General features: G+C 40.1%; 2 protein-coding genes and 2 non-coding genes across 7 annotated transcripts; 1 reads left to right on the top strand and 3 right to left on the bottom strand.

Moving 5' to 3' along the window:
• Positions 1 to 38,909: 38,909 nt before the first annotated feature.
• NVL (nuclear VCP like) lies at positions 38,910 to 126,966 on the bottom strand. Of its 4 annotated transcripts, none has more exons than XR_005725019.1 (23): positions 126,858 to 126,963; positions 121,856 to 121,929; positions 119,284 to 119,336; positions 119,103 to 119,202; positions 115,284 to 115,338; positions 114,453 to 114,725; positions 111,465 to 111,597; positions 111,167 to 111,243; positions 110,504 to 110,638; positions 108,928 to 109,029; positions 107,015 to 107,132; positions 101,776 to 101,920; positions 97,456 to 97,720; positions 95,799 to 96,017; positions 92,989 to 93,093; positions 88,130 to 88,192; positions 85,359 to 85,478; positions 81,320 to 81,419; positions 66,787 to 66,897; positions 59,193 to 59,269; positions 56,069 to 56,157; positions 48,022 to 48,092; positions 38,910 to 39,226 (listed from the first exon to the last, which is right to left on the bottom strand). XR_005725019.1 is itself a non-coding variant. In XM_040263689.1 (23 exons), exons 1-23 carry the CDS (start codon positions 126,912 to 126,914, stop codon positions 39,182 to 39,184), a joined length of 2,583 nt encoding a protein of 860 aa, XP_040119623.1. In that variant the 5' UTR covers positions 126,915 to 126,945; the 3' UTR covers positions 38,910 to 39,181. The 4 variants fall into 4 exon arrangements, 3 of the variants coding, with proteins under 3 accessions (XP_040119623.1, XP_040119624.1, XP_040119625.1); XM_040263689.1 differs by having other exon boundaries at positions 66,791 to 66,897; positions 126,858 to 126,945; XM_040263690.1 differs by having other exon boundaries at positions 38,927 to 39,226; positions 66,791 to 66,897; positions 119,284 to 119,331; positions 126,858 to 126,966.
• LOC120880704 lies at positions 41,788 to 41,894 on the bottom strand. Its single transcript, XR_005725106.1, has one exon. It is a non-coding gene; the product is annotated as a U6 spliceosomal RNA (small nuclear RNA).
• Positions 68,114 to 68,185, top strand: TRNAW-CCA. Its single transcript has one exon. It is a non-coding gene; the product is annotated as a tRNA-Trp (tRNA).
• LOC120880368 (60S ribosomal protein L14-like) lies at positions 124,104 to 124,833 on the bottom strand. The gene has a single exon (XM_040263698.1). It carries the CDS (start codon positions 124,812 to 124,814, stop codon positions 124,173 to 124,175), a length of 642 nt encoding a protein of 213 aa, XP_040119632.1. The 5' UTR covers positions 124,815 to 124,833; the 3' UTR covers positions 124,104 to 124,172.
• Positions 126,967 to 139,520: the final 12,554 nt, after the last annotated feature.

The following is a 139,520-nucleotide window of genomic DNA, read 5'->3' as shown; positions in this document are numbered from 1 at the left end:
GCAACCCACTCCAGGGTTCTTGCCTGGAGAATCCCAGGGATGGGGGAGCCTAGTGAGCTGCTGTCTATGGGGTCACACAGAGTAGAACACGACTAAAGTGACTTAGCAGGTTGGTCATAACTTTTCTTCCAGAGAGTAAGCGTCCTTTTATTTCATGGCTGCAGTCACCATCTGCAGCAATTTTGGAGCCCCCCAAAATAAAGTCTGCCACGGTTTCCACTGTTTCTCCATCTATTTGCCATGAAGTGTTGGGACCAGATGCCATGATATTAGTTTTCTGAATGTTGAGCATTAAGCCAGCTTTTTCACTCTCCTCTTTCACTTTCATCAAGAGGCTTTTTAGTTCTTCACTTTCTGCCACAATTGTGGTGTCAACTGCATATCTCAGGTTATTAATATTTCTCCCAGCAATCTTGATTCCAGCTTGTGCTTCATCCAGCCCAGTGTTTCTCATGATGTACTCTGCATATAAGTTAAATAAGCAGGGTGACAATATACAGCCTTGACGTACTCCTTTCCCTATTTGGAAACAGTCTGTTGTTCCATGTCCAGTTCTAACTGTTGTTTCCTGACCTGCATACAGACTTCTCTAGAGTCAGGTCAGGTGGTCTGGTATTCCCATCTCTTGAAGAATTTTCCACAGTTTATTGTGATCCACACAGTCAAAGGCTTTGGCACAGTCAGTAAAGCAGAAGTATATGTTTTTCTGGAACTCTCTTGCTTTTTCGATGATCCAGCACATGTTGGCAATTTGCTCTCTGGTTCTTCTGCCTTTTCTAAAACCAGCTTGAACATCTGGAAGTTCACAGTTCATGTATTGCTGAAGCTTGGCTTGGAGAATTTTGAGCATTACTTTGCTAGCATGTGAGATGAGTGCAACTGTGTGGTAGTTTGAGCATTCTTTGGCATTGCCTTTCTTAGGGTTTGGAATGAAAACTGACCTTTTCCAGTCCTGTGGTCACTGCTGAGTTTTCCAAATTTGCTGGCATATTGAGTGCAGCACTTTCACAACATCATCTTTCAGGATTTGAAACAGCTCAACTGGAATTCCATCACCTCCACTAGCTTTGTTCATAGTGATGCTTTCTAAGGCCCACTTGACTTCACATTCCAGGATGTCTGGCTCCAGGTGAGTGATCACATCATCATGATTATCTTGGTCGTGAAGATATTTTTTGTACAGTTCTGTGTGTTCTTGCCACCTCTTCTTAATATCTTCTGCTTCTGTTAGGTCCATACCATTTCTGTCCTTTATTGAGCGCATCTTTGCATGAAATGTTCCCTTGGTGTCTCTAATTTTCTTGAATAGATCTCTAGTCTTTCCCATTCTGTTGTTTGCCTATTTCTTTGCATTGATCGCTGAGGAAGGCTTTCTTATCTCTTCTTGCTATTCTTTAGAACTCTGCATTCAGATGCTTATATCTTTCCTTTTTTCCTTTGCTTTTTGCTTCTCGTCTTTTCACAGCTATTTCTAAGGCCTCCTCAAGACAGCCATTTTGCTTTTTTGCATTTCTTTTCCGTGGGGATGGTCTTGATCCTTGTCTCCTGTACAATGTCATGAACCTCATTCCATAGTTCACCAGGCACTCTGTCTATCAGATCTAATCCCTTGAATCTATTTCTTACTTCCACTGTATAACCTTTAGGGATTTGATTTAGGTCATAGCTGAATGGTCTAGTGGTTTTCCGTACTTTTTTCAATTTCAGTCTGAATTTGGCAATAAGGAGTTCATGATCTGAGCCACAGTCAGCTCCTGGTCTTGTTTTTGCTGACTGTGTAGAGCTTCTCCATCTTTGGCTGCAAAGAATATAATCAATCCGATTTCAGTGTTGACCATCTGGTGATGTCCATGTGTAGTCTTCCCTTGTGTTGTTGGAAGAGGGTGTTTGCTATGACAGATGGTAGGCACTGGAGTGGCTGTGAGGAGATACCCCACATCCAAGACCAAAGGAGAAGCCCCAGCAAGATGGTAGGAGGGCCGAATTCGTGTTTAGAATCAAACTCCATTCCTGCCAGAGATGCTCAGAGGGCTCAAACCTTGAGTACACCAGGACCCAGAGATGCCACAAAGACTGAGAACAGTGTTTGAGTGTCTCCTGTGGAGGTACGGGTCGGCAGTGGTCTGCTGCAGGGACAGGGGCTCTGGGTGTGGGTATGGCATAAGTCCTCTTGTAGGAGATCACCATTAACCTCACCATAGAGCTTCCAGAACTTACACAGGACTGGGAAATAGACTCTTGGAGGGCACAACAGAACCTGTTCACCAGGACCCAGGAGAAAGGAACAGTGACCGCACAGGAGACTATCCAGGACTTGCCTGTGGGTGTCCAGGAGTCTCCGGTGAAGGCATGGGTCAGTGGTGGCCTGCACAGGGTTGGGGGCACGGATTGTAGCAGTATATGCATGGGATCTTTTGAGGGAGGATACCATTCATTACCTCCACCATAGTTTGGCCCCAGGTAAATAGCAGGGGCAGCATTCAAGGCCAGGGGCGGCGGCCGGGAGGAGCAACCCCACATCCAAGGAGCAGTGGCTGCACGGGTGCAGGAGGGCATAGAGGAGCTATTCCACGTTCAAGGTCAAGAGGGGCGGTGGTAAGGATACCCCTCATCCAAGGTAAGGAGCAGCGGCTGCGCTTTGCTGGAGCAGCTGTGAAGAGATACCCCAGGTCCAAGGTAAGAGAAACCCAACCAAGATGGTAGGTGTTGCAAGAGGGCATCAGAGGGCAGACACACTGAAACCATAATCACAGAAAACTAGTCAATCTAATCACATGGACCACAGCCTTGTCTAACTCAGTGAAACTAAGCCATGCCCATGGGGCCACCCAAGCTGGGAGGGTCATGGTGGAGAAGTCTGACAGAATGTGGTCCACTGGAGAAGGGAATGGCAAACCACTTATTCTTGCCTTGAGAACCCCATGAACAGTATGAAAAGGCAAAATGATAGGATACTCAAAAAGGAACTCCCCAGGAGAGTAGGTACCCAATATGCTACTGGAGATCAGTGGAGAAATAACTCCAGAAAGAATGAAGGGATGGAGTCAAAGTAAAAACAACACCCAGTTGTGGATGTGACTGGTGATAGAAGCAAGGTCCAATACTGTAAAGAGCAATATTGCATAGGAACCTGGAATGTCAGATCCATGAAGCAAGGCAAATTGGAAGTGGTCAAATGAGATGGCAAGAGTGAACACCCAAGAGTGAGCACATCGACATTCTAAGAATCAGTGAACTAAAATGGACTGGAATGGGTGAATTTAACTCAGATGACCATTATATCTACTACTGCAGGCAGGAATCCCTTAGAATAAATGGAGTAGCCATCATGGTCAACAAAAGAGTCCAAAATGCAGTACTTGGATGCAATCTCAAAAACAACAAAATGCTCTCTGTTCGTTTCCAAGGCAAACCATTCAATATCACAGTAACCCAAGTCTATGCCCCATTGAGTAATGCTGCAGAAGCTGAAGTTGAATAGTTCTATGAAGACCTACAAGACCTTTTAGAACTCACATCCAAAAAAGATATCCTTTTCATTGTAGGGGAAAGGAATGCAAAAGTAGGAAGTCAAGAAACACCTGGAGTAACAGGCAAATTTGGCGTTGGAATACGGAATGAAGCAGGGCAAAGACTAATAGAGTTTTGCCAAGAAAATGCACTGGTCATAGCAAATACCCTCTTCCAACAACACAAGAGAAGACTCTACACATGGACATCACCAGATGGTCAACACCGAAATCAGATTGATTATATTCTTTGCAGCCAAAGATGGAGAAGCTCTACACAGTCAGCAAAAACAAGACCAGGAGCTGACTGTGGCTCAGATCATCAACTCCTTATTGCCAAATTCAGACTTAAATTGAAGAAAGTAGGGAAAACCACTAGACCATTCAGCTATGACCTAAATTAAATCCCTTATGATTATACAGTGGAAGTGACAAATAGATTTAAGGGACTAGATCTGATAGATACAGTGCCTGATGAACTATGGAATGAGGTTCGTGACATTGTGCAGGAGACAGGGATCAAGATCATCCCCATGGAAAAGAAATGCAAAAAAAGCAAAATGGCTGTCTTGAGGGGGCCTTAGAAATAGCTGTGAAAAGAAGAGAAGCGAAAAGCAAAGGAAAAAAGGAAAGATATAAGCATCTGAACGCAGAGTTCTTAAGAATAGCAAGAAGAGATAAGAAAGCCTTCCTCAGCGATCAATGCAAAGAAATAGGCAAACAACAGAATGGGAAAGACTAGAGATCTATTCAAGAAAATTAGAGACACCAAGGGAACATTTCATGCAAAGATGCGCTCAATAAAGGACAGAAATGGTATGGACCTAACAGAAGCAGAAGATATTAAGAAGAGGTGGCAAGAACACACAGAAGAACTGTACAAAAAATATCTTCATGACCAAGATAATCATGATGATGTGATCACTCACCTAGAGCCAGACATCCTGGAATGTGAAGTCAAGTGGGCCTTAGAAAGCATCACTATGAACAAAGCTAGTGGAGGTGATGGAATTCCAGTTGAGCTGTTTCAAATCCTGAAAGATGATGTTGTGAAAGTGCTGCACTCAATATGCCAGCAAATTTGGAAAACTCAGCAGTGACCACAGGACTGGAAAAGGTCAGTTTTCATTCCAATCCCAAAGAAAGGCAATGCCAAAGAATGCTCAAAGTACTACACAACTGCATTCATCTCACATGCTAGCAAAGTAATGCTCAAAATTCTCCAAGCCAGGCTTCAGCAATATGTGAACCGTGAACTTCAGATGTTCAAGCTGGTTTTAGAAAAGGCAGAAGAACCAGAGATCAAATGGCCAACATCCGCTGGATCATCGAAAAAGCAAGAGAGTTCCAGAAAAACATCTATTTCTGCTTTACTGACTGTGCCAAAGCATTTGACTGTGTGGATCACAAGAAACTGTGGAAAATTCTTCAAGAGATGGGAATACCAGACCACCTGACCTGCCTCTTGAGAAACCTATATGCAGGTCAGGAAGCAACAATTAGAACTGGACATGGAACAACAGACTGGTTCCAAATAGGAAAAGGAGTACGTCAAGGCTGTATATTGTCACCCTGCTTATTTAACTTGTATGCGGAGTACATCATGAGAAATGCTGGGCTGGAAGAAGCAAAAGCTGGAATCAAGATTCCCAGGAGAAATATCAATAACCTCAGATATGCAGATGACACCACCCTGATGGCAGAAAGTGAAGAGGAACTCAAGAGCCTCTTGATGAAAGTGAAAGAGGAGAGTGAAAAAGTTGGCTTAAAGCTCAACATTCAGAAAACGAAGATCATAGCATCTGGTCCCATCACTTCATGGGAAATAGATGGGGAAACAGTGGAAACAGTGTCAGAGTTTATTTTGGGGGGCTCCAAAATCACTGCAGATTGTGACTTCAGCCATGAAATTAAAAGACGCTTACTCCTTGGGAAAAAAGTTATGACCAACATAGATAGCATGTTGAAAAGCAGAGACATTACTTTGCCAACAAAGGTCTGTCTAGTCAAGGCTATGGTTTTTCTTGTGGTCATGTATAGATGTGAGAGTTGGACTGTGAAGAAAGCTGAGTGTCGAAGAATTGATGCTTTTGAACTGTGGTGTTGGAGAAGACTCTTGAGAGTCCCTTGGACTGCAAGGAAATCCAACCAGTCCATTCTGAAGATCAGCCCTGAATATTCATTGTAGGGAATGATGCTGAAGCTGAAACTCCAGTACTTTGGCCACCTCATGCGAAGAGTTGACCCATTGGAAAAGACTCTGATGCTGGGAGGGATTGAGGGCAGGAGGAGAAGGGGAGACCGAGGATGAGATGGCTGGATGGCATCACTGACTCGATGGACGTGAGTCTGAGTGAACTCCGGGAGATGGTGATAGACAGGGAGGCCTGGCCTGCTTGGATTCATGGAGTCACAAAGAGTCGGACATGACTGAGTGACTGAATTGAACTGAAGTGAAATAGCAGGGAGGGAACAGCTCCACCCTTCAACAGAAAATTGGATTAAAGATTTACTGAGCTTAGCCTCATCCATCAGAACAAGACCCAGTTTCCCCCTCAGTCAGTCTCTCCCACCAGGAAGCTTCCATAAGCCTCTTGTCCTTCTCCATCAGAGGACACACAGACTGAAAACCACCATCACAGAAAACCAACCAATCTGTTTTCACGGACCACAGCCTTGTCTAACTCAATCAAACTATGAGCCATGCCATGTATGGCCGCCCACGACGGGCGGGTCATGGTCGAGAGTTCTGACAAAATGTGGTTCACTGGAGAAGGGAATGGCAACCACTTCGGTATTCCTGCCTTGAGAACCCCACAAACAGTGTGAAAAGGCAAAAAAGATAGGACACTGAAAGAACTCCCCAGGTTGGTAGGTGCCGAAAATGCTACTGGAGATCAGTGGAGAAATAACTCCAGAAAGAATGAAGGGATGGAGCCAAAGCAAAAACAACACCCAGCTGTGGATGTGATTGGTGATGGAAGCAAGGTCCAATGCTGTAAAGAGCAATATTGCATAGGAAGCTGGAATGATAGGTCCATGAGTCAAAGCAAATTGGAAGTGATCAAATAGGAGATGGCAAGAGTGGATGTTGACATTTTAGGGATCAGTGAACTAAAATGGACTGGAATGGCTGAAATTAACTCAGATGACCATTATATCTACTACTGTGGGCAAGAATCCCTTAGAAGAAATGGAGTAGCCATCACAGTCAACAAAAGAGTCCGAAATGCAGTACTTAGATGCAGTCTCAAAAATGACAGAATGATCTCTGTTCGTTTTGAAGGCAAACCATTCAATATTACATAATCCAAGTCTATGCCCCGACCAGTAATGCTGAAGAAGCTGACATTGAACAGTTCTATGAAGACCTACAAGGCCTTCTAGAATTAACACCCAAAAAAGACGTCCTTTTCATTATGGGGGACTGGAATGCAAAAGTAGGAAGTCAAGAAACACCTGGCTGCTGCTGCTGCTGCTAAGTCGCTTCAGTTGTGTTCAACTCTGTGTGACATAGATGGCAGCCCACCAGGCTCCCCCGTCCCTGGGATTCTCCAGGCAAGAACACTGGAGTGGGTTGCCATTTCCTTCTCCAATGCAGGAAAGTGAAGTAAAAGTGAAGTCACTCAGTCGTGTCTGACTCTTCCCGACCCCATGGACTGCAGCCCATCAGGCTCCTCCATCCATGGGAATTTTCCAAGCAAGAGTACTGGAGTGGGGTGCCATTGCCTTCACCAAGAAACAACTGGAGTAACAGTAAAAGGCAAATTTGGCCTTGGAGTACAGAATGAAGCAGGGCAAAGGCTTAATAGAGTTCTGCCAAGAGAATACACTGGTCATAGCAAACACCCTCTTTCAACATTTGTGCTTACCAGGTACTATTTAAATACACATTTTGTTTTCCCCCTGAAGCTGTAACTTAAGGGCTGGGATGATCTTTTATTTCTCTGTTGCCCAAGCCTAGCAGGGTCAGTGCTTGGCTTGAAGTGCTTAATGAATGGAGACCAACAGAGGTTATTAAAACTTCAGAAGCTTTTCATTGAAAACAGAAGCAAAGTTAAAGATAGAGGGCATTTGGATAACCTTTCAATGTGGTATAGTGAACACAGTGGACATTTATTGAGAATTCTATTATTCACTAGCCCTGAACTAAGGTTTTTAATTAATTATCTTATTCCATTCTCAACATGGCTGTGACGTAGGAAAGAAAAAAAGTTGAAAGTGTTAGTTGTGTCTGACTCTTTGCAACCCCATGGACTGTAGCCCACCAGGCTCCTCTGTCCATGAAATTCTCCAGGCAAGAAGACTGGATTGGGTTGGCATTCCCTTCTCCAGGAGATCTTCCCGATCAAGGGATCGAACCTGGTCTCCTGCATTGCCTGGAGACTCTTTACCATCTGAGCCACCAGGGAAGCAGTTAGTGTTGTTAATATCTTCATTTTATAGATGAGAAGACTGAGCCTCAGAGAGATTAAGTAACTGGCACAAGGTCACACTTAGAGACACGATGTGAGACTGAGACAGTGACTGGAGAACCCAGATTCTACTGAGTTTCATGGGGCTTATCTAATGAGCCTAGTCCTGCAGCGGGAGTAGGAAGGAACACATGTTCCCATGTGTTATCAAATGTGTGTTCATTCTACTGCCTGGTGGCCCCCTTCCTGTGTGCCAGCAGTTTGGGCTATATTTCTGGGGGGCGTTTGACCTTTGACAATCAAAAATTCTTTTTTATTTTTCTAAGAGGTCAGCTTTTGATTGAACATTACAAAATAGAAATATTACACCAGAGATTTAATCAAAAGACCAAACCCTATGTCATCTTCAGACTCCTCAGAGTCTTTTTTCTCTGCTCCCGTTTTGTCCTCTGTAGGGGCAGAACCTCCTACTGGGGCAGAGCCACCAGCCCTGTGTTGTAGATAAGAGTCTTGATGTTGACATTGGCCAGGGCCTTTGCAAACAAACCTGGCCAGAAAGGCTTGACGTTCACATCGGCTGCTGTAATGAGGGCGTTGACCATTCTCTACGTGAGTGGCACCTCATCCTTGCACAGGATGAGGGTTGGGTAGATGCAGGTGAGCTCAGAGACAGAGGCCGTGGAGGGGCGAGTGCCAAGTGGACGACCGCCGGGTGCATTGAGCACCAGAAACGAGGGCCTCACTCCAACACTGCCTTAGCTTCCTTGGTAGGACTGAGCATTTTCACAGAAGCTGAGCAAAGAAGCCATCTAAATTCTTATATGAAACACTGGTTTAAGTCCTAAGTAAAAATGAACTTACTTATTCATTCTAGGGGCTTCCCTAGTGGCTCAGATGGTAAAGAACCCACCTGAAGTGCCGGAGACCTGGGTTGGATCCCTGGGTTGGAAAGATCCCCTGGAAGAGGGCATGGCAACCCACTCCAGTATTCTTGCCTGGAGAATCCCATAGACAGAGGAGCCTGGTGGGTCTCCAAGAGTTGGACATAACTGATTGACTAAGCACATTCATTCTACAGGTACTTGGCTGGGCACTACATTAGGCAGAGAGGACGCAAAGACAAAATATCCCAAGTTAAGGAGCTGATACCCTAGTGCTGGCATATGCAAATGAATCAGAATTCAGTAACAGAGACATCTGCAACAAGAGGGATAGATCTAGAAACTATCACACTTATGTGAGTCTGAGAAAGACCAGCATCATATGATATCACTTATATGTGAAAGCTAATAAAAAAAGACAGATGAACTTTATTACAAAACAGAAACAAAGTCACAGATCTCAAAATCAAATCTACGGTTACCAAAGGGGAAATGTAGGAGGAAGTAATAAATTAGATTGGGATTAATACACACACACTATTATATATTTTAAAATAGAGGCTTCCCAGATGGAACAGTGGTAAAGAATCTGCCTGCCAAAGCAGGAGACACAGAGATTTGGGTTCAATCCCTGCATCAGGAAGATACCCTGGAGTAGGAAATGGCAACCCACTCCAGTATTCTCACCTGGAAAATTCTATGGACAGAGAGGAGCCTGGTGGGCTACAGTCCATGAGGCCACAAAGACTCGGACATGACTGAGCACACACATAAACATATACACAATAGGTTGCTAACAAGGACCTACTGTATAGCACAAGGAACTTTATTCAATATTCTGTGATAATCTATACAGGAAAAGAATCTGAAAGAGAATGAGTATATGTACATCCATATCCATATATACATGACTGATTCACTTTGCTGTACACACCTGAAACTAACAAAATTGTAAATCAACTATACTCCAATGAAACTTGAAAAAAAAAAGAATTCAGTAATAAAGAACTCAATGCCTTAACTAGGAGAGTCACAGGACTTCTGTGGTGGTGCTGTGGCTAAGACTCTGTGCTCCCAGTGCAGGGGGCATGAGTTCAATCCCTGGTTGGGGAACTAGATCCTGCACACCACAACTAATGATCTCGAACGCCACATGGAAGATCAAAGATCCCAAATGCTGCAACGAAGATGAGAGGTCCCCGGGCCACAATGAAGACCAGGCACAGCCAAATCCATAAATAAATAAATAAATAAATAAATAAAATAGGACAGTCACGATGTGGCTGGTGCCCGCAACAGTATCAGGTATCTAAACTCTGCCAGACCATCCCTGCAGGCTATTGTTTTCATCCATATTGGCCTGGGGAGGCAAATACCATCCTGTGTAAATTCCCATGAAGACAGGGAGGTTCCAAGAGATTAGCCCGAGGTGAGCACTGTGAGCTGTCCAAGCCAGGGCTGTTGCTGCTGTTCCACTCACCAGCTGACTTGGAAGATCTGTTTGGATAAGGAAAAAAAAAAAAATGTGTTTTCTTATGAAAACCTTCCAGAAGCCTTAGTCATTTGGAATGAAGCAAGGATAGTCTGATCCTTGGGCTGGGAAGGTCCTGAAAAAATTGTACCCGCAGAAACCCAAAAGCACAAAAACCCTGAGAACCTCTTTGTGTATCTGATTCTGAAACAGGATAAGGACAGGGGTAGCACCTGCAAGGGGTTGCTCAGAGTGAAGGAGAAGGGGCAGCTGAAGCCTGAAGACATCAAAGTCAGAGACCCCCACTGGGCTATGAGCGAGGTCTGCAGTGGGGATTAGCAGAAAGGGGTGTGGTAACAACCCAGAGAGTGGGGAAAGGAGTTGGATTTGACAAGAGGGACATGCAGGTACTTTTTGGTTGGAAAATGAATGACATGTTAGAGGAAGAAGAATGCAGAGCGTCATCTGAAAATGGAGTTTGGTTTTTGTTAAATTTAATCCAGATTGGCATATGGCTCCTGAGGCCAATAACTGGACGCAGCAAGAGGGAAGCTTTCAGATGTGGACAAAGAATGTATCCCTGCCGCTCAGAAGGTGGCCGCTGTAACAGGCGTGTGTGAATTGGCACACAGATCAAAAAGAGCGGGTAAGGACGTGTTTGAGGGGGTTCTCTGTAATGGACCCCTTCTGTGATCCAGGGCACATACCTAGAATTTTCTTTGAAAAGCAGAACCCGAAGAAACCCAAGCAGCATTTGGAGAATTAAGAGTGGATTCCGTGTTACTAGGCATACATTCCTGTATTCGCAATCCTCAGCAAAGGCACAGAATAGCTGCATTGTGAAAAAGACCTGGAGGAATGGAGCTGCCCTTGATGCTGGGTTCTAAATCCTCGTAGGTCAGCAAGTTCCTAATCTAAGCAGGGCCACTAATATCCCTTCCCTGTGAGGTTATGATCCAGGACTGTAGGAACAGACCTTCAGAACCAGAGTAACCCTTTATTAGTGAAAAAAAAAAAGAGGCCGGAGGGCAGGGGGGCGTGCATTCATTGGTTTGGTCGTGGTTTAAGCCTCAAATTTCCCTTCCAATTAGTAGTTGAGATTTTTTTTTTTTGGCACTTTGTGGTGGTTAGTTTGGGGTTCCAACCCCCCCGAACAGCAGTCTGATCTAAGCCATAAGCCATAATAATCACACAGCTTTTTTTTCATCACAATTTTGCAAGCAAATTTTATTTTTAAAAATTTTATTGGAGTATAATTGACTTAATAAACACACATCATGACAGTTGGTTTCCCCTCTAGGCTAGGCCTTAAACGTGTGAGAAAGTAGTTCTTTTCTGTTGTTGCCTTGAGTGAAAGTACTTTCATGTCACCTTTCCATGTTTTTTTGCTTTAGTGTTAACCAAAAAATTGCTAGCCTAGCAAGCCGGGCTTCTAAACCCTGTGGGTCCCATTTGTTTGGCACACACCCCATCCTCTAAGTGCTCCCTGGCTGATGTGGCTGCTTTCTCTTCACAGATGCATAAATAAGCCTGGTAGCTCACCCACGATGCCCCCACTTTGAGGACTTTTAGAGTTGAAAACAATTGCAGTTTCCAGTTCAAATTCTGCCATCCCTAAATTTCATGAAAGCAATCTTTTCATCTCCTGCTACCTTCTCAAAAACAGATAAGTGAAAGCAAGAGAATTCACCAAAAATCAAGTCTGAATGACAGCGTCATCAAATTTCTGAAGATTTCTTTCTTTCCTTTCTGAGTACCTGACTCCCTCTGGGGCCTGAGTCCCTGGGGCCATCAAACAAGCTGGATCTTTAGGTAGTTTGACCAGAGCTCCTTCCATCAGAAGGAGGGGCTTGACCAGAGGAGAAGACAGATTTTGAGAATCTCCATAGTCCTTTGGGAACTGAGTTGGCATTTAGCTGACTGATCTAGAGTCTCTTCCTCTGTAGAATCAGGAGATTTCTCCAAGTACGTGTGGGATTCTGCCACCCCTGAGCTCACAGGCCAGGCTCCCTGGGAGGCAGTGGGGGCACCACCCCAGGTGTGCTCTGATGGTCTCACTCATCTGTTTGATAGCTTTGTTATTTCCTTTCTTAAAGGATGAGAGACAAGAGTAATCATGTATTAGAATAGTTCAGTTCAGTTGCTCAGTCATGTCCGACTCTTTGTGACCCCATGAGCTGCAGCACACCAGGCTTCCCTGTCCATCACCAACTCCTGGAGCCTGCTCAAACTCATGTCCATTGAGTCAGTGATGCCATCCAACCATCTCATCCTCTGTGATCCCCTTCACCTCCTGCCTTTAATCTTTCCCAGCATCAGGGTCTTTTCCAGTGAGTCTGTTCTTTACATCAGGTGGCCAAAGTATTGGAGCTCCAGCTTCAGCATCAGTCCTTCCAATGAATATTCAGGACTGATTTCCTTTAGGATGGACTGGTTGGATCTCCTTGTAGTCCAAGAGACTCTCAAGAGTCTTCTTCAACACCACAGTTCAAAAGCATCCATTCTTCAATGCTCAGCTTTCTTTATGGTTCAACTCTCACATCCATACATGACTACTGGAAAAATCATAGCTTTGACTAGACAGACGTTTGTCGGATTAGGATAGTCACTGTCTTATTTCCATTTAGCATCATTATCTCTTTTTAAATCACTTGATTACAGTCCCTAATCTTGCATTTACAGGAGGAGGAAATTGAAAATCAAAGAAGTTAAGTAACTTGCTTCAGGTTGGGTTGGCCAGCTTGATCTCCCATAACCCAGATGTTAATGAGCTTACTCCCAGTCCAAGCCCTTGCCAGCACAGTAGGACACCTCCCTTCAGTTACTAACTTCTCTCTGAAGAATCTCTGTTTGTTCCCGTGTGAAGCAAAGGTGTTGGGGTATAGTGCCATCCAGTTTGGAATCCTGGAGTTTCTGAATGCTCCACCACAGAGGGCTAAAACCCACCCATGCCCCAATCCCCTCCCCACATTCCAGGGAGAAATAGCTAACAATACCACCAGCTGTCTCTGCTACCAACTCAGGCCCATGGTTGCCCTTCTAGGGGAAAAGTGACATTGCTCCACACGCATTTGGATCTGGCCAGCCTCTAAGTTTGCTGAGAAAACTATGTAAACAAGTGTGTACGAAGAACCTTAATCCTCTTCACAGAATTTTACGGAAAGAAGCCAAACTGTTTCTAAGGGTATAAGGGCCATAAGCATACATGCTCCCAGAGAATCCTACTGGGGGGCCGACAATACTGATGGGGCCCCTGCCCTGTGCCAGGCCCTGGACCAGTCTCTTCATGCACTATTAATCTTTATGTTGGTTGCTGCTGCTGTTCGGTTGCTCAGTTGTATCCAACTCTTTGTGACCCCATGGACTGCAGCGCACCAGGCTTCCTGTCCTTCACCATCTTCCAGAGCTTGCTCAAATTCATGTCCATTGAGTTGGTGATGCCATCCAACCATCTCATCCTCCTGCCCTCAATTTTTTCCAGCATCAGGGTCTTTTCCAGTGAGTCAGCTCTTCACATCAGGTGGTCAAATTTTGGAGTTTCAGCTTCAGCCTCAGTCCTTCCAATGAATACTCAGGACTGATTTCCTTTAGGATGGACTGGTTTGATTTCTTTGCTGTTCAAAGGACTCCCAAGAGTCTTGTCTAATACCACAGTTCAAAAGCATCAGTTCTTCAGTGCTCAGCCTTCTTTATGGTCCAGCTCTCACATCCATACATGACTAGTAGAAAATCCATTGCTTTGACTAAATGAACCTTTGTTGGCAAAGTAATGTCTCTGCTTTTTAATATGCTGTCTAGATTGGTCATAGCTTTACTTCCAAGGAGTAAGCAGCTTTTAATTTCATGGCTCCAGTCACTATCTGCAGTGATTTTGGAGCCCAAGAAAATAAAGTCTCTCACTGTTTCCATTGTTTCCCCATTTATTTGCCATGAACTGATGGGATTGGATGCCATGATTTTAGTTTTTGAATGCTGAGTTTTAAGCTAACTTTTTCACTCTCCCCTTTCACCTTTATCAAGAGACTCTTTAATTCTACTTCATTTTGTGCCATAAGGGTGGTGCTATCTGCATATCTGAGGTTACTGATATTTCTCCTGGCATTCTTGATTCCAGCTTGTGTTTCTTCGAGCCCAGCGTTTCTCATGATATACTCTGCATAGAAGTTAAATAAGCAGGGTGACAATATACAGCCTTGACGTACTCCTTTACCAATTTGGAATCAGTCTGTTGTTCCATGTCTGGTTCTAACTGTTGCTTCTTGACCTGCATACAGGTTTCTCAGGAGGCAGGTAAGGTGGTCTGGTATTCCCATCTCTTGAAGAATTTTCCACAGTTTGTTGTGATCCACACAGTCAAAGGCTTTGACATAGTCAATAAAGCAGAAGTAGACGTTTTTCTGGAATTCTCTTGCTTTTTCTATGATCCAACAGACGTTGGCAATTTGATTTCTGGCTCCTCTGCCTTTTTTAAATCTAGTTTGTACATCTGGAAGTTCTTGGTTCACATACTGTTGAAGACTAGCTTGAAGGATTTTGAGCATTGCTTTGCTAGTGTGTGAGATGAGTGCAATTGTGCGGTAGTTTGAGCATTCTTTGGCATTGCCTTTCTTTGGGACTGGAATGAATATTGATCTTTTCCAGTCTTGTGGCCACTGCTGAGTTTTCCAAATTTGCTGGCATATTGAGTGCAGTACTTTAACAGCATCATCTTTTAGGATTTGAAATAGCTCAGCTGGAATTGCATCACCTCCCCTAGCTTTAGTGATGTTTCCTAAGGCCCACTTGACATCACAGTCCAGGATGTCTGCCTCTAGGTGAGTGATCACACCATCATGGTTATCTGGGTCATTAAGATCTCTTTTGTATAGTTCTTCTGTGTATTCTTGTCACTGCTTCTTAATATTTTCTGCTTTATGCTGGCATCGGTCTCGTTTCTCAGTCAAGAAATGAATGAATAGGAAAAAATAAGTAACTTGTCTAAAGCCACAATCAGCCTGAATCCAGTGTCTAAATTGAAAGTCCATGACTTCTGGGACTTACCTGGTGGTTCAGTGATTAAGGCCCAGAAAGTGAGAATTCGATCCCTGATCAGGAAAGTTCCCACATGCCAATCAGCATGGCCGAAAAATGAAAATTAAAAATCAAAGTTCATGACTTTTGCATTTGGACTTTACAGTGAACATTACTGGTGAATTCAGAGCCATGTCCTAATTAGTGTAACATGTGAAGGTTTTTTTTTTTTTTTTTTTCTAAGATAGTATCAATTTTGACACTCCCAGGAATTTGGGCAGCAGGCTCAGTGACAGAGTGGCATGAGGAAGGCTGGGAGTGGGGGAAGGCTTAGCCTGTAAACTCCTCAAGCTATTTCCACATGCCCGAGGTCACAGGGTACTTAAGCAAAAGTCAGAACAGGAGCCTGTGGCCTGGAGCTCACACTTAACCACACATATTTAAGAGCTTTCTCAGCAGTTATGATTTTCTAAATAACCAGTCCTACAAAGCCCAGATTAGATGCTCCAGCAAAAGCAGGCAAAACCTGGGCCTGATTTGCCAACAAAAAGGAAGGTGGGCTGGACACTGCGAGCTCCTTAAAATGGTGACTCCTTTTCCTGACAGGAAGACAACTGTCAGCTACTTAATAAGCCTCAGCTGTAAACCCTCGTTGCCAGGGCCCAGGACAGAGCACGGGCCTGTGAGGGGAAACCTGGAAAGGGATCTTGACTGGGTCAGCAATGTTCGGTGGCTTTTGGAGGAAAGTCACAGCAGTGAGGAAGAAAACAGGACCTTCAGTGCCTATGTGCCTGGATCCAGTTCACTAACCTCTCAGAGCTAGTTTATCTTTCAATCTACCTCTTGGGCTGTTGGGCTGGGTTGTGGAGATCAAATATGTAAGGCGCTGTCACTAGGAATGATGACTACTGCCCCTGGGAACATCAAGGTGCTGGAATGGGTCACCTGGAACAGTGCCAGAAACCAAAAGTGCTGTCAGAAAAGTTCCAACCCAGAGCAATTAATGACTGCTGCCTAAACTATGGTCTGATATCTGGGCTTTTTCAAGAATTTTTAAAAAATTATTTATTTTTATTTATTTGGCTGTGCTGGGTCTTAGTTGCAGCACATGGAATCTTTTAGTTGGGGCATGTAGGACCTAGTTCTCTGACCAGGGATGGAACCTGGACCCCCTGCATGGGGAGCATGGATTCTTAGCCACCAGAGAAGTCCCAAGAATTTTTAGAAAAATATTTTTATTTGTTTATCTTTTGGTTGCACTGTGTCCTTGTTGCTGTTGGCAGGCTTTCTCTAGTTGCAGCGAGCAGGGGCTCCTCACAGTTGTAGTGTGCAGGTTTCTTACTGTGGCGGCTTCTCTTGTTGCGGAGCATGGGCTCTAGGGTGTGCTGGCTTCGGTACTTGCGGCGCATCGGCTCGGCAGTTGTGGCTTCCAAGCTCTAGAGCACAGGCTCAGTAGTAGCTGTGGCACACGGGCTAAGTTGCTCCGTGGCATCTCCGTGGGATCTTCCTGGACCAGGGATTGAACTTGTGTACCCTGCATTGGCAGGTGGATTCCTAGCCACTGTACCACCAGGGAAGTCCTAGAATTTTTTTTTTTAATTGTGGTAAAATACACATAACAAAATTTACCCATATTAATCAGTCTTTTTTTTTTTATAGGTAAGAAGTGGATTTACTTAGAGAGACATGCACTCCACAGAGTGTGAGCCATCTCAGAAGGCAAGAGGCCCAAATTAGCCATCCTTAAATATTATTAAGTACATTCACATCACTGTGAGTCTCTTAATGAGGTTATAAAAACCTAAGATCATGACATCCAGCCCCATTACTTTATGGCAAATGGAGAAAAGGTGGAAGCTGTGACAGATTTCCTCTTCTTGGTCTCTAAAATCACCGCAGTGGTGACTGCAGCCATGAAATTAGAAGACGATTGCTTCTTGGAACAAAAGGTATGACAAACCTAAACAGGACTGTGCAGACAAAGGTCCGTATAGTCAAGGCTATGGTCTTTTCAGTAGTCATGTACGGATGTGAAAGTTGGACCATAAAGAAGGCAGAGTGCTGAAAAACTGATGCTTTTGAACTGTGCTGTTGGAGACTCTTGAGAGTCCCTTGGACAGCAAGGAGATCAAACAAGTTAATCCTAAAGGAAATCAACCCTGAATACTCATTGGAAGGACTGATGCTGAAGCTGAAGCTCCAACATTTTGGCCACCTGATGCGAACAGCCAACTCATTGGGAAAGACTCTGATGCTGAGAAAGATTGGAGGCACAAGGAGAAGAGGGTGACAGAGGGTGAGATGGTTGGATAGCATCATGGATTCAATGGACATGAACTTGGGCAAACTCTGAGAGATGGTAAGGGACAGGGAGACCTGGCAAGGTGCGGTCTATGAGGTCAGAAAGAGCCAGACATGACTCGGAGACTGAAGAAGAACAACAACATTCACATTGCTGTACAACCAGTCTCCAGAACTGTTTCACCTTACAAAACTGAAAGTCTGTACCCACAGAACAAGTCTCCCTCCCCCAGCAGCTAGCATCTGCCATTCTACTTTCTGTCCCTGAGTTTCACTTGAATTTTTTTTTTTTTTCCAGCAAAACCTTTCACTGTGCATGTGTCAATCCACACGACAAGCGCTCCACGGCAGGCCTATTTCACAGTAGAGTAACAAAGACAGGTACTCATTAGAGGGGGAGCCACACCCGCCCTAGCCTCAGGTGGGGGCAGCTCTCCACACACTGACTCACTCCCCTTTTGCTGGAGAAACTTGCCCCCAGGAAGGGGCATCCCAGCTCCAGGGCTGCGGTTGGGTAAGCACAGTTGTGTCTCCATCATTAGCCAGAACAGCACAGTTGAGGCTGCGTCCTGGTGATTCAGGTTATCTCCACACTTTGTGTGGCTCATGGGGAGATGATTTGGTTTCGAATGACCTGATTTGAATAAATACTTGTGAATGGGCACAGGAAATTGGGTTTTCAAAGCTCTGCTTCTGGTGAGTGTGTGCACTTGTGGACGTGCAGGTTGGATGGCAGGGGTAGGGAAGGAGGCAGGGCCTCTCCCCACAGGGCCCTCGCCCCACCACCCACACAACTCAAGCACGTGCATATGCACACAGACACACACATCGGACCTCCAGGCTTCTGCTGCCTCTCCTGTGCCTGTGTCGCAGCCACATAGCAGGCTTCTTTCTGTTGCCCGGGCACCTGGGCCCATTCTCCTGGGGCCCCCATGGGCACCACCACCACCCTCCCCCGACTTTCTGAAACACCAGGCCACATTCCTGCATGGCCAATGTCCTTTCAACACCCAGGTCCCACCGCAGATGCCATTTCTCTAAAGAAGCCTCTCCTTACCAACTGCCTGCTTTGCGTTTCACCAAAAACTGATCCAGAGACAAGAATCTGGTGCAAGCCACTTCTTTGGAACGTGGTGCCAGGAGCACAATGAGGCAATGGAGAAGTGAGTCAGAGAAGTCTCGCCTTGGTACTGTGGCTCCTGAGACTGGACGGGTTGCACCTGAGAACAGTCCCCCAGTGGTCATGGGGTGTCTGCCTTAGAGTAATCCAGGAAGCCCTTGATTTCTGCATCTGCACTCACAATAAAAGATTTTTTAAAAAAGTCCCTCTGAGGGAGGAGGAGGCTGAGGGGCATGTTCACCAACTCCTGACCCTCTTTGCTTGATGGTTTCTCCTGGGGCCACTTCTAGGCTGCTGAGGGTGGGGACAGAGGAAGCCCTTGAGAAACCCAGGGAGGGCTTCTGCAAAAGAGGGACTGGGACCTCCAAGGAAGGTGGAGAAGACAGGAGGGGCAGTGATGGGTCTGCCATCTCCCCTCCACCCCAGGGATGGTGCGCCCACCCCCGTTACACCATTCCTCACCTGCATCCCAAGGGGACAGCTGCTGCCACGCTGAAGAAGTTATGCCTCAGAGCCCTTCGCTGGCACAGGGCCCTACAAGCCCTGGGAAGAGCCCTAGACTTGTGTTTGGGTTGAATTGTGTCCCCTACAGAAGACATGCTGAAGGCTGCCTATTTCAGAACGGGATCTTATTGGATGTAGGGTCATTGGACGTGATTAGTTAAGATGAGTTGATGCTGGTGGGGGTAGGGTGGGTATGCACAATTAAAAAGGGAGTTTGGGCTTTCCTGTACACCCTACTAGGTATAAAATAGACAGCCAACAAGGACCTACTGTGTAGTTCAGGGAAATGTGCTAAATATTCTATAATACCCTAAATGGGAAAATAATTTGCAAAAGAATAGATACATATATATGTATAACAGAATCACTTTGCTGTACAGTTGAAACTAACACAACATTGTTAATTAACTAAACTCCAATATAAACTTAAAAACAAAAAGGCAAAGTCATGCTCCTAATCCAACAAAACTTACAGGAAGATGTCAGTGCAGGAACAACGCCATGGGAAGGTGGAGGATGGAGTGATGTGTCATCTACAAGGCAAGGATGAGCCAAGGAGGGCTGGGACAGACCTGCCCTCAGAGTCCTCAGAAGGAACCAACTGTACCTTAGATCTCTAGCCTCCAGAACTGAGAGAATTATTGTTGAAGCCTCCAGTTTGTGATACTTCGTCATGACAGCCCTGGAAAATTAATAGCTCATGTATTCTTTTTCTAAAAGATGGCCCTCAGATAAGCTTCAGCCTCCACAAAACTGGGGTCTGGAGCTTCCCTGGTGGCCCGGTAGTTAAGAATCTGCCTTGCAATGCAAGGGACACCAGTTCGATCCCTGGGCCAGGAAGACCCCTCATGCCAAGGAGCAACCAAGTCCAGGAGCCACAACAACTGAATCCATGTGCCTCAACTTCTCAAGGACAGACATCCTAGAACCCATGCTCTGCAACGAGAGAAGCCGCTGCATTGAGAAGCCCGTGGACCACAACGAAGAGTAGTCCCCCTCACCACAACCAGACAAAGCCCTCGTTCAGCAATGGAGACCCACCACGGCCCATAAATATATCTTTAAAAAAAAAAAGCAAAACAATCCACAATTGGGATCTGCCCCTGTCCATTCCCAACTTATTTCCTTCCAGGTACGTGTTGCTACCACAGTTGTCCCATCCACATATGTGCTTGCTTCAGTCATGAACCATCACATGGGCTCTGGGAGAGAAAGGGCCGTATTTGTTTGCCACCACACCCCCAACTCTCTAACAGAGCCTGGCAGGGCTCAGTAACCTTTCCATGAACAATAAGTATGTAAATTGACTGGTTAGACCTATCCTCTCTTATTTTTAACTGGCTTTCAAGGACATTCGGGATACATGGAGCATGGCACTGTCACTGAACCAAATTCAGGAACGCTCACCCAAAAAAGCCGATTTACAGACACCAGGCTGTGGTGAAGGGCAAGTGCAGCATTTACTGCAGGTGGCAAGCAAGGAGTCCAGGTGGGGAGTGCTCAAAGGCACTGAGCTCCTCGTTTTAAGGGGAAGGTTTTTAAAGAGGGTGAGGGAGGGGAGTTGTGGGCTATGTGGTCAGTTTGTGGACATTCTTCTGATTCTGGATGACTTTTTATAACTCTGTAATTTTTTTTTTACAATTTCTTTTAGCAACAAGAAGATATATGAACAAAGCTATCGACAGGTGTATTAAATGGCTCTCCCATACCTAAGTTGGTCATTCTATCTAGGCTCCTCACAAATAACCCTTTTTTGTGCCAACCCACAGGCAGTATTTAAGAGTACTTAAGTCCTCTCTCCTTTCCTGAGTCACCATTTTTTGCCTTGTGATTACACTTGGGGCGTTATTTAAACCCTAGACCTTTGAACTTTCTATAATTGTGCTTTGTTTCCTTAAAGAAAGCGATTTTCTTTGTGGATAAGACTTGCCCAACTCTGCCTCTAGCCGTGGGTAATTTCCTTCATCTGCAAAGAAAAGGGAGAAGTGAATGAGCTAAAACCTGGGAAGGCAGCCAGCTCACTGCCCCTCAGCCTCAAGGTAATGACCCTTGAGGTCACAGGAGTCCAGGTATGACAGCTCTGCACACCTCCTTCCCTGCAGAGGTTAGGGGTCATTGACGGCACAGATGGAGCTTGAGACAGCAGCAATGCAGTCATGCCCTACCCTGGAGAGTGAGGAGGATAGAGACAAGACCAGACGACCAACCTGGCCTGTTAGGAGGCTAGAAAGTATCTGAGGGGCCGCACATCCAGCAGGAAGAGGCTGCCCAGGGGTCACTATGTTGTGTGTAGGTCTAATGAAGATGTAGGTAGAAAGTGAAGGCAAAGTGGCCCAGTGGGGAGTAAATGCCTTTGACTGATGGAAGTTTAGGTTCTGAGGCCTCATGGGGAAGAATAAGGAGCTACTGACGAACGGCAGTGGTCTAGTACCCTTAACCCCAAAGCTGCCTGCCTCTCTCTCACTTCTTGTTCCCACTCATCCATGTAAAACCACCATTGACCCACAGACCCACAAACTGGGCTCTGTCCCTTCCCTCCTTTTTCTTAGCAGCACTTACCTCTCGTTCTATTTGATGTGCATGTGCATAAGCATACATGTACTTGCTACTCCACACATGGACATCACCAGACGATCAATACCAAAATCGAACTTCTAATTACCAAATTCAGACTCCAATTGAAGAAAGTAGGGAAAGCCGCTAGACCATTCAGGTATGACCTAAATCAAATCCCTTAGGATTATACAGTGGAAGTGAGAAATAGATTTAAGGGACTAGATCTGATAGATAGAGTGCCTGATGAACTATGGAATGAGGTTTGTGACATTGTACAGGAGACAGGGATCAAGACCATCCCCGTGGAAAAGAAATACAAAAAAGCAAAATGGCTGTCTGGGGAGGCCTTACAAATGGCTGTGAAAAGAAGAGACGCGAAAAGCAAAGGAGAAAAGAAAAAATATAAGCATCTGAATGCAGAGTTCCAAAGAACAGCAAGAAGAGATAAGAAAGCCTTCTTCAGCGATCAACGCAAAGAAATAGAGGAAAAGAACAGAATGGGAAAGACTAGAGATCTCTTCAAGAAAATTAGAGACACCAAGGGAACATTTCATGCAAAGATGCGCTCAATAAAGGACAGAAATGGTATGGACCTAACAGAAGAAGATATTAAGAAGAGGTGGCAAGAATACACGGAAGAACTGTACAAAAAAGATCTTCACGACCCAGATAATCATGATGCTGTGATCACTAATCTAGACCCAGACATCTTGGAATGTGAAGTCAAGTGGGCCTTAGAAAGCATCACTACGAACAAAGCTAGTGGAGGTGATGGAATTCCAGTTGAGCTGTTTCAAATCCTGAAAGATGATGCTGTCAAAGTGCTGTACTCAATATGCCAGCAAATTTAGAAAACTCAGCAGTGTACACAGGACTGTAAAAGGTCAGTTTTCATTCCAGTCCCAAAGAAAGGCAATGCCAAAGAATGCTCAAACTACCACACAATTGCACTCATCTCACATGCTAGTAAGTAATGCTCAAAATTCTCCAAGCCAGGCTTCAGCAATACCTGAACTGTGAACTCCCTGATGTTCAAGCTGGTTTTAGAAAAGGCAGAAGAACCAGAGATCAAATTGCCAACATCCGCTGGATCATGGAAAAAGCAAGAGAGTTCCAGAAAAACATCTATTTCTGCTTTATTGACTATGCCAAAGCCTTTGACTGTGTGGATCACAAGAAACTGTGGAAAATTAAGAGATGGGAATACCAGACCACCTAAGCTGCCTCTTGAGAAATCTGTATGCAGGTCAGGAAGCAACAGTTAGAACTGGACATGGAACAACAGACTGGTTCCAAATAGGAAAAGGAGTACGTCAAGGCTGTATATTGTCACCCTGCTTATTTAACTTCTATGCAGAGTACATCAGGAGAAACACTGGGCTCGAAGAAACACAAGCTGGAATCAAGATTGCCAGGAGAAATATCAATAACCTCAGATATGCAGATGACACCACCCTTATGGCAGAAAGTAAAGAGGAGCTAAAAAACCTCTTGATGAAAGTGAAAGAGGAGAGTGAAAAAGTTGGCTTAAAGCTCAACATTCAGAAAACGAAGATCATGGCATCCGGTCCCATCACTTCATGGGAAATAGATGGGGAAACAGTGGAAACAGTGTCAGACTTTATTTTGGGGGGCTCCAAAATCACTGCAGATGGTGACTGCAGTCATGAAATTAAAAGACACTTACTCCTTGGAAGAAAAGTTATGACCAACCTAGATAGTATATTCAAAAGCAGAGACATTACTTTGCTGACTAAGGTCCATCTAGTCAAGGCTATGGTTTTTCCTGTGGTCATGTATGGATGTGAGAGTTGGACTGTGAAGAAGGCTGAGCGCTGAAGACTTGATGCTTTTGAACTGTGGTGTTGGAGAAGACTCTTGAGAGTCCCTTGGACTGCAAGGAGATCCAACCAGTGCATTCTGAAGGAGATCAACCCTGGGATTTCTTTGGAAGGAATGATGCTGAAGCTGAAACTCCAGTACTTCAGTCACCTCATGCGAAGAGTTGACTCGTTGGAAAAGACTCTGATGCTGGGAGGGATTGGGGGCAGGAGGAGAAGGGGACGACTGAGGATGAGATGGCTGGATGGCATCATGGACTCGATGGACGTGAGTCTAAGTGAACTCCGGGAGATGGTGATGGACAGGGAGGCTTGGTGTGCTGCGATTCACGGGGTCGCAAAGAGTCAGACACGACTGAGCGACTGAACTGAACTGATATTCTTTGCAGCCAAAGATGGAGAAGCTCTATACAGTCAGCAAAATCAAGACCAGGAGCTGACTGTGGCTCAGATCATGAACTCCTATTGTAAAATTCAGACTTAAATTGAAAAAGTAAGGAAAATCACTAGGCCATTCAAGTATGACCTAAATCAAATCCCTGATGATTATAGAGTGAAAGTAACAAATAGACTCAAGGGATTAGATCTGATAGTTAGAGTACCTGAAGAAGTATGAACAGAAGTTCATAATACTATACAGGAGGTGGTGATCAAGACCATCCCCAAGGAAAAGAAATGCAAAAAGGCAAGATGGTTGCCTGAGCAGGCTATAAACTACAAATAGCTGAGAAAAGAACAGAAGCGAAATGCAAAGGAGAAAAGGAAAGATATACCCATTTCAATGCAGAGTTCCAAAGAATAGCAAGGAGAGATAAGAATGCCTTCCTCAGCGATCAATACAAAGAAATAGAGGAAAACAATAGAATGGGAAAGACTAGAGATCTCTTCAAGAAAATTAGAGATACCAAGGGAATATTTCATGCAAAGATGAGTACAATAAAGGACAGAAACAGTATGGACCTAACAGAAGCAGAAGATATTAAGAAGAGGTGGCAAGAATACACAAAAGAACTATACGAAAATGATCTTTATGACCCAGATAACCACGACGGTGTGGTCACTCACCTAGAGCCAGATATCCTGGAGTGCGAAGTCAAGTGGGCTTAGGAAGCATCACTACGAGCAAAGCTAGTGGAGGTGATGGAATTCCAGTGGAGCTATTTCAAATCCTAAAAGATGATACTATGAAAGTGCTGCACTCAATATGCCAGCAAATTTGGAAAACTCAGCAGTGGCCACAGGATTGGAAAAGGTCAGTTTTCATTCCAATCCCAAAGAAAGGCAATGCCAAAGAATGCTCAAACTACCGCACAATTGCATTCATTTCACATGCTAGCAAAGTAATGCTCAAAATCCTTCAAGCTAGTCTTCAACAGTATGTGACCAAGAACTTCCAGATGTTCAAGCTGGATTTAGAAAAGGCAGAGGAACCAGAGATCAAATTGCCAACATCTGTTGGTTGGATCATAGAAAAAGCAAGAGAATTCCAAAAAACATCTACTTCTCTTTGTTGACTATGCTATAAAGCCTTTGACTGTGTGGGTGGATCACAACAAACTGTGGAAAATTCTTAAAGAGATGGAAATACCAGATCACTTAACCTGCCTCCTGAGAAACATATATCCAGGTCACAAAGCAACAGTTAGAGTTGGACAGAGAACAATGGACTGGTTCCAAATTGGGAAAGGAGTACGTCAAGGCTGTATATTGTCACCCTGGTTGTTTAACTTGTATGCAGAGTACATCATGCGAAATGCCAGGTTGGATGAACCACAAGTGAGAATCAAGATTGCTGGGAGAAACACCAATAACCTCAGATATGCAGATGGTACCACCCTTATGGCACTAAGTGAAGAGGAGTTAAAGTGCCTCTTGAAGGAGAAAGAGGAGAGTGAAAAAGCTGGCTTAAAACTCAACATTCAAAAAACTAAGAGCATGGCATCCCGTCCCATCACTTCATGGCAAACAGATGGGGAAACAACAGTGACAGATTTCATTTTCTTGGAATCCAAAATCACTGTGGACAGTGACTGCAGCTATGAAATTAAAAGACTCTTGCTTCTTGGAAGATAAGCTATGACAGATAGCATATTAAAAAGCAGAGACATTACTTTACCAACAAGGGTCCATATAGTCAAAGCTATGGTTTTTCCAGTAGTCATCTATGGATGTGAGAGTTTTTTCCAGTAGTCTATGGATGTGAGACTATAAAGAAGGCTGAGAACCGAAGAACTGACGCTTTTGAACTGTGGTGTTGGAGAAGACTCTAGAGAGCCCCTTGGACTGCAAGGAGATCAAACGAGTCAATCCTAAAGGAAATCAGTCCTGAATATTCACTGGAAGGACTAATGTTGAAGCTGAAACTCTAGTACTTTGGCCACCTGATGTAAAGAGCCGGCTCATTGCAAAAGACCCTGCTGCTAGGAAAGACTGAAGGCAGGAGGAGAAGGGGTCGACAGAGGATGGGATGGTTGGATGACATCACTGATTCAATGGACATGAGTCTGAGCAAGCTCCGGGAGATGGTGAAGGACAGGGAAGCCTGGGGTGCTGCAGTCCAAGGGATCGCAGAGTCGGACACAACTGACTGAACAACACTTGGACTTATCAACTCTGCCTTTTTACCTCCCTACACCTCTCAGAGGAATGACTTGGGTTTTGCTCCAGGCTGAGCTGTACTGTCTACAACTAGCACCAAACCTGCTCTCAGTCGTCAGTCAAGAAATATTTGTTGAACAAATGAATGAAATCTCTCCTCCCACTTATGTGACGGACTTTCAGTTTCTGATTTCAAGTTACGAGTAGACTATGGACTGCAAACTACTATAGCTACTTTGCCCTGATGCCAATGAAAATTCAATCATTAGATGCACCTTAAATGAACTTGAGTTTCATCTAGCAACAGAAACTGTTATGGGTTCCCAAATGCAAACAAATTTAGGATTCGTCAAGATTTGAGACCTCATGTAAATCTGAAAGTCTTCCCCCTTTTCCAGCTTTGTCACATGCTGAGCAGCAGGAAAGATGGCTCCTAGTATCTGTCCCTCAGCCCCTTTGCTGCCGATCATGTGTGTTCCCTGCCCAGCACACCCTCTTGATCTGAAAAGCCTCTCCCGCTCTCTTGCACTGTATGAAAGGAATGTGTGAACTTCCACTGGGGCAAATTTTGTCATGTGTCAGCTCACCCCCCAGTTAGCTGCGTGGATTTGACTAAAGGTGAAGGAAAGAAATAGGAGGGGGAAACTGTGGCACCAAAGCCATCCCTGGGTTGGTAACTCTCCAGACTTGACCTTGAGGAGGAGGATGGCGGACACGTCTGGATGGCACATATTTGCTCACCAAGGCTGGCTTGTTTGCTTGGTCAAGGTCAGCAGAAAGCCAAGGCTGGCAGAACTCACTTTAGCTTTCTCTTTTGTTTTCAACAGGACTGAGGCTTTACCTGGTCATGTGTTGTTGTTGTTTAGTTGCTCTGTTTAGTCTGTCTGACTTTTGCAACCTTATGGACTGTGACCCGCCAGGCTCCTCTGTCCATAGGACTCTCCAAGCAATAATACTGGAGTGGGTTGCCATCTCCTTCTCGAGGGGATCTTCCTGACCGAGGGATTGAACCTGTGTCTCCTGCATTGGTAGGTGAGTTCTTTACCACTGAGCCACCAGGGAAGCATACAAAATAGAAGCAGTCAATAATATTATAATAATTTTGTATGGTGATAGATGCTGGCTAAACATTGTGGTGACTAATTCACAATGTATATAAATGTTAATGTACTATATTCTATACCTGAAATTAATATATTATTGTATGTCAACTATAGTGCAAGTGAAAAAAAAATCACCTAGGGAGATCCAAGTTGCAGCTCCCCAAGCCCTACCCAGGAACTCTGATTCAACAGGACTGCAGTGAGGCCCGGGTTGCATTTTTTAAAAAACATTTATTGAAGTAAAGTTGATTTACAAAGTTGTGTTCATTTCTGTTGTATTACAAAGTGATCCAGTTATATATATTCTTTTTTGTATTCTTCTCCATTATGGTCTGTCACAGGATACTGAATATGGTTGCCTGTGCAATACAGTAGGACTTTGCTGTATATCCATCCTACATATAATAGTTTGCATCTGCTGGTCCCAAACTTTCAGTCCTTCCTTCCCCTCCACCTTGGCAACCACAACTCTGTTCTCTACGTGTGCGAGCCTATCTCTGTTTCATAGATATGTCCATTTGTGTTGTATGTTAGATGCCACATATGAGATAGCATATAGTATTTGTCTTTCTCTTAGTATGATAATTTCTAGGTCCATCTGTGTGGCTGCAAGTGGCAGTTCATCCTTTCTTATCGCTGAGTACTATTCCATTGTGTATCTGTACCACATCTTTGTCCATTCATCTGTCAATGGACATTTAGGTTGCTTCACATCTGGGCCATTGTAAGTAGGGTTGCTATGAACATTAGGGTGCATGTATCTTTTCAAATCAGTTTTGTCTGGACGTATGCCTAGGAGTGGGATTGCAAGATCATATGGCAACTCCATTGTTAGTTTCTTGAGGAACCTCCATTCTGTTTGCCATAGTGGTTGTACCCATTTATATTGTCAGCAACATAAGAGGGGTCCCCTTTCTTTACATCCTCTCCAGCATTTATTATTTGTAGATTTTTTTCTGATGTAGACTATTTTTAAGGAGAATTTTATTTGTTACCATATTGTTTTTGCTTTTTATTCTGTTTCTTTTTGGCCAAGATGCACGAGTGATCCTAACTCCCTGACCAGGGATCGAATCCTCCAATGGAAGGTGAAGTCTTAACCACTGGACTGCCAGGGAACTCCCTGTAGATTTTTTAATGATGGCCACTGTGTCTGGTGTGAGGTGTTACCTCATTGTAGTTCTGATTTGCATCTAATAATTACCGAAGAGCATCTTTTCATGTGCCCATTGGCCAGCTGTATGTCTTCTTTGGAGAAGTGTATATTTAGGTCTTCTGCCCATTTTTTGGTTGGATTGTTTGGGGGTTTTGTTGTTGTTTTGAATTGTATGAGCTGCTTGTATATTTTGGAAATTAAGTTCCTTATCCGTGGCATCATTTGCAAATATTTTCTCCCTATCTGTAGGCTTTTAATGGTTTCCTTCGCTGTGCAACAGCTTATAAATTTGATAGGTCCCATTTGTTTATTTTTGCTTTTATTTGTATTGACTTGGGAGACAGGCAGATAACGTATTTTTTAAAAGCCTCAGCTGATTTTTCTGTCATCCAGAATTGAGAAACACTGACAGAGGATTCAAAGGCCTCTTGTAGCATGACAATTCAATAGTCTTGAGAAGGAGGCTGTAAGTAAACTGGAGGTAATAATCTGCAAGATAAAACCCAAATGGTAATATTGCTAGATGACCTGAGATCCCTGGAGATGTGGAGAAATAACCATTGTTTTCCAGAATTCAATGGAATTTGAAAAGCACAATGCAAACTATGGTTTCCGATTATGCCTAAGGAGGGACTTGAGCATTGTCTAATGTCCCCAGAGTTAAACATTTTCTTAAATCTTTTACTCCCAAGGCTGGAGAGTAAGATAGCTATTTCTCTGCCTACACCCTGTTGTTGTTCAGTCACCCAGTCCTGGCTGACTCTTTGAGACCCCATGGACTGCAGCACACCAGGCCTCCCTGTCCCTCACCATCTCCCAAAGTTTGCCCACGTTCATGTAGATTGCATCAATGATGTCATCCAGCCATCTCATCCTCTGATGCCCTCTTCTCCTTCTGCCCTCAATCTTTCCCAGCATCAGGGACTTTTCCAGTGAATTTTCTGCCTCCAGCCTACCCATTTAAAAATCACTGTTTAAAATATACACGGGCAGTATCTCCCTGGTGGCCCAGTGGTTAAGTCTATAAAGCTTCCACTGCAGGCAGTGTGGGATCAATTCCTGGTCCACAGGTTCCAGCTGATTGGGGAATTAAGATCCTGCATGGCACATGGCAGAGCCAAAAATAAACGTATGTATGCATAGATATAAAACTTACATGTGGATTATGGATTAAATGATAGGTTGTCTCAGACTTCCTTCACAATTATTCAGGGTGGGGAGTAGCAAGGGAAAGAACAGATGAAAAGATTGAGCATGAGGTGATCACTGGTGAAGCTGGATGATGGGGCACATGGGAATCATTCTATTTAGTTGAACCATGTGGCACTGGTAAATTTGATCCTTTTATAAAAATGACAATTTCATTTGGTATAACAATGATTTTTTTAATACACATATTTGAATATTTCCATGGTGAACAGTGAAATCACACACTCAGCTATATCCTCACTCCTCTTGTTTTTACCTTTGTGCTTACATTTTGTAGTTTAGAGCCTGACCAACAGTTAACTCCTGAAAAGGACCCTATACAGTCACTATACAGACAGAGTGCCTGAAGAACTATGGACGGAGGTTCGTACCATTGTACAGGAGGTGGTGACTAAAACCATCCCCATGAAAAAGAAATGCAAGAAGGCAAAGTGGTTGCCTGAGGAGGCCCTAAAAATAGCTGAGAAGAGAAGAGAAAGGCAAAGGAGGAAGGGAAAGATATACCATTTGAATGCAGAGTTCCAGAGAATAGCAAGGAGAGATTCTCTTAACTGAACAATGCAAAGAAACAGAAGAAAACAACAAAATGGGAAAGACTAGAGATCTCTTCAAGAAAATTAGAAATACCATTTCATGCAAAGATCGGCACCATAAAGGACAGAAACAGCAAGGACCTAACAGAAGCAGAAGAGATTAAGAAAGGTGGCAAGAATACACAGAAGAACTGTACAAAAAAGTCTTTTAATGACCCAGAAAACATCGACGGTGTGGTCACTCACCTGCAGCCAAATGTTCTAGAGTGTGAAGTCAAGTGAGCCTTAGGAAGCATCACTACAAACAAAGCTAGTGGAGGTGATGGAATTCCAGCTGAACTAATTCAAATCTAAAAGACGATGCTGTGAAAGTGCTGCACTCAATATGCCAGCAAATTTGGAAAAGTCAGCAGTGGCCACAGGACTGGAAAAGGTGTTTTCATTCCAGTCCCAAAGAAAGGCACCACCAAAGAATGTACAAATTATCGTACAACTGCACTCATTTCACATGCCAGCAAGATTATGCTCAAAATCCTTCAAGCTAGGTTTCAGCAGTATGTGAACTGAGAACTTCCAGATGTTTAAGCTGGATTTAGAAAAGGCAGAGGAACCAGAGATCAAATTGCCAACAACTGTTGGATCATAGAAAAAGCAAGGGAATTCCAAAAAACATCTACTACTGTTTCACTGACTATGCTAAAGCCTTTAACTGTGTGGATCACAACAAACTGTGGAAAATTCTTAAAGAGATGGGAATACCAGACCACCTTACCTGCCTCCTGAGAAACCTGTATGCAGGACAAAAAGCAACAATTAAAACAAGACATAGAACCTACTAGTTCAAAATTGAGAAAGCAGCACGTCAAGGCTGTATATTGTCACCCTGCTTATTTGACTTCTATCCGGAGTCCATCATGCAAAATGCCAATGCTGGGCTGGATGAATCACAAGCTAGAAGCAAGGTTACCGTGAGAAGTATCAACACACACACACACACACACAGAAAAAAAAAAAAACTTCAAATATGCAGATGATTCCACTTTAATAGCAGAAAGTGAAGAGGAACTAAAGAGCCTCTTGATGAAGGTGAAAGAGAAAAGTGAAAAAGCTAGCATAAAACTCAACATTCAGAAAACTAAGATCATGGCATCCAGTCCCATCACTTCATGGCAAACAGATGGGGAAAAAGCGGAACAGTGACAGACTTCATTTTCTTGGGTTTCAAAGTCACTGCGGATTGTGACTAGAGCCATGAAATTAAAAGACGTTTGCTTCTTGCAAGAAAAGCTATGACCAACCTAGACAGCGTATTAAAAAGCAAAGCCATTACTTTACCAACAAAGGTCCATATAGTCATAGCTATGGTTTTTCCAGTAGTCATGCATGGATGTGAGAATTGGATCATAAGGATGGTTGAGCACCAAAGAACTGATGCCTTTGAACTGTGGTGATGGAGAAGACTCTTGAGAATCACTTGAACTGCAAAGAGATCAACCCAGTCAATCCTAAAGGAATTCTACCGTGAGTATTCATTGGAAGGACTGAGGCTGAAGCTGCAGCTCCAATGCTTTGGCCACCTCATGTGAAGAGCTGACTCACTAGAAAAGACCCTGATGCTGGGAAAGACTGAGGGCAAGAGGAGAAGGGGGCGACAGAGGATGAGATGGTTGGATGGCAGGCATACTGATGCAGTGGACATGAATATGAGCACACTCAGGGAGACCGTGGAGGACAAGGAAGAATGGCATGCTGCTGTTCATGGAGTGACAGAGAGTCAGATGTGACTTAGCAACTGAAGAACAAACAGTCACTTCAAAGCTTGTCTGCTAAAATCTTATGAGTTTTCTGAGTGGCAAGAGTATACAGAGGTTTCTGATACTAGTTGCTTGAGTTCAAAGGAAAAAAAAATGTTATTCACTATTTAATAAAGAATATTATTACTACAACTCACACTAATGACACAGAAGTCCATTTTCTGCCCCCCAAAGCCAGTAAGATGTAGGAGAAGGGCAAAGTCTTTAAAGGTAAGACACTCTTGAGTTTGATTTTTCCACATAATAAGTTATTAGCTGAGAACCAAGATAAGTTGTTCAACCTCTGTGAGCCTCGTGCTCATTTGCTGCAGTTGTGTTTGATTCTTTGTGACCCTATGGACCGTAGCCCGCCAGGCTCCTCTGTCCATGGGATTCTCCAGGCAAGAACACTGGAGTGAGTTGCTGTGCCCTTCTCCAGGGATCTTCCCAACCCAGGGATCAAATCCACATCTCTTATGTCTCCTGCATTGGCAGGAGGGTTATCACTAGTGTCACCTGGAAAGCCCCTCTGAGCCTCAGTTTTCTCAAATATAAGATACTATGTGTCTCAGTTTTAACGCGTCAGTAAAGAAACAGTTTGTAAGTCCCCCTTCCTCTTCCTTATCACATGCCACCGGCAATAACAACAAAGCCTGAGATATTTTATCAAAGCACAAATGCTCCAAACCTCTGCCATGCAAGGTACAAAATTAAAGTGGCACAAATAATTTCATTTTAAATAAATGAATCTAAGTTGGACTACAAATTGAGTTTGACAATAAAGTATCAGAGAATCTGTTGCTCCAACATCCAAGTTCTAAGTGAGCTGAGAATAATGAAGGAAGCAAATGAATAAAAAAAGCAAAAGCAGATATGAAATAGATGTTCCAAAAGTGTTGAATTAATTAATTTGCTTGTTGTTTAGTTGCTAAGTCTGACTCTTTTGTGACCCCATGGACTGTAACCCACCAGGCTCACCCATCCATAGGATTTCCCAGGCAAAATTACTGGAGTGGGTTGCATTTCCTTCTCCTGGGGATCTTCCCAAGGCAGGAATCAAACCCACATCTCCTGCTTGGCAGGTGGATTCTGTACCACTAAGCCACCCAGGAAGCCCAGACTTTCTTATACATATACTGCAAAACAGTGATTCTCCAGTTCCCTGAATTAAGCTACTTCTGCCACCTGGTATTTCCACTTTCAACAGCCTCAGTTCCTGTGAAACTCATTTAGCTTTCTGTAATATTAGTTTTGAGAAAAGCTCAAGCTAGAAAAACTTCCTGGAGTCTGTAAAGAAGACCCATTGTCCATTTATCAGGCTCACTCAGTCACAGAGTAGGAGAGCAGGTTTTCCTGTCTGTGTAAAGAAGGTTGTAATAAATATATATAATCTCTTCTTTAAAGCTTTCTGCTTTAGAGAGAGCATATTTATGTAGACTACGCTCTTAGAAATAGTTTCTTTTGAATGCCTTGAGCACTCCTAGAGGGGATCCTTAGCCATGGAGAAGTATTGCTAAAAGGACTTCTGACAATCAATAACTAAATGCCAGAGGAAGCCACACCTTCCAAAACTTTGCTGATTTCTCTTGAGAGCCAAGAGCCATGAAATTCCAGTCTGGTAGATTCCTCAGGTGAAAACAACATAAAATCTCAACCAAATCTCGCCACTGTTGACAGTGCTTTGTGCCATAGAGCAAAGTGATTCAACTGTGCTCTTAAAAAGCTGTTCTTAGTGTGTGTCAGGTCCTGTAATGCAAAAATAAATTAAGGACTCTGCCACTGAGAATCTAGTACTTAAAGCATAGAGTCTAGGTCAGAACAGTAAGCACAAAGCAGAGTGAGGGATTGGGCAAGGCTTCTCAATAGGAGTGTTTCAAGCCTGGAAGAGGGTCCTGTGTTTAGGTGGAAGGATGTGCCAGGTAATGGGAACCTCATGAGCCAAGGCTGAGATGTGAAACAATACGTTGTTCTACTTGAATGGCAATGAATCCAGTCAGGGGATAGGAGGTTGGATGGGTGTCAGAGGTGTACTGCCTGCAAAGGTCCATGCATAATTAGACCAATGAGTTTAGGCCACAGGAGGATGCCAAGCTGAAAAGTGACATAATGAATAAGTATCTTCTGACGGCAATCCTGGTTTTAGTAAGAGTTTGGAACAGGAGATTAATTAGGTCAAAGTAAACACATGAAAGCTGATGACAGCTTGAATTAGGTCAGTGTCTGTGAGAATAAATAATAAATGACTGATCACTGATCAGTAGTACTCAAGATGACTTTCATCCTTCTGGCCTGGGTGGTGAGGACTGTGGGAGGCAGAGAAGGTGTTTCAATGCAGAGGTGGGGCACAAAAGGAAAGGAAGGAGCTTTGAGTTTCTCCATCTTGAGGCTTACGCAGTCTTGGAAAACAGAACATCCTTGTCTATGATGTAATGTGGACTGCTCACCTGCACACCTAAGAAAGAGGTCTTTGGAACAAACTTTGTCAAGTTCCTCCTGCTCTCCTACTCTTAGGGGCAAAGCTTACCTGGAAGTGGGACCAGACTGCATGGCCAACATGCCATCTAAAGAAACATTCCCGAAGGCAGCATTTGTCCAGACCACCTTGATGGCTACAGACATCCTTGAAGCTCACATTCTCCCAGGTGGAGAGAGAATCAGAACTGGGGTAATTTAAACAACCAAATTCTACTCCCACTCACCTCTTTAACCTCACTTTCTTAATTCTAACCAGCTGAAAGGACAGTATGAGCCACATGCCTGGTGTTTCAGGGGAAAAAGCAACATGCGGCTGGCTTTTCTTCAAGCATACTGGGCTCTATGTGGTTCTTTACCTTTAAATGACCTACATCTTAAATACTGCTACTCCTATCCTTTTAAATTTTTGAAATGTTTATTGTAAATAAAATCAGACGGAACTGTAAATTATAGATAAATCTTTGTAAGCTTTTTTAAAAAAAGCTTTTAAACTGAAGTGAACATACTTACAGAAAAGAGCTACGATAAGCATATGGAGCAATGAATCATCACTAAGAAAACACACGCGGGAAACTGTCATCAGATCCAGGAGGGTGTGGCCACCACCCTAGAGGCCACACCACTCGGTGCTTCTTCCAGGCACTGCCCTCTAATATTAACCGTAAGCCTGATTTCTAATGGCACTGACCAGCTGCCTTTTTGAATTTTATATATTAATAAGTAGAACTGCCCAAGATGATTTCAGGACAGGCTTTTTCCGCTCAGTATCTGTGAGAATCATCCACGTTGTTGTGTATAGTTCATCATCACTGTGCAGTATTCTAGTGCATGGAGACACCATGTTTACCCGCTCTACTACTGACGGATACTTAGGTTTCCGTTTTTGGTCAATTATGAATTTTGCTGTCTGCGTGTATGCATTTCTATTTTGGATATTTGTGTTACAGTGAAACTGTTAGTTATAGGTTATTCACTTGTTCCTTTATCTTTTTTCATATGACACAGTGAGGTTTCTATTACCCAATGAATCAACACTTACAGTTCTCCCACAGAGGGAGAGGCTGGGCACAGTGTCTAATATTGACAGTCCTGTTGCCTAAGAACATTTAATATTTATTAAATGCTTCCTGTGATCCAGGCACCGGGCTGGATGCTAAGGAGACAAGCCTGACAGGACCCCTCCCCTCATGAAACTTAGCAGGAGACCTGAAGTCAGCCAACTATAATACGCAGTCAGCCTGTGTATTTAATTGAATTTGTTGTCCTTATTTTATAAAAAATAAGTTGAAAATTAAAAATGCTGATGCCAGCGATAAGCATAGGTCTTATGGAGCTAAAACAATGGAGTTAAGGATAGCATCTGAGTGATGTGCGATTCCGTTTTATCCCAAATGAAACTGGCCTCTAGGCTTTGGAACTGAGTGGTGCAAAAATATATCCAAACCCATTTAGTTCTGAGTTCAACAGTGAGAGAGATAAACAATGACTGAAGATTGTGCCTAACACACAACTAAGTGCTTTCTCACTATTTCAGCTTTTGGAAGTAAGATCCTCTTGTAAACACAACTTTGATGGATGAACAGGAGAATTAGTTTCCCAGACATCAGTCCCTCTCACATCTTGAGGTTTCTACCATCTGTGAGATAATTTATTCTCTTCCTGCATTTCCCTCTCAAGTCTTCAGGACTCAGCTGAGGTGAGGCATCATTTTCTTTGGAGAATTTTCCCTGACCCCATGATGAACCAGCTGCCTTTCCTCTGTGCTCCTCCTAACAGCATCTATTCTCATCCCTTCACAGCCATTTGCACGCTGTTTTGCAACTTCCTCCTTACTCGTCTCAACACGTTATTAACTAGGATATTAGTCTGGCTGCTCTAACAGAGATAAAACTTTAACTGGCTTAAGCAAGACAAAGGTCACACACAAAAGTTCAGGCTCAATGAGCCTTGAACGGTGAGAAAACTGCCCAACAAGTGCTTAGGGACCTTAAGTTTCTCATGTCTTTATGGTTCTGTCACCTCCTAGAATGTCCCCCTTTATATGGTCAAAGCCAGCTCATCTTCACTTAATCATTCCAGCCTAGGGAAGGGAGAACTCGAATTAAATGGGCAAGCAGTGTTTTCTTTTTTAAACCAGGTGTGGTTTCTGAGGACATTTTCCAGAGTCTGCTTACGGGATAAGATGCATTGAGTTCAAGGCAGATTGCCCCCAGTTAATGATAGGTTTGCAGTTCAAGCTTCTTCTTTTTAAGGATGTGACCAGAACTAAGGTCATCACCGGTGTTCATATTACACTAGACAGAACACACTCACTCTCCTGGCAGCAAGAACCCTTCCTACTAAAAGGAAGAGGAATGGATATTATGGGCCAATTGGCTATTTCAGCTATACATACCAAATTAGGCAGTTAGTTCCGAGTTTACCATTATGTTATCAGTGTGCAGCACAAAGCATTTAATGAGACTGTTGAATCTTTCGCAGCACTAGAACAGAGGATACAACTCCAGATGTTTCCTAACACAGGCCTGGAACTTTTTCTCAAGGGAAAGAAAAGCCGGACAGCTGTGGACCAGAATTCAGACTGTCCCATATACACGCATGGATATACAGCAGGTGACTGTGAAGAAGCTCTTCTTCTTTTTAATAAAATGAAGATGCTATTCGATCCCTATTGTATCGGGAGTAAGAGCTGGGAGAATTAAAACAATACAACACTGTCCAGCATACAGATGGTGCTTAGAACATGTTATCTTTCCTTCCTTATGCAGAGTGTTGGCAATATTCTGTCACATTAGTTGGCTAACTTCCTGCCCAATAACTCCCTGCTGTCCAACCTACATCACAGCTGATTTGCAAAGCTGATGGACAAATGCAGCCTAACCTGTGATGCAGTCAACACTTGGCATTTAGGATAAGCTAAACAACCAGACAGTTTGGTACTTTAGACCTACTTGTCTAGAAATTGTCAAGAAAATTCAATTGTCAAGACAATCTTCATTATCTCTTATCTTATATATACGACATACCAGACTGCGTTTCTCTCTTGATTTAGCTGTTATCAAGCCCAATTAAATCTTTTACTCAAATTAAGTAACTCTTTAAGACCTTCTGGCCTACACTGTTTAGCTTTCATTCTTAATCATCTATGCTGAAGACATGATCCTTATTTGCTTTTTCTTTTGGTGTTCTTCCTCTGGGGTCCTACAGCACCCTCCTTTTCATGCCCCTCCCTTGGGTATTGTGATACTCTGGTTAGAAGTCTATATACAGTTGTGAACTTGAAAAAAAAGGAGTATGCCTTACTTACCTGACTTGCTTTGATCTATTACTATTTTCATTTTATCAATCACATTTTTAAAAGTAGCATAAACACTTTTGTAGAGTCAGGTGGAATAGAAAATTTGGAAGGGGAGTAAGCAAAGCCATCTACACAACCTCAGGAACACTGTGAACAGTGCTGTAAATCAGCAAGGAGATAAAACAAAACACAAACTCTTCTGAAGTTATCAGCTAGAGACTCGTCGAAAGTTCAGAGGCAAATGTGAAGGGGCTCCCAACTGACTGAACCTGGGACAACCTGAACATCGTAAAAGATAACACACTAAAACAATAGCAATACCTGAGTTTGATGAGAGCAACTTTATAGTCTAAGAAGCTTGGCAGAACCCTCTTAAGTGATCAAAGTGAATGGAACAAACTGAAACTGTGCCTACCTGACAGGATGCAGTGAGAAGACCATCACATCACGATATTTATTCCTGCAAAGATGTACAGGCTGCATTTAATTATGGGGAAACATCAGACAAACTCACATTAAAGGCATTTTATAAAGCAACTGGCCAATAACCTTCAAAAGTGTCAAAAGTTAAGACAGGAGCTGTTCTAGACTTTAAGGAAAATAGCAGGATTTCTCTGGTGGTTCAGGGGTTAAGAATCTGCCTGCCAATGCAGGGGACACAGGTTTGATCCCCAGTTCGGGGAAGATCCCACATGCTGCGGGGCAACTAGACCCTGTGCTCTACAGCAAGAGAAGTGGCTGCCATGAGAAGCCCGCGCACAGCAAGGAAGAGTAGCCCCTACTTGCCACAACTGGAGAAAGCCTGCGTGCAGCAATGAAGACCCAGTGCAGCCCCCCGCCCCAAAAAGAAAAGCAATGAGTTGCAATAGCTAATTCCAAACTAGATTCCTTTGTTATAAAGGATTTTATTGGGACAACTGGAGAAACCTGAATGCAGCTGAGGATTTGGCAGGGAAGTATCACAGCGGACATGGTTGATCTGATGTGAATGGCTGGTTATGTAGGGGACTATCCTGCTGTGCAGGAAACAAAGTATTTACGGGTGATCAGGCATCAGGTTGGGAAGCACCCTCAGATGGTTTTTTTGGGGAAGTTCTTTTTACTGTAACTGCAACTTTTCTGTAGTACAGTCGAGGTTGTTTCAAAATAAACATTTTATTTTAAAAAGGTTATCTGTTATTTTATTTTGACAATTAATTTTTTTTTTCCCTTAAATAGGAGGTAGGGTGTTTCCATATGAGGTTGTCCAGATGGGAAGAATCTTCAGCTTTGACTTGGCCTCATTAATTTGAGGATAAAACGCTTATGTGAGACCACATGTGTCAAGTTGAAAGTGGGCAGCTCAGAGCACGTGGACATCTCTGGCATCTCGAGGAGTCGACTCCCAGAAGGCTTGCTGCTGGAGAAGTCACCGGCTGAGGGACCACTGCAGAGCCTCATACATTGCTCGATCCTGAGAGGAGAGGAGGACAGAACATGGAGCTAGACACTGAAATGAGCTGAACTGTGTTCCCCCAAACTCACATGTTGAAGTCCTCACCTCCAGTACCTCAGAGTGTGACTGGATTTGGAAATGAGGGTCTTAAAGAGATTTAAGTTAAAATGAAGTCATTAGGGTGGGCTTTAGTACACCCAACGTGATCTGGTGTCCTCGTAAGAAGAGGAGTAAGACACAGACATGCACAGAGGGAAGACTACGTAAAGACTAATGCACAGAAGACCATGTAAAGATTAATTTAAAAAAAATTCTATATATTTATTTCAGTGATTTTTTTCAAGTACCCCTCTCTTCTTTTTTTTTGGTTGCACTATGCAACTTGCAGGATCTTAAGTTTCCTGTCCAGGGATTAAACCTGGGCCCATGGCAGTGAAAACGTCATTTTGTAACCCTTGGACCAACTCCTGGCAAGTAGCTCTCAAACAGTGTCAACAGTGAATATAAAACAGGTATTAGTGAAATGCTGAATTAACTCTGAAGTAGGATAAGAGGGCCTTGGTATTTCAACTCACTGCTAAATAATAAAGGTATAGTAAAGACATTCAATCTTCAGGGAGATCAACCCTGAATATTCACTGGAAGAACTGATGGAATTCCAGACAACTAACTGGAAAAGTCCCCGATGCTGGGTAAGATTCAGGGCAGAAGGAGAAGAGGGCGTCAGAGGATGAGATAGCTAGACAGCATCACCAATGCAATGAACATGAACTTGGGCAAATTCTGGAAGATGGTGAGGGTCAGGGAGGCCTGGCGTGCTACAGTCTATGGGGTCACAAAGAGTCAAACAGGACTGAACAACAACAAAGACATTTTAAGCATGCTGTGTTTACAGCCAGATTAGTGATTCCCCTTTATTGTAGAAATGTTAGAAAATACATATCAGCAGAAAAAATTAAAAAGTAATCCTTCATTTCCAGACATAACTATCACTACTACTTTGGTTGTCAAGATCTTTTAAATGATTATTTTTTTAGTATTTAAGTTTTTAAATTAGGTAATACATTTACATGGTTCAAAATTCAAATAAGATGAAAGGTCAATTTTCAAACTTCTATCCTCCAGTCACTCAGTTTCTCTCTCCACAAGCAATCATTATTAGTTTCATAAGGGCCAGTTACGATGCCAAACAGGGAAAGCTGTCTCTCTACCTTAATTGTTGTGCCTTAATTTTTAAAAAGATTTCACAAAGTAATAATCAGCTTGGTCATTTCTTTTATTATTTATTCAAAATTCATACTATGCCTATCTCCAAAAGAGAAGTGATAGCTTATGATTCACTAGGGTAGTTTTCAGAAATTAAATATTTGAAAGTTTTAAGGTTTATGACCATCAAAAGTATTAAAGAGAATATAGTGGAATCAAGTAGTATCACTGGGACACACACATAGCCTTCCCGTGGATGTTCTTCAGAGGATAAAAAAAATTATACAGTGTGTGGAAATACTGGTTCATATATGTTTGTAATAAAATCAGTCACATTGCCTTTGTCACACTGTGCTGATACCTTCTAAGCAAAAGTTACTTGCAAACTATTTTCTAAGGAATCTGAGTGATCAGGTTAATATGTATTCTACATACACATTTATGGTAGTGTTTACAACTCTTTAATTGCTCAAAATGGTTCCTAACCCAGGTCTTATGCAACTTTGTATCTTGTGAGTCTAGCACAAAGCCTGGCATGTGTATGGTAGGTACAGGATATATATATGTTTCTGGATGGATGAAAGGATGGGATCTGAGGCAACTCAATACACAGCTAGAGGCAAGAACAACTCTACTTGGCAAGTTTTTCTCTCTCAATGTGACAGACTTGATCAAGCAAATGGATGGACCATATAATCCTGAGTGTGAAGAAGAGAATCAAAGTGTGCCAGCCAGTGGGTGTGAAAAACACTAAACCAATGAGTTAATAAAATAGGAGAGTTTATCTGGTGTGGTTTTAATAGAGGAGGAAGGAAAAAGAATACCTAATTTACGTTTGAGTGAGGTTTCCTTCCTGACAGTTGAACAATGTCATAGTAGGCAGAGGGAAAAGACTATGTATTTGAGATAATACATAGCTGGGAAAACAATTTCAAGGTCTCACCATTTACTGATGTTAACCCACGCTCAGGTCTCTGGTGAGCAGTTATTACTGAAGAAAACCAAACCAACAAAGTAAGTTATGCTTTATAAGTCTGTGAAGTGACACATATTGGGCAATGGTTTCATTCAGGGAAGAAAGTAACAGCTGACTAAGAAGAAACTGGCAAAAAGAGTCCAATCATCTAAGCTGGGGTATCTGTCATAATGAATTGCCAATCTATTCAGTCTTCTTAGGACCACAATAGGGCGTGGCCTCTGATGAGAAACTAGGACCCCGCAGGGATCTTCAGATGGAGCCTAAAAGATTGGGAGCAATGAAGCAGGAATGATTGAAGAATACAGGCAGAGACTTGGAAGGAATGTTTGCAAACTGTTCACATCTCACCCTCAGCTGGTTATGAGGATTTTTTTTTTTCATTTCATATTCTTTTAAAAATATGGAATGCTTCACGAATTTGCGTGTCATTCTTGCGCAGGGGCCATGCGAATCTTCTCTGTATCGTTCCAATTTTAGTATATGTGCTGCCGAAGCGAGCACATGAGGATTTATTGGGCCAGATGACAAGTTTCCGCATCTGGTCTCTAAACCAGACCCTACTACCATGTTAGCCAATTGCTGGACACCGAATCCACTTCACACACTGTTGTTTTCCAACCTCAAACTAAAAACCACGAGGCACCAGGGAGCTGACTGCTTCAAGGACAGAGAAGGCACCAGCTAGCAGGGCAGATTTACCTAGCCTGAGAACAGGCTGACCATTTCCGAACTATACAGACCAGCTCTGTGGACTTTCGGACAGAATGTGCACACTGTCCTTTCATTTTTCTTTTTCGATATCTCCCAATCATTTATTTAATGTTTTAACTCACTTCAAAGCAACTGCTATCTCTCTAAGTATGTCTGAAAGGTTAAAATGTAATATGTAATTAAATGTTCCTTGTTGAACAAGCCTAGTAGATTTTCTTTTAGTGTGAAAAGACTTAAGTCCGCCTTATCTATAGCTTTTTATCCTAGGGCCTGAAGTCATGATCTTTAGAAAACTATGCTACCCCTTACATTCCACCTGGCCAGAGTATCTAACTTTCGAGCTAATCATACTGATTAGTTTTGCCATGGGCTCTAACCTGAGTTGGACCTATCACAGGTTCCCTGAAACTCTCCTGTTGGAGCTATCAGGAAATGCTCTTGCTATGGGGGTTAATAAACAAGTAGCCTGTATGTCTGGGCCTGCAGGCAGCCTTTTCCCCCAAGAAATGAAGCAATGAAGTTTCTGGATCCAGCATGCCTGAAGCCAGCAGTGCTCTCAACTTCCTTATATGTAGAATGGATTCCTCTTTATTCCCACTTAGAGAGTTGGGTTTCTGTCATTTACAAGTAAAGGAACCTTAATATTAAAAGTAGAAAGAGGTGGCTTACAAATGAGCTGCTCAATCCTACATTCAGAAATGTATCAACAAACGCCACACCTGTCTTTTGGTTTGATTTTTCAAATGGATTCTGTTTGACTGTCCAGCTCCTCTAATTTCAACTGAATTCTCCTAATTCAGAAGAAGGCTTCCCAAAAATAGAGTGGTCATATGATCCAGCAATCCCACTCCTGGGCACCCTTCTGGAAGAATGAGATAATGCCCATTTGCAGCAACATGCACAGACTGAGATTATCATACTAAGTGAACTAAGTTGGACAAAGAGAAAAATACCACATGAAATTACTTATATGTAGAATCTAAAACATGACACAAATAAATTTATTTATAAAACAGACTCACAGACATAGAAAACAAACTTATAGCTACCAAAGGGGAAAGGAGCTGGGGAAGAGATAAATTAGGAGTTCATGATTAGCAGATACAAACTACTATATATAAAAGAGATAGGAAATTCCCCAGAGGTCCAATAGATAGGGCCCTTGCTTTCACTGCCAGGGGCCTGGGGTTCAATCCCTGGTTGGGGAACTAAGATCCTGCAAGCATCATAGCTTGGCCAAAATAAATAAGCAAACTAGATAAAGAAGACCCTACTGTATAGCAACAGAGAACTATATTTAATATCTTAAAATAATTAATAATGAAAATAATATGAAAAGTATATATACACACACATATATAATTTACATAAATATATATCTGATTCAACTTTGCTGTACACCAGAAACTAACACAACATTGTAAACCAACTATACTTCAATTAAAAACAATTTAAGGAAGGAAGATGTTCTCTGGTACAGCTGTGGACTGTGAAGGACGAGAACCAGAAAGCAGAGACTGAGCGACCCCCCACCCACCCAAAGGTAACATCCATTGGTTTCAAATTTACCAGGAGAGTTTTAGAACAGGTAACAAAATAAAGATTTACTCCTTAATTATCACAGATGCAAGGATGAAAATGTGGCCCAATTTAAGGATAGGTCAAGCAAGCAATTTTCAAACTCTGCATGACATCTTTATAGCCAACTCTAATACAATTACTTAATTGTAACTGCAAAATATATAACTGTAACTCTTAAATGTAAAAACATTAAACATTGAAGCTTTTCAAAATTAGAACAGGCAAATACAAACAAGATGGTTTCATTTTTTTAGTCTAGAAAACTGAAGTAATTTTTTTAGAGGTAAAGAAGGTAAAAGAGTGACAAAATGAAGAGCTATCCCAGGTCAATATATAAAGACCAAATGAACCTCTATATACTAGTAGCCATTAGAGAACAATAGTTTAAAAAACATTATAAAAAATAAAAAACTATAAATAAATTACTTTAACCAATTTGATGAAAAGTGTACCTCCTGAAAAATCTGCATCCTGAAAATGCACATTACTGGGAGAGATCAAATGGCTCTAATAAGTGAATTTTTTTTAATGAATAAATTTATATAAAAGAAATAAAATGGTCTAAATAAATGAACAGATATACTAAGTTCACTGATTGAAAAACTCAGTACTTTTAATACCTCTGCTCTCCCAACTGATCTACAGATTCAATGCAAACCCATTCAAAATCCCAGAAAGTTTGTTTTTCAGAAACTGATAAACTGATTGCAAATTTTATATGGGAAAGCAAAGAGACTAAAATAGATAAAACAATTTTTTTGGGAAAAAAAGAACAAATCTGAATGACTTACACTAGCTGACTTCAAGATTAATATATCTAATCTGTAATAATCAAGGGGACTTCCCCAAAAGTCCAGTGATTAAGAATCTAAATTTCCACTGCAGGGAGCACAGGTTTGATCCCTGGTTGCAGAGCTAAGATCCCACATGCTGTGGCAAGAAAATAAATAAAAAATTAAAAGTTGATGTGAAATAATCAAGAGAGTGGCAAAAAATATACAGTGACATAAGTATATAAAGATCAGTGGAACAGAAAAAAGAGTGAAGAAATAAATTCATGCATATATGATCAATTGGTTTTCAAAAAGAGGGCATGATAATTCAATGAAAGGAAAGTATTTTCAACCAACAGGACCACAGTAACTAGATAGCTGCATGGGAAAAAATAATCATGACTTTTCTATCTAACTTTAAATGATTTCTTATGACAGAAAAACACAAATTATTTTTTTAAAATGGATTTCATACAAATTAAAAACTCCTGTTCTTCAAAAGAAGCCTTTAGAAAACTGAAAAAAAAAAAAAACAAAAAAAAAAACCAAATTAGGACAAAATATCCTCAATATGCACATGTGTATTACTCAGCCATAAAAAAGAACAAAATAATGTCATCTGCAGCAACATGGATGAACCTGGAGATTATTATAGTAGGTAAAGTAGGTTAAAAAGAGAAAGACAAATATGATACTGCTTATATGTGGAATCTAAAAAAAAATATGGTACAAATGAACTTCTATTTATAAAATAGAAATAGAGTCACAGATATAGAAAACAAACTTATGATTACCAAGGAGGGAAGAGGGAGGGATGGATAAATTTGGATATTGGGACTGACATAACACATACTACTATATACAAAATAGATAACTAATAAGGACCTATGGCACAGCACAGAGAACGCTATTCAAAGTTCTGTAATGACCTATACGAGGGAAAAAAAATCTAAAAAAAAAAAAAAAAAGAGTGGAGATATATATACATAACTGACTCACTTTGTTGTATATATCCTGAAACACATTTTAAATTAACTATACACCAAAATAAATCCTACAGATATTTCAGAAAAAAATGTGTATCTCATAAAAGGCTTCGGGCCAAGATAAACTAAGAATTTGCACAACTTAATAATAAGAAAATAACTCAATGTTTTAAGAGCAAAAGGTGAGGACACAAAATATGATATCCAAATGATCAATAAGCATATGAAAAAATGCTCAACATTTTAGTCATTAGGAAAACAAATTTAGACCACAACAGGATACTATTTCACATCCAGTAGAACGGCTAAAATTAAAAGACTGAAAATACTCCAGTGTTGGTGAGAGTGTAGGCCAACTGGAATGCTCACAAAATGCAAAATGGTGTAACAGTCAGTCACTTGGAAGGAACGTTGGCGGTTTCCTATAAAGTTAAACATACACTTGCCACAAGATCCAGCAATTCCTCTCCTACTTATTTACTCAAGAGAAATCAAAACACATGTTCTTGTTCTCTCTCTGACACACTATTATCTGAGGAAGCCAAAAACTGGAAAAAACCCAAGTGCCCACCAGCAGGGGAAAGGGTACACAAACTGCAGTATATTCATATAATGGAAAACTACTCAGCAAGAGAATGGATCAAACTAGTGAAAAACAGCAATGTGGATGAATCTCTGCAACATTACATTGAGCAAAAGAGGCCAGACAAATGAGTATATCAATATGATTCTATTCACGTAAAGTTCCCAAACAGGTGAAGTTAGAGCATGGTGACAGAAGTCAGACTAGGGGTTACCTGGTACAGTATTTGTAAAGGGACTGACGACTACAAAGGAACACAGGAACTTTCTGAAGTGATGAAAATGTTCTCTATATTGACTGAAGTACCAGTTAAGCTTGCCAAAACTTACAGAACTGTAGGACTTCCCAGATGGCGCTAGTGGTAAAGAACCTGTCTGCCAATGAGGGAGACATAAGAGACGTGGGTTCGATCCCTGGGTCGGGAAGATTCCCTGGAGGAGGGCATGGCAACCCACTCCACTATTTTTGCCTGGAGAATCCCCATGGACAGAGGAGCCTGGTGGGCGACAGTCCACGGGGTTGTACAGAGTCGGATACGACTGAAGCAGGTTAACGCGCACATGCACAGGACTGTATCTGTGCATTACAAAGGTAAATAAATTTCAATTTTAAAAAAAAGTAAGGTTACAGGATGAGAGTGACAAATGTGGAGCTATGCCAGTATGTCCTGATTCTTGAAAAGCCTCAAATCAAAACTCTGATTACAGGTAACAAACATAAGGAAGATTTGTTTTTTAATGACTAAGTCTTTGGGGGGGGGGACACTTATATCACTACTTTCTTGTTGATCAAAATGAAAAGTGCCAGTAAGATTAACTGTAAAACTGTTTGATTTTAATTAATAAGACTATCTTATTCAAAGACAATGAAATAAAAACATTTCTTCTAGTGTACAAAATGCCTGAGAGGTCAAAACAGACTTTCATTTCTCCACATATGGTAAAAGACCCAGGCCAGGTTCAGCAGACTAGACTTTAGCTGAAAAAGAAGCAAGCTATATACTTAAAAGACACCATCACCAGCCCAAACACCTTAACTGATTACTTTAGTTAAAAGTGGTAAGATGGTCAAATAAGAGTATTTACATCAGGACTGGAGGCACTGGAACACAGCAACCCATCTCATATAACTGTTTGAACTTGGACTTGAGTGTTTTCAATCAATAATCTTTAAGAAATACTGAGCCAGAGGTAATAAATGGATAATGATTTGGAGGAATTTTAAGTATAGTCAATAAACAGAATCACATGGCTAAGGCAAATTAGACTTCTGGAAGTCCAGAAACAAAAGATATCCATCCAAGATTGGTGGTTTAGTCGCTAAGTCATATCCAACTGTTGTGATCCCATGGACTATAGCCTGCCACGCTCCTCTGTCCATGGGTTTCTCCAGGCAAAAATACTGGAATGGGTTGCCATCTCCTTCTCCAGGGGATCTTCCTGACCCAGGAATAGAACTCGGGTCTCCGGCATTGCAGGTAGATGATTTACCAACTGAGCTATGAGGGAAGCCCTAAGATATCCAGTGTTCAACTCAGACATTACTTTGGGTTGGGTATTTCCCTGCAAACTCTTCTGTGTCACAGTAACCTCACTTCACTTAACAGCAAACATTTTAACTTATTACAGACAGAATATCTCAACACAGTAAGAAATAAATACAGTAATATTCAGCATTTTTTGTAAGGACAAGTCTGAGTGATTTTGAACTCTTCTCTGACCTTACAGTGAAGGTGTTTTTACTTTCCTGAAACTATGGGTAAGTGTAAAGGGTGATACAGGTCAAGTAATACCTGAATGAGAATGACTAAAAATTCTGAGATTACGAAAACATACACGAGGTTATTTTCTCTTTGTGTTTAGTCTCCAGAAACATTAAAAATTACAGTCTCTCAACAACACTCTCTCAGAGGCAACCATTTTGCTTTCTGTCATGAATTTATACTTACTACTCTCAATTCTAATTGCTCTTCTACCTTTAAGAGCATTGCTTACCTCTTTTGATATAGATGATTTTACTTTCTTGAAAGCTTCTTCAAAGTGCTTCTGACTAATCTTCAGTTCACCTGTGGAGCAAATGCATGAACACACATATTTAGGTATAGTAAGCTAACTGTGATTTATAACTAAATTTCTCTTGAGAGATTTACAAGCATTCAAGGGGAACACTGAGGCAATTAACGACACTGGCTCTATTCTTTTTCAGAGTAATGTTCAAGCCAGATATATTCTGCTCATCAAAGTTATAGACAGTTTTTCATTTTCATTTAATTTACATATGGATATGAGAGTTGGACTGTGAAGAAGGCTGAGCACTGAAGAATTGATGCTTTCGAACTGTGGTGTTGGAGAAGACTCTTGAGAGTCCCTTGGACTGCAAGGAGATCCAACCAGTCCATTCTGAAGGAGATCAGCCCTGGGATTTCTTTGGAGGGAATGATGCTAAAGCTGAAACTCCAGTACTTTGGCCACCTCATGCGAAGAGTTGACTCATTGGAAAAAGACTCTGATGCTGGGAGGGATTGGGGGCAGGAGGAGAAGGGGACGACAGAGGATGAGATGGCTGGATGGCATCACTGACTCGATGGATGTGAGTCTGAGTGAACTCCGGGAGTTGGTGATGGACAGGGAGGCCTGGCGTGCTGCGATTCATGGGGTCGCAAAGAGTCGGACACGACTGAGCGACTGAACTGAACTGAACCATATTTAATTTTCCATAAATGCTTATGTCATATATTTTAAAAGCATAGTCTTTTTCTCCCCCAGCAATCCAAATAGTTTATTATGGGACAAATTATATTAAAAAGTACTTTGTCCATATTTAATAAGAAAAAGAGATTCTTATCCTTAAAAAAGATAAATGGTTCATATGTTCTGTTACTTTGTGTTTTCCCCTCAGCTTTACTAAGATACTGTTGGTACATAATAAATGTAAGTTCACTTTAAGAAGTACAATGTGACATGATGATCTATTGCAAAATGGTTACCACAGTAAGGTTAGTTAACACCTCAAGCCCCTCATGATCACCTTTTTATTTATTTTTGTGGTGATACTTATTATGATCTACTCTCTCAACAGCTTTCAAGTTTAGCTGACCCTTGAACAATGAGAAGGTTAGGAGTGGTGGCCCTCAGTCAAAAATCTATGTATAACTTTATAGTTGACTCTCTGAATCTGCAGTTCTTTTTCTGTAGACTCAAGCAAGCATGGATTGTGTAGTGCTGTGCTATGTATTTACTGAAAAAAATCCACATGCATAAGTGGATCTGCACAGTTCAAACCCAGGTTAACTGTATATAACACACTGCTGATAATCAGTACACGGGATCCTCAGAATTTATTCATCATATAGCAGGAAATTCATACCCTCTGATCAGTATCTCCCCATTTTTCCCACTCTCTAGCTCATCATATTTTAATGTAACACCCAAAGAGAACTATCACTCATTAACAGATAATCCCGTTGTCTTTGTATTGTTTAACTTAATGGCAATGTTCAGGACGAAGAGTCAGAATTGTTCTCTTTCAAGATAATTCAAATTAATTTAACTAAGAATGGAAAACGAAATTCCGTATTATTTAAGAACACATACACATCATCAGATGTATGGAGTTACATCATAATACATAATATATACAGATCATATGGCAACACTGGACCAGAAGGGTGCTTTAATTCCTTATAAGGTTATGCCAACACACGGTAAGAGAAATCTAGTAGCTAAATGTTAATTAAGTAAGGCTTCGCTTACAACTATATGACAACTTATGTGATGACAATTTATAGTTAAAATAGTACTAATATAGAAATTAAGAAAGTGTATTTACCTAAAAGTAAAATACAATGTGTAGCTGAACATGTCAAATGGAAGTTGAATGGCATTACTGATTTCAGGTTCAGTAAGATATCAATGCAAAGTCCCTCAAGGACAGGCAGCTGGAAATGCAAACTGCAGCAAAGCAGGGATGGCAGAATCTGTTACACATAGTTATAAAAAGACATCCCATCAGAGTTATTAGGAGCAGTCAGTACATATACAGAGGCCTGCTAAGTTTTAGTGACAAACAAACCCAAATATAGTTATCATATTCAGCTCTCAGGCAGCATACTACCACGTAAGGATTTTTTACATGACATTCTAATTTTGTGAATTATATCCCACCCACTTTCAAAACAAACTTAAAATAGCTTACATAAAAGAAGTTCAGGTAACTGAATCTTCAAATTAAACAACCAAAGAACTCAGAGACTTCATGATTAAGATAAGTGTGTTGATTTTCTGGGTCTGCTGAGGCTGTCTTCAGTGGCGCAGGCATCAATATTGGACAGTATCCAGTCTATGTAACACTATTGGAGGATACAGCAGCAGTGTCGGGAGTGACAAGAGCAGCCACTTGTATGGGCCTTACTTCTACGGCAGGCTATCACTGTATGACAACCTAGGTTCTTGTGTGACGGCATCTTATCAGACATGGTCTCAGCATTCCTCAGGCTTCCCTGGTGGCTCAGACAGTGAAGAATCCTCCTGAGATGTGGGAGACCTGGGTTCGATCCCTGAGCTGGGAAGATCCCCTGGAGGAGGGCATGGCAACCCACTCCAGTATTCTTGCCTGGAGAACCCCCATGGGGAGAGGATCCTGGCGGGCTACAGTCCACAGGGTCGCAAAGAGCCGGACACAACAGCGACTAAGCAGCAGCAGTAGCAGCAGCAGCAGCAGCATTCCTCATCTACACTAACACAGAAGCACTCTTAGGGCAATCCAGCCAGCCAGAACAAGTACAGCAGCTTACTGACCTCCTGGAGAACAACCCATCAGTAAAGGATGGGATTAGGGAAAGTAAGCTTTAAGGAAGGAGTAGATCTCAATGGATGAGCTGTTAACAAGATATTAGGAAAAACAAGATTTTGAATAAATGCTATGAGAAATTCAAGACACGAAGACTCCGACAGAACTAGAGACTTTTATGCTTAAGCATGGAGAAAATGTTAGGAGCTGAAGTAGACAGACTTCTGAAGTCTGACATGCAGATCTGGAGATACTATAGACTTGATGGGATGAATCAATCTCCTTGGAGGGAGCCTCTGAAACAAGTTTGCCAAAGCTATTTTCCCACAATGAAGAAGTCCACGCTATTCAGAAGCCTTTTCTTTTTTTTTTTTAAGACGGAGGCAATATTTATTTAAAGGGCAATTCAACAGTTCACAGAACTAAAGCAACCTTTTTACTTCTAAGAGACATGTTACAAGTTCAAACAATCTTCACACTGGTAAAAACGACTGGCATCCGTAAGATTATGATTTTTAATTTTGTTGCCAGTGAAGATTTCCTTCCATCAAGCCTGTTAATCTTGAACATTCTGGCTAAATATAGCTTTGTGGTTTTTAAAAGTCACTCCATTTCAAAGTCTGTCTTTCCTTATACAAAGGTAAAAGTTATTTCAACATACCTTGTATTTTTGCCCTGAGCACTAAGAGGAATACTCTGCTAACCTAGTTACCCATAAATGTTCATTCCAGAAAGGGCTTGGTTACAGAATCGAAGGAAGATATTTCAGTACACTCTTTTTTTAGGTCATGCTAGTTGCCATTTTGTAAAATTTCTTTTTTCTCCTTTGCTTTTTCCCTTATTTAGTCCAATTTTTCTAATGGTAGGAAATATAAAATAGCCCTAGATGGCTCCATGGCCAGTGTGATGACTGGTTTTTATTTTTCACTAGGAGATAAAAAGAATCTGCCTGCCAATGCAGGGGATGCAAGGGATGCAGGTTCAATCTCTGGGTTGGAAAGAGCCCTTGGAGGAGGAAATGGCAACCCACTCCAGTATTCTTGACTGGAAAATTCCATGGACAGATCCAAAGGGTTACAAAGAATTGGGCACAACTGAGTGACTGAGCATACAGCATACAATGCATTTATAAGCATTTTAACATTCTGTAAAGTGGATAGAAATATAATTTTACAGACAGGACAACATGTTTGCTTTTATTTTAAAAGAAGCATTACTTATGAAAATCTGAACTATGGGATATTTTTTGATTTGAGAGAAGAAAACCTCATTTGCAGAAACTTGTGGCCATGATTCTGTAAAGTATCATAATCAACAGTGTGTCTTTAACAAGTTTCTTGTAGTTACAAATAGGCAGTTAGCATACTGTGTGATTATAACATTATGTAAGTAGCTTTCTAATTTATGTAAGTAGCTTTCTAATGATCGTAAGGTATCAAGGTGAAAAACCATGTAATTCAGCAATTGAAAACTTAGTGCGATGCTAAAGCTGAAACTCCAATACTTTGGCCACCTCATGAGAAGAGCTGACTCACTTGGAGAAGACTCTGATGCTGGGAGGGATTGGGGGCAGGAGGAGAAGGGGACAACAGGGGATGAGACGGCTAGATGGCATCACAGACTCGATAGATGTGAGTCTGAGTGAACTCCGGGAGTTGGTGAGGGACAGGGAGGCCTGGCGTGCTGCGATTCATGGGGTCGCAAAGAGTTGGACACGACTGAGCGACTGAACTGAACTGAACAGCTGTGTCTTCATTGATCAAAACAATTCATATACACTTTAAATTGTCCAGGTACCAGTAAGCATTGTCCAAGCAAGAGTGATGGCTGGGTGAATAATCTCTTTGCTGGGTAAGTGAGTGCTTAAGGACCTGGGTCAGTGTCTAGAAACTTTAGCAAATTGTAATGCTGCTAACAAAAATTTAACATTTGATCAAAGTATTTGGAATGTTATTTTTTTGATCCAGAACAGTCATTTACTGGAAAATTGTGAAAATTTATATTGTTGTACACATTCTACTCTTAACAAAGCATTTTGCATGCTGTACATTTAAAGTAAAATAACATTCTAATTTTAAAGATATAAACTGTTTCTTAACATGTATGTATACACATAGCTTATTCTTATGGTTTCAAATTCTTCAGCCCTACTTTTTAAAAAATTTTTACACATTATAATTCACTTTATACTTTGTGGATCTTCCTTCTTCCCTTTTCCCACCTGTAAACTTTATTCCATGTCAGTGTCATATGTGAAGGTACCAAATGATATCCGATTACCTCCTAGTAAAATTACTCTGAAAAATTTCACATAGCTAGGCAAGAATACTAACTTATTTAAAGAAATCTCAAAGTTGATGTGCAGTGGCTATACCAAATGACCCATTTTTTTTTTAAGGACTCCCTAAAAGAGGCCAATTCCTGATATACTTTTGATTTTGGCTGAAGTCATATCTACTCTTAAATAATAATTGGCGGCTTATGTTTCTCTCCTTTCTTTCCAGTTCTTTCTTTCTGTTCTGCACTGATACTTTAAACTTTAAGTGAAATTTGACACAAAGAAGTACATCAATGGTGCTTCTTTTTACCTTTTAAACTAGAGTCAAATTTTAATTCTGAAACCAAGGAATTCAGCCCTCTTTTTTTAAAAACAAGGTAACATCTAGTTTTTCAGGTTTTTTTTTTTTTCCAACTAATACTTCTTATTGAAAGTCTTGCTCTTATGCATAGTGTTCAGATATTTAAGCGCATAAATCTTAATATTTCTGAGGAAAATAGAATAGTAGTGGAATAACTAACTGCAAAAGTAATACAGTAGAATAACCGCAAAAGTAATGCTGTACAGAGAAGAGGTCAGTCAATGCCATGACTCCTATTTGTATTAAGCTGAAATATGGAAATCAGCAAAGGTAAAGCATACTTATTTTCGGCTCTGGCTGTATCAGGCCCTAAACTATGGAAGATGGAACCTTTTTTAGACCATGGTGGAGGGGGATGATGGACGGAGACCTGTTTTTAAGAGGACCATGTTGGTGGTCAGTAGAATTCAACCTCAAAGAGGGAGATTCCTGAACGTATACTGAGGAAACTGTAAGATAAAATCACATTGGAAAATTTTCAAGTTTTTTCAAAAACAAAGTTAGTATCTTCATACATCCTCCTACACACTAAGTAACCCAGAACAACAAAAAGGCATTAGACTTGAATTTGGGGTATACGATTTTAGTGTTACCTTAATTAATTCATATTTTGGATAATGCTTTTTCCTAAAATTATACTATCTATGGTAAGTGGCTTAAGTTTTAAATCTGATAAATTTTCAAGGCAGAATGCTGGAAAGTATAGAAAACTAAACAGGCATTTGGAATTCATACCATTTTTCTTAGATAGCATTAGTCAAGCTTTGGCATTTCTTTTAAATTTGAAGACCTCCAATATGCCAAACTCTCAGAAGTCAGTGGAGCAAAGAATTGAAGGCAAAATGGTGATTCAAAGACTGTCCCCTCGAAACCGCTCCTTCTTGTCTCTGAAATGGTACTTTGGAAGGCATTTAGACAGCAGATTGGTCTGGGAGCCTCTACATAACGCATTTAAGTTTATTGGTGAACACACTCCAGTACTCTTGCCTGGAAAATCCCATGGACGGAGGAGCCTGGTAGGCTGCAGTCCATGGGGTGGCGAAGAGTTGGACACGACTGAGCGACTTCACTTTCACTTTTCACTTTCATGCATTGGAGAAGGAAGTGGCAACCCACTCCAGTGTTCTTGCCTGGAGAGTCCCAAGGACGGTGGAACCTGGTGGGCTGCTGTCTATGGGGTCGTGCAGAGTTGGACACGATGGAAGCGACTTAGCAGCAGCAGCAGCATCCCTCAACTTGGTTTTATGGAAAAGAGAACATCTTTGTTTCTATTATACTGTATTCCACCTGTCTGATTTGTATGGCAGGTTAGATTTTCCTGGTCCTATAGGGTACATTTTGCCTGAATAAATGTTTGTGTACATAAAAGTGGTTCACTTCTTAGTCTGGAGTATTTTCCCCCCTTATAAATGTTTGTTAAACATAAAAAAAGGGGGTAGGGGAAGGAGAGGATGGGACAAATGGAAAGAGTAACACAGAAACACATATACTACCATATGTAAAACAGGTAGCCAGTGGGAATTTGGTGTATGACTGAGGGAACTCAAACCAAGGCTCTGTGACACCTGGAGGGGTGGGAGAGGTTAGGAGGTAGGAAGAAGGTTCAAGAGAGAAGGGATATATGTATACTGATGGCTGATTCATGATGATAAATGCTAGAAATCAACACAATATTATACAGCAATTATCCTTCAATTAAAAATAAATAAATTTTTAAAAAGTAAAGCCTAAATAATTAAAAATTAAAAAAAAAAAGGAGATATGTGTGTTGATAAATCTAAGCTAAGCATATGCTGCTGTAACTGTAAAGAAAAGTTACCTCCAAGATTTCTGGTAGCCAAAGAAAAAAGGGAAAAGAATAAATGAAATAAACACAAATAAAGAAACATCTTCTGGGAAATCTAATGAATAAAAGGAGATCAATACAGGTTTGAACTTGAGATGAAAGTACAGGTTTTGAGGAAAAGGTAGGTCTTTCTGAAGAAAGTATTCGATACTACTAAATGTATATGTTCAAAGACGGCCACACACTGCAACCAATCAAACAATTCTCCCAGGAACCAAGCAAAGCAGAGGCTATTTCTCTACTTGACAGTCAGACTGCAGGTCACAAATAAAGCATTTTCATCTACACACACCCAAATGGTATTCTCAAACACACTGTCAAATGCGAAGAACAGTGCAAAGCTGTTGAGATATCCCAAAAGAAAGTGTAAATATGGAAAGTCATTTCAATTTTCATTTCTTTTGTGTTTTCTAAGCTCTTTAGGTTAGGTTACATTTTAACAGTAGGTATTGCCCTAACAAACGAATGAGGAGGTTTTCCAGGACTGATAAACAGACCAAACTCATGATGAAAACAGTATATGTATGGATGATAAGCAAAGACAGAATACACTGTATAAGGCACGAAGTAATTGCTATTATAACAGTTGTCAGCTACAGAGATTATATAATATTCTAGAACAGCTGCTAAAGGTCTCATCAGAAAAATGTCAGTTTTAATATCACAGATGATAGATGCTAGAAAACGGTCATTTTCCAGGTTAACAGTGGCATTAGGTACCCAGAGTGATAACTAACTAGGACTGAGAGATTCTGGAGAGAACTGTACCTTTTTCACTTCCACTCTTCTGTCTCGCCATTTCCTGCTTCAAGGCACAGATAGAAGCCTCCCGTACCAAAGCAGAGAGATCTGCACCCCTGAAATAAGAGAAGAGCTCTTAACTCATTCATTCTTAAGACACTGTGCAAAAGCTCAGAAAAAGTCTGAAAGCAATTTCCTTTTTTCTTTAAACGTATTTTTTGAAAGTACTGAATTTGTGATAATATTGCTTGTTTTATGTTTTGGTTTTTTGACCAAGAAGCATGTGGGATCTTGGCTCCTCGATCAGGGATCGAATCTGTGTCCCCTGCACTGGAAGGCAAAGTCTGGACTGGATCACCAGGGAAGTCCTGTAATTTTCTTTTAAGTCACATATTAAACATTTGGGAAAGAAACTGACCAATAAAGGTGGGATAAACCAATCATGGTCACTAGGAAAGAGCTTTTAGTTTTTACTCAAAATATTTCTAAGTTTTGGAAGAAAGGAAATTATGAAGGAAACATGCAGTGAGTCAAATATTCTCACGCTAATCACTATAGATAGTAATGTTAATATAAAAAGTCTAAAACAGAAGAAAGCAACTTACACATTATTTACTGTAAAATTTTATTCACAAGGCTCATGCTAAAGTACAAACTGGCCCATTACAAGTATATACCATTAGTATATTACCTAAAGTCTAACTAAGCTTATATAAAAAGTCATTCATGACCCCTAGTTCAAAAAAGGAAAATACAAAGGCTAAAGAGTTTGATGCACTTGATTCAAGCTCAAGCTGAATTGACACATCATAAATTACTTAAAATACGACAAGAACTAACAAGGCTTCATTTAATTGGTCTGTGTAATAATATGCTGAATCATATGGTTCTTGCATGGTTCTTGCGTTCAAGAAAGATGTTGGGGTTGACTGGTGTTTCAATACATTACATCTTTAACAGGATTCTTAGAGATACTTTGAGAAAGAGTTTCAACTGGGAGATAAAAACCTCATCTTTAAAAATAAAATCCTCATCTCTAGACAAACTAATTTAATATATAATGCTGACAATCCACATACTGAAGATTATTAAATTTAGTTTGAATTATTAACTGAACTCAATGTTTCTGCTGGTTAGGTGTTAGGTCTGCAGTACTATTTAACAATCATACACATGCTATTGCTGCTGCTGCTGTCGCTTCAGTCGTGTCCGACTCTGCGCGACCCCATAGACGGCAGCCCACCAGGCTCCCCCATCCCTGGGATTCTCCAGGCAAGAACACTGGAGTGGGTAAATACATGCGAGGGTATTCATCTCTTTGTGAAAAGCGTGGAAGTGTTAGTCACTCAGTCGTGTCCAACTCTATGTGACACGATGGATTGTAGCCCACCAGGCTCCTCTGTCCATAAAATTCTTCAGACAAGAATACCAGAGTGGGTTGCCATTCCCTTCTCCAGGGCATCTTTCCGACCCAGGGCTCGAACCCAGGTCTCTTGCATTCACAGAGATTCTTTACTGCCTGAGACATCAGGGAAACCCTGTGTGTTAAATCAACACTGGTGCAGAGACACCACTAACTAATGTAACAAGGAGCTGAAGCCTGCAGTATTATACAGTCCCTGTGATGACAGTGGTATTAAACCCAAAACATATACCATTCAAGTTTACCCCTGACCCATTTAATAAATGACCTCCTATGTGGTATAATCCAAAAGATTGGCCCAGGGTCAGTTCTGCATCAAAATTGCCTCTGTCATCAACTGAAAATCTTTTCAGATTTTAGCACTCAAATGCATAAGCTCATTTAAGTCCTATTTTCTTTAGCAGTAAATTCACTAACTACAGACTGGCACACATTTGATTCCCAGCGAGGGAAAAAGGTATATTCTCCTTAAAGGTAATGCAGGGCTTTTACACAGGCCCTTCAACACCATGGCCTGGGACTGACCATTTCCCCTCCACTGAGACAGTCACCGCTTTCTTAAGTGAGACAAGAGTCCCGACTGGAGTGCAGCAAATCTCAGGAGCACTAGGGTTGCGGTAGCAGAACAAAGATCAAGACTCAGATCCCTAAGATGTTTATGTATGAAAAAACTGAAATGAGACCTTGGATCCTGGCCACACTCCCTAAAAGTGAGTAGCATGGTTTCAAGTGAGACAGTTTTGTGAAAAACTGTCTATCTCATGAGACAATTTTGTGAAATTCTTCAACCAGAACTGGAAAGAACTAGGTGCTTGTATCAGTCCCAGTAGCTATGTTCTTCGGAGATAAATTTACACTGTGAACAACAGACTCTAGAAGACCTTGAAGATTAATTAAAACACCACCTTCCTTGACTGACTTAGCTTTAGAAAGCACATTTATTTGGCCTTGAGCTACAGGAATATCATGAACATCAAGTATATTATGGACAATCAACAGGGCTTTAAAAATAAGCCAGAGAAGAACTCCCTGGTGGTCTAGTGGTTAAAACTCCATGTTTCGACAGCAGGGAGCATGGGTTCGATCCCTGCTTGGGGAAGTAAGATCCCACATGCTTTGAGGTTCATCACCTCATTAAAAAAAAAACAAAAAACAAAAAACGGAGGGAGAGATGTGCGCTGTTAAATGTGGATTTAATTTTCTTCCCTGTGAGCCAAAATCGGGGAAGTTAATATAACAAAGTTTTATGATAATGAAGAAAACAACAAAAACTCATAACCACCACAAACTATGAAAGTAGAAATATCTGACCTCCCGTTTTCATATAGATTATGTGGATATTAATAGGTGTGCTATGAAAAATGCATTCTGAGGCTTGAAAAGCTTGTAGATTATTTTCTTTTAAATGTTGAAGCACCTAGATAATTTGGCAGCTGGTAATGAGATGTCTCCTGTAATATTCTGGAAGGACAGAGAGACAAGTTGTGAAGGGCAGTGATGGTGGTCAGGGTGGCTGAACACCAGCAGTTGACATACGAGAGGACCCCCCTATTCCTGAGAACTCAGAGCCTCAAAATGGGTGGTCCTGTCTCTAAGAAGGAGGAAGAGCCAGACCCTGGAAGCTTTCCTGGACTCCTAACTTAATCCTCCTGCTATCACTCTCCCTCACTTTACACACGAGGAAATGGGGCCTCAGAGAGTTAAGTGATCTGAGACTGACATACTTACGTATAACAATCACAGCGAAGGTCACCAGCAATTGCTTCTAAGTTTACATCTGCATCCAGTGGGGGTTTTGTACCATTCTGAGTGAGAGAGAAACATCCACTTTAGTCGAGACTTTAAAGATCAGTATTTCCCCAAATAATAGGTTCTAAACAGATAGTAACGGCTGCTTGACTGAATGAATATAACTGACTCCCAGACTAGCATTACAGATTTTTTACAGATTTTGGGAAAGCCAAAGGCAAACAATTTATGCTGGTGAAGTACGACAGATGTGCAAGCACGACGGCCAAAACCAAAGCAAAACACCAAGAACAAAACTCACCACCCTCAACCTTTCCAAAGGTGAAGAATCACACTTCCTTGGCCTGATTAAATATGGCAAACATACAGGCAGTAATTAGTTTTGATGTGTTGTGGCCAGGAGAGAGCAATCAGCAAACGACTCTACAACAAAAGCCTAAAGCCCTCTGTGCTCAATGTCTTCTTTTCCAACCCTTTATCTAAAACTTAACCCTCACTCTGATGCCAACTCCCCTCCAGCTCATACCAAGAGAGGCTAGAAAGGACAAGTATCACAACAGTCTCAAAATTTCAACAACACTTAACATGGTACTTTGCGTGCATACAGTACATATTTACTAACATTTTTAGTGACTTACACTGCAGAGGCAAATAAAACAGATTTTAGTGACAAAGTTGATGATGTTAGATGGTAGGCTTATATGTGCTTTATTATTCTGATTCATAACTTATATCTACACTGCATACTGTCTTTCCTTTGTAGCAAATATTACACGGACACAGTTTAAGAAGAAATATATATACAGGAAAACAGCAAATAAACATATGTCGTTAAGCCTCAAGTGTAAATATTAGCTCAGCAGGTGCTCCCAGCAGAGGGTCAGACGACCCGGCACCTTGAGCCATCACCTTCCTGTAGCACATGCTCAGTGGGTGTCCCTGAAGCTGGGCATGTTTAAGAATTTCACAAACTGTACATATGCTAGCTGCTATTATACGATAAAATGCAAATGTTCATCTATCACAGATTAAGAAACAGTTATGTTTCCCATTCAATCCACTCTGACCTGTGAAATAAACCTGGGAAAACAAACTCTCTGGGTGACCTCAGCAGACAATTTTGGTGCTTTTTTCCTTTCTCTCTCTGGCTGTATGTAAAACTAGACAGACTAAGTGACCCCTATGGTTCCTTTTAATATCAATGTTTTCAGTTTTGTCAGGGGGCAGAGGTGGGCAGGAATTCAAGGAGGCAGGATCTAGGTTCCCAGATGAGGGATTGGGCCCAAGTCCATGGTAGGACCAAGTTCTTACCAATGGGCCACCAGGGAATCCCCCCAAAAACCCAGGATCTTATTACCAGATAAACAGAGATAATTTGGTGCTATATTTAAGAGAGGGAGGGGAAGTCTTGTTTTTAAATAGTGATGATGAACATGTAATAAGGATTTATTATGATGGAGAAAAATGTTTGGACTTTCCAAGCTATGTCTGCAGTGGGAAAGCCTGAGAACACTGCCTTGTTGAGTCCCAGTCCACTGGAGGAGGAGGCACAGGGTGGGACAAGAGGCTTCCTCATTAGGCCTGAGCCCATATGAGTCTCTTTAATGTTCCTGAGAAACTATCAACCTGACCCTGACTGTCACCCAGCATATGGACGTTCCCTATGCTGCTAGAGAATTTTACTTCACACTATCTGCTGTCCTGTTTTGATCAAAAACTCAATCGTAAGAAATCAGTTCATGGAGGACTACCTGAGGATAACTCTTTTATACTTCTCAATATTTAAATTCTGTTCTTGGGTCATGCTGGACTTTCACAGAGGCCACACATCTCAGAATGCATGTCTTTGCCCTTTCATCAAGTTGCTTTTAACGAACCCGTTTTTAGTCATGTCCCAGGACAACCACCAGCTTCAGTACTGAAAAGCTCATATTGTGTTTATTGTGTTATGATTGTGCTATTATTTGACAGGAATATTATCAAAAACATCTATCACATCTGAGTGCTTTCTTTATGATAACCTAGAGAAGAAACTTTTCTCACAACTACATACTGGGAGCAATTGCCAACTTCCTATATTCAGGGCACTCTTTTAAATATTTTGAGAAAGCCCAATATATACAGGAACACAATAAACAAATGCTTACCTAAAAGCAATATTTTAGAAAAATTAACTCTGAATATATTAACAATTGGAAAAATGTAACAAACTGTCCTTTCTGGGGTTGTGTGTGGTATGGTCAACATAAGATACTTCCAAAAGTTTCAATAGCAACATTACTTTCCAATGAGTAGAAATGTGGACTGAGGAATCTTGGGATCATTAAAATCTAATTATTCCTATCTGAAATGTGGAAATGTTTCTGACCTTCAGTAAGAAGTAAAATGAAAGGTCAATTCTATTTACTGTCAAGTGGGAGCAATTAGAACAATTTTAAGTGGAATATTCAGTTCAGTTCAGTCGCTCAGTCATGTCCGACTCTTTGCGACCCCATGAATTGCAGCACGCCAGGCCTCCCTGTCCATCACCAACTCCCGGAGTTCATGCAAATTAGTAAGCATATAAAACCAAATATGTAAATACTATAGACTCATTTATTATAATGATACTTATATGTGTATGAAAATATTTAGAACTTTTTACACTGGTCTTCTTCACTACTGATTTTACCACCTCTTGAAAGTGTGAAAGTGCTAGATGCTCAGTCGTGTCCGACTCTGCAACCTTATGGACTCTACAGCCCACCAGGCTCCTCTGTCCATGGGATTTCCCAAGTACTTTTGAGTGGATTGCCATTCCCTTCTCCTCCCAACCCAAGGTCAAATCCAGGTCTCCTGCGTTGCAGGCAAATTCCTTTACAATCTGAGCTACCAGGGAAGCCCCTCTTAATAAAGCCTTAATGGATGTCTCAATAATTTCATGACTAGAGAAAGCTGACTCAAAGGAACTGTTAGAGAAAAATAGTCTCTTAAGAATCTGACTTTTGCGACCCCATGGACTGTACCCCACCAGGCTCCTCTGTCCATGGGGTTCGCCAAGCATACTGGAGTGGGTTGCCATCTCCTTCTCCAGGGGATGTTCCCAACCCAGGGAATGAACTTGGGTCTCCTGCATTGCAGGTGACCTGAGCCACCAGGGAAGCTGACAGAGTAATCAAATTCACAGAGACAGAAAGTAGGTGGTTGCCAAGGGGTTGGGGGAGGGTGGAATGGGGAGTTTAATGGGGATAGATTTTTAGGCTACAAAATGAAGAGTTTTAGAGATTGACTCTTCAACTATACTTCAATCAAATAAAAAAGAAAAAGAAACACACATCTCTGTATCTTGTTGAGAGATAGTTAGTTCATCAGTAAAATGGAAATAATATTCATTTGAATATTTAAATATTAGAGTTCAAAAAGCAGTTGCAAGGATTAAGCATATTCATATATGCAAAGTACCTAGAACATAGTGTTTAATAAGTATCACTTATTATTCTATCAGATATTTTTATCTTAGCTCATGAAAATTTAACAGTTATACTTCTAGGTGAGATGTTTTATATGTTTTAGTCTTCTGGAGCACATTTTAAAAACACTGAGAATCTTGGGTCTTTCAGTAGGATTTTTATCCCCATTTTAAAGACTGCATATTATTATCTCAAAGTATTTGGCAGACATCAAATAACCTTTCTGGCTTTCTGAGAAAAGGGTAAGTTTTAATAACACTTATAGGGAAGAAATGGAAATTATGAAAGAAAAAAATTCCACTTGTACAAGGGGGGTTTTAGTGATAAGCCTCTCATTATCACATGATTACCAGAATCACCAAATACAAAGTATAAAAAAAAGCAGTAGATCATTGCTCACTTTTCTCTTAAGAAACTTAGGCTCTGAGAGATACTGAAAAGTTGCTCTGACCTACAGATCTTTATACTTTTCAGACCAAGACTAAAGAATTTTATTCTAATCTCCCCATAATATTTCAAGTATTAATTGGAAAAAGAGGAAAGAGTATATATAAAACAATCTGGGGACATTAAGTAAAAAGCTAGCAAACTTTGAAATACAATGGCTTACTAAACATTAAAAATGCCAATTTTCCTCACTTTTGGCTGAGTCTTTATAAAGACAACCTGTGGGCAGGAGGTATGCCTTGTGGACTCTGCCCTGAAGTTAGAGATTCTGTTTCCCCTCCCTCTACCCTGCTTTACCCATCGACAAAGATCTTTAAACATTCCAGGCCTCTGGAGGGGAAAAGTGAGGTAAGGATGTGAAATGCAGTGCAAGGAGCTCTTCTCAGAGGGCAACAAAATGTGCCTGGCTGCCCAGGCCTGAGCGGGTCCCTTCCTGTGGAATGGGTCTGAGAACACAACACACTCATAATTGCTACAAAAACAGTCTAAGAAAAAATGGCCCACAGCCCTCCTTAGCCTTTAGCATAGACAGATGTTGAGAACTGACACTTTAACAGTCTAAACCACAAGCCCACAAAAGTTCCTTTTGAAGCTGTACAGATTTTTATCAGTCTTCTGCTTTTTTTTCTTTCAACAGTCACAACTTTGTGCAGGGAAGCTGCCCAAAAAGCCTTTCTAGCAAATTCTAGGCCCTTCCCTTTTAACCTTAACATTTATGTTTTTGTTTAGAAAAAAATTCTCCATACCCCTCCCCCTAATATACAGCTATATGTTCATGATAGAAAACTCTGAAAATATAAAGCCACCAAGACAGAGAAAAGCAGGCCCTGGCATCCAGCAAGTGGCCCATGGCATTGCTATGAGTTGACTGGGCTCACAGCTAGGCAGTGGTGCTCCTCTGTTGAACATAAACACCTTTTTATAGAACATCAACATCAAACAAGCCCATTCTTGTCCAGGATGGATCAACAGAAAAACAAGATTCCTGGATAATCACGCCTGTTGTTTTTCAGTCACTAAGTCATGTCCGACTCTTTGTCCAACTCTAAGCCATGCCAGTAGGTTCAGTGTCTGGTTCACAGACTTTCTTTTTGCTATAATATCAAACGATGAAAGCAGGGACAGAGCTTTCTGGGGCCTCATTGTGTTGTTGTTCAGTCACTAAGTCGTGTCCAACTCTTCCCAACCCCGTGGACTGCAGCACAGCAGGCTCTCTTGTCTTTCACTATCCCCTGGAGTTTGCTCAAATTCACGTCCACTGAGTCGGTGATGCTATCCAACCATCTCATCCTCTGCTTCCATCTTCTCCTTTTGCCTTCAATCTTTCCCAGCATCATGGTCTACTCCAGTGAGTCAGTTCTCTGTATCAAGTGGCCAAAGTACTGGAGCTTCAGATTCAGCATCAGTCCTTCCAATGAATATTCAGGGTTGATTTCCTTTAGGATTGACTGGTTTTATCTCTCTGGACTCTCAAGAGCCTTCTTTAGCACCACAGTTCAACAGCATCAACTCTTCAGTGCTCAGTCTTCTTTGTGGTCAAACTCTCACATCCATACATGATTCCTGGAAAATCACAGCTTTGACTACACAGACCTTTGTCAGCAAAGTGAGGTCTCTGCTTTTTAAAACACTGTCTAGGTTTGTCACAGCTTTCCTTCAAGGAGCAAGTGTCTTTTAATTTCATAGCTGCAGTCACCATCCGCAGTGATTTTGGAGCCCAAGAAAATGAAATCTGCCACAGGTTCTACTTCTTCCCCTTCTATTTGCCATGAAGTAATGGGACCAGAAGCCATGATCTTAGTTTTTTGAATGTTGAGTTTCAAGTCAGCTTTTTTACTCTCTTCTTTCACCTTCATCAAGACACTCTTTAGTTCCTCTTCATTTTCTGCCATTAGAGTGATATCATCTTCATTTCTGAGGATACTGATATTTCATCTGGGAATCTTGATTCCAGCTTGTGCTTCATTCAGCCCAGCATTTCGCATGATGTATTCCACATGTAAGTTAAATAAGCCGGGTGACAATATACAGCCTTGTCGTACTCCTTTCCCAATTCTGAACCAGTCTGTTGTTCCATGTCCAGTTCTAAGTGCTGCTTCTTGTCACACAAACAGGTTTCTCAGGAGACAGGTAAGGTGGTCTGGTATTCCCATCTCTTGAAGAATTACGCACAGTTTGTTGTGATCCACACAGTCAAAGGCTTTAGCATAGTCAATGAAGCAGAGTAGATATTTTTCTGGAATTCCCTTGCCTTCTTTATGATCCAACGGATGTTGGCAATTTGATCTCTGGTTCCTTAGCCTTTTCTAAAATCAGCTTGTACATCTGCAATTTCTCAGTTCACATACTGCTGAAGCTTAGCTTGAAGGATTTTGAGCATAACCTTATTAGCTAGTCGTGAAACAAGTGCAATTGTATGTAGTTTTAACATTCTTTGGCATCGCCCTTCTTTGGGACTGGAATGAAAACTGACCTTTTCCAGTCCTGTGGCCACTGCTGAGTTTTCAAAAACTGTAGACATATTGCATGTAGCTTTTTAACAGCATCGTCTTTCAGGATCTGAAATAGCTCAGCTGGAATTCCATTACCTCCACTAGCTTTGTTCACAGTAATGGTTCTTCAGGCCCAGCTGACTTTATACTCCTGGATGTCTGGCTCTAGATGAGTTACCACACATTGTGGTTATCTGGGTCGTTAAGACTTTTTAAATATAGTTCTGTGTATTCTTGCCACTTTTACAAGAGAAATGCAAATCAAAACTATGAGGTATCACCTCACACCAGTCAGAATGGCCATCATCAAAGTCTACAATCAATGTTAGAGAGGGTGTGAAGAAATGTGACCCTGGTGTACCACTGGTGGGAATGTAAACTGATATAGCCACTATGCAGAACAGTATGAGGTTTCTTAAAAAGCTAAAAATAAAGCTACCAAATGACCCAGCAACCTTATTACTGGGCGTATATCTGGAGAAAACCATAATTCAAAAAGACACAAGCACCCCCATATTTACTGCAGCACTATTTACAAAAGCCAGGACATGGAAATGACCTAAATGTCCATCACCAGAGAAATGGATAAAGAAGATGTGGACATATATACAATGGGCTATTCCTCAGCCATAAAAAGGAATGAAATTGGGTCATCTGTAGAGAAATGGATGAACCTAAAAACTGCCATACAGAGTGAAGTAAGTCAGAAAAACAAATATTGTATATTAATGCATGTATGTGGAATCTAGAAAAATGGTAAAGATGATCTTATTTGCAAAGCAAAAGTAGTAGAGAACAAATGTATGGGTGCCAAGGAGGAAAGAGGGGTGGTGGGAGGAAATGGGAGACTGGGACCGACATATATGTAGACACTACTGACACTATGTACAAAGTAGGTGACTAAGGAGAACCTACTTATATAGCACAGGGAACTCTAGTGCTGTGTTGACCTAAATGGGAAGGAAATCCCCCAAAGAGGGGATATACGTATACATATAGCTGAGTCACTTTTCTGTACAGTAGAAACATAACACTGTAAAGCAACTACAATCCAATAAAAATTAATTTAAAAATTATAAATAATAGTTCACCTTCTCCTTTGGGAGATACAGGTTGGACAAATATTTAAACCTATCTATATTTAAAATGGCAGAAGCATACACAAAAATATACCATTTCCTTTACTCACTTTTGTGATAGTTTTTAAGATGGCGAGACGATCTGCTGGGGGTGGTAAACCCACAAAGAGTGTTTTGTCCAGGCGGCCTGGGCGCAGGATTGCAGGGTCAATGATATCTAGAGACAAAGGGAGCAAAAGCCTTAACTAAATAAAATAAAATCTTTTACAAAATATAATTAACATGAGAGATAGGAAGAGTACATTTTTAAGAGAAAAAACTGATAAATTAGACTAGTTTTAGAACTAAAAGATTCTCCTTGTCCTTAAGAAAGTGAAGTCTGTCTATCCACCTCCTTCCTGCCCCGAACCTGTTTTCCTTCAGGATTCTCGATCTAATATGATGACCCCTGCCTGTTCCCCAAATACCAGGCAGGTTTCTCCCTTCCCTCTAACTGGGGACACATTCTATCAATTTTATCAAGTCTGCTTCCTATTACCTTGAACCTCAGTCACGGCCAAATGTAATGTCCCCTTAACTGGTTCTTTTCTAAATTTCCCCTCCATGGGACCCCTTACAATGCTGCCAGAGTTATCTTCCTAAAATACATATTCAGTTCTCTCAAATCCTGCTCCACCCTGCAGAAGGAAGCCTGACACTTTCAACACCACGTGTCTGACAAGCCTAAGGGTCACCTGACTCTACAGGACAAAGGTTCGCAAACATTCTGGTCTTAGGAAACCACTGCACTTTAAAAATGGAGCGCACTTTATTGATGATTCCTTTTAAACTTCTCTCTCTTGTCCTTCCCTAAATCCCCTTATCCTAAGCAGCCACTCATCTGTTTTGTCACGATGGATTAGTTTGCATTTTCTTGAATTTTATGTAATTGGAATCATACAGCATATACTGTCTGCTTTCTTTTACTCAACATAATTATTTCAAGATTCACCTAAGTTGTCATATGTATCAGTATTTAACTATTTTTTATTGCTGAGCAGCATTCCATTGTGTGGCTATATCACATTTGTTTTTTAATTCTTCTGTTGACAAACATTTGGTTCATTTCCAGTTTTGGACTACTATAAACAGAGATGCTATGACCACTCAAGCACAAGTCTTTGTATATGCTTTTGTTTCTCTTCAGTAAATACCTATGTATGGGATGCAAAGCAGTATGGCAATATCACACTGCAGGTATACATTTAACTTTTAAAAATCAACAAGCTGCTTTCCAAACAAGCTGTACCATCTTACATTGCCAACAGTAATGCATTCATATAGTCTGTATCCTTGTCGATTCTTAGTACAGTTAATCTTTTGTTGTTGCATTACGATTTAATCTAATTGTACAAAACCTTGAAATTACAACTCCTCTACATTTCTATATGGCTTCCCTGGTGGCTCAGAGGTTAAAGCGTCTGCCTCCAAAGCGGGAGACCCAGGTTCGATCCCTGGGTCGGGAAGATCCCCTGGAGAAGGAAATGGCAACCCACTCCAGTATTCTTGCCTGGAGAATCCCATGGACAGAGTAGCCTAGTAGGTTACAGTCCATGGGGTCGCAAAGAGTCAGACACGACTGAGCGACTTCACCTTACTTACCTTACCTACATTTCTAAGTGGAAGGTCATGTGTGCCTCCATATTCAATTCCACAGTTACCTCTGAATGCATTTTACATCACGATGGATCGATGTAGAATTCCCATGTAATATCTCAAATTACATAAAATGGAAGCAATTTTTAAAGTTTTGTGGGAAGTCTTCGTACTAATGATCAAAGTTTTTCTTTTTTTAGGGAAACTTCGAATTATAATGTATCATGTAACTGTATTTTAAAATGCAGGTCACTGAATATCATGAACTTTGAACTGGTTTCTCTTCTAAAAGTGTACCATCACTAAGATAAGACAACCAAAGTCTTCCCTCAATTCAAAACCCTCAATTGTGTTTCTTTACAAAATAAGACTTGTGTAACCAACTGCCTGCTATGGGACAAGAACTACGGTAATAGTGGGTTCAACTATTACACAATTATGTTAACATTTATTTTTAAAAGCACTTTACAAGAAAATACATTAAGTATGGCTTCCAATAGGAGTGTTATAACAAGACATGATACCAAGCTCAGATTATTTTAGTTCTTTAAGGAAAAAACAGACTTTCAGGTTAAAACAACAATTTGTAACCAAAACTTTAATCCCAAGAACTCTCACAAAACATATTACAAATGACAGTATGGAAAAAATTCTTGCACAGTATCTCAAAGTTCAGCTCTACAATGTACCCTTAAACTGGAGACCACAGTTATCTTGAATAGTCTCAAATTTCCAAATAAAGAATGTTACAAAGAGCTATGTATTCATATACATAACTCAGTGAAACTACGAACGAACTTATCTTGACTCAGTGAAACTATGAACCATGCCGTGTAGGGCCACCCAAGACAGATGGGTCATGGTGAAAAATTCTGACAACACATGGTCCACTGGAGGAGGCAATGGCAAACCACTCCAGTATTCTTGCCTTGAGAACCCCATGAACAGTATGAAAAGGCAAAAAGACATGACACTGAAAGATGAACTCCCCAGATCGGCAGGTGCCCAATATGCTACTTGAGAAGAGTGGAGAAATAACACCAGGAAGAATCAAGAGACGGAGCCATAGTGAAAACACCACCCAACTGTGGATGTGACTGGTGATGGCAGTAAAGTCCAATGCTGTAAAGAACAACATTAACATTGCACAGGAACCTGGAATGTTAGGTTAGGTCCATGAATCAAGATAAACTGATTCGAACAGGAGATGCAAAGAGTGAATATCAACATTTTAGGAATCAGGGAACGTAAATGGATGGGAATGGGTGAATTTAACTCAGATGATCATTATATCTACTACTCTAGGCAAGAATCCCTTAGAAGAAAGGGAGCAGCCATCAGAGTCAACAAGAGTCCAAAATGCAGTACTTGGGTGAAATTTCAAAAATGACAGAATCATCTCGGCTCATTTTCCAGGCAAACCATTCAATATCGCAGTAATCTAAGTCTATGCCCCAACCAGTAATGCTGAAGAAGCTGAAACTGAACGGTTTCATGAAGACCTACAAGATCTTCTAGAACTAACACCCCAAAAGATGTCCTTTTCATTATAGGGGACTGGAATGCAAAAGTAGGAAGTCATGAGATACTGGTGAAGTGAAGTAAAATCGCTCAGTCGTGTCCGACTCCTTGCAACCCCATGGACCGGAGCCCACCAGGCTCCCCTGTCCATGGGATTTTCCAGGCAAGAGTACTGGAGTGGGTTGCCATTGCCTTCTCCAGATACACAGATGACACCACCCTTATGGCAGAAAGCAAAGAAGAACTAAAGAGTCTCTTGATGAAAAGAGGAGAGTGAAAAAGCTGGCTTAAAACTCAACATTCACCAATACAGTATACTAACACATATATGGAGAAGGCAATGGCAACCCACTCTAGTACTCTTGCCTGAGAACCCCATGGACAGAGGAGCCTGGTAGGCTACAGTCCATGGGGTTGCTAAGAGTTGGACACTACTGAGCGACTTCACTTTCACTTTTCACTTTCATGCATTGGAGAAGGAAATGGCAACCCACTCCAGTATTCTTGCCTGGAGAATCCCAGGGACAGAGGAGCCTGTTGGGCTGCCATCTATGGGGTCGCACAGAGGCGGACACGACTGATGCGACTTAGCAGCAGCAGCAACACATATATATGGAATTTAGAAAGATGGTAACGATAACCCTGTGTGCGAGACAGCAAAAGAGACACAGATGTACAGAACAGTCTTTTGGACTCTGGGAGAGGGAGAGGGTGGGATGATTTAGGAGAATGGCATTGAAACATGTATAATATCATATAAGAAACGAATTGCAAGTCCAGGTTCAATGCAGGATACAGGATGCTTGGGGCTGGTACACTGGGATGACCCAGAGGGATGGTATGGGGAGGGAGGTGGATGGGGGGTTCAGGACTGGGACACGTGTATACCCGTGGCAGATTCATGTTGATGTATGGCAAAACCAATACAATATTGTAAAGTAATTAGCCTCCAATTAAAATAAATAAATTTAAATTAAAAAAAAACCACATACATCTCAAAAAAATAAAATAAAATAAAACTCAACGTTCAAAAAACAAAGATCATCGCATTTGGTCCCACCTCATAGCAAATAGATAGGGAAACAATGGAACCAGTGACAGACTTTATTTTCTTGGGCTCCCAAATCATTGCAGATGGTGACTGTAGCCATGAAATCAAAAGACGTTTGCTCCTTGGAAGTAAAGCTATGACCAACCTAGATAGCATATTAAAAACCAGAGACATTACTTTGCTGACAAAGGTCCATCTAGTCAAAGCTATGGTTTTTCTAGTAGTCAAGTATGATGTGAGATTCGGACTATAAAGAAAGCTGAGCACCGAATAATTGATGTTTTTGAACTGTGGTGTTGGACCAGAAGACTCTTCAGAGTCCCTTGGACTGCTAGGAGATGAAACCAGTCAATCCTGAAGGAAATCAGTACTGAATATTCATTGGAGGGACTGATGCTGAAGCTGAAACTCTAATATTTTGGCCACCTGATGCAAAGAACTGACTCACTGGAAAGACCCCAATGCTGGGAAAGACTGAAGGTGGGAGGAGAAGGGGACAATGGAGGATTAGATGGTTGGATGGCATCATCTACTCAATGGACATGAGTTTAAACAAGCTCCGGAAGTTGGTGATGGACAGGGAGGCCCGGCATGCTGCAGTCCATGGGCTTGCAAAGAATCAAACATGACTGAGCAACTGAACTGAGTCATATACAGCAATCACATAAGGCATTAGTTGCTCAGTCATGTCCAACTCTTTGCAACCCCATGGACTGTAACTTACCAGGCTCCTCTGTCCATGGCATTTTCCAGCCAAGAGTACTGGAGTGGTTGCCATTTCCTTCTCCAGGGGGTCTTCCTGACCCAGGGATCAAACCCAGGTCTCCCGCATTGCAGGCAAATGCTTTACCCTCTGAGCCACCAGGGAAGCCCACCACCACGGAATCACATACAGAACTTCTGACCCAAAGCAAAGGCAAACTAACTTTCTTGAAATTTCTAGGATTCCACACCAACTGGAAAACCTCTTGTGCAGTGCGAACACCAACGGCAGAACTCTCAAACCTCTAATCTAGATGTCCACGGTGTTCTCCCATCTAGCCCTGCATCTCAGGGATCTTCAGATTCAACAAAAGCAAAGCTGGGAGGGTTTCTAGCAACCCACATTCTTTGGAGTGGTCCAAAATAGCCTAAAGGCCATTCCAATTCAGCCGTCATCATAGTTTCCAAGATTACCCACATAATTTTACAGTCTAATGGACAGGAATCACAATGCATTTCTAAATCTTGGGTTAGAAATACCAAGGCTCAAATCCGTACACCTTCAGCTGGGTCTTCCTGGTCCTCTCCCGCCTGGCACCCACAAATGCTCTCGCAGACTCAGAGTCCATGAAATGCCCTATAATTAGTCTCTTTCATTTTAGTCAATCTAAGGTTCACAGTGATATCTCACTGCAGCTTTAATCTGCATTTCCTTGATGACTAATGACACTGAACACCTTTTCATCTGTCACCTGTATACTTTCTATGATGAGGTATCTGTACAAATCTTTTCCCTATTTTAAATATCTTTTGTTGCTGTTGAGTTTTTAGGTATGTTGTTGAGTTCATGAAATATCCTTTATCAAATAATATACTTTGCAAATATTTTCTCTCAGTCTGTGGTCTGTTTATTCTCTTAGTGGCATCCTTTCAAGAGTAGTTCAATTAAACCACTTGCTTGAAAGACTGCACTTTTGGTATCACATCTATGAAATCTTTGCTTGATCCAAGGTAGAAAAAATTTTACCCTATGTTTTCTTCTAGCAGTCTTGTAGCTTTGGATTTTCATTGGTCTTTGATCATTTGAGTTCATTTTTACACGTCATAAAAGGTATGGATTAAAGTTCACTCTTCTTGCATATGGATATCCAATTGTTCCATCACTACTGAAAAGGTCATCCTTTTCCCACCAGTGCCTTTGTGCTTTATTAAAAAAGAAAATCAATTGTCCAAATATTTGTAGAAACATTGTTTTGATTCTATAATCTAATGATCTATGTCTATGTCTATGCCAATACCATGCTGTGAAAACATCTTTTATTTTAAACATAAAAATGTAGATCTTTAAAAAAATTTTTTTCATTTATTTAGTTTTATTTATCTGGCTGCCCCAGGTCTTAGTTATGTTATGTAAACTCTTAGGTGAGGCATGTGGGTTCTAGTTCCCTGACCAGGGCCTGAACCTGTACCTCATGCACTGGGAGCACAGTCTTAACCTACGGACCACCAGGGAAGTCCACAAATGGAGATCTTAAAGCCAGATCGGCATGTCTCAAAACAAAGCTTGATATAAACAATCCCTATTGTATTTAGAAAGGATTCTTAGTTTAGGACTTTAATAATAATTTAAACTCTCTTACTGACAAACATCACATTTAGTATTTTATAGTTTATTATTTTAAGAAATTACTTACTTATTTTACAGTAAAAAGCATCCTGAGTACTTTATATTATATGCCATAAAGTGTGCGGGCGGGGGGGGGTTAGATGATTTAAACAATGCTCCATCAAATTAAAATTTCACGTATTACATCATTTCTCAAAGAAAAGCTGGTTCATACTCAACAATTCTGTTTCGTAACTACAGGCATCTTAATGATGACTGAGATTCGGATCTTTCCCCATCAGTTCCCACCTTGGTTAAGGCCAACAGATCCTTCCAGTTTTTCAGGCCTAAAATTTGGGAGTCATACTGGATTCCATTCTTCCACATCTATACTCAAGCCATTGGCAAATCATGTCAACTCTATGATACAACATATTCAGATTCTTTTTACCCCCAGATACTACCTGATTCAAACTATCATCTTTTACTTGGATTATTTTTACAGCTTCCTAAATGGTTCCTTACCTAACTGTGTCAGAATTTTAAGTAGAAGACTCAAGATAACAATTCTTAACTTCTTCGGTTTCTAACAGAACAATTCTTATCTTTGCAATGAAGAAGTCATCAACAATTCTAAAGATTTAAGGACAAAATCCATTCGCTTACAAATGAGACAGATGCAGAACAGGAGAAACTCTTCCTCAACCATTGATCAAAAAGCAACTGCTATCCTATTAAGTACTCAAAAAAAGCTAAAATTTAAGAGCTAACAGTAGCAACTTTCAACTTCCAGAAAATACTTTGTTACCAATGGACCTTCAATTTTCAACAATGCTGCCAAGACAATTCTATGGGGAAAAGATTAGTCTTTGCAACAAAGGATCCTGAGACACATGAATAGCCTGCAAAAGGATGAACACCTTCCTCACAACAGACAAAAATTAACTCAAAATGGATCAAAGACCTAAATGTGAGCACTAAAAGTATAAAACTCTTACAAGAAAACATAGGAGTTAATCTCTGTGACCTTAGGATAGGCAAAGATTGCTTAGGTATGATAGCAAAAGAAATTGATATAAAATAGAAACTTATTTACTTCTCTCCAATGCTCTCCATTTCAGCAAGCAGCAAACTTTTTACCCTAGTTTTTAGGTAAAAAGAAATCTAATAGTAACCTTTGTTTATTCTCTTTCTCACATCCACATCTAATTACAGTACTTTCTATTGGTTTTACCTCCAAAATATATCCCAAAGTGGGATCAGCTCCCATTGATCACTTCTTAATTTTCCCACCAAGCTCACAGCAATTCTCCCCTGGACCATGTATCTTCTAACTCAGATGATCCTCTATGTTAAGAACTCCTTTGGGACTACAGTGAAATTTATGGACTCCTTGTCAAAAATGTGCTTTAATGCATAAGGCAAAATACACAGGATTACAAAGAAATCAATGGTATCAAACTGTTAGGAAAACAAAATTTTGAATAATAATACATATGAAGTGAAGTCGCTCAGTCGTGTCTGACTCTTTGCAACCCTGTGGACGGTAGCCTAACAAGCTCCTCTGTCCTTAGGATTTTCTAGGCAAGAGTACTGGAGTGGGTTGCCATTTCCTTCTCCAAGGGATCTTCCCAATCCAGGGATCGAACCCAGGTCTCCCACATTGTAGGCAGACACTTTACCATCTGAGCCACCAGGGAAGTCTCTAATAATACATGTACTTCCTTATTAATATCTTAAACAGCAAGTCTGATTAAACTAATTGTGGAGTAGTATGGGTATAAACAGTGTTGTGTGGTATCTGTAAAGACTGTAAGGTGACAGAGAAATAACTACAAGTTCAGAGTTCCAGGTATACTCTGTCTTGTCGCCAACGTTCATAATTCAGGGAAATGCTAAAATTCAGTTAGACGGTGGTGAATTAAGTTTGTCACATTTAGGCTCATGTCTGTATGCGTGTGCATGCGTGCTGAGTCATGCAGTCGTGTCTGACTCTTTGTGACCCTATGGACTATGGCTAGCCAGGCTCCTCTGTCCATGGGATTCTCCAAGTAAGAATACTGGAGTGGGCTGCCATGCCCTCCTCCAGGGGATCTTTCCACCCAGGGACTGAACCTGCGTCTCCTGGCAGATGGGTTCTTTACCACTAGCACCACCTGGGAAGCCCCATGTAGATTCCTAGATTCCTTAAATTCTAGCTACAGCTCCCCAAGGTTAAGAATACCATTTTTAGCTAATTTTTGTGAGAGGTGTAAGCTCTATGTCTATTTTTTTTTTTTTTTTTTGCACGTGAGTGTACAGTTGTCACAGCACCATTTGTTGAAAAGACTATCCTTTCTGTTAGGATACTGTCTTTGTTCCTTTGTCAAAGATCAGTCCCCTATATTTGTGTGGGTCTATTTCTGACTTCTGTTCTGTTCCACTGATGTATCTTATCCTTTCGTTAGAACTACACTGTCTTGATTATCACAGCTTTATAATAAATCTTGAAGCTGGGTAGTACCAGTCCTCCAATTTTATTCTCTTCTTTATTTATTTAAATTTTTATTTACTTTTTACATTTTGGCTGCACTGGGTCTTTGTTGCTGAACACAGGCTTTTAGTTGTGGTAAGCAGGGGCTACTCTCTAATTGTGGTGCACAGGCTTCTCAACTGCCATGACCTCTCCTGTTTCAGAGCACAGGCTCTACAGCATGCAGGTTTCAGCAGTTGTGGTTCACGGGCTTCAATGCCAGAGGCATGTGGAATCTTCCTGGACCAGGGATTGAACCTGAATCCCCTGCACTGCCAAGTGAATTCTTAACCAGTGGACCACCAGGGAAGTCCCTATTCTCTCCTTTAATACTGTGCTCGCTCTTCTAAGTCTTTTGCATTTCCAAATAAACTTTAGCCTTTCCATATAAACTTTAGAATAAACTTGCACTTCCATATAAACTTTAGAATATAAACTTTTGCCCTTCAATATCAACTTCAGAAACAAATCTTCTTTAAAAAAACTTGCTAGGATTGCTTTGAATCTACAAACTGGGAAGACTGATATCTTGACAACACTGAGTCTTCCTATCAGACACAAGAGATATTTATTTATTCAGATCTTTGATTTTTTTCCATCAGAGTTTCACAGTTTGCTTCATACAGATCTTATACATATTTTATTAATTTATACCTAAGTTCCTGTTTTTCTTTCTTTTTGGTGCTGATGTAAATGGTATTGTATTTTCTTTTTTTTTTTTGTAAATGGTATTGTATTTTCAATTTCAAACTCCAATTGTTTATTGCTAGCACTGACCAACTTATTTTTGAAAAAGGTATAAAACTGACTCAGTGGAGGAAGGAGTCTTCAACAAATGATGGTGGAACAACTGGATACCACAGGGGAAAAAAACCCTTTGACCTAAACTTTGTGCCTCACATAAGTTACCTAACAACAGATCATAGGTTTAAGTGTGAAACATAACCATAACACTTTGAAAGAAAACACTGAAGACAATCTTTACGACATAGTTTTGAAAAACAGATTTTAGACATGGTCCTCAGAAAGTAATGTATAAAAGGAAATAAGATGATGAAAAGACAAGCTACAGACTGGGACAAAGATGAAAAAAAATTGAATCTCTCTTAGCGTTACTGACAGAAATCACAGTCACTCAAGAAGAGTCTGACAACCTCTTTAAAAATGAACATATATTTATCATATGACCCAGCAACCATGCTCCTGGACATCTATGTCAAAGAAACAAATTATGTTCACACAAGAACCCAGATGTAGGTGTTCAGGGCAGCTTTATATGAAGCACTCAAAAACTGGAAACGAACATAATGCCCCCAAGAAGAGAACAGTTAAGCAAACTAGGACCTACCTCCACACCACAGAATATTACTCAGTACTGAAAAGGAACAGCCTATTGATACACACAAGAATTCAATCAGTCTCATACTTTGCCACCTGATGTGAAGAGCTGACTCACTGGAAAAGAATCCTAATGCTGGGAAAGACTGAAGGCAGGAAGAACAGAGGAATACAGAAGATGAGATGGTTGGATGGCATCACTGATTCAATGGACATGAGTTTGAGCAAACTCTCAGAGATGGTGAAGGATAGGGAAGCCTGGTGTGCTGCAGTCCACTGGGTTGCAAAGAGTCAGACAAGACTTAGCAACTGAACAACAAGGGCATTAGAATAGGTGAATAAAGCCAACCTATAGGTCACATTTTGTATGATTACTTTCATACAAAATTCTTAAAAGTGATACAGTTATAGAGATGGAGAACAGACTAGCAGTTGCCCTGAGTTAGAGATGGTGGGAGAGAGGTGGTTGTTTCCATAAAGGGACAGCAGGAAGGAGGTCTGTGTGGTGATGGAACAGCTCTTGTGTTGACTGCAATGGGATTACATGAATCCACACATGTGTTACAACAGCACAGAAATAGACAAAATTACACAAATGTCTATTTCCTGGTTTTGATTTTGTACCACAGTTATGTAAAATGTAACAACTGGGTAAATGGAACTTCTGTGCATTATTTTTTATGATTTCCTGTGAGTTCATAAATGTTTCAAAATGCAAAGTTATTAATAAAAAAAGTCACATATTTTATAAAAAGAAAACTAGATCACATCATTCCCATTCAAAAAACCTTCACGGCAGAATAAAACCCACACCCCATACTGTGGCCTAAAAGGCCCCTTGCTCCTCTCCATTACTCTCTCCCCACTGTCCCCGACCAAGTCTTTTCACTTGAGACACACTGGCCGTGCTGGTTCTCCAAACTTGTTCTCACCTCAGGGCCTTTACACTTATTGTTTTCTACCTGGAATGCCTTCTTTCAGATTACTGTATGGCTCAATTCTTCACATTATTTGGGTTCCGGCTCATATGTCACTTTTTCTGAAGAAGCCTTCCTGGACCATGATATCTAAGTTAGCATTCCTTTCCTCAAAATAGACATTCTCCATCCTCTTACACTGTTTTATTGGACTGCCTATTACTCATTCCCTGTTCAGCTCCAAATCAGAACATATGCAGGCAAATAAGTTTTATTTGAATTCCCAAAGCTCAGTAGGACCAGGCATATAATAAAAATTCTATAAAAATGAGTGAATGAGTAAATCTTCTGAGATTAATGTTATGACTGATCCATATACAACACCAAACCATAAGGCTGAATGTATAACTTGTACCATAATATCAAGAATATGATCAAAGAAAAATTTACATAACAAGGATTAAAGATAACTACATGTTTTTACATTCTGACTTCTCTCTCTTTAAATCTGGCTCTTCCTGTCACTGTCCTGACCAAGAGAATTTGTCTAATCTGGGCCTTACCTTCAAGAGGAATGGCAACTTCCAGCTGTTATCTAAGAAGGGTGAGTACTCAGAGAACCATGCTAACAGAAGGCAAGCCACATGGCGAGGCCTTGGAAGATGACAACTGCAGAGGGAGAGGGGAGGCATAATGCCAAGGAGCACCAAGGCACCAGACATGTGAGTAGAGAAGTTACCTTGGAAGGGGTTCTCTGGTCCAGCCATGCCTGCTGGTGGCATGTGGATCACAGACGAACCACCTGGACAAGCCCTCCCTGAATTCCTGACCTACAAAATGACGAACAATGCAGAAATGGTGATTTTAAGACACTAAGTATTGTAGCAGTTTGTCACGTAGCAATAGCTGACCAGAACATCAGGCAAGAGGGGATTTCTTAAAGCTAACCAGGAAATAAGTTATAAACAACCAAACAGAATGTCACAGGATAGAATACAATGGGATAGAACTGCCAAATAAGCATCAATACAAGCAAAGAGACCCAGAACATCTGTTTTTAAATGTATGTGGCTCCTCAATGTAATTGGGAGGAAGTGATGGGTGAGGTACAGTAGAGAAGAAGACAATACTCAAGGACGCTGGAAAGAACAAAACACAGGGGCCACACGATTATTCAACCTCCATTCACTGGCTAAGCTCAACAGACTACTACACTCAGTTGTCCGTTTTACAACTAAGGAGAATCTGGAGAAGGAGTTAAAAGATGAATGAAGAGATCAGAGGAGGTGAAAAAAACATGAGGAAAGACAATGTACCCAAATCCTTTTGAAGGAAAGAATTTAAGTAAAATTTAAGTAATGCTGAAGGATCCACTATTTTCTAATTTACAGAGATTAAACTAAAAGATAAGATGTCTACAATAAACATGAATGAAAAATGTTGAGTGCAGTTAAAGACAGAATAGGTTATTATGGCAGACCAAACACTGTCTTCTTGAAATCTGCTAGAAAAGATCTGCAGCTGCTTGGGAAAGGCAGGATGTGATGCTATCCAAATTTGAGACCTTCAAGGTTTCTTCTAGGATGACTCTGATTTTATGACCCAACCACTGTTCTTACTGCCAATACCTGAAGTGTGTATGGCGATGATAATAATTACTGAACAGCTACTTGCCACATACTACAACACACACATTACCAACATAACTTAAGCTTTGTTGACAATACTGCCTATTAGGTACTATCATTCTCGTTTTACAGATGAATAAGTACTGGTTAGCAAGATGAAGTAATATATGCTCAGGATTAATGTGGTACAGTAAAGAATAAGTACACTTGTCATTACCTCAGGCTCCTGGCTAGAGTTTTCTGTGCAATAGGAGTGTTTTTGTTATGCTAAAGAGATGACTCAAGGTTGGTCCCAATATAACTTCAGGATGGGGCTGGTTATCAGAATGACTAAGCATCTGATTAGAGGGTTGGAACTTGTAGCCAGACATCTGGGGAGGCAGGGAGACTGAGTTCAATCACATGGCTGATGAGTCAATCAATCAAAACTCTGGACATCAAACTTGAGGGAGATTCCTGGTCGATGAACACACTGATGGGACAAGAGGGTGACGTGTCCTGACTCCGTGGAGAAAGGGCCTGGAAACCATACCACCTCTGAGATCTAGCCCCAAGTGTACCCTTTATAATAAACTGGAACTGTAGGTATAGTGCTTTTCTTTTGTTAGTCCTTCTGGCAAATTATTGAACGTGAGGGCAGTTATGGGTATCCCCAAGTCTGTGTAGCAAGTTGGTCAGAAGTGCAGGTGTCCTGGAGACACCATGTGCAGCCGGTATCTGAAGCAGGGGAGTGGTCAAGATGACTCACCCCTTAACTTGCAGGTTCTGGTACTAACTCTAAGCGGTTAGTGTCAGAACTGAATTATAACCTACTCAGTTGGTATAGACTAGTTAGGGTTGAAAGAGAAGAGTTGGTAAGATGTGAAGTGCTACAGCCTGGACTCATACCCAGTTCTGCCAAACTCAAAGGAAATATTTCTAATTCAAAGTAAGAGTCTAATTCAAAGGTATTAAACCATAACACCTTTCAATTTTTCTTTTTAAAATGAAATGGTATACAATTCATGAAGATTTTAGTATCTGTACTAACTTATGAGAAAGGAAAAATTATATCAGCTTAGAAAACTGAAAAATCCATTTAAGCAATTAAAGTCCCATGTCCCTGCTGGCAGACATATTTAGAAACCTCAATGGGCAGCTATGACAGAGTCGCTCATACAGATGGCGAAGTATCAAACAATATGAAAACAATTTAGGACCCAAAGTATAAGCCACCTTCAGTATTTCTGAAGTTTTGAGCCTTTTTCTAAGCCCTTCCCAGAGGACTTAAGCTTTTTAACAATTTAAAAAATGAGTTAAAGTATATGGATAAGCTTCTAGGATAAAACCTTAAACACCCACCTTCAGCCTTCAGATACAGTGAAAAAGAGCCAGGTTCCTGTGTCCTATAAGCTTGAGAGGAACCACAGGATATAAATCCTGATAATACTTCATGGTCAAAGTGTGTGTTACAAGTGTTCTTGGCCAACAAGACAACTTTCTATGTACCAACACAGAAAAAAAAATCTTAAAGAATCCAGGCAATACCACCACACACACACACACATATATACATCCATTTTTAAAAAATTATAGCTGACTTAAACGCTTTCTAAAGTTTTATTCCAACTTATGAAACAAAAAGGGATTCCCCAAACTTAATCTTTCTTTAGTAGGATGTATGTAAATTATACTCTTTGTAAATGCTGGAAGTCTTTAGACTTAGCTGTTTTATAGTCTTCTTTCTTACCTGGTCTGTTAGTGGCTGCCATAATAAAAACTTGCTGACGTGTTTCCAGACCATCCATCTCTGTAAGCAGCTGATTCACCACTCGGACACTTGCCCCTGTCTAGAAACAAATAAATATAGCTCCATCAGCTCCTAATAAAAAGAAGAACACACTGCTATTTTTTTTCATAGGAAATATTATAATTGCTAACTTGAATGAAAGCTTCTGTCAAAAGATATAATATCATTTCTGAAGAAGTCACTGTATCTAATCACTGTGCAAAACATGTTCTTGTCAGTGTGCTTCCCCTGCAATCCTGCTACTATCCACAATTCAGATGAGGAAACCAAGGCTGAGAGAGCCTATTTGTCCAAGGTCTCAAAGCTAGATAAAGATAGAAATGAAATTCAATCTCAGGCTCAGCTGGTCCCAAAGTCTTACACCTCTGAGTCAGTTGAAGAAGCAACAGCTGAGAATTCAAAATCCTGAGATAAACCATAATGGAAAAGAATATGAAAAGAAATGTACATGTGTATAACTGAATCAATTTGCTTCAATACAATTATTATATATAAATTGCATTAATATTAAATATTAACATAACCAATAATATATAAATATTAATGTACTGCTGCTGCTACTGCTAAGTCACTTCAGTCGTGTCTGACTCTGTGTGACCCCATAGATGGCAGCCCACCAGGCTCCCCCGTCCCTGGGATTCTCCAGGCAAGAACACTGGAGTGGGTTGCCATTTCCTTCTCCAACGCATGAAAGTGAAAAGTGAAAGAGAAGTCGCTCAGTCACATCCGACTCTTCGCAACCCCATGGGCTGCAGCCCACCAGGCTCCTCCATCCATGGGATTAATATACTAAATATCAATATAATTAATACCATCAATTAGTTTAATACGAATTAATACAACACTGTAAATCAATTATACATCAATAAAATAAATTTTAAAAAAAGATCTAATAGCTACAGTGAATTTCCCTTTGGGCAAATCTAGACTCAGCTCTTTTTTTTAAGGTATTTAAAGATTTTTTTGATGTGGACCATCTTTAAAGTTTTTACTGAATTTATTACAATATTTTTTCTGTTTTAGGTTTTGGTTTCTTGGCTGCAAGGCATGTGGGAGCTTAGATCCCTGACCAAGGATCAAGCATGCACCCCTTGTATTGGTAGGTGAACTTTTAACCACTGGACTGCCAGGGAAGTCCCAAGACTCAGTGTTTGGATGCCAGATCAGGCTCCCCAGGACACTGGATATCCAGAGCTATCAGCTGGGACACTGAGGCCTTTTCTCTTTTCCATGAAGCATATAATACAAAGCTCAGGGCAATATCCAAGAGAAAGGTACAAGAAGTTGGTGAAGAAAGGGTTATTTACCCATTAAACAGAGAGCTTTAAAATTCACAATGGAGGAAACAAGAAAAGTTGCGCTATGCTTCTTTTTGTCATTAATTGCCTTTTTTCAACATAAATTTTGGGGCAGAGGCAGTAATGAGTTTAACACAGAGGCAGTAATGAGTTTAACACACTGATTTCTCCAGAAAAAAATTTTGGTGTACCTTATTATCACTCGTTGGAGACATAGCATTAACAGTCAGGACATTAACAGAATTATAATCCAAATTCAAGAAAAAAAATAAAAAAAACCAACACTATTCTACCTAAGCAAAGTAAAAACCTCAGAATTGATTTTACTATATTAAAATGTAAAATTTTATATAATAAAAAAAGATAAGTGATAAAACTGGGGAAAATAGTACCAATACATGTAACTAGTCAATAGACTAATTGCCATTATATATAAAGAGCTCTTATAAATTAACAACAAAAAAGGGAAGACATGTTATATGTGTTGCCAAAGCAAGCACAGAAAAACAAATACAGTCAATAGCAAAAGGGTCAGAGACATGAATACTAAAATTTAATACCATGTTTTGACAATAAAACAGAAAAATAAAAAGATAGGTATTACTCATTACTGACAAAGATATAGGAAATAGTTATTTTACACACTGTTGTTAATAGATGTATGTAACTGGCAGTTTTTATGAAAAAAGATTTAGCATTAACTTTCAAAATATATAGGACTTCCCTGGTGGCTCAGACGGTAAAGCATCTTGCTTACAATGTGGGAGACCTGGGTTCGATCCCTGGGTCGGGAAGACCCTCTGGAGAAGGAAATAGCAACCCACTCCAGTATTCTTGCCTGGAAAATCCCATGGACAGAGGAGCACAGTAGGCTACAGTCCATGGGGTCGCAAAGAGTCGGACACGACTGAGCGACTTCACTTCACTTTACTTCAAAATATATGTATACATATTCTACCCAGAAATTCTACTTCCAGAACTCTCACATATTCCCACATGGGCCCAAAAGTATCTGATAAGAATCAATATAGACTTATTTGTAAGAGAAACAACTAGAAACAATGTAAACGTCCTAAACATAGGAATTACTGAGTTAAATCTTCTCTATCCAGACTGTGGAATATTTATGTAAGAGCTAAAAAATAAGTTATTAAGAATAGGGGGAAAGTGTCAAGATAGGATGACCACATCTATGTTAAAAAAGAAGTTGAAATCATACATGTTTTTACCATTACAGAAAAAGTTCCAGACCACAAATGCAAAACACTCAGCTGTCAGCAGAAGTAACCTCCAAGAACAACAGGGAGGAGAACAGGAAGAAAAGATCTGACTCTCTTTATACTTCATCTGAATTTTTCACAGTATGTATTCATGAGTACCTTACATGATTAAAAAAAAAAAAAAAGGATACATTTAATTTTAAAATATTTTCAGAATCCCCTTCCGGTGAAAATGTTAAAGAAAAACATATTCTGAATACAAAAATGTGAGGCAGCAGTGAAGCATGAGAGAACCTATAAGTTAGAAATGTAGTTCATACGGATGCAGACTTCTTTGAGGGCAGGGAGCTGACTGGATATATACCTCAGTGCACTCCTAATTTAAATTACCAGTTGATAACAGAGAGATGCAAACCAATGAATAGGCTGTCAATGAAAAAGAAGGGAGTAAAAAGTAAAATGCAGAGCATGGCACGCCTCCACCAGCTGGACATAATGTATAGGGTTTTGCCTGGGATGCACATTAGGTTTTGGAGTGTGACAGCTGGCAAGAGAACCTTGGAAGGATCTCTGCCCTGGCCACTCACATCACTATCAGAGATAAGACTGTAATAAAAGATTTTTTGCAATACTGCTGACTACTAGGTGAGGAAACAAAAGTGCTATGCTATCAAGCATATTTATCCCAGTCAAGTTTTGTTTCTGCAACTTTTGAACACTTTTGTGAATTTTAAGCAAAATGAGGCACCTAATGAATGTTTCAAAATCTAAGAACACACATAAAATAACTATTTGAAGATAAATCACAAGAGATATATGATCACTTCCTTAATCATCTTGTAATAAATGTACTTAGAACACAGTTTTCACTATTCTCTTCAAAAGGTTATTTTTTTTAATATTATGCTTCACTACTCTTCCAACTCTTTTATGAAAGTATTCCTGAGAACTATTTCTGGGCACTCATTGTACTGAAATTTCTAAGAACAGTGACTCACAGTAGTAATACAAGTGGTATTTAATGCAGATCAATTTATGTCTTCCCCAGACAGAAATGGTGCTGAGTCTTAAAGCATATTATCTTAAAGCATATATCTACTTGGAGCACATGATGTCTTAAATTATATTTTCTACTGTTTCAGGAACCCTGAAAACAATCATCAGATTACAAGGTAAGCTATCCAGAACTAACATTCCATTCCCAACAACACACTTGTGTCAAACAGGTATGAGAAACCAAAATAATACGCAGAAAAACAAAATGAATACAGAGACTAATAAAAATAAAACTGTTATCCTTAGGCCGTTTTCAAATTACTAGGTTTCTTCACTTAAATAGTCTCAGCGTTCTCAAGGAATGACTTTATAAAACAACTATTTGAACTCGACATAACTTTACAAGAAATTAAAAAAGGTTTGGTGCTTCAAAAAAATCTGTAATCACTAAACTATGATACCTACCTCTCGGGCTGATCTTCGAGGGCATAAGGCATCCACTTCATCAAAGAATATCACACAGGGTGCTGAGTTCTTGGCTCGTTGAAAAACCTGTCGTACAGCACGCTCACTCTCACCAACATACTGACCACACACAGAATGGAAATAAAATGTAGAAACAATTCAACTTTGGAGTTTGGGCCAAATTATAGTAATACTAGTTTTAAATGACATGTATATACCAGAGTCCAAAAAGCATTAGGTCAAAACACAGGCAACAGCTGACATTTAACCATTCTGACCTACAAAAATAGTTTTATTTGGTTCAACTTCATAAAATTAGCTCTTATTTAAACTTATTATAAATTTCCTCATTTATAAAATGAAGACTAAATAGAATATAAGGTCTCTTCTAGGTCAAGAAGAATTCCACAATTCTATGGCGTTTTAGAACTGATCAAAGCTTTATGCATATAAAACACCCAGCATGTATTTTCATTAATTCAACAGTATTTTAAATGAGAAGAGGTCAACTTACTGTCCTACTGTTGTTTCTATATAGGTCATCTTGCTAAAGGAAGAACTCATGATGATAATATAGCATCAGAGGAGGCAAATTAAGCCAGCTAGATATCTACCAGGTTTCATAAATGCATACTGTATGGTAAAATCAAAATACAAACCAATTCACAGACAGCTACAACATTAGAACTAACTAAAATAAAAAGTTATATGTAAAACAGTTTCACTTTTAGCTAGGCACAAAAAATTATTTGTATAAAATTTCAACCTAGCTAAATAAGAAAAGCTTTTTTTCTAATAATGCTAAATAAGACAGAATGTGAAAACATCTTTACAATGGCAATTATACCTAAAGTATCTTTTATATTACTGTATGATTATATGGCCATATGAAAGTAATTAAGGCACAGAAGACATCAGAGATGACAGCGATTAAAGTACTTTCATTTTCTATTTGAGTAGATCTTCTTTTCTTCAGATCTGTCCTATACCTTTCATTGTACTTTTCCTTATTCTACTTCTCTCACATGACCTGCTTTCCCAACCTACCTCAACACAGTTCTTGCAGTCTAAAAGATCATTGATCTTTCTTCCCATTGCTCTCTCCTCTCTTACAGCACCTCCTACTGTTATATTTCTGAGCTATTCTACAATACCTTCACCATATTACAACATAAGTCCTTGGAAAGCAGAAGCCATGACCATTTCAAATTCTTCTGTGACCATAACATCCTGCACAGTGTACAAATACAGCAGACCAACTTAGTTTCCTGAAAAAATCTAAACTGACAAAAATTAAATTTGGAATGCTGAACCAAAACAAAATTATTATCATTTTAAACTAACTGATTTTGGCTGCACTGGTCTTTGTTGCTGCACTTTGACATGTATATAATGCTCAACTTAAACATCTATCCAGAAAAAAAAAACTGAGTTTTTATTTTTAAAAAATTTCTAATAGGAAGATAATAATTGCTTTATAATACTATGTTGGTTTCTGCCATACATCAACATGAATCAGCCATAGGTATACATATTTCCCCTCCCCCTTGAACCTTCCTCCTATCTCCCAATGCATGCATCCTTCTAGGTTGTAACAGAGTTAAGTTTTTAAAACTGTGGTTATAAGTCATTCAATATACTACTACACATAAAACTAGTAACTAGAGGCAAATATATCAACAAGGGAAATATTATAATGTTTAACAAAAATAACAAAATCAAGTTATAAAAGAACACATACCATTTATAAAAAGTGGCTTTGTTTTTATCATTTATAAAAGCAGTTCCAAACATATAATGAAAGTAGACATAACAATGTAATGAATCCCAAATACCTCTATCACCCAGCTTCATAATTATCAACAAAATTCATGATCAGTTTTGTTTCATCTAAACCCTGTCCACTTTCTTTCTACTTGTTATTTTGATGGAAAGCCCAGACATCATAACTTTATTTATAAATATTTTACTACCTCTAAAAGATAGTAGTTTTAACCTTAACTACATGACTACCACACTTAAAAGTTATTTTCTTAATTTAGGGATAAATATATAATATACATAGTAAATGTAAAAAGTGCACTGAATGAACTGAAAAAGCCTTTTTAAACAAATGATACCATTTTCATTTCTTCTTTCTTTGAATATTATGGAATGGCATTTTTACTTTTCATAGGCATAAACAGGAAATAAGAAATTCAAAGTCCCAAACTTGAGATACAAACTGCTTAAATGCAGAAAGAAGTTATTAATAGTAAATATTTCAGTGATTTCTTTCCCTCTAAGTATTTTTATTTATTAATCCTTAACTCATCTGAAGGAAAGCAGACTAGGAGTCTGATGACACAGATTCAAATGTCAGCTCCACTAACCCCAAGCTATTGGGCACTGGCCGAGTTATACAACTCCTTGAAACTTAAGTTTCCTCATCTGTGAATCAGGGCAACAATAATATGTACCTCACAGGATTGTTGAAGAATACTACATGTAAAGTGCTTGACAAATTTGGAGTTAACACTTTAAAATGCTGACTATTTTGATTATTTCCATTTTGCTGGTGAAAAAATCTAGGCTCAGATGTTAACAGACTTAATTAAGAAAGCATTTATACACAGTGAACAGTACAGCAAAGCAAAGCTCCATCTCTTCACTCCTAATGCAGTGATTTTACCAAAATACCACGACTATTTCAAAATTCTGAGGACCCTGTAATCTGAATGACCATTACTTTTCCTAATAAAAAATCAATAGCTAATGCCACAGCAACTTACCATGTTTAGTAATTCAGGGCCCTTGACAGATATAAAATTTAACCCAGACTCATTTGCAACAGCCTAGTAAGAGAAAAAAGACACAAATAAGACAAGTATACAATAAAATACTAATAAAGTGTGATAATACAAGGAATTTTTGCAGTTTATCTCTATTTCCCCCTTTTCATAGTTGCCTCTTTCTCATTAGGAGAATAGACAAATGGGAACAAAAACTCAATACTCTTCACAAATTACTTAGACAAAACATCAGATGGAAATGATCAGAAACATTTATGTAAATCTTTTTGGTATATGTAAGCATATTTGAAGCCTGAGTTTAGAATCCTAGTAAAATCATAATCTCAGTGGGCACAAATGCCCTGCCCAATGAAAGCAATCAGTCATTCATTCATTTATAATCCAAAAATCAAAAGCATCAATATCAGTCTTTACAGTACTTCAGTCAGTTCAGTTGCTCAGTTGTGTCCTACTCTTTGCAACCCCAAGGGCTGCAGCACGCCAGGCCTCCCTGTCCATCACCAACTCCTGGAGTTTACTCAAACTCATGTTCACTGAGTTGGCAATGCCATCCAACCATCTCATCCTTTGTCGCCCCCTTCTCCTCCCACCTTCAATCCTTCCCAGCATCAGGGGCTTTTCCCATGACTCAGTTCTTTGCACCAGGTGGCCAAAGTACTGGAGTTCAAATCAGTCCCCCCAATGAATATTCAGGACTGATTTCATTTAGGATGGACTGGTTGGATTTCCTTGCAGTCCATGGGATGCTCAGGAGTCTTTTCCAACACAATTCAAAAGCATCAATTCTTCGGCGCTCACCTTTTGTTACAGCCCAACTCACACATCGATACATGACTACTGGAAAAACCATAGCTTTGACTAGAGGGACCTTTGTTGGCCAAGTAAAAACTTCGAGAGTAACAACTCTGCTTTTTAATATGCTTTCTAGGTTGGTCATAACTTTTTTTCCAAGGAGCTAGAGTCTTTTAACTTCATGGCTGCACTCAGCATTGCAGTGATTTTGGAGCCCAAGAAAACAAAGTCTCTCACTGTTTCCATTTTTTCCCCATCTATTTCCCATGAAGTGATGGGACCAGATGCCATGATCTTTGTTTTCTGAATGCAGATTCTTAAGCCAACTTTTTCTCTCCTCTTTCACTTTCATCAAGAGGCTCTTTAGTTCTTCGCTTTCTGCCATAAGGGTGGTGTCATCTGCATATCGAGGTTATTGCTATTTCTCCCAGCAACCTTGATTCCAGCTTGTGCTTCATCCAGCCCAGCGTTTCTCATGATGTACTCTGCACATAAGTTAAATAATTGGGGTGACAATATACAGCCTTGATGTACTCCTTTCCCAATTTGGAACCAGTCTGTTGTTCCATGTCCAGTTCTATCTGTTGCTTCTTGACCTGCATACAGATTTCTCAAGAGGCAGGTCAGGTGGTCTGTATTCCCATCTCTTGAAGAATTTTCTACAGTTTGTTGTGATCCACACAGTCAAAGGCTTTGCTACTGCTGCTGCTAAGTTACTTCACTTGTGTCTGACCCTCAGCAACCTCATGGACCGCAGCCTTCGAGGCTCCTCTGTCCATGGGATTTTCCAGGCAAAAGTACTGGAGTTGGGTGCCATTGCCTTCTCCGCAAAGGCTTTGACATAGTCAATAAAGCAGATGTTTTTCTGCAACTCTCTTGCTTTTTCAATGATCCAATGGATGTTGGCAATATGATCTCTGGTTCCTGCCTTTTGTGAATCCAGTTTGAACATCTGGAAGTTCATGGTTCAAGTACTGCTGAAGCGTGGTTTGGAGAATTTTGAGCATTACTTTGCTAGTGTGTGAGATGAGTGCAACTGTGGGGTACTTTGAGAATTCTTTGGCATTGCCTTTCTTAGGGATTGGAATGAAAACTGACTTTTCCAGTCCTCTGGCCACTGCTGAGTTTTCCAAATTTGCTGGCATATTGAGAGCAGCACTTTCACAGCATCATCTTTTAGGATCTGAAATAGCTCCACTGGAATTCCATCACCTCCCCAACTTTGTTCATGATGATGCTTCCTAAGATCCACTTGACTTTGCATTCCAGGATGTCTTTCTCTAGGTAAGTGATCATAGCATCATGATTATCTGGATCATGAAGATCTTTTTTGTATAGTTCTTCTGTGTATTCTTGCCACCTCTTCTTAATCTCTTCTGCTTCTGTTAGCTCCATACCTTTTCTGTCCTTTATGGTACTTACAGATTATTTTTTAATAAAGATTAAGCTGTATGGTTTAAAGCCAAAGATAGCAACAAAGGAGAAATATATGGTGATACATTTAGAAGAATCCAAAAACTATACTGTGAAGGCAGAGATGAAGTCTAAATAAAATCACTCGAAACTTCAAAACGATCAGGGAATAAAGCTCCTTTCTATGTTTAAAACTTGATATCAAGATTTGTGTTCAACACACTCCTCAGCATCTCCACTTGGATCTTTCAAAAAATTTTTCCATTTGGATCTTATAGGAATTTCAAGTCTGTCATTTCCAAAGCAGGACTCTTGAATCTCCCAAACCCCAAACTCTCCAAACCCCACACCCTAAATTCTTTTCCTCCTCATCCCAGTAAATACATTTTCTAAGCCAAAGCCAGGGTGTCTCCCCGTGATCTCTTGTTAGATCAGTGAACCCACATGGAAATTCTACTGACTCTAGTGCTAAAAGGTAGGCGAGCCTGTCACCTCCTATTTGTCCACTACACCATCACCTTCATCCACACCATGTCCTATTGTCTGAACATGCAGAAAACCCAGATCAAACCAAACCCTCAAAACCCTGACTAGCCTCCTTTCCCTCTTGCTTCCCTCCAGTCCATTTTCCACTTAACTGTCAAGGAATTCTTAAAAATGTAAATAAGAGGGGAGGGATAAACTGGGAGATTGCGACTGACATGCACACAGTGCCATATATAACACAGATAACTAATAAGAACCTGAGGTGCAAATATAACCAATTCAAAAACAAACATGACAAGGCACCCAGGCCAGGGAACTGCATCAACCCAGTGAATCCACATATTAGCTTGCAGGACCTTCCTTCTGGCTACAGTCTTCTAAAACTGTTGCGAAAAACATGCAGACCAGCAACCCCCTCCTTTGTTCTCATCTGCCTCCTTTGCTCCCAAACTCCTTTACAGCAATGCCGTATAAGAGTACTAGAAGCAAGAAAATTTAATGATATAAGTAAAAATAAGTTTAAAATTTTTTACATGTACACACACACACGAGCAAATGGCACTGTGGATATTTGGTATTTACTGAGGAGCCACAACGTTATCTGGCTGCTGTGAAACTTACTAAAAATGCCACTGATTTTATTTTTTGATTCTATAATTTTATTTTTAATCAATTAATTTATTTTTGCCATCAATTTTAATTTGTTTACAAGTAATCCAAATGTTTTTAAAAGGTGATAAGGGTTAAGTAAATTATAGATGGAATATTATACAGACACTAAAAATCATGACTATGTAAGTTACAAATAACAAAAATGGCTCTAATAAGCTTGATTCCAAAGGGAAGGTAGGAATCACAAAAGACTGAGAAAACTGCCCAGATGATTATTGGGGGCAGGGGGGGAAGCCACAAAACTTAAAAAGTGTCAAAAATATGATTAACAAAATAAGAAGGCCCAAAACACTGATAAAACTACAAATATAACAGATCTTACTATATGAAGAGTGATTATAAGAAAATCACATGCATGTCAGTAGGAAAACAAAGGATATGAACAAACAATTCATCAAGAAAAAAGCCAATAAAACACATTATTTTTAAAAACCCACTAGTAATTTGTAAAATATAACTTAAAACCTGGAAGATAACCATATTTACCTATAAGACTGTCAAATATTAAAAACTGTCAATGGCTATTGCTAATTCAGGGTGCTGGGGAAATAGATACTCATAGTCTACTGAAAGAGGAGAAACTGGCACAAATTTCTTAGAAGACACTTTGGTAATGGATCAAATGTACCTGGGTAACAAAGTATTTTGATGGAGTGGTAATGGATCAAAACCTTAAAACGTATTCTTTTCATTAAAAAAATATTCATGAATGCACTCTAAGTACAAAAATGTCAGCACAGGACTGTTTCATGCAGTGTTGTTTAAACAGAGGATCATTTCATGAATTACAGAGCATCTTTATGGCAGGATACTCTGCAGGTATTAAAAACACTAATGTTTATCTATGTATGTTGACATGGGAAGATGTTCAAGAAGTATTGCTAAGAAATCCATGTTTGAAAATCTCATAGTTGTACATATATGTGTAAAAGTTATGTATGTTATCTTGAAATGTAAGTGGACAATAACATCTGGAAGGACTAACAAAATGAAATTATTAGCAGGCAAGAGAAGAGGGGATTATAAGTAATGCTTTCCCCTTTTGCTTATCTACTTTTTCTATTAATACTGTAAAAACCTAAGTTTTCAAAATAACAACTGCAGTAAGGAATGCAGAAAAAAATACTTCACTTATAAATAATAACTATACCAAGGCAGGAAACAAACTTAGCTACAAACTACAACTATGTGACAATGTGCCTTAAAATGAATATAATACACAGAATATATAATTTTTGTTAAAATTGATGGGGTTTTGATATATTAAAAATATTCTTTTCCAAATTTTCAATGCTATATCTTTTGTAATTCAAATAAAAGTGGGAAACTTCCATGAAGAAAATTTGCTAGTCGTTCCAAAATGAACTTCTAATAGAAACTATGCAAAAATATCCCACTGTAACATTTAAAGTTGAATTCATATTACCCTAACTGATAGTAAGAAACAAAATACATGCCACTGATTTATTCCATACCTTTGCGAGCAGAGTTTTCCCACAGCCAGGAGGACCAGCCAGGAGGACTCCAGCTGGAGTCACCAAGCCGAGAGCTTTGAACTGATCTGGGTTACGTACTGGTGCCTGGAAAACACAATCCCAACATCAACCTGTTACAAATGTCCACTTTATACTGCATATTCAAATTATCTCTAGATGCCTATTTTCAACACTGATTGTGAGGCCTGAAGATAAGAACAGAGCTTAGCACAGAGTGCTTCCTCTGTTTCCAGCATGATGTAAAGGGCGATAAATTTAAACTCCTTGCTCTTAAAAAATTTATACTTAAATGTAAGTTCTGGGAACATTTTAGATACAATATTTCAACATTTTAAACTCAGAAATTTTTAGAAAATGTCTCTAGATTTCTAGGCTATAAAAATTTTAGGCATTGCCGCCCTTTAAGAAATCAGAAGCAGCAGTACTCCATGTAGTCAACAGCAGGAGATACTTGTTCACTACCATCTCCATGTATTTTCTTTTAATATTTACACACCTCTAAGGAAACAGTGTCAGGCTTTATTTTTGGGGGCTCTAAAATCACTGCAGATGGTGACTGTAGCCATGAAATTAAAAGACACTTACTCCTTGGAAGAAAAGTTATGACCAACCTAGATAGCATATTCAAAAGCAGAGACACTACTTTGCCGACTAAGGTCCGTCTAGTCAAGGCTATGGTTTTTCCTGTGGTCATGTATGGTTGTGAGAATTGGACTGTGAAGAAGGCTGAGCGCCAAAGAATTGATGTGTTTGAACTGTGTGGTGTTGGAGAAGAGTCTTGAGCAGCCCTGGGATTTCTTTGGAAGGAATGATGCTAAAGCTGAAACTCCAGTACTTTGGCCACCTCATGCGAAGAGTTGACTCATTGGAAAAGACTCTGATGCTGGGAGGGATTGGGGGCAGGAGGAGAAGGGGACGACAGAGGATGAGATGGCTGGATGGCATCACCGACTCAATGGACATAAGTGTGGGTGAACTCTGGGAGTTGGTGATGGACAGGGAGGCCTGGCATGCTGCGATTCATGGGGTCGCAAAGAGTGGGACATGACTGAACGACTGAACTGAACTGAACTGAACTGAAGGGAACACTTCATGCAAAGATGGGCACATTAAAGGACAGAAATGGTATGGACCTAACAGAAGCAGAAGATATTAAGAAGAGGTGGAAAGAATACACAGAAGAACTATACAAAAAAGATCTTCACAACCCAGATAATCACGATGGTGTGATCACTCACCTGGAGAAAGACATCCTGGAATGTGAAGTCAAGTGGGCCTTAGGAAGCATCACTAAGAACAAAGCTAGTGGAGGTGATGGAATTCCAGTGGAGCTATTTCAAATCCTAAAAGATGATGCTGTGAAAGTGCTGCATTCAATATGCTACCAATCTGGAAAACTCAGCAGTGGCCAGAGAACTGGAAAAGGTCAGTTTTCATTCCAATCCCAAAGAAAGGAAATGCCGAAGAATGCTCAAACTACTGCACAATTGCACTCATCTCACATACTAGCAAAGTAATACTCAAAATTCTCCAAGCCAGGCTTCAATGGTATGTGAACCACAAACTTCCAGATGTTCAAACTGGATCAGAAAAGGCAGAGGAACCAGAGATCAAATTGGCAACATCTGCTGGATCATGGAAAAAGCAAGAGAGTTTCAGAAGAACATCTATTTCTGCTTTATTGACTATGCCAAAGCCTTTGACTGTGTGGATCACAATAAACTGTGGAACTTTCTGAAAGAGATGGGAATACCAGACCACCTGACCTGCCTCTTGAGAAATCTGTATGCAGGTCAAGAAGCAACAGTTAGAACGGGACATGGAACAACAGACTGGTTCCAAATTGGGAAAGGAGTACGTCAAGGCTGTATACTGTCACCCTGCTTATTTAACTTATATGCAGAGTACATCATGAGAAACACTGGACTGTATGAAATTCAAGCTGGAATCAAGACTGCCAGGAAAAATATCAATGACCTCAGATATACAGATGACACCACCATTACGGCAGAAAGTGAAGAACTTAAGAGTCCATCCTAAAGGAAATCAGTCCTGAATATTCATTGGAAGGACTGATGTTGAAGCTGAAACTCCAATACTCTGTCCACCTGATGTGAAGAACTGACTCATTTTAAAAGACCCTGATGCTGGGAAAGACTGAAGGCAAAAGGAGAAGGGGACGACAGAGGATGAGATGGTTGGACAGCTTCACCAACTCAATGGACATGAGTTTGAGCAAACTGGGAGTTAGTGATAGACAGAGAGGCCTGGCATGCTGCAGTTGCAAAGTGTCAGACACGACTGAGCGACTGAATTGAACTGAAATGGACTGGAAATCATTAATGAGCCATGAAAGAACATGAAATTGGAAAAGACTAAATGAAAATTAACCAAAAGTTTCATGGGCACTAAAACTGTTTTGATCCCAGTGAGTGTGACTGAGGTCAGAAAGTATTTCTCAAATAATTTATTCTTGATTGATTCCTAAATCTTTTTCTCTTTAAACCTCAGTGCCATAGAATTCAAACACAACCAGAAGAGTCAATATAAAACAAATCTCAGAAGAATGAAAAGCCATCATTAGGGTGTTACAATAATATTGTATTATTATACAATAATAATTATTATATTGTACAATAATAATTATATTATTATTAATATATTATTATGTAATAATAATATTACAACAGAAAGTATATCATCATGCCAATAGACATATAACCCAGTACACATGCATGGCTGTTTAGGCATCACACACACCAACAACAGTTAGTGGCAGAAACACCTACCAATATTGCCATGGTGAGCTCTTCTCTAATGTCTTCCAGGGCACCAATATCTGCCCATGTCACATTAGGGACAGTGGCAAAGCCCTCCCTTTTGGCAGAGGGTTGGACAGAGGACAGAGCAACAAGGAAATCATTCAACTCAATGCACAGTCCTTTAAGCTGCTCTTCTGAGAGGGGATCTTGGTTCCTTAGCAACCCCAGCAGCCTTTGCAATTCTTCCTTAAAGGAAACAAATGAGGGAAAAACTGGAAAACCACAAACCTTGTTGAAAAAGTTACTGTTTACACTTTTAAATATTCTTAGTGCAACATTTCTGTAAGGTATATAAACCCCTATACATTTAAATAATTTTCTTCATTGATACAGGTCATTTCTTTTGCTCTGACATAGCCAAGAAAAGATATATCGATTATTAACAAAGAATAATTTTTATATACTATACTAGGGCATGAGCAATTGGTAAATATTCAACAACCACGTGTTTCCAATTTTCACTTTTTACATATTCAAAAAACAGGTGAATTTTGATAAAATTAAAGTTACTCTGGTGGTAGTATGATTTCATAATACGGTTCTTTGATGATTTATCAACCAAATAGAAAGCAGACAATTCTCCTGGTACTAATGAATCCTGAACTTCAAAGGCAGATTTCTTGCTCTTTGAGGAATATGATAACAGATATAAAACGTAACCTAATAATTCAATTAATAAAATCCTAATTTACATGGACTATTATAAAAGGAATACGTCTATTATTATTCTTAACAGATACCCTTTTGGTTCCAAATGAGTAAGGAAGAAACAAATGATTTGAAAACCAAAGACCTGGATTTAAGCCCCTGCTCTGGAAAGTAGAGGCCATGTGGCCTCAGGCAAGTCACCACCTCTTAAGCTTCATTTCTTTGACTATAAAATGGGGACAGGGATGGTATTTATTTGACTAAGTTATAATGAATCAAATTATATAAAATCCCCCTGTTCAAGCTATAAAATGCTATATAAATGTTATACTGAGTTTTCATGACTCACAAGACTCAAAAGTTTAACAGATCTTAGATGATAAACATCCCTCTCACATTCCCCGGACTATCACCCCGTGAAGTCAGGGCCAAGGATATAGTTATGTCAGCAGACTATTTCAGTCTGTCTGACAAAAGATAACCTGGAGTTATAACCAAATGTCAATGTTATCACAGGAGTTGACAAATTTTCTGGAAAGAATTAGAGGGTAAACACCAGAGACTTTGTGAGCTGTGCAGTCTCTGCTGTACAGACAGCTATGAGAATCCTGCTGTCACATATGAAAACAGAAAAAGACTCTACATCAACAAATGAGCATGCCTATGCTCCAACAGAATTTTAATTTACAAAAACAGGAGGTAAGCAAGTGGGCCACAGAGTGCCACAGTGTGTCAACCCCTGCTCTAGATTTCATAATCATTATTACAAAGCGAATTTATTTGGAATCAACTGAAAAAAAGTGAAACAACTTGTCCTTCTGAAATCTTACATATATTGGGTATAATAATTATTTTAAAGACACAGTGCCAGTGAAACAGAAAATCACGAACTTCAACTACACTGACACCTGCCTGCTTTTAAAGTTAACACAAATTAGAAACATTCAAATGGAAAGTTTAAGGTCACTTAAGGTACCTGGATAGAAAGCACCTGTGTTTTAGAAGTGGGTTCAGCCCCAGTCCTTTTTTCCTGGTCTCCTTCAGGGGGCAAAGCTTCGATCTCAGGATTTTTCTTGTGCTGCCCCTGCAGCTCCATTAAGACCCTGTTGACTGCACACATAGCTGCCTCTCGGCAGAGTGCCATCAAGTCAGCACCAACGAAGCCTGGCGTGAGGTGTGCTAAGTGATGAAAATGAAAAGTTTCGGGAAGTCTTAATTTTCTGCACAAAGTTTGAAGTATTCTGTGGAAAAGACAAGGAAAAGAAATTGAGATTCCTAACCTACTAGTAAAAATAAGTCACCAAATATATTTATGGGGGCTCCCCTGGTGGTTCAGAGGTTAGAATCTGCCTTGCAATGCAGGGGACATGGATTTGATCCCTGATTGGGGAACTAACATCCCACATGCCACGGAGCAACTAAGTCCCCACGCCGTGACTACTGAGCCCCCCGCCACAACTAGAAAGTCCATGCACCAAAACAATAAAGATCTCATGTGACACAACGAAGATATTGAGTGCTGCAACTAAGACTCGACACAACCAAATATTAAAAACTATATATATTTATGGAAGTCCTTCTCTGTCAATGGTATTATAACAGACACAATTTAAGATCAAACAGTTCACTTAACAGACATAAAATCAAACAGTTCACTTAACAGACATAAGATCAAACAGTTCACTTATTCAACAAATGCTAACTCTCTAATATATATCCCACCTTATTCTATTAGGGATTAAGTTATAAATATCTGCTGTATTAGACAACAGAATAAAAAAATAGGTTTTTAAAAAATATTCTGCCTTTAAGAGTTTAACAGTATTACAGAAGAAATAAGATAAATGATTTATAAGAATATAAGGTAAATTCTTTTAGAGTAAATTAAACGGACATCTGCCAGAAATAAAAAAGCCTCTAAACTCAAACCATTAGCTTTATTCATCACGAAAAGTTATGTTGATACAAACTTTAATACCCAATCCTATATTAGGACAGTTATTTCTCCAACTTTATCTTTATTTACTGCTGATCCCCGGTATTGCATGTGTGAGAAACTTTGCTCAACTCAACTGGCAATAGGGTATGTGTCAATGAAATGTGGACTTCTGGATAATTATTATCACTAAAGGAATACTGAAAATAATTTCTTTAACACTGAATAAAATTTAAAAATAGTAAAGATATTCTGGACAAAAGGTCTGATACCAGACCACTTCAGTTTGAAGTCAGCTCTGCCACTCTGTGTTATTTCATTTCTGTGCTTTAGTTTTCTCATCTGTTAAATATATATTACAATAGCACTTAATCATAGGGATGTTAGGTGAATATATGCAAAGGTGCCAGAACACTGGCTGATGCATAATTAAGTTCCCAATAAATGTTCATTATTATTATTTAGATATTGTGATATTATACATTAACCTGGACAAAATAACGTGTGAAATTTCCAAATTTGTAAGAGAAACTAATAGTTTAAAATGTCAAGCTACTAGACAATAGGTTATAGAAACATCCTTTGGGATCATTTAAGTGAATAGAACAGAAGCAGATGAACATCACTGACAAATGAAAATTGTCACTTAGATACCGTAAATAGTCGGCGTGAAGAAAAAGTTCCATTATGGAACTATTTCCTGGGGTTCCCTGGTGGCTCGGTGGTAAAGAATCTGCTTGCCAATGCAGGAGACACAGGTTGGGTCCCTGATCTGGGAAGACGCCACATGCTGTGGAGCAACTAAGCCCGTGTGCCGAAAACACTGAGCCTGTGCTCTAGAGCCCAGGAGCTGCGATTACTCAGCACATGTGCTGCCACTACTGAATCCCACAACCTAGAGCCCCTGCTCCCCAACAGAAAAATGCACAGCAATGAGAAGCCTGCACACCAAAAGCTGAGAAAAGCCTGAGCAGCAACGAAGACCAGCACAGCCAAAAAAAAAAGAAATGCTTCCTCAAAATACAGGTCTGATTTGCTACTACGCATAAGAATACTAAGAAATTTAGAATGTTAAAGAAAAAATAGCTAACATAAAATAAATATCATCCTTTTTTCAGTAACAGTCTACTCCTAAAAAAATGTAACTTTGGTCATCATACTATGGAAACTCCTCAGATGGTAAAGAATCTGCCTGCAGGAGACCACGGTTCAATCCCTGGGTTGGGAAGATCCCCTGGAGATGGGAATGGCAATCCACTGCAATATTCTTGCCTGGAGAATCCCCACTGACAGAGGAGCCTCGTGGGCTGTAGTCCATGGGGTTGCAAAGAGTCAGACACGACTGAGAGGCTAACACTGACATGGAAACTCCAAAGGAGGAGAAAACTACCATTAAGAGATTTCCAGTTTTAAGACAATTGAGCAAAGAGGCTGGAGCAGGTGGCCTGGACTCAGAAACTGAGGCCTACACTGTCTACAGCAGATCAGGTAGCCCTGGAAGAGAAGTCCTGTAGCATCAGTTCCCCTATTCTGTATCGATTGATGGGTCACTCAGGTCAGCCCAGATTCGAGAAGAGGAGACATGGGCCCACCTCCCACTAACAGGAGGGCCGAGAATTTACAAACACATGCTTTAAAACTATCACAATAATGAACCCCCATGTTTTTATCACTCAGTTTCAATAATCATCAACATTTTCACAGTCTTATTTATCCCCCACTTTTTTTTCCCTCTGGAGTGTTTTAATGCAAATCCAGGCATTATGTTATGTCAACTATAAATATGTCCATATCTAATGACTAAAGATTTTTTAAAGGAGATTAAAGGGACATGCCAACTACATAGCAGGTTTGCTCCTTTATTCTAGGTTTTAAAAAAATGAAAGAGTAAAAGAACAATGGACATTTGGGGGCAACTGGGAAAATCAGAATAGACTGTACTGAGTAATATTATTATCAGTGTTAAGTTTCTTTACTGTGGAAAATGGTATAGTTACACAGAAGTATTTACAGCTAAAGTATCATGATTTCGTCAACTATCCTTCATATGGGCTGTCTTTGTATTATTCTTTCAACTTTTCTGTAGGCTTGAATATTTTCAAAATATGACTACCTAAGAAAGCCCTTTAAGGATTTTGTTGATGATGGAATAGTGAGTGGATGAAGGAACAATGGATTTTATCTAGTAGGGATGGTGGGCTGTGTCTATGTCTCTATCATCAAGTTTGGCACTTAACCAAAACAAGATTTGATAAAGGATATAGGCCTTATTTCTCTTTCTGTAAACTTCCTAAAAGCAAGGATTTAGAATTCTTTTTATTCCTTACAGTACCTATCCCAGTAGTATACATATACTATATGCTTAACACACATTTCCTAAATAAATACAACTTAACTTGAATAGTTGAGTAACCATTTAAAGATTATATTAATATATGTGAGAACACAATGAGCATGCCTATAGATGACGCTGAATACAACAGCTGAAGAAGCAACTGCCAATCAGTCAAAAGCTGAAGCCACATTAAGTAACAGCAAGAAGGGAAGGATGACCTCTTCTTCCTAATGCTTTCTCCTGCCCACAGGGTCTTCTGATCAGTCTTATGTTCAGCATTCATGAAGTCTCCTGTTCATCTCTACCCTTCTTCCCTGTCCCCATGCCTATCCTTTCGCTATATACTACTCTCCCTAAAAGCCGCTGGTGATTGTGTACAGCAATTTAGTGTCATTAACTTAAGCTAAAAGTCATTATAAAGACGGTATTTCAGAACACTTCTTTACTAGATTTCCTTACTCCACTGCCTGAACAGTGCCTCCCCAGATATTTTTGTTATTGAGATGCTGGTGGATACCTCTTTGCTCTGTGGACATTCAAACCCAATTACTAGGAAAGGATGGTCTTACAGCAAACAGACAGCTTTCAACTCTCTGGCTGCCACTAATTATCTGTCAGGGAACTTATGATTTTAGGCAGATTAGTGCAACAGGTTAAAATATGGTACTCAGATTTAACCTACATGTGAACCAGTGAGCACTATTCCATCACTCTAAACACTCTCCCTAGGCTGACTGCCACCTAAAAAACACAAGACACTGTTAATAAGATCAGACAGATGAGTGTGGATGCATAAATCCATTATCACTACCGAAAAAGCAGCCTGAAACAACTGCCGTATTAGTGAGTAAATTGTTTTAAGCATTCATTTAATGTGGCTTTTTCCTTTCCAAATCAATTTCACTGGCACATAAAGAAAGAGATAAGAGAGAAAGAAGGCTGCATGGTATTTCTCACCCCTCGTTTTCAAAGCATGCAGTTCAGATGACATAGTGGCATACAAACTTCATTCTCTAAGAGTATACCTTTCTCTGGACGCTTCATCTGGGATACCTAGGCATATTTCTCGGTCGAACCTTCCTGCACGTCTCAAAGCAGGGTCTAAGGAGTCTGGTCGGTTGGTAGCTCCAATGACTAGGACCCGAGCTGTAGCAGCCACATTATTCAGATCTAGTAAGAACCAGACAGAGGATGAGTGGTGAACAAGACACTTGACATTAAGGGTAATAATGTTATCCACGTTATTAAGTGGTTAGAGAGAAAGTATTATACAATCACAATTATATATTGTATATATGAATATGAAACTAACATTAAATGCCTAATACGTGAAAGATGTGAGGAAAATACAAACTTTGTCCTCAAGCAGCTCAATCTATTTGAAGCATAGTTCAAGTATAAACAAAGCACCGCAGTGGTACAATGGAAGATATTATGAATTCAGACTGAGGAATCAGGAAGAACTTAGGGAGCAGGTAACATTCCAGAAAGGCTTAAAGGGTGAATAGGCTATTAACAAGCAGACATAGGCTAATGAAATTCTACATGGAAGAAAGAAAATGAGTGAAAGCACAGAGGTACAAACAGGTGTGCCATGTTTAGACAGGATGAGTGGCCCACCATCAGGAAGTATGGGCAAGACACAGTAGTATGTATCTCAAACACACTCATGGCACTGAGACGGAATACAATATAGTCTCCAGTTGCTCTGGCAACTAATCTAGATGCAGTTTTTTTAATTAATGGATGGAATACAGGGCCTAAAGTGTACCTTCCCCAAGTATTATTTCTCACAACTGAACCAGAGTGGACAGACTGGGGTTTACACACCAACTGCATGCCGCCCCCGCCCCACACACAGGTAATGGCTAACGAAGTCCTCTAACAGTCAAATCATGGGAAGTTTATAGAACATTCTTTTGCCAACAGAAGCCACGAAAGGTTTTTCTCCTAAGATCTGTGTTTTGGAAAGATAACTCTAACAATAATTTTGAATGGAGTAAAAAGGAATGAATGCAAGAGTTTGCTGTGATTTGAATATGATGATCAGGTAAAAGATGAGTGAAGGCAGGCACATAGGAAATAAAAACAGAAAACCCCAATGTAAGGTCCAAGTTGTAGATGAAATCAAAAGCACTACACAAATGATTCAATGTGAAGGAGGAGGAGAAGGAAGAGACAAAGACAACTCAGTCTGGAAGCTGTTAGCTTAAATATGGAATACAGAAGGGGGGTCAGACAGCAGAAAGGGCCACAGAGGAAGCCAGTGGGCCCACCGAGTATGAAGGGACGTGGGACAGTTACCTGCAAGTATCTAGCAGGCAGCAGTGAACATGGGTTGGAAGTTTTTCAGAAATGAAGGTTAGAGATGTAATTTGAAAGTTTTCCAAAGATGAGCTGAACAGGAGATAGTTGGAAGTAGGTAGAGAGCAAGAAGAAAAGAAGATCAAGTGTAAAACGTTATGGAATATCTTTCTTTAAAGGATGGGGAAAAGGGGGCAAGTAAGAGAAAGTGCTAGAGAGCTATCAGAGAACAGGAGAAGGACAGAGAGGGTTACTCAAGTCAACTGTGCTGACAACTGTAAGGACAAGGTAATCACAGTATCAAGTGCTCCCAAACTCACTGCTAACACTTACTGGGTCCTTGCCCTGGGCCAGGCACTACTCTCTGTAGAGTCCCTTCCACCAGTTAACTTTAAGAGGTGGGTTCAGAGGGGTGAGGGCTAAAAGCACGCCCAAAGATGTGGCCAAAGGTAATCATCAACGACCTTTCTGGGATCAGTTTTAGTGAATGGCAGAGACACAGAGACAACTACATGGGTGGGGTCATGGAACAGAACCAAATTAGAAACTTTTAGTTGGCAGGAATTACTCTTTGAATAAAGAGAATAGCATAAGGTATCTCTTTAAGTGAGACAGGAAAGCTCTTTAATACTTTTTGAAAACTGAAGAAAGGGAATCGGCTCAAAAAAAAGAGAGACTGATGCTACAAAAGGAGATCCATGAGCAAACAGAACTATGATATTTTATAGGTAACAAGGTGACACCCCGTAATTGAGGTAGCACCATGAGTTACCAACTTGCAGTCACAGAAAGATGTTCTTATAACGGAACCCTCTCTGCACTAATGCTGGTACAGATCCAAAGCTGTTCCCCTGCTAACTCAGGGGTGCTTTCATTCTCACAGCTGGAAACAATGACCAAGGGTAGCAGTCAGCTTCCTTTTCCTCGTTCATGTTGCTCAGACAATACAGACTTGGTGATGAGTTCTGAACATAGCAAGGATTAGTAACAGAATTCAAAAAGAACAATCATGGAAATCTGTTAAATCTTCAGTAATGAAAAAAATCCTTTCCCAGGAAATCAATACTTAGCAACATAAAGGTTGCTTCAAAAGCTTCGAGAAAGATAAAAATCAGACCTCAGCTAGGATTGGCCATCCACTATAAGACAAACTTCATTCCTTTTCTTCCGTTTCTAGAGGATTTGATCTTTTAAACTGAAGTTACATTAGCCAAAAGAATGAATTTTAAAAAATGAAGCTTCAGTTCTTTTTACACAGAGTTAATAAAAAAAAACTAGTTAACATGTTTCTTGGCTAACAGCTCTCATAAATAAAGCATTCGTGGGCAGGTCATTAATTGTATGTGTAAATAAATATCTGGATTCTAGCCAATACTTTGCCAATGACTCAGTTTGCATCTGGCCCTCAGCTGTGTATCAGTTTTCTCATAAACAAATGGTATTTTTAACATCCTTCACAGGTCTTAGTAATTAGAATTACATCTGAGTTTCGTTATTAAAATTAGGTGAAATTAGAATTTTTTTAAAGTGGTCTTAATTATCTTGTTACATATTAACTTAAGAGTTTTAACTTACTACAATTTCAGATTTATAAACTCTGAATTAATAATATTTTTACAAAATTATCAAACTGTAGGAAGAAAAATGACTACAAGTCACAGGTTATTTTGGGAGAAAGAAACAAGCCCCCCAAAATCAAGTTCCTCTGCAGAATTTATGATTGACATGTCTATCTAACACTTTATTTCCTGTCTTGTCCCACTCTTGTTCCCCCTCAGCACTGAGAAGTATCAAAGAAAAGAGAGGGCTGAGACCAAGCAAGATCCTGCAGGGCTCTCCTGGGTACAAGCCCCTCCATGTCCTCTGCTTCTTGCCTGGTCCTCCCAGAGTTCTAAAAACTGAACTCAAGCAGCTAATAATTAGATAAGGGAGTCCCAGGAAGGGATATATAGATAACAATCTGTAGGGATCTTTGAGTTGTTTGATAGAAACTAAGACCCTCTGCCCAACGGAGCACAGTGACTACATGCCGACCACAAGCAGAGAGACCCCAGACTGGCTGATGATTAAGATTCCCGAAACATCACCATGCCACCAACCAATCAGAAAAATGTCCCAGGAGCTGATTTCATGCACCCTGAAACCCTCACCTCTAATGCTGCCTTTAAAAACCCTTGCCTGATAGCATTAGGAATTTGGGTATTTCAAGCATTCGGTACCTATTCTTCTTGCCTGGTACCATGCAATAAACACTGTACTTTCTTTCACCACAACCCAGCATCAGTAAATTGGCTTTGCTGGGCGTCATGCAACTCGATCCAAGTTCAGTTCAGTAACAGGCTGACTATGTAAATTGAATTGTTTACTGTTTTCCCTATTCTGTTTTAAAAAAGGAAACCTTAAAATACACACAGAGACACACCGAAAAGCTCAACTAACAGAGCTTTCAGTAATGTTCTAGTAATAAGTAGTCTGCTTAATCCCTATATTTAGTTATTTTTCCACATTTTAATATCTCTGAAATCAGAATGCTTATACTATCAATGTGATAAGCATTACGTCATATTCTGATTGGTGTTATGTCTTTTTCCTTCTCAGATGTACATAAAATGATAGTGCATCTTATAACATATTAGCTTCAATAAAATATGGTAATTCATTGAGGTCTGACAGAAAACAACAAAATTCTGTAAAGCAATTATCCTTCAATTAAAAAATAAATTTAAAAAGATGGTAATTCAGAACATAGGCCTTAAGACATTGCAAGAAAACTTTACATAAGAATAAAACAGCAGAACAACCTACAACCTACCATCACAAGAAATGCAAATTACATACTATTTCAAATTTTCTTATGTACACAAAACATATGCTATTTTCCAGCAGGTAAGATCTAGTTCCAGAAGTTCTACTTGTGCTGATTTCTTTCCTCCAAATTTGTATCCAAAAACTATTAAACAAAACTGAAAAACAAGTTACAGATAGGAAGGAATTGCACTATAGTTAACAAAGGATTTGTTTCTATATTAAAATATAGTATTCACTCAAATTTTTAAAAATTCAATCAACAGGAAAAAGATAAAGGGATTTTGGAAAGAATATGAAAAGCCAAAAAATATGGAAAGATGATCTATATCAATAGTAATCAGGGAAATGCAAATAGCAACAAACACACCACTTTTCATCCCGCACAGTGTCATAAACTGAAACAATTCAGTGTTGTGAAAAATCTGGAGGAAGGGTGACTCTCGAATAGTACTGATAAAGATGTAAATGGAAAAGTCTTTTTGGAAAGCAATTTGCCATTTCTTATAACAATTTTAAATGTATAATCTTTAACCATTACTTCATCTTAGAAAAATTTATGTGTACCAAAAAGGCCCATTTAAGGATATCCCTTATAGTTCACTGTAAAGCAAAAATCAAAATAACTTGAATATCCATCAAAATGGAAATACTTAAGTAAAATATAATGACTTTATCCTAAAGGATACCAAGCAGCAATTAAAAAGAGGTAGATATAAATGGATTAAAATGGCAACATTTGGGCAGAAGGTAGGAGGGAGGGGACATATGTACACCTACGGTTAATTCATGATGATGTATGACAGAAATCAAACCAATATTGTAAACCAATCATCAATTAAAAATGAAATACTCTTTTTAAATGGCAACATTTCCAAGATATTATTAAGATACAAAGAGTACAGAATAGTGTGTATGGTGCAGAGTATTGGAAAAAGCAACATAAGATTTTAGTGTATTTATATATGTGTGTAAATGTTAAAAATAAATAGTAAGATACACTCCAAAAATTAATGATATAGTTTTTTATGAAAAGAAAAAGATTTCTGTTTTGTACTCTAAGTTTTATGCTACTTAAATATTTCATATCTTCACATCATACAGTATTTTAAAAAAAAACATTGTCTTAAAGCGAATTCACTGTTTCAAACTCACCGTCCATGCAGGTTAGGAGCTGGGCTACAATTCTTCGCTCCATATCTTTTGAAGCAATTTCTCTTTTGGGGGTAATAGCATCAATTTCATCAATGAAGAGGATACATGGTGCACTTGACTAGAAATAAGAATATCATCAAAAAAAAAACCATAAATGTAAATGTATTCCCTATACTGGTGTGGTTAAGTATATATGCTTTTTTCAATCTTAAAGTTGAGACCATTCACCAAAAGAACTACCCTAAAGAAAGCAGTTTACACATATTTTATTGTACTGACTTTCATCAGGAAATGGGGAGACGGGAAAAGAGGGGTATTGACCATATGTTTATTAAGTATCAGCTGTTACACCATCATACCAGGATAGCACTGGTTCAGAGAGAGCTAGATAAACACAGAACTAATAACTAATTTTTCCCTTTGTCTCTTTTATCCTCATTCATCATTGTCTTCACCATAAACACAGATGTGGTTACCTGTCTTTCCGCTGTATGCCAATTAACAAACAAATCAAGCTCATTTTGGAAAACAGATAACACCTTAAAGAATGTAGCTTTGCTCTGCATAGTTCCCTTCCCACCCTCCACTGCATCTTCCATATGTGACCACAGCTTTTCTAATGCCAGTCTATGTTTAGCTCACAGGAAACATCCTGACCAGGCCCACCTGTGAATGACTACAGGAAGGAAAAAGTGAACACATTCCCTCTGGAGTCTGACTAGAACCAGGACTTTATCCCCTTTCCTTTTTGGAATAAAAGAAACCTATATTCTAACCCAGGGAGGATGGTTTGGGAGACACTAGTCTATCTTCTTCTTGGTCTGCTGGCTTTCCAAATAAAGTCACTATTCCTTGCCCCAGCTACTTGTTAACAATTTACTGATCTGCCACAGCAAGCAATACAGAACTTGGACTAGGTAACAAATTTTGCTATTTCTTACTATTTTAAAAAACATTTTCAAGTACTGGTAAAATATACTTTATCTTCTCAGCTTTGCATTTCAGATGACTGGCCATATTTACCAGTCCCAATGTATTTGGGATGCATATGATGACAATGTAAAATTAAACTTATCAGTATTTTTTAATTCTTACCCACAGTGATGACTAGTGACTGCTCAAATGAGCATAATGTCATAGCCCATATTTACATGGCTTTTGCTCTGTGTTAGACACTACGTTAAAAATTTACATGAACCCTTTAATACAATCAACAACCCCATGAGATTTGATCAGCATTATTTGCTAGTAAGGAAACTCAGGGTTAAAGAGTGGTTAAATCTCTTGCCCAAGATTACACAATTAGTATGCGGTGGCCTAAGGATTTGAACCTCTGTTTCTAACTTGAAAGTACATTTAACCATAACACTATACTGAAGATAAAACTTCAATGGAATACAAATGTCATCTTCCTCAGAAGTTTTTAAGCAGCCAAATTTTAATGAGTTATAATCAGAATAAAATCCAATCTGTCATTCCTCTGCTAACAGAATCATCACAGCTTCAATTTTGCAAACAGAGAAGAGTTTATGCTGGCAAGTCTATGGTTGCTTTTATAATAATCCTTAAATGTTAAAAATGTTCACACTGCTTACAGGTTGTCTGGGCAAACCTAAGTTGAGGAAAGTGAAAAAAAATATCACAAGGATAATCTATTTTCAGCATATCGCCATCGGGTATGACAGTCAGAACTTCTCACCAATTATGTTATTTTCAGATTAAACAAATTATTTTACCCAACAATCTATCAATTAATCTACTTTAAACATTTAGCCATCATGAGGAACAAACTACCACGTTTAGAAAAGAATGGCCACTGAATATGTTAACAAATACCAACCTTAAAGAAAACAACACCTTTGATATACTTATACAATCTGACAACCTGACATTACAGTCATTAGCTGACTCACCACAGCTTGTTCAAATAGTTCTCTTAGCTTCTGTTCGGATTCTCCAGACACTCCAGATACAATCTCTGTAGCAGCTACTTTCAGAATTGGAAGATCAAGTTCCTATGCACAAATATATTAAAAAATGACTAAATTTTCAAAGTTTCACATATCTACTTTTTCTTTACTCAGTCCCTCTCTCAAAATTGCATTTTTTAAATGACCAATTTTCTTAGGAACGTCGTATCTTTTTCTACTGTTCCAATGAAAAACATTACTTAAAAATCTGAAATTTTATCCAAACACATTGACTAGATACCTTCTACTTATTTTTACTTTACAGATATCATAAAACTGTTATTATCTCTTCTAAATAAAGGGTCTTGAATCTTAAGAAATATATTTGCTCTTACTTAGAGCTGAGCCCAAACAAATCTATGTTATTTATCTGCTGGATATAAAATAGCAGGGAGTTGTGACACAGTCATTTCCCACACACCCTACTGGCGTGTCTCCCAACAAAGAAACCCAGAAAAATAGCCAGTAACAAGTCAGAGGAGGCAGACTCTTAAAGGAAGAGAAACTACCACTGTCCCACCAATATCACTGGCAACAACCCATCCTAAACCCTACTATTCTTCTGACTATCTTGAAATTTCACTTCCTCAATGATATTCTCTTTAGCCCTAATTCTTAACGTGGGTAAAAGCAACATACCAACAACATACCACACAGCATTCTGCACTTCTTCTGTCTCCCACTCAGTGTAATTGGAACCATGAAGCAACATTTATTTGTGTGAAAGATAGTTTAACGTGTCTTGTGTATGAGATCGAAAAACCCCTTATAGATAAAAACCTGAGTTTCTTGTACTTATCACTATATCTCAATGTCTGGCATGCAATAATCACACAAAAGATTTATTTAACAAATGAATAAATGAGGCAAATCAACCAATTTCTCCTACAAAAACAATTTTCTTTCAAAGCACACTATCTATTAATGACGGACATAGTGTGCTCCTCTTCAAACTAAACTTACTTGGACATTTTGCATTTTATAGTTTCTGAGAAACCTGATGGGGCTAAAACTAAAACTGCTAATTTTTTATTTTGCCAACTGAGTATCTATTATCACCATTTAAGAAAGGACATTTTTACACTAAAAAGAATAAAAACATGACTCTGGATGGAAATTCTGAATAAATTTGGTTCTGTGTAAAATAAGATCCTCCAGTTTGATTTTATTGCTCTTCAAAACCACTAGCTTAAAGGGAAAGAACAGTGACTAAAAACAAGAACTAAAAACATGGGTAAGACCAAGAAATAAAACAAGAACTATGGGTTAAAAAAAAATGGGTTGTTTAAAAAAATGGGTTGTTTATGAGTATATTATTTGGCTTCCCAGCCAACCCTTGCCATATAACTGGATACTTAAAAAAAAAAAATACCATCCCACAAACTGCAGCATGAAGAGAATGAAAAAGGGATCAGTCCTCCTGAGAATACGCCAAGTCTGGTTCGAGTTGACCAATGAGAAAAAATAAAAACAAATAACAACAAAAGAACAAAAGCAAACAAATGTCAATAAACCTCACCCCAGCAATCGCATGTGCAAGTAATGTCTTCCCACAGCCTGGTGGTCCATGAAGAAGAACTCCACGTGGGGGTATGACGCCCAGGTGGTGGTACACCTCTGGGTGACGCATGTGTATAAGCATCTTGCAGACCTCCTGTAGGAATAAACAGGAATGATGTCCTTCACAGCCCCAAAGAGAATGAATCAATGTGGAATGAAAGGACCTGTTCTTTGGAGCAGCAGCATGCAGTAGACAGGCTTCAGACTTACACCAGAGTTTGAATCCTGTCTGGTAACTGTCATGAGGCATTAGCAATAACCCCTCTCTGAGCTTCCATTTCCAAAGGGTAATAATATCTACCTTGCAGAAAGAATGAATAGTAACTAGCATAGTAACTGAAACAGAGTAAACACAGAAAAACACTAACCATTACAACTGTTAAAGGGCTACTCCTGATAAAGCAAGTATCTTATGCACACTGTAACTAAAATGGTGAAAAAACTGAAAATATGTTTCTTGTATCCCTCATGACCCTGAAGGGAACAAGTCAGGCTTGCCCTTCTCACCTTCTGGCCTCCTGTTCTAGACTCAGTTCCTATTAGATACAAAGAAGAAGGCCTTATTTGAATACCTGATTGGCAATATACCCATTTGAGGTAGAAATTCTGATTCTGAACTAACTTTTAATGTTGTATCATTGCCACCAACGTCTTCAAACTTCACACTGGAGATCTGTAATTCTAGCCCCTTGGCTTTAGCTGGTAAACATAAAAAGGAGGAGGTGAAAAGATTAGTGATTCAGTAGTGACTCAGAACTATACTGAATAATCTTTATATAAACAAAGGTCCATTAGATACTGAAATATTTTCTAGTAAATGTCTCCACACATAGGAGGTTCCCCAGACCAAATAGCTTGGAATCACAATGTCTTGCTCAAAGCAAACACAGCCGCCGCCACCCACAAGACTTCCATCTCACCTTTCTTCTGCAAGACAGCTTCTATTTCCCCATCTACTTCCTGAAGATCTTCTTTCTTCTTTTTGCCTCCTTTGGTGTTTAGCTTGCCTTTTCTTTTTTTGTTACTCTCCAGAAGAGAAGAATCTTTTGAATTCTGGGGGAAAAAATGTGTCATGCTTGAAATTAGGCCATTTAAAAAGGGGAGGGGGCATTACTAAAAAAAATAAATTAAAAAAAATACATTTCAGCTCTAGTACTTTCACCCATTAGCTATTCCCAACATTTTAGCTTAAGGGTGACCTCTGCTGGGGATGTCCTTTTCCAGAACCTTAATGCTTAGCTTACTTCCTAAAACCTGAAAAACCTCCTTTCCAGAATCTTTTAGTTAGAATTAATCTCTTCTTCACACTCTCAGAACACTGAATTTGCAACTGTGGTAGAGCCTATACAATCTGCGTGTAAATGAGTGGCTCACCTGTCTATGTTATTTCTTCCTCACTGACCTGTGTGCTTCTGGAGTTAAGATAATAGCATTCGTCTTTTATTTCTCACTGAGCCTTTTACGTAGTTGGTATTCATCTGATGTCTAATCAATCACTAAATTAAATATGACTCGAAAGCTGCTCTGACAGCCACATAACTCAACATAAAAGTCAAGCTTGGTCCTTGACCTTGCCAACAATAATAATGTTCTTTAAAGACAAAGTAAATAGATTTGGAAAAGGCCTATTAATAATTCAAAAGCAGAGGGGAGAGGCTTCGCCAAATCAAAGAGCTTGGTGCTTGAAAACCACTTAGAATGGCATCACCCGAGAGAAACATAATACCACCCACATATGCGATTTTAAATATTCTAGCTATCATTGTTTAGTTGCTAAGTCATGTCTGACTCTTTTATGACCCCATGGGCTATAGCCCACCAGGATCCTCTGTCCATGGGATTTCCTAGGCAAGAATACTGGAGTAGGTTGTCATTTCCTACTCCAGGGGATCTTCCCGACCAAGGGATTGAACCCACGTCTCCTGCATTGGCAGACATATTCTTAACCACTGCACCACCAGGGAAGCCCAAATATTCTAGTAGCCACATATAAAAAAGGAAAAATAAGTGAAAGTATTTTTAAAGAAAATAATAATCTATTTTATTTAACCAAATATATTCAAAACAGTATCAACATATAGTCAGTTTAATTATTAATAAAATGGTTTACATTGTTTTTACAATAAGTTGTCGAAGTCCAGTGGATACCTTATATCTACTGCACATCTTAATTCAGACACTAAATTTTCACGGGATTATATTTTATAGAATCTATAGCTGAAAAAGTATATTCACATACTCAAGTTATTTAAAATATACATGGAAGTTTCCTAATAACTAAACTGATAGTTTTTACATTTAAATTAAAAATTCAGTTCCTCATTAGCACTAGCCCCATTTCAGCGGATAAACAGACACAGGTAGCTAACATTTCCCATATCAGACAGCGAGACCCGGAGCACAAGCAGCCACTCTACTGGGAGACAGATTACCTGAAACCCCCTCTCTGCCAGGCATTAAAAGAATCAGGTAAGAACGATGTCCGATGTGCTCACTGTGCAATAGTCCATCAAGCTTTACTTTTCTTTATATATGGTATATTCCAATTTAAAAAGATAAAAAAAGGGACTTCCCTGGTCATCCAGTGGCTGAAACTCCTTGTTCCCAACACAGGAGGCTTGGGTTTGATCCCTGATCAGAAAACTAGATCCCACACGCTACAGCTAAGAGACTGCAGGCTGCAACTAAGACCTGGAGCAGCTAAACAAATTTTTTAAGTTAATAAATGTTTTAAGTGTCTATTTATTTTATCCATTTTCATAGTGTATCTATTTATGTTGGATCCCTCAAAGCATCATCCTAAACTAAAAATAAACCTCACAGATATTTTAGCAGCTCCCTTCCCTTCAATCATCAATTTTCTGTGATGCACACCACAGGTAGTTACTCCTTAACTTTCACTAATAAAAACAACTCAGGAAGTTTATCAGGCACTAATTCACAAACTAACAACTTCACGCTAGACATATTTTAGCCAGGGACACATTGTTAAACAAAGTCCCTCCTCTCTTGGAGTTGCCATTCTTACACAACAACCCAAAAACCATTATACAAAGAGTCATTTTAAATACTTAAAATATAGTGATTTTTTTTTTAACTACTTGAAAGAAGTAGGGTTAGGAAACAGAATATCCAACAGTGTGCTATTTTACATGTCCAGGAAGGCCTCTCTGGGAAGATCCCAAGTGAAACAAGATGTGAAGAAACAATGGTGGGACTTCCCTGGTGGGCCAGGAGTGAAGACTCCGAACTCCCAACAGAGGAGCACGGTTTGATTGATCCCTGGTGGGGGAACTAAGATCCCACATGCTGCACGGTGCAGCCAAGAATAAGAATCAATTTAAAAATTAAAAGAAGAAATGATAGAGTAAGCCACAGGAATCTCGGGAAAGATGTTCCAAACAGAAAGTACAAGTGTGACTGTCCCAAATGAGAGAAGGGTCAGCATATTCTAGAAACAGCAAGAAGCCCAGTTGTGGCTGAGGCCAAACTGGGAGGTGGGAGAGGAGGGGAACAGGAGATAAGATTAAAGAGACAGCAGGGAGCCAAGTCAGGCAGGGCTGCCAACTGCAAGATCTCCGACAGAAGACTGAATGAAGCCACTGGAGGGTTTTTAATAAAAGAATGACAATCATCAGACTGAACTCTTAAAAAAATTACTCTGTGTGTAGAATAAACTAGGGGGGATCAAACACAGGAGCAATTGCAGGTTATTTCAAAAGTTAAGGGAAGAAAGAGTAGAAGCTTGGACCAGGACGAAAATGATGACCATAGTGAGAAGTGAGCAAATTCCATCTCAAGTTCCTAAGCCTTTTACAAAACACAAGAATCTACTTGGTATTACATTCAATGAAAAGGGTGTAATGTATTCCAACTACACAAAGCTAAAATGCCACCATAAAAAATACCTCTATCTCAGAGATCGGCTTCTTATCATTACACTTCTCATCTGATAGATCCGAGAAAAAACTGTCCTTCTTTCCACCCGGAGTTTTGTCAATAAACCATCCTCCTTCAGAACCTCCAGCAGGGGTCTTCGAAGGAATGGAGCCTGTTCTGGAAGTTATCCGTGGTGATGAAGTTATGGCTTCTTTTTGTTCCATCTCAGGAGTACTTGAAACAGAATCAGGATTTCCTTTCCGATATAAGGAGAGCAGGGAACTGTTCATGTGATTTGCTGACTGGCGGAAACATGATTTTAGCATAAATTACTCAATAGGCACTCATGAAAATTTGATTACCTGTATTAAGAAGTTTTCTATATTTTCTTCTCAATACCTTTTCTCAAAACAATTACAGTCAGAAAATACATGTGCTCACAATATAATACTTCACAAACATTTACTGTTAAAGATGTACCCCCTCCATTCCAAGTTAATGTACAAATTTATAACTGGCAAATAAAACCAAACAAGAAAGGTTGTTTCCAAAACACAGAAGTATGAAAATGAGCTGGTAGGCAAATACTCTCCCATCAATTCAACTAGATCAAATATGACCATATCATCATGACTTTTCTGGCCATTCTCCTCCCTTCTTTTCCCCTGTGCAACAGGCTATACACACAAATACTGGAAGGATGGCCAACCCATGAGTTCAATGCTCCACACAGAAATACTCAATTATTTACTAATGAAGATGTTCAAAGTCTCTTACTCTATTCCTTACTGATCTTTTCTGAAGAGGATTCAAAATGATTTTCTAAAAATCAAAGTTGGTTCATTAAATATCTGGTTTACCTGTGGGTCTGGGTAATCTTCCATACTTGAATCATCAGAATAGCTTTCAGTATACCTCAGTAAAAAGAAGAAAAGAAATGTAAATGATTTTCTCCCACATCCTAAAAAAAATACTACTCAAAACAAGAAAATAAACTGAGGCACAATACTATGGTGGTAAAGAATCCAGGCTTTGGAATCAGAGAAATGTGAATTCAAAATACAGCTTAAAAAAAAAAAAAATCCATCTTCACCAGGTACTTGCTTTGTAACCTGAGCCTCAGCTTCCTTATCTATAAAATGAAGATATAAATGATGTCTAACTCACTGGCTTATCAGATTTCCAGATGGCACAGTGGTAAAGAATCTGCCTGCCAATGCAAGAGATACAAGAGACACAGGTTTGATCCCTGGGTTGGGAAGATGCCCTGGAGGAGGGCATGGCAACCCACTCCAGTCTTCTTGCCTGGGAAATCCCATGGCCAGAGGAGCCTGGTGGGCTACAGTCCATAGGGTGGCAAAGAGTCAGACACAACTGAGCACGCACACACTGGCTTATCAGATGATTACATAAAAGCTTTTAAAAAATTGTTTTGCCCTACAATTCATGCTCTACAAAATTAATTATTAAGAGTTAAATGAAATATCACAGATACAAGAAAAAAGTATAGGTAATTATTCTACATATTCTTGTGATAATAGGTCTAAGTATATTAGCATAAATCATAAGAGAACAGACTGAAAGATATGACTAGGTAAAGAAGTATACTTTTTCAATTAAAAGACACTATAAACAAAAATAAAATGCAAATGGAAAACTGTGACAAGCATTTGTAATACATATAAAAAAGATACTATTTTATACAAAGAGCTCTGACAATAAGGAAAATTCAAATAGATCTCAAATGAAAAACAAAAATCCATAAATAAGCAATTCACAAAGGAAACACAAAATCAGTTATCAAAATATTACAAGTGAACATAACACAATCAACTTTTTGCCTATAAAACTGGCAAAGATTAAATAATAGTATATATAACTTGGAGAAGGCAACGGCACCCCACTCCAGTATTCTTGCCTGAAAAATCCCATGGACAGAGGACCCTGGTGGGCTGCAGTCCATGGGGTCGCACAGAGTCAGACACGACTGAAGTGACTTAGCAGCAGGAGCAGCAGCAGCCTAACTAGAACTGCAAGCATGTTGAGAAAGGCACTCTTTATACAAAACTGTTCAGAATACAAACCAAAGGCAACTTTTTTGGATGGCAACTGCATATATACCATAAATTTCAAAAATATAAATCTTTTTGATCCTAGAAATACCGCTTCAGGACTTCAACATTAAAAAAGAAATCTGTACTGAGATATATACACTAAAGGATTATTTATTACATATACAATAGTGCAAAAATAGAAAAATTATATGCCCACAAATGTGAAACTAATTATAAGAACTACGGTAAAGCCAAATAAAAAAGGAGCAGCTATAAAGAACGAAAAGGAGTTATCATCCATAGATCCTACAGTTATTAGAAGAAAAACAAAAGGGTATCTGGAAAACTTTTATGTCAATAAATGCCACAAATTTTCAATGCCAAAATGCCAAAATAGGTGAAATGAACAATTTTTTAAAAAGTACAATTTACCAATGCTGATGTAAGGAAAAAAAAGAGGGATGAGACCTATGTCTACCAAAATTAAATGTTATCAAACTCCTATCCACAAAAAAGACTCCAGGCCCAGATGAATTCTGGATGAATTCTAAGAAACATTCCAGAACAAAATAACAGTAACATTATACAAACTTGTTCATAGAGACCAAAAAAATCACACACTTCCAACTAATATTATAAGACCAGTATAATAAAAGTCTGAAGAGGTTAGATAAGTATTCTGCTGGAACTCATACCAAAACCTGACAAAGAGCAAAAAAAGAAAGAAAAAATTCGGATCAATGTGAATACAGATGTAAACATCTACAGAAAAAGATTAGCAAACAGAATTTAAAAATATATTAAAAAGATAATGTATTAGGACCAAGTAGGGTCTGTGGCAGGAATGCAAGATTGGTTTACCACTCAAAAATCAGTAAAATTCACCAGATTCATAGAATAAAGGGAGGAAGCCAATAATAAAACCCTTAAATATCCACATAAAAAGCATTTGATGAATGTTATACCTAGTCACGATGAAAACTTTCCACAAACTAGGAATATTAGGAAGCTTTCTCAATCTGATAAAGAACACCTTTCAAAAAACCCTACAGCTAACATACATTTTGTTGCTTAGTCACAAAGTCATGTTCAACTCTTTGCGACTCCATGGACAGTAGTCCACCAGGCTCCTCTGTCCTTGGGATTCCCCAGGCAAGAAGACTGGAGTGGGTTGCCATTTCCTTTACAGGCTATCTAAAGTTAAAGCCTGGGCTTCCCTGCTGGTCCAGTGGTTAGGAGTTCGCCTTGCAATACAGGGGACACCGGTTCGATTCCCGGTTCAGGAAGATCCCACATGCCACAGGGCAACTAAGCACTGCAACGAAGATCCAGCACAGCCACCAAAATAAATATATAAATCTTTAAAAAAAAAAAAAAAAAAAGGTTGTAGTGTATAAAAAAAAAAAAAAATAAAAAAATAAAGTTAAAGCCTGATCATACCAAATGTTGGTAATATGTAGAACTCTCACATGGTAACAGAGGAACTCTCACATACTGCTGATGCAAAGGTAAAATGATACAAACATTCTGGAAAAGAGTCTGGCAGTCTCTTATAAAGTTAAATATGCAGTTACCATATGACTCAGCTATTCCGGTTCCAGTATTAAGAAATGAAAACACTCTCCACAAAAATGCCAGTACATAAGTGATCATAGTAGCTTTATTTGTAAAAATCAAAAAATGAAAACAACCCAACTGTTAATATGTAAGCAGATTTTTAAAAATAGTGGTATATACATACATACATACATACAGGGCAATAAAAAGCAATGGAATTTTGATACACACAACACTGATAAATCTCAAACTTATCCTGAATGAAAGAATCTAAATTTTTAAAGTATTAATGCATACTCTGCAATTCCACATACACAAAATTCTAGAAAATATAAACATATAGCAACAGAAAGCAAATCAAAGGCTACCTCAGAATAGGAATGGAAGGAAAAATAAACTGCAAATGGGTGCAAGAAAATTTGTGAAGTTGATGGATATGCTTAGTATCTTGCTTAGGGTAATGGTTTAATGAGTATATATATATGTCAAAACTCAATACACTGTACACTTTAAAAATGTACCACTAATTGTACTCAATTATACTGCAATATAGTCATAAAAGTGTCAACAATATTACTTCTTAAAAAATTAATTGACACCTTTTTATATACCTGGCATTGTATTAGGACAGAGAAAAACAAAGCTAACGAGAAAGTTCTGTAAGTAACACAAATAATCTCATATGCCATATGATAGAAACACTATACTAAGTTATCTATAACTATGAGTTAAGGAAAAGCTGAGAAAGAAGTCCAAAAAGGCTTGAAAGGCAAGAAAATAACCTTTTGAAGGCTGACTCTTGAAGGCTGAGTGAAAGTTCATGAAGGGGAAATGAACACTCAGCTACAGAAGACCACCCACACAAAGGCACAAAGAAAGAATCTAACCTCTCTGAGAAACAGCGAGTATTCACCATGTCTGAAATAAGTCTGGAGAGGATGGGTAAGTATTCTGCAGGACCTTATTGGCAACGAAGAGCCAAGTTATCCTACTTGGAAGTTTTACGAGTAGGAATGTAACATGATCAGGTTAATGTTTTAGAAAAACCCTCCACTCCGTAATCCTTACTCATTATCCTCTTCACCGTGTCTTGCTCTTTTGGCCAGATGTTCATCTTCTAATTCTGCTAGATCCTTATGTTCTTTCTCACTACTAATTATGCTAAAAACTGAAACAAAAAGAAAAATGCCATGAGCTGAAACAATTCTATGACTTCATTAATAATCAGCTCTAACACTAAAAGACTCACCTTTTTCCACCTGAATCCTAAAGGCATTTCTTTTCCTTCGACCATAGTCTATACTGAAAAACATAACAAGAAGTTTAGTACCATGGTCTCCACCAATATTTTCCCATTAAGTTCAATTTAACTTGAGAACTTACCCTTACATGTATACATGATTATGTCACTATACTTGCATTAACCATAAATCTATTTTCAAACAAATTCTGTGTTTATATTTTTACTACTCTAATTTTCCTTGACTAGAAATAGGGTTATAGCTGCAGCAAAGTTGCCACCTTGTACTAAAGAAGACAGAGGAGGGATGAAATGAAGGCAGGCTACGGGACTTCTTGGATCCCACAAGACAAGCCAAAAGAACAATGCAGCTGTGAACATGTGTTACCCTTCAGAAAAAGGAAAGGCAGCTCCAAGGGAAGCTCTAAAGTTGGCAGGGCTGCCACTGACACCATGCACCCAGGCACACAGGCCCAGGCAGAGGCACTGTCTCTCGCTGGGTCCCAAATAGCAGGGCAGTCATTCTAGTGAGTCCAGAGGACAGAGCACTGAGCCAAAAACAATTACTCTTAAAGTCTAGTGAATCTGCCTTACCAGGTTTTGGACTTGCTTGAGACCATGACACCTTTCCTCTTGCCAATTTCTCCTTTTGGAATGAGAATGTTTATCCTATGCCTGTCCCGTCATATTTAGGAAACAGGTTAAGTTGTCTGACTTCACAAGTTCACAGCTGGACAGGAATGTTACCACAGGAGGAACTATACCTCCCGTCACACCCATGCATGCGTGTTAAGTCACTCAGTCACGTCCGACTCTTTGCAGCCCCATGGACTATAACCCACCAGGTTCCCCTGTCCATGGAATTCTCCAGGCAAGAATACTGGAGTGAGTTGCCATCTCCTTCTCCAAGTCACACCTGTACTTAAGTTAAATGATATTCAGATGAGATTTTGGATTCAGAGTTGTTGCTGAAATTGGTTAAGAACTGCTGGGGCTGCTGGGATGGACAGAGTATATTTGCAAACAATGAAGGCATGAATTTGGGGGGCAAAAGGGCAGTGTTAGGAGCTGAACTGTGTTCCTCTAAAATTATATTTAAATCCTAATCCTTAGTATCTCAGGATGTGCCTGTTTTGGGAGATATGGCTTTTAAAGATGCAACTAAAGGGAGGGAGGTAGGAGGGGGGTTTAGGATGAGAGGGATACATGCATACCTGTGGTGGATTCATGCTGATGTATAGCAAAAAACCATCACAATATTGTAAACTAATTATCCTCCAATTAAAATAATTTAAATAGACACATTAAAAAAAAAAAGATGTAACTAAAGGGACTTCCCTGGAGGTCCAGTGGTTAAGACTCTGCACTGCCAATGCATAGGTTCGATCCCTGTTCAGGGAATAAAATCCCACATGGCACGCAGTATGGCCAAAAGATAAAAAAGAGGTAACTAAGGTAAAATGAAGTCATATGGGTGGGCCCTAATCCAATGTGACCAGTGTCTTCTTAAGAGATTAGGATACAGACACACACAGAAGGAAAAGCAAGTAACCAATCCTGACAACTCCTAGATCGTGAACCTGTAGCCTCCACAACATTAAGGAATACAATTTCTGTTGTTTAAGCCACCTAGTCTATGATGCTTTTTGATGGCAGCCATGGCAACCCCCTCCAGTACTCTTGCCTTGACGGAGGAGCTTGGTGCAGGCTACTGTCCATGGGGTCGCAAAGAGTCAGGCATGACTGAGCAACTTCACTTTCACTTCACTTAGCAAACTAATATACAGACAAAGGGAAAGAAGAAAACAGAGACACCAATATACAAAGCAGAGATAATTAATGAGGCAAGATATCAGAAGACCTGGAACTGAGGCACAAAAGAAGGATTTAATCTGTAGTGCAAGGACTACACGAGTGACACATTTTTAGACAGTCAGGAAGCTGAAGGAGATCATGCCTGATGGTTTTCATTTTTTAGTGAAGAAAAGAAGTAATACTACTGACCAGTGAGTAAGATGCTGAAATCTAAGAAGTAGCCATTTTCATTAATAACAAGGGCAGCTCCTTGCATATAACTGGTGCTTGATAAACGCCTGTATAAATGAACTGAGTTCTAAACCTGTGGATTGGTGAACTAAAGCTAGCAGCTATAAATATCAACTGGAAATTTAGGCAGGATGGAAATTTAAAAAATGGTTGGAAAGGGGCTTCCATGGTGGCTCAGTGGTAAAGAACCCCCTGCCAATGCCCGTGACGTGGGTTTGAACCCTGGTCCAGGAAGATCCCACACGCTGCAGGACAACTAAGCCCATGAGCCTCAACTGCTGAGCCTGTGCTCTAGAGCCCAGGAGCAACAACTGCTGAGCCCAAATGCTCTAGAGCATATGCTCTGCAACAAGAGGAGCCCCCGCAATGAGAAGCCCAAGTACCATAACTAGAGGGTAGTTCCCGACGGCTGCTAGAGGAAAGCCCTCGCAGCACGAAGACCCAGTGCAGCCACACAAATAAATAAACAAATAAAATCTTTTTTTAAAGAAAGGTAGGGAAGAAAAGCAAAACTTTGGAGACTACATTTCTTTACCTGTACATTCTTTGTAAATCAGATGCTAAGACTCCAGTGTCCACATATTTGCCACATCTGTTGCTGGTGAGGTACTAAAACAGAAAACACAACAAATAAAACACAACAGTTCAGACTCAGTGACTGTAATCAACAACTAAGCAAGTGAGCTATTCGAACATGTTATACTTTAGTGCAAACTCTTTATTAATAAAGTATGCTAGAAACATAAACAAAAATCACCAGATAATTGTCAAGTCAGAATCAAAGAATTTAATTATTATTAATCACTATGGCAATGCAATGACAATAACCAGAATGGCTATAAGGCAGTAGGTGAGAGCTTATTATATCCTAGATTCCCAAACATACCACAACAAAGCACTGAACTCGTAAGAGCACTAAGGGGTATTTTAAATTTGAAGGAACAGAATAATATTTGATCTGTCCATCTGCAGGAACTATATGTGACCCTCAAACAACATGAGTTTGAACTGCACTTGTCCACTTATAGCAGAGTTTTTCGATAAATACATTTTACAGTACTACATGATCCAGGGCTGGTTGAATATGCCAATATAGAACCACAAATATAAAAAGCCAACTGTAGCTATATACAGATTTTCAAACGAATGGGGTTGGGAGGAGAAGGGATGTTGGCATCCCAACTCTCATATTGTTCAAGGGTCAGTTGTACTAGCCTGAGACAATTTATGGTTTCAATATTAAAGCACCTTCTGATGATGTCATATCTTTGCAAAACTGGGTTTCCAGCATTTCCTATAATAAAAATCAAGGTGGAACAGGAAATGAATAGCAGTGTCAATCTGATCAATAAGTAAGAGAAGTCATGCAGTGCCCAAAAGGCATACAAATTTCACCAGTAAATAACTGTGGTTATTTAAGAATGAAATATTGGGTCAGCCAAAGTAAAAAACCTGAATGGACTTTTTGGCCAACCCAATACAAACGTACTGGGGCCTGGGCTTCCCCAGTGGCTCAGCTGGTAAAGAATCCACGTGTAATGCAGGAGACCTGGGTTCGATCCCTGGGTTGAGAAGATCCCCTGGAGAAGGAAAAGGCTACCCACTCCAGTATTCTGGCCTGGAGAATTCCATGGACTCTATAGTCCACAAGGTCATGAAGAGTTGGACACGACTGAGGGACTTTCACTGACGGACTTTGGGACCTAGAAACAATATGAAAAAAACTACTAAGAAACTAAGGGCCTGGTAAACCTGTTCTAGGGGCCTTTTACACATTCTCTCTTTTAGTGCTCACAATGCTGTGAGGTAGATATTACTCTCCCCCTATTTATTTTTTAAAAATTATTTATTTATTGGCTGTGCTGGGTCTTCGTTGCTGCACGGGCTTCTCATTGCAGTGTCTTCTCTTGCTGCAGAACAGGGGCTCTAGGACGCGCAAGCTTCAGTATTCGTGGCTCCAGGCTCTAGAGCACAGCCTCAGTAGCTGCGGTACATGGGCTTAGTTACTTCGGGGCATGTAGGCTCTTCCTGGATCAGGGATGGAACCATGTCTCCTGTATTGGCAGGCAGATTCTTTATCACTGAGTAACAAGGGAAGCCCTCTCCCCTGATTTAAAAGCTTGCTTACTTACTTACTTTAAAAACTTACTTACTTGCTTACCAGCCTGTAAGTTACAGGGCCAGATTTCAAACCTAGAATGTTTAGTGATCAACTCCCAAGTTTCAATATTTGCTAATTATCTAGTCTAGGTTCCCCACGTCATACAGCAATTTCTTCTCAAGGATCCCTAACACATGAGAACTGCCTCTGCATAAATGCTGCCAATGGCAAGAGACTAGGTGTCCAAAGCTGCAGTTTCACTTAATTGTCCCCTTTTGTGGACTCCTATAGCATGCTGTCATTTACCACAGTCAATCTTGAATTGCACATATATATCTCAAACCCACTTCAAATCAGAAAGTAACAGGACTAAAACCACTTTAACCTGCTAAGTTTTAATCTGTTATACAGCAATAGATTAACGAGCTAGTTAAAAGGAGGCAAGTGTACTACTTGAAAGAAGATGTCTAAAACATATTGCTCAACGAAACAAACAAGCAGCAGAAGAGATGCAGATGAGCCTGTGTGATTAAAAAAAAATCTCTAAGTGCATATATGCATACAAAATTTTAAGACAGAAACTCTCCACGATTACTCATGCAGAAGTGGAGATGAAAAGAATTCTTTCTTCTCATTTTACACCCTCCAGTTCCCTTTATGTTAAACCATAAGAACCTATTACTTTTTTTTTTTTAATTTGCCAGCACGTCAAAAAGAACTTTTATTCTGATTCGAATAGCCTCTTATGCACTCATGCTTTCTTGCCAGATGCCTTTGGAGCAGGAGCTTTCTGGGATGGAGCTTTCTGACCCTTCTGAGTTTTAGGAGGAGGTGCTGCCTTCTGGCCTGCAGCTTTCTGGGCAGGAACCTTCTGGGCTGTAGCCTTCTTACCCTCAGTGGTGATCTTTTTTGCTAGAACCTTGGCAGCAGTAGCAGCTACTGCAGCTGTCCCCTTAGCAGCAAGGGCTTTCTTGGGAGAAGCTTTCAGGAGAGCTGCCTTTTGAAGTTTCTTAACTTCAATCTTGATTAGTCTGTTCCTCATTTTCCTTGCCTTCATGACTTTGTAATGATCAAAATCTGTCATCCTGGCTTTCTTTTCTCTGGCTTCAATCTTCTTGGCCGACCTTGTGGCTGCCCACTTTGCATTGATATCTGCCTTCTCCCAGGCTTTCCGGACATACTTCTGGCAGGCACTGTGTGGGAACTTGAGGATGAAGTCAGTGAGCTGCATGCATTTGAAAGGCATAGCTTGTCTCCTTACCTGAGTGCAAGGTCCATCCACCAAAGCCCTGTTCTGATCAATAACATCTACAATCGCGACCAGCTTCCAGGCATGAGGCCCAAAGGAGACGTAGGCCACCCGGCCAACCTCTACGAAGCGCCATAACACCATGTTGGTGGCGTTCGGCGAGAAGGAACTCTTATTTTTTAAATTACTATTAATTTGACGGTGCCAGGTCTTGGTTGTGGCACACAGTATCCCTGGTCTTCATTGCAGCATGTGGGACCCAGTTCCCCGACCAGGGTTCAACCCAGGTTCCCTGCATCGGGAGCATGCAGTCTCAACCACCAGACCACCAGGGAAGTCCCCCTATTACTTTTATAATGAACCAAAGTAAAAAGAGAGGAAAACTGCTAATGTCAAACGCTGCAGAGCAGTCAAGTGTGGCAAAAACTGAGAAGAGGCCACTGGATTTAGCCATTAGGAGTCACTACTCAAGAGATCCGAATAAACTAAAGCAGCAAATTGTGCAAACATTCAGAGAAAGAACAATTAAATGAGTAAACTGCAAAAACAAAAATCCTGTGCCCAGGAAGTTTGAGAAGGTCCATATGGATAGGACCGTGCAATCAAGGGAGATTACAAAAGAGGAAAAAAGCAATGGACAAAAAGGTAGATGGGGCCAAAATACAAAGGGCTATTTAGGATGGATTTTACTCTAGATGTCTGAAAGTCCACAGAAGGGTTTTGAGTAGGACCCTGGCACACTCCAATTATCCCTTTAAAATGATCTCCCTGGCTGCTTTGTGTAGAACAGACTAAGTAAAACCAGAAACAGTGAGAACAGTTAGGAAGTATTTCAACAGTCTAAAGGGAGTGTGGTTTGAACTAGGGGGTTAGAAACAAAGTGACAGTCTTTCAGTCCTGTCCGACTCTTTGCGATCCCATGGTCTGTAGTCCATGGAATTCTCCAGGCCAGAATACTGAAGTGGGTAGCCTTTCCCTTCTCCAGGGGATCTTCCCGACCCAGGAATCAAACCGGGGTGTCCTGCATTGCAGTTGGATTCTTTACCAACTGAGTTATCAGGGAAGCCCAAGTGATTAGGTTTGAAGTATATTTTGAAGGTAAAGCCAAGTAGGTCACTGATTAATTGGTTACAGGAAGCAAGAGTCAGAATGATTCTTAAGGTTTTGGGCCTTAACAAATGGATGGATGGTGTGATGTCATTTACTGAAATAAACAACACAAAGAACAGAACAGTTTGGAGAAGAAGATCAATACTCTAAGTTGAAATCCTATAAGATACTCATGAGGAGATGTTGAGTAGGCAGCTGGATATATCAATCTGGAATTCAAGATACAATCAGCACTGGATTATAATATAAATTTTGAAGTCATAAATGAGTGTATAATAATTAAAGGTACTAGATTGGATGAGATCACCTAGAAGTGTGCATAGATAAAATATAAAGAGAAGGTAAAAGCACAGGTGCTTAAGGCACTTCCAACATTTAAAGGTGACAGGAAGAAATAGACTCAAAAAACTGACGATATAGGAGCTGGAAGGGTAAAAGAAAAACAAGTTGAGAACATAGCTCTTAAAGTCTCTCTCCGTCCTCCTGAGTGCTTAGTAACCTAAATGTCCAAGGCATTTACGACACAATGCATTCCACTGACGATTATGAATACGAAAAAAAAAAAAAAAAAGGCAGATAAAGCGCCCGTTATAAAGTAAGATTCAGAGTACTTGTCTTTACTGGTGTCCGAACCTGATTCCAAGTTTCCTAAGAAAGTAAGTTAACGTATTCTTTACCACGCCGAAAGCAATTCGTCCCTACAAGGTTTCGAGGAATACTTCCTTCCCAACTTGACAAAACAGGAAATTTTAAACTCAAATGCCATCTCCACTCTCTTTACGGATCTGCACAAAGGTCAGGCAGATCCGGGCAGGCTCTCATCAAGCTGCTGCCTCTCATGGTTTCGGACTGCGCCTTGAACCTCGGCCGCACAGTGAGGGAGAAAGGGGCTTGAACCACCCGCGAAGAAGTGGAGTCGTCAACAGCTCCACGCTCGAAGCCAGACTGGCACTGGCGGCAAGTCAGTTCGATCTGGAAGCCTCCCCCTCTTCTCCCAGCTGCGGAGAGAAAGGGCCTCTGGGGCTGCTGAGCAGCGAACGCGGAACACTCTGAGAGCTGGCCGTGCAGCATACACACCTGGATGACGCGCTGCTTCAGTTTATTATCCACGAACCTCGCGGGCCTGGGCTTCATCGCAGATGCCTCGGATGTTGCTGCACGGACTTCACGTGAACCGGGGGCTTCCCCGAAGCTGCCCACGGCGATTGCCGGGTCAGCTGCCCACGGAAAGGCGCCCCAGCCGCCCTAGCCCACGCCGTTCCCTTCAAGACTTTTGTACCGCGAGTAAAGGGGAAAAAAATCACCAAGAACACGAAGAATATTTGAGAGCAGAAGGGAGTTTTTCAGAGTCTTATTTTACAGGCTTGTCCAAGAGGTCCTGGAAGACAAGGACCTATTTGAACACGCGCAACTTTATTGTTCCCGACTCTGCGCACACGCTCAGGGGCGGGAGCTGGGAGGTTCCTGCGGGGGCGTGGCTATCCACATCTGTAACAGTGTTTCTAGCCTGTCTAGGCGCACCGTTTGCCAATTTAGTTAATCTTGACCTGGAATCTTAAAACCGAAACTAGATAATTGTGATGATTAGATCGGGGTAAAAACACACCGCCACCCTCCCGCTTATTTTTCCACCCAGTGACCCACGTTAGTGAGTCCCAACAAAGGGGCTTGGTGTCCAAAAAAAAAAAAATTAGCTTAACCAGAAAACTAAACCATCTGTTACATTTGGGAATCGCTTGGTCTTATGGTATTTTCGGCAGATAATTCCTTGAGCACATCCACTGGCAGACTCCATCTTGGGCTAGAAACTGCCAGGGATTTTCTTAACTGTATGTATTTGCCCACAAAGAAGTTTATCTTGCATCTCAGAAGATACAAATAAAGAATCAATTTTCAAAAAATTTACTGTCTTTCGTTTCTACCTGTTTGCTTGTTTCAATTGTGTTCTCAGTATTCTTATTTGAGGTCTTGCTTGGCTTATGAGACTGTTAAGTGCAGCCTATATGTCAGAAAATTTGAAAACTCAGCAGTGGCCACAGGACTGGAAAAGGTCAGTTTTCATTCCAATCCCAAAGAAAGGCAATGCCATAGAATGCTCAAACTACCGCACAATTGCACTCATCTCACATGCTAGTAAAGTAATGCTCAAAATTCTCCAAGCCAGGCTTCAGCAATACATGAACCATGAACTTCCAGATGTTCAAGCTGGTTTTAGAAAAGGCAGAGGAACCAGAGATCAAATTGCCAACATTCGCTGGATCATGGAAAAAGCAAGAGAGTTCCAGAAAAACATCTATTTCTGCTTTATTGACTATGCCAAGGCCTTTGACTGTGTGGATCACAATAAACTGGAAAATTCTGAAAGAGATGGGAATAACAGACCACCTGACCCACCTCTTGAGAAACCTATATGCAAGTCAGGAAGCAACAGTTAGAACTGGACATGGAGCAACAGACTGGTTCCAAGTAGGAAAAGGAGTACTCCAAGGCTGTATATTGTCATCCTGCTTATTTAACTTATATGAGAAACATCATGAGTACATCATGAGATGTACTTATATGAGTACATCACGAGAAATGCTGGGCTGGATGAAGCACAAGCTGGAATCAAGTTTGCCAGGAGAAATATCAATAACCTCAGATATGCAGATGACACCACCCATATGGCAGAAAGTAAAGACGAACTAAAGAGCCTCTTGATGAAAGTGAAAAAGGAGAGTGAAAAAATTGGCTTAAAGCTCAACATTCAGAAAATGAAGATCATGGCATGCAGTCCCATCACTTCATGGCAAATAGAGGGGGAAACAGTGGCAACAGTGGGTGACTTTATTTTGGGGGGCTCCAAAATCACTGCAGATGGTGATTGCAGCCATGAAACTAAAAGATACTTACTCCTTGGAAGGAAAGTTATGACCAACCTTGACAGCACATTAAAAAGCAGAGACGTTACTTTGCCAACAAAGGTCCATCTAGTTAAGGCTATGGTTTTTCCAGTGGTCATGTGTGGACGTGAGAGTTGGACTATAAAGAAATCTGAGCGCCGAAGAATTGATGCTTTTGAACTGTGGTGTTGGAGAAGACTCTTGAGAGTCCCTTGGACTGCAAGGAGATCCAACCAGCCCATCCTAAAGGAGATCAGTCCTGAGTGTTCATTGGAAGGACTGATGTTGAAGCTAAAACTCCAATATTTTGGCCACCTAATGCAAAGAGCTGACTCATTTGAAAAGACCCTGATGCTGGGAAAGATTGAGGGAAGGAGGAGAAGGGGACGACAGAGGATAAGATGGTTGGATGGCACCACTGACTCAATGGACATGAGTTTGGGTAGGCTCAGGGAGTTGGTGATGGACAGGGAGGCCTGGTGTGCTATAGTTCATGGAGTTGCAGTCAGACAAGACTGAGCAACTGAACTGAACTGAACTGAACTGAAGCAGTGTGTTGAGGTATGGAGAAGAGATGGAATTAAGAGAAGGCAGTGAAATGTTGACAGTGTGGATAAAGAATGTTGCCTGCCATTTTAGTAAACAAAGAATGTTGTGGCCCTAATGCCATCAGCCATATCCTGCCCCTAATGGTGCACCCTGAGAGGACTACCGGAGCAGGCTGCAATTTCCTACTCGAGGAGATCCTCCACTTGATCCAGGAATTGAACCCGTGTCTTTTATGTCTCCTGCATTGGCAGGCAGATTCTTACCACTTATCGCCACTTGGGAAGCCCACGAAGTGTTAGTCACTCAGTCGAGTCAGACTCTTTGAGACCCCATGAACTGGGGAAATGGCAACCCACTCCAGGATTCTTGCCTGGGAAATCCCATGGACAGGGGAGCCTGTTGGGCTACAGTCTATGGGGTCACATAGAGTCGGACTCAACTGAGGGACTCAATTGAGTACCAAATGTACTACGTAGAATAAAACAGGCCCAGGAGCATTACAACATATACCAAGCAGCATAGTTTATTAGTCTATAATTTGTTTGAGAGTAATATCTTATATTTGGGGTCAGCTTCATGGGTGTGTGACCTGTGCAGTTGCAAAGAGCTTTGTGCTCAGAAAGGGCTCAACACCAGGTTAATGCTCCACAATTGCTACCCTGAAATTCTTAATACTGTTTGAGCATGTGGCCCCTTATTTTAATTTTGTACAGGGCCCTGAAAATTATATAACTTATTTGGACCTTAAGTATTCTAGAATGCAAACCTGTTAAGGGCAAGGAGTATTTTTCACCCATTTATTGCATCAGATGCAGTAGGCACTAATTCAAAGTAAGTTAATGCTCAGCATCAATAATGGCAATGGCACCCCACTCCAGTACTCTTGCCTGGAAAATTCCAGGGATGGAGGAGACTGGTGGGCTGCAGTCCATTGGGTCGCTAAGAGTCTGACACAACTGAGCGACTTCACTTTAACTTTTCACTTTTCACTTTCATGCATTGGAGAAGGAAATGGCAACCCCCTCCAGTGTTCTTGCCTGGAGAATCCCAGGGACGGGGGAGCCTGGTGGGCTGCCGTCTATGAGGTCACACAGTCGGATACTACTGAAACAACTTAGCAGCAGCAGCATAACATTTTCCATTGGAATTGTTTCTAGTAATTATTGCCCTGGAGATAATTTTACATCAATTTCAGTGTTCAAATTTTACAGTACCATACAGCTAAACCAAAAAGATTGCTGAACAGTAACCTGAGTGCATGTACATCTCAAGAACTTCCTGCTGCTGCTGCTGCTAAGTCACTTTAGTCGTGTCTGACTCTGTGCAACCCCATAGAGGGCAGCCCACCAGGCTCCCCGGTCCCTGGGATTCTCCAGGCAAGAACACTGGAGTGGGTTGCCATTTCCTTCTCCAATGCATGAAAGTGAAAAGTGAAAGGGAAGTCTCTCAGTCGTATCCGACCCTTCACGACCCCATGGGCTGCAGCCTACCAGGCTCCTCCGTCCATGGGATTTTCCAGGCAAGAGTACTGGAGTGGGGTGCCATTGCCTTCTCCCAAATGAGAATAGGCAAAGACTATTCAGAGATTGCGAAAATAGCAAGGGAGTTGACCACCATCACTTACATTTTGGCAGAGACTCAAAGGCGGGTAAAGGACTGGGAAAGATTCATAGCTGAGAGAAGGGAAGGTTTCAGATGTGTGCTAACTGAAGGCTGTTGGCACGGAGAAGCTGTAGAAGGGCTAACTAAAAAGCAGGGCATCTCTGTGACCAGTTGTGTGTGCTCAGTCCCTCGGTTCTGTTTGACTCTTTGTGAGCCCATGGACTGTAGCCCCCCATAATACTAGAAGCGTTGCCATTTCCTGCTCCTGGGGATCTTCCTGACTCAGAAATCTAATCTGCATCCCTTGTGTCTCCTGCATCGGCAGGTGGATTCTTTACCACCATGCCAGCTGGGAAGCCCAGGTGACTACTTAGGGGAGCATATTTGTTTTTTTCTGGTGAGTCCTGTCAGTGGAGTCCTAGACATTCAGGACCAATGCTACAGGGGTTATTGTTTGTCTTCTGGGACTGTTTGCTAGAGATATTGTTCTGACTTCCTATAAGTCTAACTTGTAGATAGCAGGTTGGTTTCCTGGGCTGGTTGCTGCAGATTGTAAATCAGAGCATAGTTTTTCTGTTTTGTTTTACAGGGTCTGGCCATTGTTCATTTGAACAGTTTCTCACCTTTATGTCTCATAAGGGTTCCAGTTTAGACAATGAATTATATAGTCATCAATGTATAATATGGAGGAATATGGAGAAAAACTGTGAGAGTGTGCATAGCTGAGATTCCTTACCAAGGTTCAAAAGGGAGGTTGCCTGCTTGCTGTGAGCTTGAGGCTGAGTCTGTACCCATGTTTTCTGAGATGAGGAAAAAAATATTTGATTTGGTTTATTTTGTGAAGGCCAATAATTCTGATTTCTAATCAAGTTTGTCCTCCTTTGAGATGAATGCCTTATTCACATCCCTAATCCTAAGAGAATAAAAGTAATACTTTGAGCTGGCATTTTTTCATTATATCTACAAACGTTTATTGTCTACTATATGGCAGTCGGTATGCTAAAGTCAGAGGATACAGTGATAATCACAGATATGGTCTTGGAACTTATATTCTAGTGAGAAGGTCAAGCAGTGGGCTGGCAAAATAATAAAACACATGGAACTTCCCTGGTGGTCCAGTGGTTAAGAATCCACCCTGCAGTGCAGGAGACATGGGTTTGATCCCTGATTGGAGAACTAAGATCCCACATGCCATGCATGCTGCAACTAAAACCTGATGCAGTCAAAATAAATAAATAAACAAACAAACATATGATTACAATAATGACAAAGTTCAAAAGTTGAGTCTAAGATTAATGTGAAAGAACAAATGGCCAAGAAGAGCAAAAGATTGTTGAATGAGAATTTAATATCATTACTCTTAAAAAAAAAACTTTACTGATGTATCTTGCATCTATAATAAAATGTATTCATCTTAAGTGTATAATTCAATACTTTTTAAACTGAGGTAAAATTAACATGAAATTTACCATTTTAAGTATAATACAGATGATATTTTGTGACTTTTAGTATATTTACAGTGTTGGGCCAGCGTCATGAATAGTAGTTCAAGAATATTTTCATCAGTTCCAAAAGAAAGCCGGTGCCCTTTAAGCAATCACTCCCAATTCCTCCCTTTCCTCAACCCCTAGAAAGCATTCTAAGCCACTTTTTGGATCTATGAAAGTGAAACTGAAAGTGTTAGTCACTTATTCGTTTCATACTCTTTGCAACCTCATGGACTATAGCCCGCCAGGCTCCTCTGTCGGTGGGATTCTCCAGGCAAGAATACTGGAGTGGCCAGCCATTCCCTTCTGCAGGGGATCTTACCAACCCAAGGATTGAATCCATGTCTCCTGCATTACAGATGGATTCTCTACTGTCTATCTCTTTGGATTTGCCTATTATGGACATTTCATATGCATGAAATCACACAATATGTGACTTTTTGTGTCTGGCTTCTTTCACTGAGCATAGTTTGTTTCCAAGATTTATCCAGGTTGTAGCATGTATTGGCATTTCATTCATTTTGTGGTTGTGTAATATTCCATTGTATAGATGTCACATTTTACTCATCAATTCATAGTTGTTTGACATTAGGATTATTTCATCTTTTTAGCTTATAAGAATAATGCTGCTTTGAGCATTTGTATACAAATTGTTCTATGAATACCTGGGTTCAGTTTTGTTGGGTATATAGCTAAGATTGGGATTGCTAAGTCATGTGGAAATTCAATATTTATCTTTTTGAAGAACAACCAAACCATTGTCCACAGCAGCTGCAGTATTTTACCTTCCCACCAGCAGTGTATGAAGGTTCCAACTTCTCCATATCCTCTCCAAGACTTATTTTCTGTCATTTTGTTTTTTAATTACAGTTATCCTAATAGGTGTGAAATGATATCCCATTGTTTTTGATTTGCATTTCCCTAAAGTTTATTTCTTAATGGTTGCCCTGGGATGTACAATTAAATACCTTAATTTATAACAATATATTTTGAATTAATATATTTCAATAGCATATGAAAACTTTGCTACTACTATATATATACATATATATACACATATATACAGCAAAGTAATGCTCAAAATTCTCCAAGCCAGGCTTCAACAGTATGTGAGCCAAGAACTTCCAGATGTTCAAGCTGGATTTAGAAAAGGCAGAGGAACCAGAGATAAATTGCCAACATCTGTTGGATCATAGGAAAAGCAACAGAGTTCCAGAAAAACATCTACTTCTGCTTTATTGACTACGCCAAAGCCTTTATGTGAATCACAATAAACTGGAAAATTCTTCCAGAGATGGGAATACCAGACCACTTTACCTGCCTCCGGGCTTTCCTTGTGGCTCAGCTGGTAAAGAATCGGCCTGCAATCCAGGAGACCTGGACTGAACTGAACTGAACTGAAAGAAAAGTAAGCACTTACAAATCAAACAATTCTAAATACAAGAAAAATTAACCTAAATAAATTTCAGATTCATGTAAACTTGGAAATATTCAATATTAAATACCTAGTATTAATGTTTGTTTGCTAATCTAATAAGGAAGTAGGATGTATGCTTTTCGGAGAAGGCAATGGCAACCCACTCCAGTACTCTTGCCTGGAAAATCCCATGGATGGAGGAGCCTGGTAGGGTGCAGTCCACAGAGTCGGACATGATTGAAGTGACTTAGCAGCATGTATGCTTTTAATGAAGGAGGTATAAGAATAAAATTACATTTTATAAAGGGAAAAGAAAGTAGGTCTGACTTACAGGTGGCTGTTACAGAAAGTATTTAAAGGTTTGTGGAAAGTGGACCCTGAAAAAAAGTTTTGCGCATGGTTAGGACTAAGTTTAAAATAAATTTAATTAAGTTTACCTAAATGAGTTTAAAGTAAGCTGGTGCAAAAACTTGAATTTGGTCTTTCTCTCTGTTAAGAGGACATACTTTCTTCAGATGCTAAACTGCTTTTAATAATAGATTTAAGTTTCTTTACTTCTTAATTGATCAGTTCTATGGCTTCCCTGGTGGCTCAGAGGTTAAAGTGTCTGCCTGGAATTCGGGAGACCCAGTCGGGAAGATCCCCTGGAGAAGGAAATGGCAACCCACTCCAGTACTCTTGCCTGGAGAATACCCTGGAGGGAGGAGCCTGATAGGCTACAGTCCATGGCGTCGCAAAGAGTCGGACATGACCGAGCTACTTCACTCACTCACTCATATTTGCCTTTGAAATTTTTTGTTAACTTTGGCCAAGTGAATATTATTTCACAGTAACTTATATGATCCTACCTGACTGTTATAAACCCTTTTGATATTTATCAACAAAAATTCCTAAATAACTTGACTTCCAGCTAACTTTGGGATGCTTCAGAGGGTCTCTGAGACATCCCAAAAAGCTATTAAGCTACCTGGGTTCATTGGACATGTTAAATTGCTTGAGAAGTACTGTTCAAGTGGTGATAAATCTTTTCAGGTTATACTGTATGGTTGATGTTACTAATATAGATACCCTAAAATTATGTGAAATTCATATAGATCTGATATGCCCTGATAAAATAGTCAATTATAATTCTAGTTATCATATTAAAGTGTTATGACCAGCATTCTTTGTCAATTGGAATAGAATCAGATTTTAAACATGCCTCCTATGGTTTTACTGTCATGCCTTTAGAAGAATACTACTAGTTCTTCAAAATATATGGAAAAGACTTTCTAAGGTTAAGCAGATAAACAAATTTTGTTATTAACAGTAAGCTGGTACCAGACTGGAATTTGGTCTTCTTTCTGTTTAGAGAATGAAGTTTTCTTAGAATGTAGCTTTTAATAACAGATTATTAATTTCTTTGCCTTTAAGTGATTTATATTTGTTTTAAAAATCTTTTTGCTACTTTGGTAAAGTAAATAAACATTATTTAAGATTACGGTACATGTAGACAAAGCTCATTCTGCTTCTATAAAAAAATAACCCCTCACGGTTAGACTTTTGCTATCTTGATGTTCTTAAAACATGGTAATAGTCTGGTTCTAAATCAGGAAATTAAAAATGGATAAACAACAGCTAAAAATCAAAGAGCCAAGGCTATGGGAAATCCAAGACAGTAGCTTGACTTTTCTTGGCTCCCTGACAGACCTCATTTTTATTTGATGGGTTAAAGCATTCCCTGGCTACAGTGTTAATGCCTTTACAATGAGTTCTTCAAAAAAAAAAAAGAAAAGAAAAAATTATGTTTCACTGAATATTAAGTTCTAGTTTTGCTAATTAAGGTCTGTGATTACTAAGACTCACTTCTGAAATAGTTCCTTGTTATGTTATATTGCTAAAAGTTTTAATTAAGTTATTAAAAAGGACACTCTAAGATTATTTCTAAAGCTTATGTCAGTAACCAGTCTTTGGATAAAGGTCAAATGCTCCATGACATACAACCAGGAGATTAACACTTGGCTATAATCATTTTACTGAGTCAATTGACCTGGGGAACACCAGGCTATACCCAATGAAAGTTTTTGACTTAAATTCTTGCTTGTGACTTTACTAATAACTGCTAGCTATATTATTTTCTATGTAGAACGTTTCAAAAGATTATTTCTTATGTTACCAAATGTGTGACTGAGCCTGTGATAAAATGCTGATATGCAGTTCCATATGAGATCAGTAATTGTAATAATGTAACTCTAGATATGGGAAGAAGCAACAAGAGGAAATATTTTCCTGGACCAAGAGGCTAGTAAGACAGGTATGGTCCAGAGGTTTTTGCTACTTACAAGATCTGGTCTAGTGACAACACATTGAGTGGCCTGTCAATGGAATCTTTGTTAGACCTGGGAATGAGCCTTCCCAGCACCGCGGGACACAATGACCATGAAATACCCCCAAGACACAGTCAAATATGTGGCTATGAAGGGGCCCTGCTGACTGAAAGTTGGCCCTTGCCAGCTGCTTCTACAAAGATTAAATCACGACCACTACAAGATGCTGACCTTCAACACCCCCTTGAAAGGAGTTCAGGATGGAGACAAAAAATAAGGCACCCAGTGCTCTGGAAAAAAAAAAAAAAAAACAGGCCTTCAGATAGTCAGATGTTTTCAGGTAAAGATTTTTGTGAGTCCAAATTCTTGCATCTTCTCAAACCTAGAGAAACACTAATGTCACAAATCAGTGTCTGGACCTGGTTCTCCTGGCTAGCCCCTTGGCAGCTTTCCTACTTCTATTAATCTTTGGGCCATATATTTTTAACTTTCTTGTTACATTTGTTTCTCCAAGTGGTTGTATGACAAGAATACCCCCTGGCTGATATCCAGACAGTGCTAGAACAAGCTGCCTTATCATTCTGTGGACTCTCACCGCCCTCCGTAAAGGCACCCTGAGGTCCTCAGGCTAGTCTCCCTTTGAGATCTTATACGGAAGACCACCCCCAGTGATAGAAAAGCTCAAGGGAGACCACCAACAACTAGCTGACCTGGAGATGTCTCAACACCTCCAGGCCCTGGGAAAAGTCTTCCACCATTTCGCCCGAGAAACCTTAAAAAGGACACCCATTCCTTTGGGAAATTGGGTTCATCCCTCTAAGCCAGGAGATGAGGTATGAGTTAAAAGACTGGAAAAAAGAACCACTTCAGCCAGTTTGGACAGGCCCTTTCATAGTTGTCCTGACCACCCCTACCGCTGTTAAAGTTACAGGCGTCATCCCTTGGATCCGCCGCACCAGAGTCAAGAAGGCAGTGGCTAATGAGGACAACTGGGAAGCAGTTCAGGACCCCGAAAATCCCCTCAAGGTATGGTTCCAAAAAGCAATGGTCTTCACCCACAAAAGACACTGAGCCCCACTCTAGTCACTCCAGAAGCTGACCAGCCCACACACGGCAGAAGCTTGAGGATTCTTCAGCCTTGCTCCAGCCACACTTCAGCAGCTGGCTGGTCAATGCCCGGCGAAGCTTGAGGATCTGGCTATCAAAATACCAGTGGATTTTTATCCAACCCTGCCCTCTATCCTTGATTGGTATTACTGCTATGCTCTTTGCTACGGGACTAGCTTCAGTAGCACCCCAGAACTGGGATTTGGGTCAGAAGCTGCGGTTAGCTGTCTGTTATCTCAGCGTAGTGGGAAGCCTCATTCTTATTAGATGTTTCTTGTGATTGATTCTCCCTACTAACTACATCACTCACAGTATAGCTGACCCCCCCTTCACGATAGGCTCAGTTGCTACAGCCATGACAACCCAAAGATAGGGAGAAAACCTTTGGCTAGTGTTCAGTTATCTGTTATGTGCAGGCTGCTTTGCAGACTTTTGGTGTCCCTTGTTGTAACAGATGGTGCCGTTCCTTATCCCTCAGGCACCTGTCAACATTACAGTCAACCCTTGGAAAATCGCTTACTTAACCATCAGCTAGAACAATGTATAGATAGCCAGTCCTATAGGTTGATCACCTGCTACCTTCATAATCATGCAATGTATATCCAGGGGCCTGGGTGCCAAAATGTTTTCCCGTTATGCCCCCCACTGCTGCTACCTTCCCTCGACCAGAGAATCCAGATGCTGGGTGGCATCCTGACACCTGTGCCTCTGTCTACCCCCAAATGCCACACAGATGTTACAATCCAGAACAGGTATCTGTCTGCCAAATAAATGGAAAAACCTACTGGACAGGGATAATAATGCAGACAAATGAAATCATGGACCAACTTTGCCCTAAAAAATCAGGCTCTGCCTGTTGACAATATGACCCAGGTTACAGAGTAAACTCCCCCTTAGACTCTCATCTGTATACCATGTTCTCAACACAACTCATCACCTTTTTAATGACACCAACCCCCAGCTGGCCAGGGATTTCTGACTTTGCTTATCCTTAGGAGCTCCATGGTATTTAGATACACCAGTACTATAAAATAATGCAACAGCCATGGGAACTCCTATAGATCCACCCTTACAAGGGTAAGGCCAATTGAGTTAACTCAAAAGGCTCCAGAATGCTTTACAAATGATGGAGGAACTGAACCTGGAGGCAATTTAACCAGGGACCAATGTAATCAAACTTTAAAAGGTGAGTGGCTCACTCATTCTCCTACAAACACAATATGGTGCCGCCCTCATCAAGGCCTTTTATTTGTTTGTGGGACAAATGCTTACTTACATCTACCAATCAATTGGATGAGTATCTGCACATCAGCTTTCCTCACTGCCCAGGTGAACATTGTCCCTAACAACTGGACTCTCACCATACCTCTGACAGCACACATGCGGTCAAAAAGAGCCATCCAGTTTATACCCCCTACTAATTGGTCTGGTGATTGCAGCCATGAAATTAAAAGACGCTTACTTCTTGGAAGGAAAAAAGCAGAGACATTACTTTGCCAACAAAGGTCCGTCTAGTCAAGGCTATGGCTTTTCCTGTGGTCATGTATGGATGTTAGAGTTGGACTGTGAAGAAGGCTGAGGGCCGAAGAATTGATGCTTTTGAACTGTGGTGTTGGAGAAGACTTTTGAGAGTCCCTTGGATTGCAAGGAGATCCAACCAGTCCATCCTAAAGGAGATCAGCCCTGGGTGTTCTTTGGAAGGAATGATGCTGAAGCTGAAACTCCAGTACTTTGGCCACCTCATGCAAAGAGTTGACTCATTGGAAAAGACTCTGATGCTGGGAGGGATTGGGGTCAGGAGGAGAAGGGGATGACAGAGGATGAGATGGCTGGATGGCATCACCGACTCGATGGACATGAGTTTGAATGAACTCCGGGAGTTGGTGATGGACAGGGAGGCCTGGCGTGCTGCAATTCATGGGGTTACAAAAAGTTGGACACGACTGAGCGACTGAACTGAACTGAATTGGTCTGGGAATTATGGCTGGTATAGGAATGGGAATAGGAGGAATTTCTTCATCAACTACCTTCTACCATACACTCTCCAAGTATTTCACAGATGACATTAAGAGTTGCCAAATCTTTAGTGGCCTTACAGGACCAACTAGATTTTCTGGCCGAGGTGGTTTTACAGAATAGGAGAGGGCTAGACCTACTAACCAGAGAAGGCAATGGCAACCCACTCCAGTACTCTTGGCCTGGCAAATCCCATGGATGGAGGAGCCTGGTGGGCTGCAGTCCATGGGGTCGCTAGGAGTCAGACACGACTGAGCAACTTCACTTTCACTTTCATGCATTGGAGAAGGAAATGGCAACCCACTCCAGTGTTCTTGCCTGGAGAATCCCAGGGATGGGGGAGCCTGGTGGGCTGCTGTCTATGGGGTCACACA

The sequence above is a fragment of the Oryx dammah genome, unplaced genomic scaffold (assembly GCF_014754425.2).
Source record: "Oryx dammah isolate SB20612 unplaced genomic scaffold, SCBI_Odam_1.1 HiC_scaffold_21, whole genome shotgun sequence".
NCBI lineage: Eukaryota > Metazoa > Chordata > Mammalia > Artiodactyla > Bovidae > Oryx > Oryx dammah.
This window is presented reverse-complemented; position numbering and strand designations above follow the sequence as displayed.

Excerpts from the sequence above, each read along its gene's own strand:
- LOC120880368 (XM_040263698.1), bottom strand. The coding sequence starts at position 124,814 with ATGGTGTTATGGCGCTTCGTAGAGGTTGGCCGGGTGGCCTACGTCTCC.
- NVL (XM_040263689.1), bottom strand. The coding sequence starts at position 126,914 with ATGAAGCCCAGGCCCGCGAGGTTCGTGGATAATAAACTGAAGCAGCGC. Across the intron at positions 119,337-121,855 it reads GATTTACAAAGAATGTACAG|TATAGACTATGGTCGAAGGA; the intron begins GTAAAGAAATGT and ends TATGTTTTTCAG. Across the intron at positions 56,158-59,192 it reads CTTCGCTGTGATTGTTATAC|GGGTGCAGATCTCTCTGCTT; the intron begins GTAAGTATGTCA and ends CTCTTATTTCAG.